A 144,179-nucleotide genomic window follows, 5' to 3' on the forward strand; every position below is an offset into this window, starting at 1 on the left:
ATCAACTGGAAGCACTGTTTGCACTGTTACAGAGCTGTCAATCAGACACGCACATCTGACCACCTCAGATCTCAAGAGTTCCACGGGATACCTTGATTCTCAGCACTTCCTGGCTCCAGCAGAGCGCTCTACAAAGCCAGCATTTGTCTCCACCGTTTTGAAGTCTGCTCCACAGGAGACTTCACCGAAGGAAGAGGCAGACAGCATGGCTGCTTCCCCATGAGGTAAATATTGTGTTAAGATAATTGTTAACTTTGGAGGGAGCCCTGCTGCATGACATGTTTAACTGCCCCAAACCATACAAACCTCTCTAATTACTTGGCCCTCCCACCACCACACCAAAGCCTTCTGAGAACAAAACAAGTAGACATAAGACCGGTCTCTGCTTTGTGGGAAAGCCCTGGGTCACATGAAGGGAAAGTGTGGGAAATCCTTCCCCACTCAAGCACAGAGAAAACTGGATAAGCCCCCTGTGCTAAGAACTGAAGAGTGAGTGAGTCTTCCACTGTGGCCGGTGGCCAACACCTCTCACTCTTCGCTCATACAGACAAATGAGACACAGAGGAGGCACAGTCAGTTTTCCAGACCGGAGTCTGTTTTCACTGTTGCCAGGCTCAGCGCTGTAAGCAACTCGTGGAGCGATCGGCACACGCTCCGCATCTACTTCTGAGCATTCACAGGTGTCTGCATCTGTGTGGTGTGTTGACATGCCTAACTGGTGATTTTTCTTGTAGGCTTCCTCTGACCCCAGCAAAAACATGGAAGCATCAAGGAGGAGATTCTCTATGAAGGAAATGATGACTTTAGGAATTGGGAATTCACCAAAGTTGTCAAATTTCAAACCCCAGAAATTTCCATGTAAATATCACACTCCATTTCCTATTCAGTCTAAGAGGAAATGTGTGGTGTTTAATTCTGGGCATCTGGAGAGAGGAACAGCCCTGTCTGGGACATGAGGAGAAAACAGGTAGAATTCCCTCCCATGTCCTGATTCAACCCTGGTCTCTTTACACTCTGATAAATGACAGGAGAGGATAACAAAGGTCATCAAATGGTCCAATTATAAGCACTGTCCTTGCTGTGTTCTAGATTTGGAGCCAATCAGCTCACTCTCCCGTGCCCAGACTACATCCCATTTATGTAGAAATCTGAAACACATCTCAACCTGAGTAGTGCCCAGAAAGACAATTCCCTTAATGACCACTGAGTCTGAGGATGGCCATGTTCCTTGAGAACTGTTAACAAAGAGCCAAGTCAGAAAGGAGGTCTTCCGTGATGAGCTAGGCAGAAAAGCCTGTTTCCTTATCATTGCTAGTGGGCTCAAGAATAAACTGAGAGCTAGTTTGGAGGTCATTCACGGACTCTGCCATCCACCTCTTCATTCATCCAGTGGTCATTGGATGCTAAACAAAGAACAGCCACCCACCCAGCGCACCATTCTGGAGTCCCTAACAGCAGCTTTCCCCAAGTTGAAAAAAAGCCATTTGTTCTTAGGAAGAGTGACCACAATAAATGGTTTTAGTCTTGAGGGGGTTGTTGTGTCCTCATTGCCTGAAGTGCTTTTGTCAAAGACTGAGTGGGCTCAAGGAATCCACAGGGGACTGGTAGTGACCCACTCAGGGTTCCTGCCCCTCAGGAAATCCAATACACCACCAAAGAAGTGCAGTGATGCTCTCTGCCTTGTGTGCGTCACTCATCCTGTCTTGCACCTCATCATGTTGAAGCAGTGACCCCCAAATAGCAAATGGACAGCAGGTTATGAAATAGCAGTTGCTCAGGTGATGTCCTCTATGTCACCAACTATTCACTTGAACTCTTGATTCCTAGAAGCAGGTTGCTTCATATGGTGGGAATAGCATTTGTGAGAATGATCTGGAAGATGCTCAGCCCCCACCGTGTTGCCCTTGTCTCATGCGTCTCATGCTCCCACCCCTGCCCTGTGTGACCTTGTTATTAGTACTACTGCCCGCTTGCCAGTGACTTGATAGATGAGTGTTGTAGTCCACAACCACACTGAGAAGCTGGGGAGGAAAAGGTTTGAAATATTTGGAAGGGAGAGGAGGCACTGTGCTTTGTCATGGCCGACTGACTCTGTGTGAGCGTGACTAAAGGTCTACGTGCCGAAGACAAACGACTGAACGTGTTATACCTGTCAAAGTAAGCAGCTCTTTGGATCGGAGTGTTGAACAGAAGTCCTGGAGTACACAGACCAACGTTCTATGAGGTCCTCCTACATGGAGGGTGTCATTCCCAAGCCTGGTACAGCCTTGCTTCTTTTCTGTCTCTCTGAACGGGGAGGGAAGACCATCAGCCACAGACAGCAGCGGCAGAAGCAGCCTGCCAGCAGATCTCATGGCCCTTACAAAGGTCACAGCAGCCTGGCATGTGACCTTTGATGTCCCCTCCACACCTAACTTAATGTCTACTGAGGACATGTAAAGTCTCAGCGTTTGAGCAATACCAAAACCAACCAACGGGGAGATTCATAGCAGCCACTACATAATCACCCCCAGCTGAGTGGACCTCTCTCTCCTCCTTGGTGCTGACACTTCCTGCTGATCCCTTCATGAATACAGTTCCTTTCACTTCCTAAGCGGACTCAGAACCTGGAAAGGGCTCTCCTCTTGTCACTGTGACTGAATAACTAACAAGAACCGGCTTGAGAGAAGCAGGATGGATTTTCACTCTGAGGTATAGTTACTTCACTGTAGGGGACAGGGCCTGGTGCAGAGGCAGCCCTAGCTGTGGTAGTGATTCCAGGCAGCTGCTAGGTCTCTTCTCAAATGTGGCAGGAAGCAGGGAGATGGAATGAAGCAGGACCTGGCTCTAAAACACTCTTCCTCCCCCTTGGCCTGAAGCTGCTCCTTGAAACAGTACCACAGCTGTGTGCTGAGTGTTCAAACCCTTGAGGGGACATTTCACAACCATGTCAAGGGTCCCTCATTCAAATCAGCTCTGGGTGCAACTCAACTCTCCTGAAAGGATAATGAAACAAGTCTTTACTCTCCAGGTCGGTTTAAAACTAAAGATGATTTCTTGCTCCTCAGCCCTCCAACTCTATGCTTTTACTCTGAACATTTTCTGAGCAGATGCATTTTTCCAAATGTGATGAGCAAGACTTCACAGGCAACACTAACACAGTCAGTGGCTAACCTGCATGAGCTTTGTGGGGGTCAAATCATGCTGTAGCTGGGCATTGACTAAACATATTTTTCTTTTTTCTTCTTTTTTTTCTTTTCTTTTTTTCCTTTTCTTTTCTTTTCTTTTCTTTTCTTTCTTTCTTTCTTTTTTTTTTTCTAGCACCCAAGTAAAACGTGTTGGGATCACGCACTTCCTTCCCCAGAATTTGGTGGCCTAGACAAGCAGAATTCAGATGTGGTATCTGCTGCCCATGAGTGAAGCCTCAGGGTGTGGCCAAGAGCTGGCAGAAGAGATGGTCACTACTCATCCACCCTTGTAACAAGTTCTCTCAATATGGCGTTGTCTCATAAAATCAGGCCAGGCAAAGATGAAAGCGGGCATATGCCCTGTACATCCTACTTGGATCTGGAGTGTATTAGATGATTTGCCAGCCTGCTCTGCCTTGCTCTCACTGGGGTACCATTGAGTGGATCCGTTACTGACACCTAAAGCGGCAGAGAGACTTCGGAGACAATCATGGGCCACTGATAAACACTGTATTAATCACTTTTCTGTTGCTATGATAAAATACTGTGATTGAAAACAACTTAAAGAGGAAAATGTTTATTTTTTGGCTTATGGTTGCATGAAGCAAGAGTCTGCAGTGGTGGCAGAGGCATAGCATGCAAGCAGAAGAAGTTTGGGGTTTCTGTGACCAGCAGAGAGACCAGCTACAGGAGGTACGAATGCAATTGATTCAGTTCAACAGGACTAAGTGCTGGTTGCAGTAGTCTGAATGGTGTGATCCCTATAGACTCAACAGGACTAAGTGCTGGTTGCAGTAGTCTGAATGGGTGTGGCCCCTAGAGACTCATGTGTTTCAATGTTTGTCTCATGGGACATGGCACTGTGAGGAGGTGTGGACTTGCTGGAGGAGGTATGGCCATGTTGGAGGACGTGTGTCACCATGGGAACAGGTTTTGAGGTCTCCTGTGCTTAAGCTACGACCAGTATGTCTCTGTGGTGCTTTGAATATGCTTGGCCTATGGGAAGTGGCACTATTAGGAGGTGTGCCCTTGTGGGGCTTTGAGGTCTCCTGTGTGTGTGTGTGTGTGTGTGTGTCTGTGTGTCTGTGTCTGTGTCTGTGTCTGTGTCTGTGTCTGTGTCTGTGTCTGTGTCTGTGTCTGTGTCTGTGTCTGTGTCTGTGTCTGTGTCTGTGTCTCTGTGTGTTTGTGTGTATTTAAGTCTGGTCAGTGTGATCCCGACAGTCTCCTGCTGCTGCCTGTAGATTAAGATGCAGAACTCTCAGTTCCTTCTCCAGCACCATGTCTACCCACCAGGATGATAGTGGACTTAAACTCTGAAACTGTAAGCCATTTCCAATTAAGTGGGTGCCTTTGTAAGAGTTGCCACGGTCAGGTCATGGTGTCTCGTCACAGCAATAGAAACCCTAACTGAGACAGAGGGGTTCTGAGCCTGAATAATTTATTTCAGGCATTTAAGCACAATGAGATTTGGTGAAAACTTTCCTGGTGATAATTCAATCCCCTTGCACAATAAAACACAAATTAAGCTAAATAAAGATCAGATGTGACTACATTGAAACTCTTTGTAAAGCACACAGGACACCTTTCATAGGAATGGGTTCTTCTGATTGGCTGAGAAAACCAAGCTTATGATAAGACTTTGGGGGAGGATCCAGTGTGCTCTCTTGGCCAGACAGATCACAAGAAGGTCACCAAGCCATTAACTACATCCTCTCTCGCTTTCTGGGTAGATAGCAGATTATGTATCCCTTCCTCTGAAAGAACAACACTGTGAGTTTAACATTCTTGGTTCCCTAGTGCTTATTTCTGAACACACAGACCCCCATGCCTGCTGCAAAGCAGGAAGCTGGCTAATCATATTTCTATTCACACAGCAGAGAGAATGTGCAGGAAGTGGGGGGAGGCAATAAACCCTTAAAGCTGACCCTCAGTGGTACTTCCTCCAGCAAAGCTGTAATTCCTAAAGATTCCATGACCTCCCCCAATAGTCCCAATGACCAGGGAACAAGTGTTCAACTACATGAACCTAGGGAAGATATTTCCCAATCAAACCATTACATTCAGTCTCTCGGCCTGCATAGGCTCATGGCTGTCTCATAGCTCAAAATGTATTCAGTTCAACTTCAGAGGTCCCCATGTCCTTTCACAGTCTCAACCCCATTCAAGCGTTCTCAGTCTCTTGTGAGACTCTCGGCAGTCTCTTCACTGTGGTTCCTGTAAAAATCAAAACCGTGCTACATTCTTTCAGCATGCAATTGTACAGAATACTATCTGTAACCAGAGTAGACACATAGACAATTATTCTTGAGGAAAGATGCAGGTGAGTCTAAAATCATTCTACCTTTTGGAAAAAGCATGAATTTTCCATGTTTAAGACCATATTTGCTCTTAATAACTTCTTGTAAACATCAGATTACATGGTTAATGAGAATACCTCATTTATTTGGATTTGGTGGATGATAGGAACGTGATAGGAAAAATAACTCCACAGAGGCACATCTAGGACACAATGTGCCAGTTTTCTCCTTGTTGCATTAGAATAAAAACATGTTCCCTCCAAAGTAGCTTCCAGGAGCAGGAACATTCACAGGTGACACAAGAGGAACTGCTGGGAAGGGACCCACATCTATTCACAGCCGAGGGGTGCTGGCTTCAGACATAGCAGGTGTCATGAAGTAAGTCAACCAGGAACACCACACATGAGAGTCTGGTCTTCCAGTGATGTCTGCCAGCCAAAGTCACTCATGTCTATTAGGTTATGTCTGCATTCACTCTCACATGACACTTACCTTTTAAAAATCAAACTGTGAAAACTGAATGTGTAATGACCACACATTCACTGGAGGGCATGACTAGCCCTTAAGAGCTCTAGACTGTACTTCTGTGTTTTAAAGGTGCACAGGCTGAAGGCCTAGTCTACAAATATAGATGCTAAAACAGAAGAGATAGCTGGGCTATTGTAAGCTCACCAGGGCCCTAGAGGACCAGAACTGAGTACCCTGCGTTCCAACATCGTGGTCTCCGCACCCCTGGCAGGCAAACCCAGGTCTTCTGCAATGGGTGTCATTTCCCACTCTACCTGTGGCCGTTGACTCTTTGCTGGGTACATGAATCCTTGCTGCTGCGTGAGCAGCTCTGGGAGGAAGGAGTGAACACAGTGTCACACACCCATGAGTTCACACCTGGACAGAACATTGTTACTACAAACCATCGTACAAATAGCTTCCTATAGCCTCTGTGCAGCTTCAGTGACTCCAGGCACATAACATGCCATTCTATAGGTAGGTTTGGCCATCAGGCAGAAATTGGGCTTTGGGAATGCCTGCCAGGTGCCTCCAGAATTACCTCCCAGCATCCTAGAACCAGGGGGTGGAGTCTATGGTAGAGATTCACTGGGTTATAATATGACAACACTGAACGCTCACGTGTATTATTAAACTGTAAAACTGGTTTGTGCTGTGCACAGCGTGTTGAGTTTTGCATGAAGTTACCCTTGTAAGTGTGTCTTCAATCCTGGCCTGTGAACTGCAATGTCAGTGCAACTTGGGAACCACGGGAATCATAGCTGCCCATCCCAAACTCTGGTGGAACTGCAGGCAAGGCTGAGCTAAGGGGCTCAGCAGCATGTCTACCTTCAAGAAACAGGGCTCGGCAGCACATCATTCTAGCACCAACAGAGACATGGAAAGCCATCTAGCAGAGCCCAGAAGCTATTAGAAATTCCTGTGGTGGGTTTCTACTAGGCACCCCTGGATCAGTGTGTCTGGGATGGGCCCTAGGTTAGTTGTTCTTCGATAGTATAACAAAGTAGCTAATAAGATCAACATAAAGAATAAAGGGTATCTCACTGCTTACAGTTTGAAGATCCTCCGTCCTGGAAGAGTAGCTAGTGGCAGATTGTGCAGCTGGTCAGGTGGCTTAGCCACACAGAACTAAGCCTGCTTCGTCCCTTTTATCCACCCTAGAGATTCACTGGGTTATAGGATGGCCTTGGCATCAGGCCATCCTGTTCCAGGTACAGCTGATCCAAGAGTGAGTCAAGTTTATAGTCAATATTAACCATCACAGGCCCCCACCCCATGTTTTAAACTTTATTTACTGGTGACCTAGTGTAGCATGCAAGTTCAAAGACACTGACCCTGCTTGGTGGCAAGCTCACATGCATACGGGAGTCATCTGGTTGGCACAAATGGAACAAACTGTGCTGGGCGCTCATGCAAGACTGATTAACCAATGCACAGCTCCAAGATCCATCATCTGTTTTTGACCTGGATGAGTCACAGGCAGGCCTCTTTAAGCTTGCCTCAGCTCTGAACTAGCAATCACGCCGCCTCTCTCAGGAACCACGTTTGTTTAAGTACATATAAAATTGCTCAGTCTTTGAGATGAAAGGGTTTTTTTGACATCATAATGATGTCAGCAGCGGACGAGAAACCATCCTTTTTGCATTAAACTCCATCAGGACTCTTCTATTTATTTCTGGAAAATCAATAACCATCACATAAGTAACCACAGAAAATGTGGCCAGCTTTAAAAACAAACAAAAACAAAAACCCACCTGTTCCTTGTGTAGATGCTTTAGTCATGAGTATCATGTGCTTAGTTTTCTGCAGCAATTGGACTTCTTAGATTATAATAAATAGAACACCCCTTCTCTTTTCTCTCTCAAACCCTCCCCATATCCTCATGCTTCCTTTCAAATGCATGACCTTTTTCTTTAGCAGTTGTTCCGTGCATACGAATGTGCATGTATATATTAGTAAACACATAAATGCAACCCACTCGTTCTGTATAATGAGATACATCCATGTGACTTGTACATTTGTTTACAGACCTGGACATTTGCTGATGTGTTCTTCCCCAGGGATGACTGTCTTTCCTATCCTGAACATTCCTTCATTTCCTGTAATCCTTCCTGTAGGATTAGTGAGATTTCCCCCATCCATGTTAGCATGTCTGTTGATGCCGTCTCTGCACAGCTCATGTTTAAACAGCCATGTTAGTGAGACTTCATGGGTGTAGCTCCTGATATTTCTAGAAGACATAACCTCACACCCTAATCCTCTGGCTCCTACAATCTTTCCCCCCTCATCTCTTACGGTCTTCTAAGTCTTGGGTGTAGTTGTGTTGTAGATGCATCCATTGGGCTGGGCTCCAATACTTTGCATTTCGATTGGCTTTCTGTAATGGTCTCTGTTTGTTGTAAAGAGGCATTTCCTTGCTGATGGGTCAGGACCACACTTACCAGTGGGTATAAGAACAAATGGTTAGTGTGTAGTTAGGAATGGTGTTGATTCAATAATGTAGGTTCTGATCTGAGACCCACGGCCTCATTCTCCCTGGGTTCTTGTCTAAGTCTCCAGTACCAGGCATGACATGACATGCTCTCCCTTTTTGAGCAGATTTTTAAAAGATCTCTGTCTCTCTGTCTCTCTGTCTTTCCGTCTCTGTCTCTCTGTCTCTGTCTCTGTCTCTGTCTCTCTCTCTCTCTCTCTCCCTCTCTCTCTCTGTATGTGTATATATACACTCATCCGTTCAGGTGTGTGTATAGGTCAGAGGTTGATGTTGGATGGGCCTCAAAGGCATCCCAATTTATCTTTAGAGATGGGTATCTCACTGAACCTGTAGTTCATCCTGTCTGCTGGGCTACCTTGTCAAGGAGCCTCTGGGAATCTCCCGTCTCTGCCCTCATTGCAGGGACTCTAGGCAGGTGTCACTACACTCATTATTTTTGCTTGGTGTTGATGGTCTACACTCAGGCCCTCCTGCTTGCACAGCAAGTGCTAGATGCACTCACCTCTGCCCCTCTCCAAGGCTCCACCCCCTCCAAGGCTCCGCCCCTTCCAAGACTGCACCCTCAAGGCTCCAATCCTCTCAATAGGCTCTGCCCCTCTCCACAGTCTCCTCTTCACACGTGTGTTTGTCAGTCCTGGTACTGAAGCTAACCCCCAGCCTCACCTCACTGTGGACCCTGTGACTCACACTTTCATGCTATGCTCCCTCTCCCGGAGTTCTGGAAGCTTAACCTCTGTGACTAGTTAGCTGTGTTAGACCACACCCTGAAGATGACCGGGCAGAGGCAGGTAGAAAATTAAGGTGGCATTTTTAAATGCTATGCCTTTTTTCCCCCCCATCTGTTACGGAGCTGATTTCACAAATCTTACTTTTGTGGGCATTGGCACTCTAAGTTAACAGCTACAAAGGACATGTCATTGACCTAAGCCTTCAGAAGGTAAGGCAGAATGTGAGCTAAGACAACTGATGACATTCATAATCAATATTTACACACTCCTGTGGTCACTAACGGCATGTTTTCTCCTCGTTCTTCCCAAGTGGTGGAAACCTCACTGTGATGGGAGATTGGGTATTGAGCATGTGAGATGCTCTATGCTGGCCACAGCTCTTGAAACCTGATATGTTGTCTATTGTTGGGTGCTTGGTAATCAGCTGTGCATCCAAAAACAGGTTGGACATTACTATAGCAACATTAACAAAACTGAAATTGTGAAGGAGGCTGAAGACCGGGAAAAACTGCCATTTCAACCTCCACCTTTCAGAGTCAGGAACACGACTCCAAGCAGATGTGTCAGGAAACAGTCCCAAGCTCCGCAGAAAGCCCTGGAGCTGTGGAAGGCCGGATTTCCAGGTTGACAGAGTCCTGCAGACTGACTTCCAAGAGGTCCTGAGCTCGGTTTTCCCTAGCAGTTATAAACCAGGCATGAATGTCAGCATTCCCAACCTTGTGGAAGTGAAGCCCAGGGGAGGGGGTGCCACTGAGCTGTGGGCACTGAATGTGGGCACTCCACAGAGAGAAGGCATACCGAATACCTTCACACTCAACCTGAAAGCAGAGGTGTGAATGGATGCTGGAGCTCAGGTCCAGAATAGAACTCTTTTCTATTCTGTGGAGGACCCAAGACAATGGGATAGGTTCAGCATGGCTTTAGAGGGGACCCTTGTCTTGTCATCCTCTGAACTTGCTCTTTGTAAAGGAACAAGGGTCCTTCTCTACTGGAGCCCATGCTTTCTTCTCTCCCTCTCTGCTGAGACCCAGACACTCAGGAGTGCAGAAGAATCATCTGTAGCTTCTTTCCAAGCTTGTAGGGGAAGCATGAATTCATCTTCTGTGTGGTTTCCAGGGCAGCAGAAAAGCATGGGTAAATATTCCTGAGAACCTATCTGTACATCGAAGGTCAAATGCAAAAGGAGAGCGTGTATGGGCTGAGCAGAGCCTCCCTGCATCTCCAGGTTTTAACTTACGGAGTCTGGGACTCCAGACTCAAATCTCATCTTTCATAACATTGTCTTGTATGCTTTAGGGAAGGCAGAAACAACATATTTTAATAACTATGTGTTGGCCTCATTGTGGTATCACAGAGATGGTAGATACCACAATGTTGGTCCCTGTGTGTCTGGAGGAGATTTGGGGCATAATATCTATGATGGCTGTGTACCATGTAATTCTGTATCCACAGCAACACCAATAGATGGTCCAACAACCATTTGATTCTTTTATTTCTATCCTTTCTCGAATGGATTTTAGTGTGGTGATGTCTTAGGGTTACTCTTGCCGTGATGGAAGAATAATGACCAAAGGTAACTTGGGGAAGAAAGTGTTTATTTCACTCGCAGTTCCAGACAATAGTTCATCACTGAAAGAAGTCAGGGCAGGAACTCCGACAGGGCAGGAACCTAGAGGCAGGAGCTGATACAGAGGCTGTGGAGGAATGCTGCTTACTGGCTTGCTCTTCACGACTTTGCGCAACCTACTTTCTTTCTTTCTTTCTTCCTTTCTTTCTTTCTTTCTTTCTTTCTTTCTTTCTTTCTTTCTTTTTTTCTTCCTTCCTTCCTTCCTTCCTTCCTTCCTTCCTTCCTTCCTTCCTTTCTTTTTATAGCCACATCAAACTTTCAATGAGTTGTTTTAGCCAGAGAGTAACTGATGAACCAGGCAACAAGCCACTCATGGCTTGGGCCCCACTGAAGTACTCAAGTGTGTGTGTGTGTGTGTGTGTGTGTGTGTGTGTGTGTGTGTGTATTCGACCTGCTTTCTTATAGAACTCAGGACCACAGCCCAGGAGCAGCACCACCCACAATGGACTAGGCCCTTCCCCATCAATCACTAATTAAGAAGATGCCCTACAGGCTTGCCTACAGCTCAGTCTTATGAAGGCATCTCCTCAACTGAGGCTCTCTCCTCTCAGATGAGTCTAGCCTGTGCCAAATTGACAAAAAACTACCCAGCACTGGAGATTAAATAGGAAATGTTCAAGCAAATGTTTATTGTATACAATTATAAGAAAATCATGAAAGAAGTCAGAAAGGGGGGGGGAAACAACTAAAAATGTTCTTACAAAAAAGTGTTTAAAGAGAAAAAACAAGCTGAGAGTGGGGCACACATGCGATGCTAGCGCCTGAGTGGGATGTGTGTTAGAGATCCTTCCTGGCTGTGAGTACATCCCTGGCTGCTAGAGGGGCTTCTAGAGGGGCGGTCACTCAAGCTTCTCTTCTCTTCTTCTTCTAACAATTTACTATAATCCCCTCCAAAAAAAATGAACGTGAATGCACAGAACTGGTAGGCACCGTTTAACAAAAACATGAAGGCGGTCTACTTGTGTATGGATTTATCTGGCTGAGAGGAATTAAGCTGCACCAGGATGGTTTTAACGGCAGGGAGAGCAGGTGGTTGCCTAGGGCGGCAGAAGGCTTTAGTGACTGTCACGGGAGGGTCTGTAAGCTGTGAGGGGCTGTGTGGGCTTGTGTCTCCTTTCCCCCATCTTGCCTGGGGCAGCAGACTGCCATCAGGCACCCCTGGGTGGCACACAGCAGAGGAACTCTGGAATGTGTTTGCACTGTTAATGACGCTGGTCCGGGATGGGAGAGAAAGCCCGTGTTTACTATTTTGTGTGCCTTTTCTGGGTACTGAACATTTTGTCTCTGCATTAAGCACAGATTCTCAAAACATCTCATGGCTAGAATAGATTAGAAGAGATGCCCCAACAGTCTGGCTTTGAAATTGTTGAGATGAAGGTCATATCTGGGGTGTGACATCTGCAGCAGACCAGAGAGACAGCTGGATTTATGGCATTTACCATCTTCCTAGCAATATATATATATACACACACACACATATATATACACACACACATACATACACACACATGTATATATCATCACCCCCATCATCATCATCATCACCATGACTACCATCACCATTACCATAGCCTGGTAGATTCAGCTGATGCTGGTCCTAATCTGCATATGGCCACTCACTTGCTGATGCCATCTGCTTCCTTGACCACAGAATTCAGGTTATCTAATCCCGAGGAAGCATTGGGGAAAGAGGCTCAGCTCTGGGCACAGACCTGATGTTTCTGCAATGTATCTTTATTTCATCCTGGGAATGACTGGTGATTCCAGCAAGTTAGAGTTCAGGAAACGCAAGGCTGTGGCCTGTATGAGAAACAGAGTGGCCCAGGCTAGGTCCAGATCCTGGAGACAGCTGATTCTGTATTGTGTATGGTAGTGTGTTAAATTATCACTCTGAACTTCCAGTTCACCAAGTCTTCAGGAGACAGAATGGGTCGTTCTGTAGACCTGGCCTTGCTGAGAACCAATGAATATTAGGAAATGCCAAGGAAGACAGTCAAGGCAATCAGGGAATGTCTTCGGGGTCCACTAACAGTCACAGCTGGTGTCTGTTGAGGACAATCAGGTTATCACTTCAGTGCTTCTGAGGGGAAGCTCAGGGATTCTGCTCGCATTGAAGTCACTGAAGCCAAAACAGAATGCTGTCTAGGGACAGGAGACTGGGAAAGGCCAGCAGTTCACCGGCAGTTTTCAAACACTTCTATAATGTTAATCTTGTCCACTTGACTGGGTTCGCAATAACATAGAAAACACATCTCTGGGAGTATCTGCAAGGATATTAGGAGAAAAGCCTAATCAAGGAGGGAAGATGTATCTTGAATGGTGGCACCATTGTAAGCTTATGTCGGGTTGAGCAGGAGGCAGGAAAAGAGCAACAGGTCTGAGCACCGGCTTTTGCTTTCATCTCTTGGTTCCTAACTGCAGGTGCCAGGTGACCAGCTGCCTCATGACCTTGCCCCCACACATTTCCCTCCATGATGGATAGAACTCTCAAACTGTGAGCCAGATCTAAATTGTTTAAATTAGGTACTTTATCAACAACTAGAAAAGCAACCAATCGGTGTCCTCCTGTGTAAGCAACCAATCAGTATCTTCCTGTGTAAGCAACCAATCAGTATCTTCCTGTGTAAGCAACCAATCAGTAATCAGTGTCCTCCTCCGTGTAAACGCTGGAGTTTGACTTGTTTTTCTACCCAGACTCAGCAAATTTCTTCTCTCTTTTAAAGTCACTTTATGTTGCTGGCGCTCCCCATCCCAAGTGATATTTTTTATTGTTTATTTGTTTTTTGTTTGTTTGTTTTTAAGTTTTTCCCAATTAACAAAATGTACTGTACAGGTAGAGCCCGAGGGACCTATTTTTATGTCAGTGTGCCCACATATTTCACTCTTATTACCATTAATGGGAACTTCATATGCATATCAATGGCAGAGAGTCCCCTGCAGTAGTCTGAGTGAATAAGCTTCATTAATGCAGTATTATGGTTGATTTGTCCTGAGAAAATGCATTTAAGCCTAAAGGGTTTGAATAAATCTGCCAGCAGAGATAAACAGCTCAAAAGGATTGAAAGACAAGTGTGGCCGGGACTTCGGGGTCTGCACTGGAGGCCCAGGACCAAGGCTTCAGAAAACGTGGGGGCTCCTTAAGAGAGTTGCAAAATGCCAGGGATGGGGGGGGGGGGGACTGGAGGTCAGCTGTAGACTCTCAACATAAAGCTTCATTTCGCCAACACAAAAAAGTGGCAAAGGCCCCAAGGGGAAGGGAGGGATGGTCGTTTCTTCAGCTTCACTTGATAAAACGTGGTGCCATGCTGTATTTGCAATAGTTAATAGCCCAACATTGACTCTCGGTTAAAATACAGCCTGTCATTCCCGTAACTTTACCATTTCTTCTGATTTGGGCTTCCACCACACATTAATTCATCCTGCCTCCCCAGGGTGCTGCTGGCTGGGGAAATCTCAGTCTGTCGTTATTATGGATAACTGACAACTTGGAGGACTGCTGGGCTGGCATTTTGTAGACTGTGGAATCTGTCTAATGGCTATCTCATGATTAGAGTGGAGTTAGAGGTTTGTGTGGGGCAAGTGGGCGGTGCCGGACGGGAGAACGGGTTAAGGCTGAGTGAGCTCAGTCCCCAGAAATCTCAGAGACTTGAGATCAGACTTGAGATCCATTTCTGAACCTGCTCGGGAACCTGTGACCAGGACCCCCCACTGAGAAGACCATGGCAATCTGCCGCCTGGAGTCCTACCCCACGCAAATAGAGCATCACTAAGGTCTCAAACTGAGCCAATAGGAAACAGCTACCCCCAAAATCCCACCCTGCTCCTCGATGTTTACAATTGTCCGCGTCCACATGGAATAAAGTGCACACGTTATTTTACTGAGTAGCCTCTAAAAGTAGCTGTTCTACTGAGCTGTAACTTGGGGAAGAGTTCTCCCTCCGGAAGCATTCATAGCATTCTTGGACTCACCTGGCCGGCCAGGCTAATATCACTTCTGCCCCTGTCGCTGGCCTCAGTTTCTCCTCCCTGCTGGACCCCAGCTCTATGGAACCTATTCGTCCCGGCTCTCTTGGCCCTCTTGGCAGACAGCCGATGACAGGTTTGCTAGAAGGAAATCACAGAGACAAGGTTCTGTTTCCACAGTCCTGTGCCACAGAGGTGTGGCTGGGAATTAGTGATATGGATGTTGACCTTGCTCATAGGTACCAGGCACCACTGGGCTTTTCCACTGAGCCATTCATTTCTTAGAAGAAAGCTCCCACTCCCAGGGTATGATCGTCTTCCTGGATGCTGACACTGTATCTGAGCAGTTGGGAATGCTTTTCTGTGAGACTCGTTCCTCTATTTCCCCTTTTAGACTTATTCAATAATTTATTTGTGTCAATATGGTTCAGAGACTATGTATTTTATATTTGGATTTAAAAAAATCAATACTTCATACATTCTGTTTTCCAAATTATTTTGCTAGCCTAAAAATTTATTTGAAAAAAACAAAACAAAACAAAACAAAACAAATTTCTAGGAGTGACTCATTGACCAAAGAGTACGGATACCTTACGTTTTGATAAATGGCCATACTGCCCCTTCTAGAAAATTACTTCCATTTTCTTTTTCTCCAGAAAATGCTACAACATCTGCTTCCTGGAATCTTTGAAAACTCTGTGTTATAAAAACTATTGAACTTCACTAAGAAAATCACATTGTGGTCTTAATGTGTTTTATAATTTGTTTATTAGATTTAACAGATGGAAATTTAATTCTAATGTCTGCAGATCCCTACTTTATTCCCATAGATTGAAATCTACCATTATTCTCCAGTTTCTGTTTGTTTCCCTTTTGTTTATAATGTTTTTGATTTTAGAGTATTTAAAATATATAAATATATTGTGCCTGAAACTTAGACTCTTTGAAACACCACTGTGAACAGTGCTGCTTAGGGAGGTTATGGGGCCTTTGCAGGAGGAGCCTTGCTGGGGGAAGAAGGTCCGTAAGTTGTGCTTTGAGAGTATGTAGCCTCACTCTGTTCGTACAGTCTCTCGGCTTCCTACGTGTGGTTGAAACGTGAGCACTCAGCTTCCTGCTCACGCTTCCTTGTCTCCCTTGACATTAAGAATGCTCTTGCTCGAACCCTAAGCTCAAATAGCCTCTTCCTTCCGTGTAGTGTTCATGGTGGTTCATTGGGACTCCAGGTCCCATGTAACTCATGAATGTCCACAGTGGATCCTTGGCACTCCAGGTCAGCACACCTAAGACAACCTACACATCTGAATGTATGCCTGTACTTTCCACAATACAAGTGAATGGAACCAGCTGAGGCTCCCTAAATCAGAAAAGTGCCTAAAGACATCATGCTATGGAAACACAGTTGGGGGCGGGGGGGTCTGTCACAAGTTAGCTTTCATTTTCTGTAGATCCAAAGGATCTAGACATTTATTAAAAATGGGATCCACTACCTGCCAGGACCTTCTGGATGAGCAGAGATGAGCTGCACAGTGTCAATGCCTTATTCCCCCCAGCCCCTAACTCCATCACCTTCCCTTCCTAAAGGCTGGGGCAGGGTGGAAGGCAGGAACACCCAGGTTAGACCCAACCCCATCTATCCCCTGCCTGCTGGGTACACCTGGAGCATAGCCATCAGAGGTGAGCAGCAGGCTGTTCCCTGAGCCACACTGTCAGGCCCATGGCTCTGCCTGCCTCCCCAAGGAGTCCTGCCAGCATCAGGACCAACCAGATGACTCAAGACACAACCATCAGGAGCCAGGGCACTACAACAGCTCCAGAGCCCAGCTACCTTACCACAGAGATCCCTGGATATACTAACACAGCTGAAGCACACGCTGATGACCTTAAATCCAACTTTATAAAGATGAGAGAGGCCTTTAGAGAGGAAATGAGTAGATCCCTTAATGAAATACAGGAAATTACAACCAAACAGGTGAAGGGAATGAGTAAGACTGCAAAACAGTTCAATACCTGAAAGTGAAAGTCGAATGGGAGGGATGGACTGGCAGGAGAGGAGGGAGGATAATGTGAATAAATAAATATATTAATAAAAAGATAGAAAGAGAGGATGGAAGGAAGGAAGGAAGAATGGAAGGAAGGAAGGAAGAATGGAAGGAAGGATAGAAGAAGGGGGGAGGGAAGGAGGGAGGGAGGAAGGAAGGAAGGAAGGATAGAGGAAGGGGGAAGAAGGAAGGAAGGAAGGAAAGAAAGAAAGAAAGAAAGAAAGAAAGAAAGAAAGAAAGGAAGGAAAAGGGGGAAAGAAAGGAAGGAAGGAAGGAAGGAAGAAAGAAAGAAAGAAAGAAAGAAAGAAAGAGAGAAAGAAAGGAAAAGGGGGAAAGAAAGAAAGAAAGAAAGAAAGAAAGAAAGGAAGGGAGAAAGGAAGAAAGAAAGAAAGAAAGAAAGAAAGAAAGAAAGAAAGAAAGGGAGGAAAGAAAGAAAGGAAGGAAGAAAGGAAGGAAGGAAGAAAGGAAGGAAGGAAGGAAGGAAGAAAGAAAGAAAGAAAGAGAGAGAGAGAGAGAGAGAGAGAGAGAGGGAGGGAGGGAGGGAGGAAAGAAAGAAAGGAAGGAAGGAAGAAAGAAAGAAAGAAAGAAAGAAAGAAAGAAAGAAAGAAAGAAAGAAAGAAAGAGAGGGAGGGAGGGAGGGAGGGAGGGAGGAAAGGAAGGAAGGAAGGAAGGAAGGAAGGAAGGAAGGAAGGAAGGAAGGAAGGAAGAAAGAAAGTCCTTCTACCTCACACATGACATGTCTGAACTCTGGGACCTCCTTGCTGGGCTCCCTGAATCTGAAGGATGTTTGCTGTTTATAAGAAAGAATCTAGTCCTAGAATCAGAAGTATTACGCACCTGAAGGTAAGATGTTCTAGCTGTGCCTTCACAGAAAAGCACTTGGATTCTTCACCACAAATGTGTAAGCATTTGCTGTTTTAAGCCACTGAGCTTTGAGCCATTTGTTAGGTAGCAGCCAGCAACTATTAGAGTTGTTTTCCATTCTGCCTGCAGCCTGGAGAAGCATGGGCAAGCTCAGCTTTTCTCTTTATCTCCCTTGAGGGAAAACTTTGATGTGCATTCTATGGCAGGAATAATAATGCCTCCTCTCGAAGATGCCTACATCTGAATCTTCGACCAGTGTAAAATGTTCCCTTAAAACGGCAGAAGGGATGCTGAAAATGCTCAGGTCTTACAGAGAAACAGTTCTCATGGCGCTTTGTCAGGAGAAGGCTGGGGTATCAGGCAGAGAAGGGTCTGATCATGGACAGGGGTCAGAGAGATCTGAAGATGTCATGAGTCTGGCCTTGAAGATAAAGGAGGAAGCTATAAACAGAAGTGTAGATAGTCTGAGACACTAGAACATGTGACATGACTCTCTCCAAAACGTCCAGGAAGATCACAGCTCAGCAGTCTAAGACTAACTGGAGCCCTGACCTCCAGTACTGCAAGCGAGCTCACACGTACATTATTTTTCTTAACTGTGCATTTTCCTACAGCAGCAAGAGGAATCCAAGGCGCCTTCTAACTTTGGGAGTCATTGAATGTCTCTCTCGTGGATTTTTCTTGGGATGTGAAGCAAGCACCCTTTGGGATGGGAAATGTAAGTGCTTAGCTTGTGGAATACAATGAGGTTTGTAGTATTTGCACTGTTCCTGCTTTGGAACTGCGTGCAGGCAGATTATTAGATGTTCTGACTCCGTTAGCAAGCAGTGGCTTTGTCTAAGTCTGCTTCACTTTCTCTGTCTTCTGCTTGTCATGACCCTTGCTGAATCACAGTCAGCATTCTCTTCAGCTCTGTCTCTGATTGGCTGTCATTTTTGGTGTGTTTAGATATATTTTTTTTTCCATTTTCTCCCCAGCTCACACAGCACCTCCATCTGTCTCTCAACATACTGTGTGTGAGCTACTACTGTCTCTGTTCACGTTGTGTTCACAGAGATGGTTGTCCTGGCTGGTTCCCATTAGGGAGGTAGAGTTAGTTATAACTTATCCTCTTTGGTCATTTGGTCATAGTGTTCTGTTTGTTTTGCTTTGCTTTTTGTGTTTTATAGCACACATTTTTCACCAGGGAACTAACTTATCAGCTCTTTTGCTCCACCTGAAAATCCACACCATCCCTGTGTGCCCCGACAGTCTCTCTAGCCTTTCTCAGTTTTGAGTAGGCTGTCATGAATGTGCTGTGTGGAACGCACAAAGGAACACCTTTGAATCTTTCCACAATGTCAGAAATCATTAGATAACAATAAATTCACTATGTGTGAAAGTTTCAGTGGCAGCAATTTGCCTGACAATCCTGCTCTTCTTGGTGAATCCAGCCCAAGGGAACAGTTTACTTTATTCCTACCTTACTAACATTAACCTGAGATCACACATCACAGAGTAAATACATCTTTCTCTACATTTGCAGGTTATGGGTGACTACTAAGGATTAAAGGCACAGAGTTTCAAAGCCACAGCTAGGATACCAAAAGGAAGGAGCAGGATCTGTTATAGTGATAACAGAGTAAAACTGGGACTGGACTGCAGAGACTGGAACAGCTGCAGCTGAGGGTGTGGCAGATTGACAGCAGAGGCATTGAGCTGAGTCTAGCTGAAGAGACCACATCCAGATTGAAAAAAAAAAAAATGGAATGACAGATAGATATCCAGATGAACAAGAGGACAGGTTGTCTACACTCAAATCCTGTCAGCAGCAGGAATGGAGCCAGGTTGAAGCCTAGGGAAGCTGGAGTTCCCTGCCTCTTAGTCCTTGAGGTACACATCAGTTGTCAGATGGCAGCTGGATGGGACCTCTGCCATCAGAATGTGGGATGGCAACTTTTGTACTGGGTCCAGGTGAAGGGGTTGCACCCTTTCTTGTCTGTGCATGGATAGTGCCAGAGAGATGGTGTTCTGTGTCCACCTAGCCATGCAGGTATCCTCCACTCTCAGAATGGCACCTAAAGCTATTTATGGAATAGAATCTTTCAGAGTGAGAAACCACTGTTTCATGTAACATGGGGTCAACTAAGAATAGGACACCTGGACTGGAGAGATGGCTCAGTGGTTGAGAGCACTGACTGCTCTTCCAGAGGTCCTGAGTTCAATTCCCAGCAACCACATGGTGGTTCACAACCATCTATAATGGGATCTGATGGCTTCTTCTAGTGTGTCTGAAAACAGCAACAATGTACTCATATTCATTAAATGAATAAATAATTTTTTAAGAGAAGTGTAAATAGGACACCTGATACCAACATGAACACAGAGGGACCCCCCAATGGGGATAAAGACCCTAGTTTTGGATTGTGGGAGTCTCAACACCAAACAAGACTGTAGGTGTGCAAATTAATCCCTTACCTCTTGTTTCCTCTAGCAGGATGGAGTAGCCTCGCATGATCTCCAGTGAAGCCTGTCCCTGCCCTGACACTGCTCAGGGGCCACCAAAGACACCTTCTGACATCACCTGTGCATTTGCTGACTCCCCAGTAGCTCTTCTAGAATCTCTCTCAGAGGGACACTCAGTCTTGAGTCTCTGCCAGGAGCAGGTGGAATATAGGGTCAAGTTCTCTCTCACCCCAGGTCTGCTGTGCCTTATGGAGCTGGCCTTTGTTGATCTTCCCTGGATCCCAGAACTATAAGGTTACACACTCATGGCCTCCACACTGACTGAAGTGGCTCTTGAAAAAAACACTCTGCATGGCTTTCTCTCTTCCTTTCATTTTGATTTCTTGAAAAGCGAGGGTCACATATGCCTGTTTTGATTTTGAGTTGGGGATTATTTCTAGACATAACAGTAAGAGGGAAATGTCAACTTATGGAAGCCATTCCAAAGCTGAATGGTTCATCAGCGGGGCCTCCGCAGAGCCTCTGGCTTGTTTCACAGCACATCCAGGGTGAAGCTTCTGGTCTCCTTCTCACTGGCTTATCTGCACACTTCCCCTCTGGTTAGATGACACGCTAATTTGAGAAGTATGTTTCCCATGGCTCCGTGTAAGGCAAGCATCTAACTGGGCTTAATCTCATCAGAACCCTTTGGCCCGCCACTAATAACTTCCTTCCACACTCCTATCTGTGCATTAATCATTGCTTTTGAAAAGTGTTTATCAGTTGCTTCACAGAATCCTGTTTTGCTTTTGGTCAGTTCTGGCTCATCTGTGTTTTTAGGACACATTCAGGTGTACAGTTTCTTGTCTAGTGTGGCCTGGCTGCCTCTGTCCAGGTTTCCCTCCCAGCTGTCCATCAACTTGAGGTATCAGCAAGATGACCCAGGATCAATGGTCCTTAGAGAGCCATTCTGGGTCCTTGTACCTGTGTGTGTCCCTGTGTCTCTTTGTGTGTGTGTCTGGGTATGTGTCTGTTTGTGTGTCTGTGTCTCTGTGTATGTGTGTGTGATTGTCTCTGTGTGTGTGTCTATGTATGTATATGTGTCTCTGTGTGTGTGTCTATGTATGTGTGTATTTCTCTCTGTGTGTGTCTGTCTGTGTGTATGTGTCTCTATCTCTCTGTGTGTCTGTGTCTCTGTGTGTCTGTCTATGTGTCTGTCTGTCTGTTTGTCTCTCTTTCTCTGTGTATGTGTGTCTCTCTCTCTGTGTTTCTGTGTATGTGTGTGTGTGTGTGTGTGTGTGTGTGTGTGTCTGAGTGCATGGTATGACTCCTATTCCTTCAGGAACTTGGAGAAGTCCTTCATGTGTACCCATTAGGTCTCCTGTACCCATTGCTTCACCCTCCAGCTCTGACTCTCCAGAGACGGTTGGAATTGTGTGGGGATATCACGCTCATGTTCCTTCCACCTGGGATGAGCTTCATCAGTGCCACATCAGAAGCCAGGCCTTCCCTGCCTCAATCCACACTCAGAGCAGGTAGCAGAGAGAGACTGAGACACAGATGGACACACTTGTCGATCTGCATAAGGTGGGCAGTTATTTCAGTATTTCACAGAAAACAGTACAGACATATTTGCTTTCAAAACAATAGGTATATTGGGCATAAAGGTGAGGCCCAAGGGTTGCACAATATTTATCTAGAACGTCTGGATTTCCCAGATAGATGCAAATAAAACATTGTTGTAAAGAAGCAACATGGGGAGAGATGCTCAGCTCTTGTCCGTCTCTCTCTTCCCTGTGCTTATTCTTCTGGCATGGATCATAGCAAAAAAAGAAAGGCACACTCTTTTGGGACCAGTTTGTTGTATCTTGGGACCAGTTTGAGTTCCCCAGGAGCCTGCACTTTTTTTTTTTTAAACAACTTATTTTTAGTATTGTCATTTTTCTTTTCTTTTATTGGATATTTTCTTCATTTACATTTCAAATGTTATCCCCTTTCCTGGTTTCTCCTCCAGAAACTCCCATCCCATCCCCCTCCCCCTGCTTCTATAATGTTGTTCCCCCAACCCAACCACCCACTCCTGCCTCCCCTCCCTGGTGTTCCCTTACACTGGGGCATGGAACCTTCACAAGACCAAGGGCCCCTTCTCCCATTGATGCCCAACAAGTCTATTCTCTGCCTCATATACAGCTGGAGCCATGGGTCCCTCCATGTGTATTTTTTGGTTGGTGGTTTTGTCCCTGGGAGATCTGGGGTGTCAGGTTGGTTGATTTTGCTGTTCTTCCTGTGGAGTTGCAAATCCCTTCAGCTCCTTCATTCCTTTCTCCAACTCCTTCACTGTGGTCCCCAAACTCAGTCCAATGGTTGGCTGCCAACATTCACCTCTGTGTTTGTCAGGCTCTGGCAGAGCTTCTCGGGAGACAGCTATATCAGACTCCTGTCAGCAAGCACTTCTTGGCATCCACAATAGTGTCTGGGTTTGGTGACTGTATATGGGATGGATCCCCAGGTGGGGCAGTCTCTGGATGACCTGTCCTTCAGTGTCTAGGAGCCTGCATCTTACAAAACCAAACCCCACTGATTTTCAGGGTTTGTCTTCTTATCAGAACTATGGCCAATTGTCCTTCACCTTCGTCTGCTTTCAGCTGCATTTGTCTCATTTCTTTCACGACACTCTCTCCCTCTTAAGATTACCAAATACTGCCCATAATTCACTTACATTTCTTCCAACAGTCCTCCTCTCCCCACAAGGGCTCAGTAGGCAAAGCCAGTTTCGTCCCAGGATTGTCTAGTACTGACAGGGCACAGCCATTCTCTGATAAGTAAAGTTCTCCATACCCCTTACACCCAGAGGTTGGTGGTCACCTATTTAGATTTGACCCCTCTTGACCCACATTGAGCTTGGGATATCACACAATATGTGCAACGCCAAACTCTATAGAAACTGATTGAAGACTCGTATCCCTTTGGTTCTGTAAATAGTTGGCAGTCACTGACAAGAAATGATGTGGTATAACCGTCAGGTAATCTTGAGTACAGTGGCCTTTGCAGTCTGCTTAGGAATGCTAAAACCTACCCTAGACTAAAGTGGGAACATGAGCTCATAGAATGTGCTTTTCCTGATCTAGTGACATCATTGAATTAAAAAACGAATATATTTCCAGATGATTGCCTAACTAAAGGGAGTGTGGAGAAAGCTTCATTTCCTTCCCCGTTCTTCAGTTTCTACAAGCAAAAGAGAAACGAAGACTGTGAATTCCCTCTACATGGAGCAGATATTGATTGATTTCTATCAACAGAAGCTTTTGGGCACACATTTCTAAAGAGCTCAAGTCATTTGAACCAGCAAAGTGCATCCTCGGTGGGCTGACCTAAGTCAATCCTTAAAAAAAAAAATCATAGTTTTAATGACAAATCACTCAACCTTTAGAATAAATTGAGGCTCCCAGCTGGTAAGACAGTGCCTGACAGAGCTGAAGCTGTGGTGTGCAGAAGCTAAGGCGTTTACGGAGAAGAGCTCTGCAGCTGGGGTTCGTTTTGTTTTACCTTGGATCGTTGCTTTGTAGTTCCTCAAGTGAGAGTAGCAGAAGAGTGTTTCCTGCAGCCTAGCGCCTCTGGTGTGGAAGCCAGGGCTGCGTCTGTCTGTCTGGTTCTTGGGCTGTGAGTAGAAGAGGGGAGACAGTAGAATGAGAGAGACACACAAAGGGAGGGAAACCAGGCCGTTTACAATATTTATGCTGGTTATCTGACTTAATGATGTTTTAAAGTATTGGCTTTAGTAGAAAATACTATTAGTATTGATTTTATATGTTCTTTTTCTCTTGTTTTAAACGTGTCTACCAGAACACTGAAACTCCATAGGCCAGCCACTCGCCTTCCGTTTCTAGCATAGAGTGCTGCTCAAGGCAGAAACTTCCAGGAAGGACTTATTAAACCTTATGTTGTTCACAAATAACTCAATTTCTTCCTTAAAATGCACTAGCCTAGGATTTCATCCCATCAAATAGTAAACAACAAGGTTGATTTCTATCCGTATAAATAAGAAAAAGTAGAAAGGCAAAGAACCAAGTGGGCAAGGTTGAATTTCTGGGTATTAATTTTAATATGTGATTTTAAAAGCACACCACACAGACACCCCAGCTTTGAGCTTTGGGTAGAAGATTGATAGCAGACTAAAATTGATCCTTTGCCCATCAACATGACAGGCGCGATAATGGATAGATTACCCATATCAGCTAATCAGAATGCAGCCCCATGGCCACCACGGAGCAGATGTTTCCTTTTGTGTCATGTTGATAGAGAAATGGACAAGGGACATTTAAAATTCATTGTGGGGAGACTCTATATTATAATGAATCTCATTAATAGTGATTAAGTTTTTTTTTTACTCCCCCGCTACTGTGGTTAATACCCTCCCTTTTGTAGGTCAGAAGGGCTGAGGTAGTCAGCTTGCCAGCAGCTGGTATCACCGTTTTGTGTCTCAGAAGGTTTCTTATGCTTTAAAGCAACTTCTAAACTAAAAATGTTCATTTCCTTATAAACTGGCCAAATTCACATGACAGAGGTTTTAAATGACGAGTGCAAATGGAGAAATGTCCAGCTTTGCCAAGGTCTCTATGACTTTTAATTGCTATTGCAGGCAGGTGGCAGCTGACATAACCACCTTGTTTACTTGACTAGAAAATTCTTCTGGGGGCGGGAGCAAGCAGGGGCCAGAGTGAGTGGGGCCAGAGTGAGCAGGGCAGAGCGAGAGAGAGAAAAAGAAAGAAAGAAAGAAAGAAAGAAAGAAAGAAAGAAAGAAAGAAAGAAAGAAAGAAAGAAAGGAAGGAAGGAAGGAAGGAAGGAAGGAAGGAAGGGGAAGAAAGAAAGAGAGAGTGAGGGAGGGAGGGAGGGAGGGAGGGAGGAAGGAAGGAAGGAAGGAAGGAAGGAAGGAAGGAAGGAAGGAAGGGAGGAAAAGGAAGGAAGGAAGAAAGGGAGGGAGGGAGGGAGGAAGGAAGGAAGGAAGGAAGGAAGGAAGGAAGGAAGGGAGGAAGGAAGGAAGGAAAAGGAAGGAAGGAAGGAAGGAAGGAAGGAAGGAAGGAAGGAAGGGAGGGAGGGAGGGAGGGAGGGAGGAAGAAAGGAAGGAGGGAAGGAAGGAAGGGAGGGAGGGAGGGAGGGAGGGAGGGAGGAAGAAAGGAAGGAAGGAAGGAAGGAAGGAAGGAGAGAGGGAGGGAGGGAGAGAGAAAGGAAGGAAGGAAGGAAGGAAGGGGGGAAGGAAGGAAGGAAGGAAGGAAGGAAAAGAAAGAAAGGAAGAAAGAGGAAAGGAAGGAAGGGAGAGAGAGGGAGGGAGGGAGGGAGAAAGGAAGGAAGAAAGAAAAAGAAAAGAAAATTCTTCTGGAATTTATGGTGGAAAATCACGACCCCAGTCCAGGGACAAGGCCTGGATGTTCATTTGTGTTTATAGATAAGGTGATGGATTCTTGCAGGGTGTGGGGCGCAGAGCGTGGAATCTGATGGTTCTTTGCCTCTCTCTATTCACGGGTTTAGACTTTGTTCCTGTGATGCAGAGGTCTGGGACCTGCCAAGTGAAGCCCTGCCTCATGTGGGGACTCCTGCACTGGCACCCTGATCGGAACTGAGGAGAGCCCACTATTACAGCAGGGTTTCTGCTACATTAACCCGGGCAGCCCTGCCCTTCCCGAGCACCACAGCCTCTGTGACATCGAAATCACTCGCACAACTCTTGAATGTTAATGCCAACCTAATTATATATTTTGGCTTCCGCTTTGGCGATAGGCTGTACTTAAGTAAAATTTAGCACCATCTTAAGCATTCCTACAGCTGGATAATTACAAGGCATTTCAGTTTGGGGGGCAGGAAATTAATGATACGGAGATCAGGAGCTATTTAAAGACAGTTATCCTCTGCTCTTACGGACCCGCTCCTGGAATCAAACTAAACTCTGGGTGGAATCAAGCCCTAAGAGGGAGGCAGGCATGGTTAGGATCCATCTTGTAAGTCTGAGATAGCCATTTTCCCACGCCTCTTCTACCTGCAACCCTCTGGGTAAACTGAGCCACCTGAATTCTGAGGTAAGGCTGGTCAAGGGAGATTTGGGCAAGGTCAAAGCTGGGAAGATGTAAGTCACACATCTTCATAATCCTTGATTGGGGGAAAGAGATTATAAAACATTAAGGGCAGGAAAACACCTTGGAAATCATCCCATTTGGGGATTATTGAAACATTTTCTTACTACACACATATCCAATAGACTGACAGTCATGTACACATAGAAATCAAAGGCAGTTGGGCGGCCCTCTATCCCAGCTATGAAAATCCCCCAGATAGCGTACACAGCTCTTTCTTAAGAAGAGGAGCTAGCCTCTTAGGCTCATGGATGACACATGAACAGGCAGAAGGCTGGAGCCAGTGCTCATTCCCCAAACAAGCAAACCGAAAGCTAAGGGGATCGTTTGAGCCGCACAGTGTCTTGCTTTACAGCAGACACGGGCTGTTATGCCTTGGTATCATCATCAGTATTTTTTTTCTAATGAGACTAGCTGGTTTATATTGAGAAATCCATCCATACTACATGTTGAGGTAGGGACCACAAAAGATACCATCTGCTCACAGGTGAGAACATTCTGGAAGAAAGCTGTTATTAAGGATAAGAGAGGCCACCGCTCAGGAATCAGCACAGATGTGGAGCAAGGGTGGGAAGGCGAGCACATTATAGTAAATAAATTGGTTTTGTTCCTTCTTCCAGAGAAAAAGCACTTGGTCTTTGTGGTTTACTATTTTCTGCAACATAGAGGAACAATGGCACCCCTCGTGCGTGTTTCAGAAGCCCGGTGACAACACGAAGGTGTGGGGCTCCCTGGCTTCCTGCGTTGTGCCAACAGCAGCCCCATGCAAGACCTTTCTTTGCCTACTCCAAAAAGCTTTCTTCCTTACAAGTGTGTGGCCACCTGGAATGTGGGTATAACAGCCTGTGACAGCTGTGTGCCTGTGTCTCAAGTAAAGTTGTGCTTGAACGAATAATAAGTACCCACCTTTAGTTTTTCAAAAGACACATGAGGCATGTTATGTAGTACTTTCCCAAACACTGATTACGAATTCTGCATCTTGTCTCACAGAGACGAGCATTTGTAGAAAAGAAAAGGGGGTCTCATGGAAGGATCTACTACAAACTTAACAGGATTTCAGGGTTTGGGTGTCTCATCCTCTGGAGATCCCCCCCCCCATCCTAAAATCTCAATTTCATATATTCCCTTCAAAAATAATTTGGGGTGTTCTTTTTAAAGGACAATAATTAGGAAGTTTTTCTTCCCATCCTACCCATCTACAGCTTGGCTCTTCATCTCCACTTTGAAGAAAAATATTTAGGCTTCTAATATAAGACCCATCTGGGATCTGAAAATTTCAATGACGCTGGTTAAAAATCCAGCCTCAGTTATGGTCTCTCCTTGTGCATAAAGAAAAGAAACGGGGGGCGGGGGTAGACAATATTTCAAAGTAATTCTCTCACAGGCATGAAATACTGAAACCCTTGATTAAATTTTGTAGCCTCTGATTACATTAGAACCATGAAATATGAGTTTCTCCTGAGCTGGCAATGGGTGGCTAGTTAATTTATCTGTACCGCTGCTATGCTTCCTGGTGTCTAGGCCCCTCTGTCCACTCCGAGGAAGATAAATAAGGAAGTGTGCAATCAGCAGGTGATATAGAGGCAGCACGAGAATGGAGAAGAGCCACTCAATTGCTTCCAGAATCTATTTAACATCTCCTCGCCGTGATCCTTCATCATTGTAAGAGGCTGCTAGCTCTTCAACTCACTTTTCGCCGTAGACTATCCCACCACAGCTCACTCGCAACACTTCAGCAAGCTGCTCACTCACACCACCACAAACTCAGCACACTCTCCACAGAGGGATTGGACCCTGGTTTGTTGTTTGTTTTTGTTGTTGTCTGTTTGTATTTTTGTTTTTGTTGTTTTTTTATCTTTGGTTTGTTTTTGGGTTTTTTGTTTTGTTTGTTTGTTTGTTTGTTTGTTTGTTTTTGGTGTGTTTGTGGCTGGCACAACCTAGGTCACTCAAATCTTCCCATGTACTCGAGGGAACTAGCCTGACCTACTGTGAGAAAGAACTCATATTTCGCCCAGATGAGAGTATGAATGGCGACTTCACATCTGCACAGGCCTAGTGTCTGATATTTAGCAGAATGCAATTCCTTTCAGTGCCTCAGATCTGTGTCCACACTCAGGGCAAAGGTGGGGGCCGGCATGCTCCTGCAGGACCAGTCATGTCCTCTCTAGTTTGTGTGAAATATTAACCTAATAATCTGGCTGGAAAGAGGAGTCCAAGGCCAAAATGAGCAAAAAAAATTAGAGCTGTGATCAGGGACAAGGCTGTGGGATAATTAGGTTTCCTAAGTATCTTACAGTATAGGGCATAATTTATTGGTGACTCCATTCGACTCCATATGTCACTAAGGACTTTGAATTGTTGCTTCTTCTGTGAGTATACCTATATGTCACTTGGACAGAGGGATTTTGCAGAGTGACTGAGATGACTGAATTGGCCCTCTCATTTCCTTTCCCTCTTTTCAAGGGGTAGATACTGTCTCTTAAGGCTAGGTATCTTCTCCTCTTTGCTCCCCAGCTGCCGCCACCTCCTCCTCCTCCTCCTCCTCCTCCTCCTCCTCCTCCTCTCCTTCCTTCCTCTTCCTTCTTCTCTCTTTCTCCTCTGTTTTCTTTTTGATTCTTCAGCTGAGAACAAGAGGATTTATTGTATATGAGTTACACTTGGCCACAAGTGAGAACAGAACCAGTCCAGAACTCCAAAGGTGCAGGGTGGAGGGCCTGCGGGACTGTTTGGGTTGTAAGAAAGGCAGTCAGTTTTCCAGATGATCACGGCGAAATGACGTTCCAAGTCCACTGAGACTTATTACCGGCAGCAGCATACAGTCCAACAGCTTGTTCCGGCGTCCCTGCCCTCCGCATCCCTTACTTCCGCTCCTGCAGGCTTCGAGGGTGCACAGGCTGATATGCTTGGACCTCTGCCTCATCTTTCTTCTCTTGTGCATCAGCCTGTGCATCTGCTTCCTCCACCACTGTGCTCTTGTGGTGCAGGCGATTCAAGGATGATGGTGCTAAGGCCGAGCTCCCCAGCTCCTTACCACGGCTTTCTCCCTTTGCGGCAGGCAAGTGCTCTGCTCCTAGCCTTCCTTTCCGTTGTCCTTCCTTGATTTGAAACCATAAGCGATATCTCTGGGGATCCTGCTAATGAAAGCCTAGTGGTCACAGCGCTGTTTTCCATGAGGGAGGATAGGGATACTTTTCCTGAGAAGTCTGTTTACTCTACAGAGGGGAAACAACAGACCGAAGATTCCATCCTGACGGGTCAGTGAGTTTATTGGGGTCACTGACAGGAGCATGTGTGACTCGAGTTGCTACATTACCAGAAGTTTCACCCCAACACAGACAACTGAAGAAAGCTACCCTGCTGGAGATTCCTGCACAGCTTGCAGGCAGCCCCACCACTGACGAATCTCCCCAGAGGCATAGTACTTACACAAAGTCATCCAGGGCCTTGCACGAGTCTTATAAGTCCCTGTGCACTTCATGGGATTTGGAACCTTGCTCCCCCCCTTCAGGAGGGAATTTTTAAGGTCTGAGGAAACGTTCACATGGGTAAGACTCCACGTACAGAATGAACAGTCAGTGTGTGAGAGGCCTCTGGTCTTCTCTGAACACTCTGGGACCCCAACTAGTAGGGCAGAGACTGACTCTATACTGTGTTTAGAATCATTCCTAGGAAATCAAGAACAGCCACCCATAGTGACTGACTGGCAGCCAAAAAAAGCATAGAAGGAAGATCAGGATCAGCTTGTCCATAGCTGTGTGACCCAAAGGACGTCAGTGGTCTCCTAGAAACTCCTAGAAAAGCACTAAAAGGATCCCAGAATGACTAGGACGAAAACAATTTGCCGAGCACTGACTTAGGGCTGCGTGTGATCCCATCACTGAACAGTAAAGCAAAGGAAAGCAAGATGACCTCCAACCACTGTCCAGGACTTGGCCTTGAAGGAACTGGTGGGAAAAGGTTACAAAGGGACACACCTCTGCTGCCTTGACAAACCTTCAGTTGTCAGATTGCTTTACAGAGGAAGTGCTACAGGCAGACCCCAGGCAGCTGAGCATGCCCCCTGCATTCTGAAGGGAGACTAATGCGAGACCTGCAGCCAATCAACCAGAGGGGTGCCCAAAGATAAGAGACAATAGAGAGCCCCCGGCTGCTGCCTGACACCTTCCATCCGTTCCTCTGTAAGTCCCACATGGGAGGGTGGAAGATTCACCGTTCATATCAGACCGTGATCAGTCTGTCAGTCCGAGGAAGCACCAGGAAAACAAAAGAACAAAATTGATGAAATAAATAAACAGAATAACCTGTCAGCCAGTATTAGAAAGATACATCTTCATCTAGAAGTCACAAAAATTTACCACCCTCCCGGCACACACGGCCGCATAACCGTATATCGTCACATGCTTTACGGGCGTGTCTTCCAATTGTCAGCATCTTTGGCATGTATAAAGCTTGCAGCCATGTTTTGATGAGGAGCTGCCTCAAATCTATGCTGGAAGTAGAGCAGAGATCACTCAAACCAAGAGTGGAGTCTGTAAGAGTTGCTGTTGTGTTTTGAGGGAGGAGAATGAGCCAAGCCAGGCTTGGTGCCTAAAGAGGAGAAAAAGTCCGGGGGTTGAGGAAGAAGCTGGCGAGAACGACCTCATCCCAGCTGAGGTATAAAAGCCGAACCAAGGTGCGGCCACTTGCTGGACGCCTAGCTTCAACATTCACAACAGTTTCAAACAAGATCGTCATTGTTCACTTTTTTGAGATTCAAGACTTAGAGCACATGGTTTGTGTGTTCTCCTGGGGATCTGTAACCAAGTGTTATCAGGTTAAGTGGCTTCAAGCAGCAGATACCGACTCTGTCACAGTGCTGGGCACTAGAGTGTGAAGACATACGACAGCAGAAGACACTACCATCAAACAGCAGGGTAATTCTCTGAGCCTCTTCCGGCTTCCTAGAACCCATAAAAGCCCACAGCTTTACTCTGTTCCTGCCACATGGCTTCTCCCAGGGTCGGTCTTCACACAGCTTTCTTCTTACAAGGATGCAGACAGATAGGATTGGGGCCCAACCCTCTTTAGTATACCTGCATCTTAGCTCTCCTAGTAACGTCCACATCATCTGGGTTTCCATGTGTGGCAGGGTTTTGAGAGGCCTCAACTGTCCTGAAATTATTCCACTTGCTCATAGGTCACAGTCAGTTCCCAGGATTCAGGCTCAACATCCCTGAAAAAAGAAAGATTGATCCTCTTAGTTTCCACTCAGAGGCTGGTGATGCGGTTCGGGTGGGGGAAGGCTCCAGAGAACAGAACGAAGACAAGTGAGCTAGGATTTCCCCATGCTGGCCTGGCCACCTCATTGGCTGCCCCCATGTCTGTGGCCATACATCTGGAGCTGTACCACTTCCTCTCTTTCTTCTTCCTCCTGGGACGTCCACTCTTTCCATGCAAACCTGCATGAGGTCCTGACCACTGTGAGCAACCTGAGCTTTCTTTTCCACCATGGAGCATGTGGTGGTCAGGAAGGATGCCCTCAGTGCCCCCTGCACCCACCGAGCCCCTCAGTGTCCCCTGCACCCACCGAGTCCCTCAGTGCCCCCTGCACCCACTGAGCCCCTCAGTGCCCCCTGCACCCACCGAGCCCCTCAGTGCCCCCTGCACCTACTCTTTACAACAGCACGAACAGCTCACCCCGACCACTTCAGAGATGTTGGCCCTTCATCTCAGTGTACCCTCAGCCATTGTTTCTCAGGAACCCTTCATGCCTGTGAAGCCCCCCCCCCCCCATGTCTCCAACTATATTCTGCTTTCTCCACAGCCATACAATTTTCATTGAGTCTCTCTTTGTCCCATCTCTGCTCACAGGCTTCGGCTTAAGTATAGTAGTGATAAAGATGGTGGTGATGATTCCTAGATTGTCAACTCTATGGACGAGGAAGCACGTAGGGTGTTTGGACTCATTGCACTCATCCGTGATAGATTTTTTTTTTTTTTTAGATTTATTTGTTTTGTGTATATGAGTACATTATCAACTGTCTTCAGACTCCAGAAGAGGGCATTGCAGATGATCCCATTGCAGATGGTTGTGAGCCACCATTTGGTTGCTGGGAATTGAACTCAGGACCTCAGGAAACGTAGTCAGTGCTCTTAACCACTGAGCCATGTCTCCAGCCCCCTCGTGATGGATTTTGTGGAGGAAACTAACCAAGGAGAGAAGCTGAACCCTGGCGGCACCATCCTGCACATTAGGGTCTCAGAACTTTAAAACCATTCTATCTTTGCACGCTTCTGCCCTCCATCTCTTTCTGCTTTCTGGTCTACTGAGGTAGGAGTAAAGGACTGCTTCCGGTTGCTGCCAGCACAGAGCTGCCACAGTCCTGCCTCCACCACCATGGTGGATCTTATCACCTAAAACCCAGAGCCAAAACAAGTTCATCAGCCCCTTTGAGTTGTTTGTTACCAGATAGTCAGCCACAGCAACAACATGACTCAGCAATGTGCTAATAATGATGGTAGAGAAGCCTGGTCCTGTAACAGATGCATACAAGCATTTACTCAAAATTGTAATTTATTAAACTCTTAGCAGGACACATTTCCCATCTCAAGGAGCCCAGAGTGAAAATGAGATGGAGGAGCTTTGTTTGTACTGCGACACCTACACCTGCTGTCTGCCGGGAGCTGCAGCATCCTTCCTCATTTGTGGTACATGTGATGGGACTGGGAGTGGGAGAGGCCACCCAGGTATCCATACTTGCTGAGACCCAAAGGGCCAGAGGTCTGCTCTCTCTGGATAAGGTGGGCAGATGCTGTTTTGTAAATTGTTTATTATAGAGTTGGTTTTCTCAGAGTCCAGGATTGTAGATTTTTCTGGCCAAGTGCGATAGGTGGTTATTTTGAGTTATTAAATATTCATTATTAAATATTTAATATTTACCAGGGTTGTTTCTTTCATACAAACTAATTATGCACAGACCTTTTATTGCCAGGAACTATATGCTGGCAAAACTAATTAGCATCACAATAGCTGCCCCTCGAGTAAGTAGGGCCATGAAAGATCAGGATAAATATTTAATTTGGATGCTGTTTGTGGGTTCTCCCTGATTATGCTGTGAGTTCAGCCCAGGGGCCTCGGCAGCTCTTCACAAAGAACAAGTGGCAGAGACCCATCACTAGGGCAGACCATGAGGTGGCAAGGTGCTTTCAGAGGCGTCTATGTGAGCTGAGTCATGTTCACCTAAGTCCTAAGTCCTGGTGCCCACACTGCACGATCAGATCGGATGGCCACACTGGAGGAGAAAGATGGATGAAGGGATGGGAGGAAGGGCTCAGAAGTCCCACAACCGTCTGAGGCCAAGCACATGATGGGTTTGCTGGCCTACACAGGAGTCACCCCTGAGGTTGCGTTGTTCCACACTGAGCATCCTCTATTCACACTCTGGTCCTGGGACTCTTTGTGTCATACCCGCATCCCACAAGGCTGCTGAATGGAAACCCCGGCTTTGTCTGGATTAATTCCATGAGCTCTTTGGCGCCTCCTTACTCCCTCATTAAACCCCAGGGCTGAGCCTGCCAAGGGTACACTGTGACCTCCTCATCCCACAAGCCCTTCCTTTCACCTGGACTGTAAACACAGACATTAAACAACAACACACATTCGGTGTGACGAAGACCCTGAATTTATGAGTGTATTAAGACTTTATAGCCTGTTCTAAGAGAAATAAAGACAAAACGACAGGAGAAAACCTACAAATGTTTGACCTGAGTTCTGGTGCCTTGAAATAAGACAAAGGAGAAAGAAAGGGAAGGCAGGATGAAGGGAGATGCATACACACAAAGACATGTGCATTTATCTGTTCCCTCGGCAAGCACATTGTTGGCGTGTACTTTTGACCAGACACTGAAAGGTATTGAAAGTAGAGAGAGAAAAAAAAATTCTAAGTTAGGTCTTATTTGTTTTTTATCTCCTTTATTCCTCAGTGTTTAGATGGCTTCTGCACCACAGCAAAGTCCAGGGGACACTAAGGTGGCTCTGTGCTTGTGCGTCTATAGGTGTCCTGACACGGGCCCACTCCACGTACCCACCCTCGAAATCAAAGGCAAACAAGAGGACTGGGGTGAGGCTTGGCAGACAAGTGCTTGCCTTGCATTTGCAAGATCCTGGGTTCAATGCCTAGTAAAAATAAATAATGTACAGGTCACACCAAAGTGCTTTGAGCTTGAAACCTGTAGTGTAGATTTTAGGTGGTGTTTTCAAAACACCAACAATATCTGAGTATGTGTGAGTGGTGATTGCATATGCTAATTCGCTGCATTGGGGCATCCCAGTATGTGTGGGTGGTAACCGCATATGCTAATCCACTGCATTGGGGCATTCCACAGTATACTTATTTTGAAGCTGCTTGTTGTTTTCTATAATGATATGCATTTGATACAAAATGAATAAAAGACAACAAAGACCTCCTATGTGTTTATGGGTGGGTCTGTCCTACGTAGCTGGTGTTTTGGGATAAGAGGCAGGTTGATCTTTTTGTTGTTGTTGTTGTTGTTTTTGAAAATGACTATAATTTCAATAAATCTCCAAAATGCCATCTTACAGCCAATGAGCCCCTCCAGTGACAGATGACAGACGCCACTGGCTGGCAGAGACTCTACACCACTTAGGCAGGTTGTTGTCTGCTCTGCTCAGAGGCTCTGGTGCCCTGATTTCTAACTGTCTTGGCCCAGGATGTAATGTTTTTGTCTCCATCCAGGCTGTAAGCAATGTAAAAAAGAGTAGAAAATGCCAGAATGTGTTGGTGACAGCAGAGGCAGTAGCAAAAATAGAAAAATCCATTCAAAGCATGTGGGTCACCAGTCCCAGCCTTCCCAAAGTAGAGCAGGCGGAAGGGAGAGACCCAGATAAAGCCCGGGCCTCCCCCAGGGCGGCAGGCAGGCCATCTATGCCATCTTGCCCCAGCCTGGCAAGCTTTGTGCCCTTCCTAGGACAACTGGGTTCATTGTGTCCCTGTCTGTTCCTGCTGCGGCCTCTCTAAGCCCAGGGGCACTTGCTGGGTGATGACACTCTTGCCTCATAGAGCACGGGGATCATATCTCCTCTTCACACCTGAGCCTAGAGGAGACAGAGCTGAGGCCACCCACAGCAACGCCAGCCCAGAAAGGACTTCAGATGCCCCAATCCCTTCCAAGTCTAAGGGCAGAGATAACTGGCTTTGTCTCGTTTCTCCATCCAGGGAGCTTGTGTTACTCCCAGGCTGGGTTCTAAGCAGAAGTGGGGCTTGCCTGGTCTATTTGTGTCAGACTCAAGTGATGCTTGGCTTTGCAAAACCAGAGGCACAGAATTCAAGGGAAAACCCCCTCTCTGTCATCATAGAGAAGCCTCTGCAAGTGCAGCACAAACAAAAGCCAACCTAGAGCACCAGGCATGCTATTATTCATGTGCCTCAAAACTGTAGGTGAGTTCAGCAAGGTGCCAAAGAAAGGGACTGCAGCATTCAGGGCCCCCTCCTTCTTACTTCAAATCCAGCTTCCTTCTCAGGGCTGCTGCTCTTCACATCCCTGCCTCACCACAGTGCAAAACAAACTCCCACGACAATGAAGTGCTCCTCTTTCACGCCTCTTCCATCCCCAGGTTCAGAGGCTGTGATCCCACATCCTGTCTGTGGCACAGGAAAAGGAAGGAAGAAGGAGAGTCACGTGCTCTGGGAGCCTGTTCTCGCTGTGCACATCACCGAGATCTGAAAGGTAAGTGCTGTCCCTGTGCGCAAAGGCAGCTCAGCCACCAAAGCTCTTTGAAGGTGGGTCTTGCTGTTCCAGCCAACGCCCTGTTTCTCTCGCTGTCCTGCACAAAAAACCTTCAGTGGGGACAGAAGGGGCCACACAAACAAACTCCAGTACCTTCACATCAGAGTTGCCAGGACAAGCCCACTCACATTCGCCAGACAACCAAAACCTCGCTGGAAGGACTGAATGGGGAAGGGAGGATTGAAGGAGCCTCACAAGCAAAGAATGTCTGAGGTCAGAGGAGAGAGGGCAGGGATACATCACCCTGGACCCAGCCAGCACTAATATTTTCACATCACCCCCCCAACACACACACACACACACACACACACACACATACACACACACACACACACACACTCACACACACAAACTCCTACAGAAGCAAAGTGAGTGACAGGCAGATGCCCTCTTAGGAGCAGTAGGCCTGGCTGGCTGGGCACATCTTCCACAGAGGCACCCAGGGCGCTCATCTGTGCAGCTCTTCTGCAAAGCAAATCACAGACCTCCACACAGCAAATCTCCAGAGCAATTTTGATCCTCTTCAATTTTTCCAAGACAGTCATATCCATCACCTGTGGGGGGAAAAACTCACCACTGTGGGTAAGAAGGGGCAGAGTCCCTGGAAATTTCAGCCCCAAGGGAGGTACCTCTGTTGCCTTGGAGCAGAACATATATGTAACTGTCATACACGTGATAGGTATGGCAAAGAGCTGGCATGCTAATTAGCTAACACTCATATTTTTCCAAGAAGATTCCAGAAACTGTCACATTGCCACTTGTGTGGGGTACACACATACCGTATCTATGAGAACACACTGGTTCCAAGTTGACACAACTATATCACGTGGATTTAGTACTCTCGCTATGACCTGGGTTTGATCCTGCTTTGAAAACAGGGTATTATTTCAACATTATCATCCTACTAAACTCTGCACTATGACAAATTTTTCCAAATCCATTAGCTGTGGGTCTTCACTGGGTTCTTTCTTCTTGTTTAGAATCAAGATCTGAGGACTCACTCCCAGAGAAGCCACTATGGGACCAAAGGATATGTTCATCTGCTACCACAGGTTTGGTTGACTTGGTGACCCCCACATGGGTGAAAGATTTTTGCAGACCTCTCATCTGCATGGACTATTACAATTTTCAATATTCTGATAGCTGAAGAACAAATGAAATGAGTGTTGCTTTTTTTTTTAATCCAACCCTGGAATGTGTTGCCTATTGCAAGTTCATCCCCAGGTCTCTGTGCTCCTGCTAACCCTCCTGATGTGCTCCTGCTCACCCATGATGTGCTCCTGCTCACCCACCCTGGTGTGCTCCTGCTCATCCCCTGATGTGCTCCTGTTCACCCATGATGTGCTCCTGCTCACTCATCCTCGTGTGCTCCTGCTCATCCCCTGAGGTGCTCCTGTTCACCCACCCTGAGGTGCTCCTGTTCACCCCCTGATGTGCTCCTGCTCACCCACCCTCGTGTGCTCCTGCTCACCCCATGATGTGCTCCTGCTCATCCACCCTGATGTGCTCCTGCTCATGCCCCTGATGTGCTCCTGCTCACCCACCCTGAGGTGCTCTTGCTCACTCACCCTGATGTGCTCCTGCTCATCCCCTGATGTGCTCCTGCTCACCCACCCTGAGGTGCTCCTGATCATGCCCCTGATGTGCTCCTGCTCACCCACCCTGAGGTGCTCCTGTTTACCCCCTGATGTGCTCCTGCTCGCCCCCCTGATGTGCTCCTGCTCACCAACCCTGAGATGCTCCTGCTCACCAACCCCAAGGTGCTCCTGCTCATCCCCTGATGTGTTCCTGCTCATCCCCTGAGGTGCTCCTGCTCACCCACCTTGAGGTGCTCCTGCTCACCCACCCTGAGGTGCTCCTGCTCACCCACTCTGAGGCCCCTCTGCTCGTCCAGGGTATGGATTATTTACTTCTAAGTCTGAATGCAAAGAATAAGATGGATGAATGGGTGGACAGGTGGATGAACAGATGTATGGGCAGACTACAATGGATGGACAGATAATGAAAGGATGGATGCATAGATGATGGATGGGTGCAGGGGTGGATGGATGATGGACAGACAGATACACAGCTGGATACAGATGGATAGATATACATGATAGATGAACGGAGCAGAAGCCCCACCTGAAAATGGATGGAAATCCTCTTCAGGGTCCCCTGAACAAGGGATTCCAGGCTCAGAGTCCATAGCTGAAGATGTGGGACAGAATTCCCTAGGGTGTCCACAGAGCTATTGGCAAACATGGCTGTTCCTACTGCTGACACTTTTATAACCTGTTAAGCTCAACTGGGTGAGGCCATCACTCAAGAGCATAGCACCACTCACAGAGGTCTTTCTCTGTGCCATATAAATACACAAACTTAAGGCCAAGGAGATGGACCAGTTGGTAAGATGTAAAATAGCCAGTCACCTGTAATTCTGCCCTTGGAAAGTGAAACAGGGGGAATTCCTAAAGCTAACTGCCAGCCATCCTAGCCAAATCGATGAGTTCTCAGATTCAGTGAAAGACAATTGCAAAAAAAGTGGGGAAACATTAAAAAAGACACCCACCATTGGCCTGTGGTCACACATAGCCACAAAGACACTACACACACACACACACACACACACGCACACGCACACGCACACGCACACGCACACACACACACACACACACGAGAGGGAGGGGAAGAAGGGAGGGAGGGAGGGAGGAGGAGAGAGTGAGGAAGAGAGAGGGAGAGGGAGAGGGAGAGGGAGAGGGAGAGGGAGAGGGAGAGGGAGAGGGAGAGGGAGAGGGAGAGGGAGAGGGAGAGGGAGAGGGAGAGGGAGAGGGAGAGGGAGAGGGAGAGGGAGAGCAAACCTCGCCCCAGCAGAGCATGGTAGAGCATGTCTGTGATGCCATCTCTCAGGAGGCTGTGGCAAAAGTCCTAGGGTTTTGAGGTCATCCCAGGCTATGTAGTGAGGTCACCACAGTTAGTGCTGTAACGCAGGCACTGTAGGGATTGTGGGAGCATGTAGACCACAGGATGGCAGTGATTTCAGGACTGTGTAACCTGGTGTTCCCTGCAGAGGCTATTGATGGGATGGCCTGTACAACATTGCATTTTGCTTCCAACTGAATATTTGACATGCCTAGAGATAGTTGAGTTTTGAGAACTGAGAGGGGGGATTCTACACTATAAGCCAGGGATACATAGGCAGTCCTTCTTCCATGAGGGATCCACACATATCCACAGGGTAAAGAATGGGTGGGACTCATGCACCTGGGAGACTGAAAGAAAATCCGTAAGAGTAGACATCGGAGGGCTTCTGTTCATTGAATGTGCCCCCCTGATTCACAGAAGAAATTTATGCCTGTTCATGTGTTGGGTCTGTGTATCAGGGCCCTTTGAGAAGCACTGTGGCCATGAGGGTAAGGCTCTGTCTGATCATAAGATGAGATCAGTGCCCCCACCCCAGAGGGAGAGGGATCCTGCAGGTCTCACTCTTTCTCAGGAGGACACTGGAGGGAGGCTGTAATCTGCAAGCCACAAGGAAAACCTTCCTGAGGTCCTCATCTCTTCTTCCATCCCTGGCCTGACCTAGGTAGGGAAGTGTAGCATGTACAAAGTAACTTATCAAGGGGCAGGGACCAGCCACATTCATGGCAGGAAATGGGAGGCCCTGCAGAGTGACATTCTAGGTGTTAAATCATGGTGGAACAAAGACACCACTTCAAAAACTTGGAGGTGAGGAAGCCTAGTGATGTGGGTGGCCACTCACACAAGCGTACTTCCAGAGATTCTGCTCAGTTGAGGAGAGTTCCAGAGAGGGTCTCAACTATGAGACCTCAATACTTCACCTGCACTCCATGACTTAGAACCTAGGGACCTGCTCTTAAAGAGAGAGCTGGGACACAGGAACACAGTCAGTCAAACCTCGTGTCATCGGAGATGCACAGGGATGAAAGTGCTATTCGGTACTGCCTTGCCCAGATAGATGCTGTGCCTACACAGTCTATGCCTCACCCTCTGCTGGCTCCTCAGCTCCTGGACAAGCCTTCAGCTACTAAGCTTGTATTTCTTGCATGTGTGGAAAGTCAAGTTCATCGAGAGCATGCTTTTGCAGGAATATCAGTATGGATCCGCATAGTTACAATGACCAACTGTAGAGATGCTTTCTCCCTCTGTGAATCTGCTCCCAGGAGGAAACCTTGGGGCTGACATAGGGATTGATTTGCAAGCAGCTTGCCTCTGGGCTTCTGCTCCTCTGCTTGTCTCATTAGGGCCTCGGAGAAGGGCTTCTCTTTACTAGTGGCTCTCAGGAAGCCTGCGCTGTGTCTTGGGAGATATTTCTCTAGCACCATATGCCAGATCCGATTGTGAATTGGACCTCATGGTATGGCAAGGATGAATTCTCTAATTAATTAGCATTTAAAGGCTCTCTGGAGAAGATACTACTGAGCACACAATACTCTCCCAGAATACATAACAGGGTACCCGGGGAGCTGAGGAGCCAAGGAGCTGGTAACGTTTTAATGGGCATCCACAGTGAAGGTCAATGCATGTTATGTTCATTTGCATTTGGGAAACCTCAGGAGCAGGTGCTGGGTTGACACTCAGTGTCAAGGATATTTGGGAAACTTGACCTTTGCAACACAAGTCCCTGAGAAGAAAGGCATTGTTGTATGCAAAATAACCTGCTGGCCAGTTTCTTATAAGAAGTTATTGTAACTAAATGGACACACAGAGACTGCATTTCCCCATAGTGAGCTCAGGAGGGAGATGAGGGAGCCAGGGCTCCCACTAGCAGAACACTGGGATGTCCTTTTTGTCATGTGTCCTACAGACTACTGCCCTGATGAACTTCTTCTCATAAAAAAATAAATAAAATGAAATGAAATAAAATAATAAACCATCTCTGCTGGGGCAATGGCTCACTGGGTAAAGGCCCTTGCTGCAAAAGCCTAAGGACCACTCAGATCAAACCCCCACATAAAGGAAGATGAGTATGAATGTCTGCAGCACCTGTGTTCCTACCTGATGATAGGAAGATGAGTATGGATGTCTGCAACGCCTGTGTTCCTACCTGATGATAGGAAGATGAATATGGATGTCTACAATGCCTGTGTTCCTATCTGATTGTGATGGTTTGTATATCCTTGGACCAGGGAGTGGCACCATCTGAAGGTGTGGCCTTGTTGCAATAGGTGTGACCTGGTTGGAATGGGTTTTTCACTGTGGGTGTGGGTATAAGATCCTCACCCTAGTTGCCTGGAAGTCAGTCTTCCACTAGCAGCCTTTGGATGAAGACATAGAACTCTCAGCTCCTCCTGGGCCATGCCTGCCTGGATACTGCCATGCAGTACCTTGATAATGGACTGAACCTCTGAACCTGTAAGCCAGCCCCAATTAAATGTTGTTTTTTTATAAGACTTGCCTTGGTCATGGTATCTGTTCACAGCAGTAAAACCCTAACTAAGACAGAAGTTGGTACCAGGAGTGGGGTAATGCTGTGATAGGCCTGACCATGCTTTTATTTGAAAGAATGTGGATTTTGGGACTTTGGATTTGGAAAGCAGTGGAATGCTTTAAATGGGGCTTAATGGGTCATCCTAGTAGGAATATGGAAGACTTTGTTGCTGGGAGTGATTTGAACTGTGTTGACCTGGCCCAAGAGATTTCAAAGGAGAAGAATTTCAGAATGTGGCATAAAGACTGTTTTTGTGGTATTTTGGTGAAGAATGTGGCTAATTTTTACCCTTGTCTGAAATGTCTGCCTGAGGCTAAGGTGAAGAGACTTGGATTAATTGCATTAATTGCATTGACAAAGGAAGTTTCAAAAAAGCCCAGCAAAGACTCTGTTCTCTGGTTAAGTCTCACAAAGAGAAGTTTGAACAAGCATAGCAAGCTTAGAAAGGCCAAATATAAAATATATGGTTTGAGTATTAAAGGAGTACCAGGAAGTGAAATGGAGCAAAATCTTGTGTTCTAGGAGATAAAAGATTAAGGGAGTGGGACCTTGGGGCAAGATTCTACCCAGCTTAATTAGATCCAGGCATGGTGTTACACACCTTTAATCCCATGAGACAAGCATGCTGATCTCTGCATTCAAGGTCAATCTACAGAGCAAGAACCAGGATAGCCAAGCTTAAGCAGTGAAGGATTTAGAAAACATAAAGCTAGTGATAATGTAATAGTACAAGGGGATCATGTTCTAGTTCCTATAAGCAGCAGATCTCAGCAGCTTCAGCCATGTGGTTCTGGCTCTAGAGTTAAGAATGGAAGGAACTACTGGGAAAATTGATGCTGGTTAGCTGGAGCTAAGGAATTAGTGGTGATTAAGAAGAGGCCAGCATCATTGAGGTGAAATCTTCTGGAAATTGTTTTCTGGGAGCACAAAGAAGCTGTGTTCCTAAGATACCCAAGATTGTACCTCATGCTGCAGCTGGACTTGGTAATGTCTAAGAGTCACTCAGGTGGTACTGCTTGTGAAGGAATGAAGGGATCATGGAGAGAAGCTGAGGCTTAGCACTGTGAGAGGCCAAGGAAGGCCACTGGAGAAGGTGAAGCCTCAGCTGTAGTTGATAGCCCAGGACTGAAGGGGTCATGCAAAGGATTTGAGGCTTTGAAGATTGCCTATGAGAGGCTATTGGTGAAGCCTAGTTGGAGTGGAACACCCCAGTGTATTGGAGATGTCAGTACCATGGGATGATCACCAAGAACAGCAGCCGTAGTGGAGTGGATAAACCTGAGCTTAGAGTGCTACAGAGGGCAGAGCTGGAGAAGTGATGCCAGTCCTTAGGAGGAGTCCAAAAGATCAAGTGGAATCCCAAACACTGAAACAAGAAGCGTTAACATTGAAATTGCCTTGGAGACTCAAAGATGTTAAAGATGCCAGAGCCATGGGATACATGCTGAGGAAAGCTGCTAACAGGGAGTGGAACCAGCCCAGGAGAAAGCAGTTTGTTGCAGTCAACAAAGATGAAAAAGGAGTGGAGATCTGAAGACCACTTTGACATCAGCCATGGAGATGCAGAGTTTGGAGTTTGCCCAGATGGTTTCCTGCCTTATTTTGGGAATTACAGTTAATTAAGTTGAATGAATCTCAGAAGAGACCTTGAACTTTGGACTTTTAACATTGTTGCAACTGCTATAGACTATGAGGACTTTGAAAGTTGTACTAAATGCATTTTGCATTATGCTATGTTTAAGTATGGCCCCCATAGACTCATTTTTTTTTAACAAGTCTATGGGGACCAGGGAGTGGAATGTGATGGTTTGTATATCCTTGGACCAGGGAGTGGCACCATCTGAAGGTGTGGCCTTGTTGCAATAGGTGTGACCTGGTTGGAATGGGTTTTTCACTGTGGGTGTGGGTATAAGATCCTCACCCTAGTTGCCTGGAAGTCAGTCTTCCACTAGCAGCCTTTGGATGAAGACATAGAACTCTCAGCTCCTCCTGGGCCATGCCTGCCTGGATACTGCCATGCAGTACCTTGATAATGGACTGAACCTCTGAACCTGTAAGCCAGCCCCAATTAAATGTTGTTTTTTTATAAGACTTGCCTTGGTCATGGTATCTGTTCACAGCAGTAAAACCCTAACTAAGACACTGATGATAGGAGGTAGAGACAGGAGCATCTCTAGAAGCTCACAGAGCAACCAGCATGACACAGTCATCAGACTAACAAGATGGAAGACCGGGATCAGTACTAGAGGATCTCCTCCGAGCTCCACATGGGCACTGTACCAAACGTGCACCTGCACTGTACACCTACAGGCACAGACACATGTGTCTGTGCCCACGGCAAGGCAGGTAGCAAAAATGTTCTTAGGAAGAAACAATGTATGAGTGTTGTAGAGATATTTAATCCCAACTCAGGGTTTCTGCCCTACCTTAGACCATTTAGTTCCTGGATAAAAAAATCACCTACAACCTTTTTGTTTACAATAAGCCTTAAACAGTACAAAAGCTGGGCATCTGCCTTCCCTCTATACTATTAGGATCTATTTTTCTTACCATAACCCCAAGTTATTACTTATTATGTTTCATCTGGGCGACCTTTAGCTCTAATCGATCAGCTCTGGGAGCATGTCCTCTTGGTTCCTAACCCATGAAGGCTTCTTCCTCCTGCTGCATTCTTTTCCCCTTCATGATCTCTCTCTGACACCCAAGCCCAAAAACCTAAACCCACCTGTATCTCTTCTACCCAGCTATCAACTGTTGACATCTTTATTTACCGATCAAAACTGACTTGAGGCCAAGATATACATACAAACTCTCTCATCTTTAAGACAACCAAGTCTTAAAAGCCCACACTTAACATTACAATAGATAACAAAAGACCGAACCTCGCCATATGAGTGACAGAGAGGTTGGCAGTTTCTTAACAAAGTAGGTGGTCTGCTCTTGATTCTGAGTGCCGGCTGCCTGGAAAGCATCACCCAGAGCTGCTAAGGTAAAAGAGCAAGGTTCAGTTTCACAGTGTGAGAAATAAAGAAGATAGGGCTCAGGGCTCAGGGCTCAGGGCTCAGGGCTCAGGGCTCAGGGCTCAGGGCTCAGGGCTCAGGACTCAGGGCTCAGGGCTCAGGGCTCAGGGCTCAGGGCTCAGAGTTCAGTTCAGTTCCTGTGTCCTCCGGGTTTTTGGTTCCAGCTCCAAAGATGCACAAAATGATCTTGCTCCCACTCTCCTCCCAGGAATAATGCCGAAAGACCTTTTCTGATCATCCATGGGAAGAATTGTAGAAGATGTAGATGAAGCAGCTGTGGAGGACTCACCATTCTGATGGATGTGAGTGTGTGTCATGTCACTGACTGGTAGGACAGGGGAGGCAGGAAAGCTGTGGGGAAGCTTGGGTCACGGTTGAGGGGCTTACACCCATACACAACAGGCAGTGTGGACACAGGCCAGCTAGCTGTGGATGCAAAGTAAAACTAACCTTCATCTTTCTACTTTGGGCAACTGTGAAGAGGGCCACTTGCTTATTACTCTCTTCCCAACACTGTGGTGGGTCACTGTTTTGTGCAATGGTTTGTCAACCTGACATAAGCTTGGGTCATCTGGGAAGAGGACACTTCCATTGCCAAAATGCCATTAGATGTCCTGTAGGCAAGCCTGAGTGTTTTCTTGGTTAATAATTAGTGAGTGAAAGCCCAGACCACTATGGAGGGTTCCACACTTGGACGTGTGGTCCTCAGAGTTGTGAGAAAGGTAGTTGGATATGAGCCTGGAAACAAATCAGTCAGTGGAACTCCTCCATGGTCTCTGTCTCTGTTCCTGCCCATAGGTTCCTGCTGTGAGCTTCTGTCCTGACTTCCCTTCAGGACAGCCTTTTATTTCCAAGCTAGTTTTGGTTTTGGTGTTTTCTCACAATAGAAACACAAAGTAGAGCAGTTATCTTCAACCGTCCATCGTGAGGAAGATCTAGGAAATGCTAACACTGGACATATGTGTCCAGTAGAACGATGGCAACCTCATCAACAGCCTGTAAATCAGAGGACCCAAGTCCCTGTCCTGCAGAATCACAACCTGTTTATACACAAGAAACAGGGCCAGCAATAAACCAAATAAAAACAGCTATCTTGTCTCTTAGACAAGGATTTTGGGAGATTCTGAGTCAGCTGGTTTGATGGTGGATTTTGATCATCAGCTTGGTTAGATTTGGAATGAACTAAGAGGCATACCTGCACAGGTCTGTGAAGGCTTTCCCAGACCCTCTTTGGGGTAAACGGCACCTTCTGGAAGATATAAAGAAGTCCAAGGATAAAGCAGTTCTGCCTTCACCTCCCGTTGATGAATTAGTCTGTCCTGTTCCTAGTGCCACCATCATCAAGACCACAGCTTTCCTGTGTCCCAAGATAAACTAATGACCAGGAGCTTTCCAAAGTCCTCCAAGCCTTCAGCAGATCCCAAGTGTGAAGTGTGTGTGTGTGTGTGTGTGTGTGTGTGTGTGTACCAATATATATTCATTCTGTTGGTTCTTTTCCTTTTGATAATACACTGGGTAAGGGCTCTATTATGAGTAGCAAGTAGGGTTGCTCTGGCTGCTGGTTGAAGGATAGCTATGGCTTCGCTGATTCAGAATGTCTGTGAGCCTGTAATAGGCCTCCACACTTTAGTAGGTCCCCAGATATTAGCCCAACTGATGCCATGATGGAAGTACTATCAGGCCCTGGAACCCAACAGGTAGACTTCACCACCTGCCAAAATGAGAACAAAGACTTCATCTGTGGGAGAAACAGCTGTGGCCACCTCTATGTAAACGCTGGTGGTGGTGGTGGGGGGGGGAGGCACAGCTGCATAGGCATCTCCTACAGGAGTACCTAATTGAAGACTGCCTTAGAGATCAAGGATTGCTGGTGCAAACAATGCCAGCCAATCAGGAATTGCTGTTTAGAAGCGATGCTTTCTTGGGACCAATAGGGTGCAGGTGGAAGGTATTAAAGGCACTTGCAGCAGAATTCATGTGAGCTTGCTGCAGGGGGTCACCTCAACTCCAACCTTCGAGGGCAGGTAGGGTGGGTGGTGAGTAGTCCACTGAACTATGGACTTTGATGGATGAATGCTGCCTGTTCAGGGGAAGTCTCTAAATGTACTTTCTGGCTTCTGTAGTTCTGCTTTTGGCTAACTGTTTTTGCTAACTGGGGTGTGTTAACCCAGGTTGTAGTTTCTGTGTTTAAAAGCCCAACCTGAGAAAGGTTCAGGACTGCATTTACATTCCAAACATCTGCTATAGTCGCCAGCCGGCTATTAAAGACTCTCAGTTGGCTTGAACCCATGTCTGAGTGCTCGACTCTGATGGATGCCTCACAACAAAGTGACAAACACACCTCTAATGCTAGGCAGAGATGGGGACCTGATGCACCTGTCTGTCTCTGTTGCTGATAGCAGCCAGGGCAGGGACGTGACTTCCTGTGGCTGAAGCCCAGATCTGTGCCTGTTGCTATTAGCAACTTGAGCTAAGCCTCTTCTCTCCAGCCATGGACACACATACCCAGGTCCTGGTTTGCGGCACTATAAACAGCCTATTTGCTCCCTTCCCAGGGCAGTGTGTCCTCATTCCTATTGGCTGTTGAATGCAAAACAGAGCATAGAAAACATTCAGAATCTTACAAAATAAACAACCAGAAAGAAAAGTACTCAGCAAGAGTGTTCTCTGCCGGAAAATGGTCTGGTCTGTGCCTGCTATTTCCAACTGTGCTCAGAACTACTGTAGCTGTACACAGTGTCCCTCAGAGACAAATAAGACATCATCACCTTTATTCATACCCATTTTCTTGTACAAAAAAAAAAGTACAAATTAAACTGAGCAGAAGGCACCATGAACTTTGTAAACCCCTATGGGATCGTGGACAGGAATTTTCACATTAGTACTTTATTTAATTGCACCTGAAACCCCTTCTCTTGAGCAGGGTAATTGTCCTGGAGGAGACTGGTGTCACTAGTAATTGTTACTTTCACCAAGGATTTAATAATATTTTATAAATGTCAAACGAGCATCTTAGATTGAATTGGAAAATTAAATACTTAAGGTTGAAAATATAATTATTCAGAGAGACATCAAGTTGATGCATGCTTTTTTTCCCCCTCAATGTTTAATAAGCAATGAAATGTGTGGGGAGCTGGGACTTGTTCTGTGGTGACAAAGAGAAGTAAAAGCCAGGGGGAAAGAAGGAATCACCCCTGGGGTCTAAATGGCTAAGCTATACTGTGGGAAAGGGGGGCTGAACAGGGAGGGGGTAGGGGCAGGGGCTGGTGGGGAGGGACTGGGACTGGGGGGCGCTACTTCCTGGTAAAGTGATGTAAATTCAAGGGTCCACTTGATTGGCTCAAGAAACACCTAAGGCATTAGCAAAGGTCACATCTTTGTGTGTGACAGAGGTTTTCACAGGGCTTAACAGATCCAGGAAGACCTGTCCTGCACCATCCATGGGCTGGGGTCCTAGAATGAACAGATTGGAAACTGGGAGTGGCCTGGGTGCAGGCTGGCTCTGTGTCTGCCTCTTATTCCCCTGAAATAGGAGCAGACATGAAGCGCCCATTGCACAGACCCCTGCCACCATAGACTGTCTGCCCTCAAATCAGGAGCCAAATCAAACCCTTCTTCCCTGTAACGGAGACATGATGGAGCATGTAACATGGCTACCATGTAACACGGAACCCTTCATGCCTGTGATGTTTTCAAACACTAACTTCCCGTTTGTATGACCCTAGGATAGATTTAGTATAGTCTTCAAAAAATTTTCTTTCAGTGAATTTATTTATCTATTTATCTTGTGTGGAGGGGGAGGGGGACATGTGACTATTAGGGTTGGCAGTGAATGCCCTTACCCACTGAGCTGTCTCAAGGGCTGTACTTGGAATCATCTTTATGGACTTACTCCAGAGTAGATAAAGTCATGTGACTGGCCTAGATCCATTGTCCTTACAGAAGGAGGAACATAAGCAGAACCACACAGGATGCAATGTGACAGAGGAGAGGCATCGATGAGGTGGTTACCAGCCAAGGAGCACCCAACAGCACTGGGGAGCACTGAAGAGTACCGAGGAGCACCAAGGAGCACTGGAGACCCTGGGGCTCAAAGAAAGGTCTAGAACCAATGTCTCCTAGCCTTTAGACAAAAGTCATTTATAAAACAGATATTCTAGAATGGGGTCTGGCAGCAAGAGTGTAGGATAGCCACTACTACAACTACTACCACTACTATGTCACCATTAGCTCCACCCACCACTGAAAGATGTGCTTCGGGCATCAGGGCTCAATCTTTCTGGGACCTTCTGAGAATCTGGTGGCACCTGCCTTAGGGTCATCTCACCCAAGGGTGAAGAAATGGGACAGATCACCTGGGGACACTATTTGGGCCTTGATCTTATTCTGCTCTGTGTTTCCTTGGAAGTAAAAGACCTCAGACCTAACAATAACGGCTTCATGGCCATGTTCAGGCTGTGTGAGGGTAGGCAGCACACAGGTGGAGGCTGCTACAGAGGCCAATGTGGAGAGGTATCTGGGGGGAGTTTGTTAAGTTCGGGGAAATTTTTCATTGAGACTGAGAGTGTTCATAAATGACTGGTGAACTTGTAAGTCTGGAACATAATTCCCCAGATGACCCATCCAGGGTATTGTGCATTCAAGCAGTCACAGATCACATATCCACAAATCTTGACTCCCAGTACAGCTAATTTCTCAGCCAGAGCCAGCCAGCACTCATTGCCCTCTGGAGTCTGCCGTGGATATGTAACAAGTGGCCATAATCACTATGCAAGGCTGAGCAAGGTGATCCTCTGCCCTCTGGTCTCAGCTTTCATAGACACACACTGTAACTCCAGTCATGCAGTGTCAACCCCTTTGTACGTTTTTGGCGATTTGGTGGCTTAAGGTGGAACTTCTCCATAGTGACTGGTGAGCTGTAAGGCTGTGGTGAGCCTCTGTAGAAACGAACACGTGTTAGATAAACTCAATGTGGGAGCCAAGGACAGTGGGTTCAATGTCAATGAATGAACAACGCCAAATGTGGTATCATGCAACAGAAACACACACAAAACAAGTCTACAGAGGGATGATGTCCTTTCTATAACAAATAACTACAACTGCCTTCTCAGTTAAAAACTCCAAGAATATAGTGTCTGCTTCTATGATTGTTTGTTTGTTTGTTTGTTTGTTTAAGACAGTGACTCACTTTAGCCCATCCTACCCTGGAACTCACAACAGATCCCAGGTTAGACCCCATGGCTGTTCTCCAGCTTCTGTTTCACCAGTGCCAGTGCGAAGATTATGGGCATGCTGCATCTGTGAGTAGACAGTGACCAATTTCCATTTGCTCATATTCCCACATTAAGCTGATGAGGGCATTGGGAGTTTCATCTTTACACACGAGGAAAGACTGATTAAAACACCACGTTCATTTATTCCCATGGAGACGCCCTAGAAGCCCGTGGATTGGGGTGGGGAGAAATTACATGAAAGGTCATGAGGGAAAACTTCATGAGAAAGTTGAAAGCTTAAATGGAGGCAAGCAGCTCTGAGGCGCTAGTGAGAGGTTCCCATCACAAGGCCAGATCCAGGGCCCGCACCGCACTCTCTCACACAGATCCCTTGACGGCAGCTCCAGCCCAGACTTTTCAAACAATGTGTCAGTCATTTGTCCTGTTGCTTTGATCTAATAACTAACACATGAGCAGAAGGATGGAAAGGCCTACTTTGGCGTACAGTTTGAGGGTGAGCCCTTTACAGCGGGGAAGCGCATATACGCATGCGCGCAGGTGACTGGCCTCACTGTGTTCACAGCTAGGAAGCAGAGAGTGCTTGGCTCTGCTCAGCTCCTCTTATCCATTCTGGGACCCCAGATCCTAGCACGGTGTGATGCACATCTAGAGGTTTTCTGTTCTCAGTTAAACCTCTCTAGAAATGCCCTCAACACCTAGAGGTGCATTGTCACGGCGACTCTAAAGACTATTACCCAGCAGTTACATCTGGGTAGAGAATTCCAGGGCAGAGGCTTTCTCTGTCCTGTCATCTCCCAACGTGAGAACAGCAGACTGTTGTTGTTGCAAAGCTTCCTCGCTGACCTAACTGGGGGAATGTTCACACTGCAGGAATGTCTCCAGACACAGAAACTTGGGGTATTTGAGATTCACTCGCAGAAAACCCATTTCTTGTTTGGGGGCCATTATCATCCGGAATGACGATTCCATAGTTGTCTGTCCAGACACACCTAAGTGTGGGATGACATATTGGGTGGGTAACTATGTTCAGAAATAAATGTGGGCTGAAAGCAAGCCGAAGCCAGGAGAAGAATGTGGCCTTTGTCGAGTGTTTTCTCTCAGTGAATGGAAATGCAGGCTCCATTCTGTGAGAAGGGGCGGGCTATGAGCTCTTTCCTCTGCACTGAATACTGGACATCTGACTCTACCCTTCCCTCCCTGCACGGACCCTGTGCCCTGGCAACAAGATACTCTGAGATAAAAGGCTGGCTGGCTGGAGTTTAGTCTGGTGATGCTGGAAGCTGCAGGTCATCACCAAGGACTTCAAGGTGGGTGTGCGAGCCATGAGCACCCGTTGGCATTTTGTGAGACAAAGAGAGAGAAGTAGAAACAGACATTACCCATGAGCAGCCGGGGTGGAGATGACCACTGGAGCACTAAGAGGGGGAATAATATGAGGGAGAGGAGAATACCCTTACAGGATGCTGAGAGCTGAGTCTGTAACTGACCAGTCTCTGCCTCAGCATCACTGAGTTCTGAAGGACCAGGTGAGCCTGGGCTGTGTCAGCACAATGCCCACTTACCTTTCTTCCCTGCTCCTTTCTTTTACTTACTTCAGTCTCTCTCTCTCTCTCTCTCTCACACACACACACACACACACACACACACACACGGGAATGTCCTGATACAAATATAAAGGCAGTTCAGGTGCAATGTTGCAAGCCATCTAAGCTGACAGCCTGGAAGGAAGCCCATTGACAAGGCCCAGGATCCAGAAAACCGTTGAAATGTGATCCCGAAACAGAGAGGGAAAAGATTTGAGAAGGTGAAGGAAGCCACAGATAGAAGGAAGGGTGTGCTGGCACCAATGACAGGCAGCAAAGGCATTTCTCTCCTGGAAAACTTACTAGATCTACACTTCATTAGATGGTCTGAGGCCTGATTACCTGGTACCAGTCAGCCACGGTAGGTCTTTTTCCCAGAGTCTAGACATCTTAAAGAGGAGACAACACATAGAAATTTTAGATTCATTTAATTTACTTTCTATGTGCAAATATTTTGCATATATATATATACACATACACACACATATACACACACAAACACACACACATATATGTATATACAAACACACACACACACATACATATATATACATACACACATATATAAACAGCACACATTTGCAGTATACTCAGGGGCCAGAAGAAGGCATTGAATCTCCTGAACTGTAGCAATAGCCATTGTTAGCCACTGCCTCTGTGTGTGTATGTTTCTGAGAACTGAACCCAGATCATTCCCTACCAGAGCAGTCCATACTCTTAACCCATAAGTCACCTCCCTAGCCCAGCAATACTTTCAATAAAATACTTCAGCAGGCATCTTATCTAACTAATGTACATTTAATTCAATTTGCTTTTTAATCTCATTTAAATATTTTATTAGCAATAATTACAATAATGGTTTCATTCTGACTTTTTCATAATGCATATAATATATTCAATCACATTCTTCCCTGTTGCCCTCTCCCACCCACCCCCCACATATTAACTTCTTTCCACCTCCCAACTCTACCCTGCTATAAATACCTGCCATCTTTCGACCCTCTGCCTTGCATAGGGGTATAAAGATGAAGGGAGTAACCCTCATGCATAGCAAATGAAACTGGCTATGGTATGGAACCACATGACAGAATGGGTCATACGCCCAGGTCACTGACTCATGAGTTACAATAGTTGTCAGTAGGAGGTGAAGTATGCAAGTCTTAGCCTGGGCTGTTTGGAGCATCATTATCAATAACATGATGCAAAGATAAAAGACATGTCATCATATTTACAAGTCCTAAAGGCATAGAAGGAGGCAACACAGCAGATGGCAGCCAGAGGCAGAATATCCCTAATGTGCTGCAGCATTGTGCGACCCAGACAGCAAGCTGCAGTCCAGCTACAAGTACAGGATCCCATGCAGGGGGAGAGGCCTGGATGGAGACAGTGGGAAGGTATGGTCTGCAGCAAGGGGCCATGAAAGCAAGCAGCTTCTCCTCACGGGTAGGCACAGCTGTTCAGGTCTCACCTGGGCAGGGCTGAGGCTGGGAGCTGCCGCTGGTCTTCCAGTTGGGCAAGCTGAAGTCACACACAGGACTTTATAACCTGAAGAATGTTGAGAAGTGAGATGAGACAAGAACAGAGAAGGGACAAATGGATGGGGTTGTGACCTGTGAAAGTAAGGCTCAGAGCAGTTATCTGACCACAAGGCTAGGTTAGACCACACCACAGCCAGCTTAAGACAACTTGAAGAAAGAGGACTTATTCACACGCAGCGGCTGCTTCATGACCACTTGCTTCCGTGCTATGGACTTAGGGTGAGGCAGAGCCTTTTAAGACAGAGGAAGCTTGTGGCAAATGAGTCAGCTTACTCATGGGGGCCAGGATATGGAAAGAGAACATCTTCCACTTGGGCTCAATCTGGGCCCCAGCCTGTTGAGTGGAGCACTGCACATCCCAAGAGGGTCTTCCCACTTCAGTTTCCATCAGTACCCAGGCTGTGCTCACCTATCTACTGTGTATGTCTCATCCCATGTGACAGTCATGACGAACTGTCATGCTACAGAAATTACACATTAGATCTGCCCACATTCAGTGTGCTCAGAACTTCAGTGGGCAAAATCAACAGACACAAGGCCTGTTTGTCAGTAAGGTGTTGAGTATCACACATGTAATCAATAGAATGTAGTCCTCCTTAAAATGAAAGCAGAGTAGCTTCTGTTCCTCAGATCTCAGAAAACAACACTCAAGGAGCAATTCGTTCTGACTCCATATGGCCGAATAAGTCAGAGGGAAACAGCACAGCCCTGGGACTCACTTCTTACACGCGTTCACGCGACCGGCCAGGAAAGACGCAACAAACCGGAATCTTCTGCGGCAAAAGCTTTATTGCTTACATCTTTAGGAGCCAGAGAGCAAGAGCAAGAGCAAGAAAGCAAGAAAAAGAACAAGAACAAGAAAGCAAGAGAGAGAGAACAAGAAAGCAAGAGAGAGAAAAAGCAAGAACAAGAGAGAGAAAAAGCAAGAACAAGAGAGAGAAAAAGAATGGCAAAACCCCGTCCCTTTTAAGGAGAATTATCCTCCGCCTAGGACGTATTACTCCCTGATTGGCTGCAGCCCATCGGCCCAGTTGTCATCACGAGAAAGGCAGAACACATGGCGGGAAAACTGCCCCTGCACGTGTGCAGATTATGTTTACCACTTAGAACACAGCTGTCAGCGCCATCTTGTAATGGCAAATGTGAGGGCGGCTCCCAACACTCACTGGTCAAATCAGAGAGTTGTAGGCCAGTGAGAGACCCTCTCTCAAAAAACGGTAGGTAGCATCTTCAAATAGATGCTGATATCCAAGGTGATCCTCTGGTCTCCAAATAAGCATGCACACACATACCCACACATGCACACATGCAATGCACACACTTCTACACACATACAACACACAAATACACATACACATATGCAACCCTATTGCAACTCCATGCACACACACACACACACAAATACACACGCTTGTATTATCACACATGCACTGGTATACACATTCATACCCACACATAACTACAAATGCTACAAACAACATCCTTTTAAATCATCAACAACATTGATGCTGTTGAAAATTCACCCACTTGATAAAGACGGAAGAAAAATTAGAGTGTAAGGCACTTCTTCGTCCTATGGAACATTACCACTTAAGAGCTGAGATATCTGCTCAGACATTCAGCCGTACATGGGAATGCTAGTCAGCAACACAAAAGAATGAACTAGTATTGTCCACTAAAATATGAATGAGTTTTGATGCAATCATGTGGAGGCAAACAAAGCCAACAACAGAGAGCACGTCTTACTCGCCCACTTACACATCATTCCAGAACATATGGCATCCTTGTCATGGCAGCAACAAGCTGAACATCAGTGTCCTGGAGAAGAGCTGTGAAGAGGCAGAGAGAAGGGGATAGTGAGAAGGCAAGATGGAGCTTTCAGGGTGAAGGAACAGTCATAGCCCTTGGAGTTGCTGGATTTGGGGGTGTGTATAGATGACACACCTCTCAAGTGTGCGTCTGAAATATGTGCACTTTATGTACTCAGCCTGACTTCAGTAAAGTGATGAAAACTTAAATCTGGTTTTTTGGTTTTTTTCTTTTCTTCTCAAAGAATAGATTCTTTGAGATTTGGATTTTCATTGGATTTTTATATGTTGACTACTTGAATATTTCCCCAAATCCATGAAATATTTTACCACATTGGTTTTATAGCCGCATATCCCTAAATCAGAGCTGTCCACATGAATCGGGAGCAGGTTTTCACATGTCAGTTCACACCCCTGAATCTAAAGCCCTCATCCAAGATGTCTCCCATGGCCTGATTTTTCAGAACAAAATCAAGTCCTTAATATTTCACACCTGCACCTAGTGAATCACTCAACTGTTGTCTTCTTTTGCTGTCAAGGAGACAAAATTCAGCATTGGTCAACACATTTTCCATGTTTAGGCATCTCTCCTAGGGCTGAAGTGTTTTCTAATTTTACTCCTGTAACCCAGCTCATTTATTTCTTTTTCTCCTCAAACAGATCCTCCACTAATCAAAGAGCAGCACTGCTAAATGGATCCAGTCCTGATCCACATCCCACTGCCTTCCAGAAGGGGAGGAAAAATGAGACCGTACTGCCAGCCACCTGTTCCCCCAGAGCCCAGCACGTGCTTCCAGATCTGCTTTCCAGCAGAAGGCACGGTGAGTGAGAGGAATGGCGAGCCACAGACTGCATGCAAATGGCTGGATGCAGAGGGCATAGGTCTACAAGACTGCAATGAGCTTAGAACAGGCGTGCTCTCAGTGGGGTAGAGAAGCAGCGCACCCTTAGGGAGAAAGCACATACACTTAGCATCTAACTCACTCCCTTTGGCAGGAGGATTTCCTCCACTACCTGCACAGGTGCTGAGCACAGCCCCAGACTGACTGTTTCCTCTCACACAGAGGGCAGCAGGTGTGTCTACAGGACTCTCTGGCAGAGAGCACTGGCTGTAAACTTCTTCCCCATCTACGGTATAGCCAGCAAGCATCAGGAGCAACAGTAGAGCCATGAAGTTACCTGAATCACTCTTGAATGTTTGAGAAGATGTCTAATTGATTAAGTGATCTCCAAATGTTAATTGACATATCAATGAAGCAAATTAGACTTGAGTCAAATATCTTTAGCTGTGAAAATTCGTCTTTGAGAAATACTGACTGCATAATGCCCTGGCCTTTGGCCCCACACTCTGAATTCCATAATCAGAAAACAGTTGAGAATTCATATAAATGTGTGGCCATTGTAGTTTAGGCATTTAGCAATATCTTCAGGCACAAAGTAAATAAAAACATTAATAGAGTTTATAACAATGAAACATTAAACAGATCCTATTGTTAGTGATTTAAAAAAAAACAGTTACAGATTATCTTTTTTTATAAAATATGCAAGCATCCAAAACAACACAATGTGTGCTAAGAAATTTAATGATATGGAAACAAATGTAGCCTAGAATGTTAAGGATACAAAAGAAACTGAAGAATGCAACATTGTTGTGACTCAAAAAGGAAATAAGGTGTGTGTGTGGGGGGGGGGGCGTGGGGCAGGGAGTCAGCAAGGGTGCAGTTTATGGCTAACAGTAGCCACTGTCTCAACTACTATAAACCCAGTGCAGTATCGGAAAGCTGCCAAATGGACTCCTCTGTGGTGGCCTCCAGAGACTCATGTGTTTAAACGTTTAGCCCATAGTGAGGGGCGTTTTTACTCGGTGTGGCCTTGTAGAGGATGTATGTCAATTGTGGAGGTGGACTCTGAGGTCTCAACTGCTCCAAGGTGGTCTAGTGTAGCATCTGGTCTCCTGCTGCCTGCAGATCAAGATGTAGAAGTCTCAGCTCCTCCAGCACCATGTCCGCTTGCACATCACCAATGTTTCCTGTGGTGATGATAACGAATTAAACCTCTGACACCGTAAGCCAGCTCAAAGTAAATGTTTTCTTTTGTAAGAGTTGCCTTGGTCTGATGTCTCTGCACAGCAATAAAACCCTAAGACACCCTCATAGCGGGAGGCCAGGGTCCTTCTTTCTACCTTTTCTTGTGCATTTTTTGCAGTAACTGTATAATACATTTGTTCACTGTGACAATATACCACACAGAAGTATCTTAAGGGAAGAAAGGTTTGGGTTTGCTTCTTATAAGGAGATACATTCTGGAAAGCTCAACCAACTCAGAAGCCAAGCCAGACTAACTATCTGGTCTGTCCCTATAGCTTGACATTTGGCTGCTAAATCCTGTGTATAAAACCCCCCACGGCTTCTAAGTAGCATCCCCATCTGGGAATCAAATGTTAGAAAACATGAGCCTATGGAGGTCATTTTACATCCAAGCCATCACATATTATCAACTGAAACAAAGTTATCTGGGAAACATAGGAAAGGGGCCCTCTGGTTTTTTTTGTTTTGTTTTGTTTTGTTTTCAAAATTAAACAAACAAGCAACCAACCAAACAAAAGCAGAATGAATTTTGCAGTCCACAAAGGAAAGAGAGAGATGCAGCAACCAAGCAAGGAGCAAGCATGGTGCAGCCTATGCATTGGCCACAAATTTAGTTAAATAGCAGGCATTTGAATCATTGTTGAGTGTTTGCTGATGGGCAAACTGAAAGACTCTGTCTGACTCTGCCATTCATTTGCCTGTGCAAACAGCCCTGCTGCAGAGGCATCTACAGGACCTCATTGGAAACAGAGGCTTCTGGGAAGAGTCTGGCTTTGAAAAAGATGCGTTAATACAAGTGTGGGGTAGGAGGAGGTGAAAGAGAGAGGCTACAAATGTCACCATTCATGTGCTGTCTTCAAATTTTGTAATTCAGCATATTTGGGGATGTTCTGAAGATAAATCGACACATGGTGGACCACTGGTTAGTGTGAGTTGAAACTGTGATGATCCGTTATGGAAGAAAACAGCATGTCAATATCTGGTGTCGCTTCCAACCCTCCTCACATGTCTTGTATTCACACATGATGCACCACCTAGGTACAAGATCACAGTGCCTTAGCGAGGTTGCTGGGGTCCTACTCCTACAAACACTGCTCTTGTCCCCTAAAACATCACCCCTGAAAGTAATGATTGGGTGCGTGAAATCGGAGGTCAAGTTATGAATTCTTTAAAAGTCCTTTTCTCAGTTCTCATGGCAGTCTCTCCTTCTACCTGTTTCCCTTTGTCACGGGTTCCCAGCTCCCATCCTGGCAACCTCCCTGCTCCCAATTCCTTTTGTCAAATGGGCTTGCTAACAGTAGGGTTGGACCATCTGATTGAAGCCCTATCTTTTCTGCGTTTCTGACTCACAGTGGAAAGTCTCACTTGCCAATGATTACATGGCTTTGGGTAAAATATTTGATTCTATTTACTCGTGACCAACTCCAAAAATTTACATGAAAGTTGTTTTGCCGTTTTTCTGAATAAACAATCATAATGATTAAGGAGATAAACTTGTTGCTCAAACCTGAGTCACTACAAAAAGGTAAAAAGCCACTGGGGCCTCCTGCACCCTTCAGTTACTGCCCCAGGTTGCAAACAAGCAGGTGGGCTAAGGCTGTGTTTTCAGACACACTGCCAGAGGACAGAGGTGGCACCACTCCTGTCCTGGGTCCTGTGGAAGTGCCTGCAGCGTGGCTGTTTGCACAGGCAAATGAATTTGCAAAATCAGTAGCAGCCTTTCGGTCTCTGCTGCCTTAGCTACAAATATCACCAGAGTCAGCAAACAAACAACTCTCTGAGGAGCCTTCCAGCAAGTTCTGCTCACATCTTTGGATTCCTTTGGGGAGAATTATACAAACATTGTTTACTCATCCATCCGTTAACTAAATCAATAAATATGTATTGAGCACCAACTGTGAGCAAGGCGCTGTGCTGAATGCTTGAAAACACACAATAGTGTGTAAAATACAGTTCTACTGTCTTGGGGTACACTGTAGAGCAATAAATTGAACATGACAGAGTTCACAGAACACTAGGAAAGGTAAATCTCACCTTAAGGAAATCCTCCTGACCTTCCAGAGAGCACAAGCTTCACCCTCGCAGGAGACTTCAACTTGCCTGACACTGCAGTTTCTGGGTCTGGAGCAAGCAGCAGGAAAAACTAGGGTGAGCTCCTGGGTGGTCTTCTGTCCCTAAGCAGTGGATACTCTCCTACATGCACAATAAGCATAAAAGTTTAAGAGTCATGGTCTGATTGTTGTGAAACTCTTCAGTAACCTCCCATTTCCTTTCAGAATTAAGAACAGAGCTGTCACTATGCCTCTGCCCTCAGGGAGATTCTGGTCCCTGCTGGCTTCTCCAGGTTCACGCCCCACAGATCTTTCCCTGGTTTATTCAGATGTAATCAGGATCCTTGCACCTTTGGTGTGTAGCCTACACTTCCTCATGATTCTTCTCAACACTGCTCTTCCCCACCTGAGATGCTCCGTCCATGACTTCATCAAGCTTCAAACACTGCCATCTCAAAGTCACTACAAGGGAAAGCTCGTCAAGGCACCAGACTGAATCCCATTATGTCTTCTTAACTCCTCCCACATTCTTGGGGTGGAAGCTCCTATTTTAGTTAGACATAAATATGCATAAATGAATTCTTGAAATGCTGGAAGCTTAAACAACAAGGCTCTACAGTGTTGCTGAAGGAGTGCAGAGCTGAGCAGAGCCAACTGGAACTTTAAAGGATCCAGGCTCCTTCTAGACTCTCAATTTAACCAAACATGACTTCCAATGAGCTGTTCATGGATCACAATGACCAACACAGCTCCAGCAGTCTAGATTAATTTTCAAGAGACACTGTAAAATACAGGGAGATGAGAGGGAGAGAGGAGAAGAGGGAGAGGGAGAGGAAAAGTGGGGGGGGGGGGTTAAGAAGTCATAACCAGGCTTTAGACTGCATCCAGTTCTTTCCAGGACTATGCCTGATGCTTCAATTTGCAAGTTATTGGCTAGAACTCATTCACACACCACACCTAGTGACAGGGAATTCTGGGAAATGTAGTCTGTGTTTTGTTGCTCGGTGAGGTGTTAATTTACCGTTTAGAGAGTTCACTGCAGAAGCATTTCATCTGAACTGTATGCTGCTCGTCATGAAGAGCTGTGGAAATTTGCTCACACTGTATTCCCTCAGGCCAAACCCCCAGCACACTGTAAATAATCTGAACCACCACGGGCGAAGGACTGGATGAACTGGATGCTTTAGGGGTGCACACAGACATTTATGATTAGAGGATGCAGTAATTTGGAAGGTCATGCCCCACATATATTAGAATAGTTGGTCCCCAGTTGATGAAACTGTTTGGAAAGGATTAGGAGCTGTGGTTTGGTTGGAGGAGATGTCACTGGCGGTGGGCTTTGAGGTGTAAAAAGACTCCCATCCCCATGCATTATTTGTCTCCTGCTTGTGGATCCAAATGTGATTTCTCAGCTGTTCCTGCTGCCATGCTTTTGCGCTGCCATCATGGACTCTCACCCTCTGAAATCATAAGCCTAATTAAACACACTTTAAAAATATGTTGTCTTGATCACAGTCATAACAATAAAAAAGTACCCCTTAAATTACGATTTGGACTGGAGGGAAAGAATTGGCTCATTTCCCTCATAAAAAATAAGACATATGGGGCTGCCAAGATGGCTCAGTAGGTCAAGGTGCTTGCCCCAAGCTGATGACCTGAGTTTAATCCCTGTGACTCATAGGGTTGCAAGAGGTAATTAACTCTCACCAGTTGCCTCTAGCTTCCACACATGCGCTGTGGTACACATGTCCCTCCCTACATATGCTCACTCAAACAATAAATGTGATTAATAAAATAATTTAAAATTTGGCTCACAGACGAAGCAATGAAAATAATTATACCTAAGGGGTAAAGCTGCAAAGAAGAGCAGAGACAGGAAGCAGGTGATGAGGACAGTTTGTTGACTTGGGGAGGGGTTGATACCTCCAACTTGGGCTTCAGAGCACTCTCTGAAGAGTATGTTCATGCTGGGACAAAGCCCCCGTCAGCTCGGTGGCTATTAGGGATCCTGATGACATCAACATAGGGCATCTTGTTCAATTCATCCCAAAATTCAGGCAAAGGTCACCTTAATGTGTGTAGGTCTTAGACAGATAAAATGTTCATATGGAAACAGCATCCCAACCTCCTAAGCTCAGCACAACTCATCTTTGTTTTTACTCTCTTCTCTCTGTCATCTGCTCACCCACGGCTTGGTGAGGTCCCTCCATGACTTTAGTTTTATAGTGATGGAGAGAACTTGGTGCTTCTTGCTGCTGTTTCTGCCCACTCTCTTTTCAGTATCCATGGCTTCTTGTTCTCATCAACACCTATTCTTTCACCTCCACCTGCAGATATCATGTTCTCTTATGCTTGGCTTTTATTAATTAATTTTGTTTTATTCCTTACTTCTTCCAACAGATGTCCTTTGCTATCACAGATGGAAAAACATCCAGGTGGAGTCTTGATCTGTTGCCTGTGCCCTGTCTTCACCTGTTCCCAGCTCTTGCACACAGGATTCTGTCTTCTCATTCCTAGGTGATATCCCTCTGCAGAAGCCACTGTGATGGTGACCACTCTTTCTGTGTGCTTTCTCACTATCCTGGACAATGGTCCCTCAATGGTGCTTTTCTCCATTGCTAGTATGTGGTGTTCACACTCTCTCCACATTGGCACCCAAACGCTGAATTGGATGGGAGTTCCTTCACTACCATTTGTAGGTTGTTGGTTTTGACAAATTCTCAAACATTTGACTTTGACAATTGCTAGATGCTGGGGTGAAAGTCTGTTAACTCAGAGAGGCACAGAAAGGACCTACCTGACCTTCCTCCATAGCCAATGTACCAAAGGGAAGTTCTCCTTTTCCATGACACTTAAAAAACCCTTTAAATGGAACATCCTTCCCTTCTACTTCCTGTTTGTCTCTCTATCCATCCTCCTGACATCCTCTTACTCTATGGTTTTTCCCTATGTTCACTCCCTCTCAACTGCTTGCTTGCTCCACCTCTTGACCTACGGTTGACTTTACTTAATCCTGTTTATAATCAGAAGAAAGCTCCTGGAGTAAAGGTGTGTGGTAAGGATGAGCCACACCACAACCAGAAACGGGTTTTTCCAGTAAATAACACAATCTGGAGGCTCACAGTGTGATCAAACCCCTGTAACAATGGGTTACTCATTTTTGCTCAGTGACTTTAAACACTATTTATCTATCCAAGATTTGGGTTGCTTTCTTTGCTCTAGAGATGACCTCTGACGTGAAAGAACCAAAAATCCAACTTTCTCCTGTCTGGCATCATGACTTGTCTGCCACACTCAGTGTGCCCAGTCTTCCTGGGAATTCCAGCCAGCAATGAGAATGAAACTTCCATTCACAGTCCATGCTCATGTCTTCCATCCTATTCATTAGCATTTTATAATAATGTCCCTGGGGTGCTTTAGGGAGGCAGCCTTTAAGTCTACCTTCAGTGTCTTCCAAACTGACATATGAGGCTGCTGAGGACAGAGGAACTTTGTACCTAAGTCTACCTACTACTTGACTGGTATGGAACCTGCATGTTAGGTCAATTGGTCATGACCTTTACCCTGACATTCAGTTCCTCCTCTCAGCAAAAGCTAATTTCAGCCTATGCCCTAACCACCCATATTTCCTCATTAAAGGAAGATAGCACCTACTCTGTCATCAAACTCAGAGCTGTAGGAAGTTCTTCAGAATATTTAAGGGCTGTCTTGGACAATAGGTTCTGTATCTGTAGAGTCAATAAACGATTCTATTTAGTGATATCTCAAGTCTTTAGGTTCTTTGGGAGGAGAAGACTTGCATAAAATAGATTCTCTCCAACCTGGGCTCCTCTCTCTCTCTACCCAGATAGAGAACTCCAGGGCTAGCACCTGCAACTCTCATCTTGAGCCTACAACTGTCATCTTGAGCCTACAAGCTTTCACACGGATGCTTCTTGATGTTTTCTAGGAAACTCCAAAAGTCAAAAGCTCATTTAATTTAGTTATCTTGCTTTACAAATTGTGCCTCTAAACAGCCAGTCTATTTTTAAATAGAATGGTATTAAGAATTATACTCTCCTCTGCCAGTATGCACTGACCTAAGAGATTTGCCCATCAGCAAAAGCAACAAAGAGCTGGCTCTAGCCTTCCTTGCCAAGTCAGCCAAAATAGTCCCAATTATTAAAGTTTTATTTATCAAATTGTTTCTGACCAAATACTGTGTTTTACTTAAGATACTCTTGTTTTGTACATTGAATAATAGCTGATATTGTCAATATTTAAAACAAATAAACAGAATGCATCATACGTAAAGGAACTGTCCCTTAGACACCTCATTCAGTCCTTGGATGCTGACTTTGACTTTCTTTAGAAAGCCTCTAGGTGATTGCTTCTTATGATGGAAACCAACAGGTGATTACAGTTACCTCAGCCTTCTTCAGAACTCTGGTCCATCCAGTTGTACAATTGCATTTAACTCTTGTTAATCTTGATATAAAAATTTCCTCATGTAACTTCATCTCTTAATGTTCCCCACAGAGTCGTACAGCTATTACCTCCTGGCTTAGGTTTTGTATCTTCTGCCAACTACTAAGTTTTATCATGGCCCCTTGGATGAACCCTCTTTTGAGTCACTGATGGATGCTTCTCTCCTTGCCCTCTGCCATCCTTGAAGGGGTTACTGAGAGAGCAACATCCCCCAAACCATGAACACAGTTCAGGTGACGTTTATAAGGGAACTGATGTACCATCAGCCATCCAACTCATCCTTCTTGCCAGTCTGAGCATTGATCGTGGGACTCAGACTACAAAGCTGGACTAAAGCCTTCTTTGCATCACTTAATCTCTGTCTCACCAGCTCAGCTCAGATCAGATCAGCTCACCCTACAACAGCTCCATTTGTTCCCAACACATCAGCAAAAAAATGTTTTAGATGGTGTGGAGAAACTCTGGCTAAAATGGACTTTCTTCCCTTTCACCCAGGCCAAATACAGTTTTTTACATCAGTCCTCTGTCTTCTCATGTCTCCTTCCTTTGATGATCTGTAGCTCCCTACAGCTTCTGCTAGGTCATTTGGTGCAGCAGTCCTAGCAATGAGACCAGCCACTGCCACCCAATCAACTCATGACATTTGGTTTCACATGACACCCAGAGCTGAGCCCTTTTCACAGTCACAGAAGAGTGCAGCAGACATGGGACAGGGAGGGTTGTGGCTTACCCTGGTGCTGTTTGTGTTCTAACATTAATTCTGCTTCCTCAAGAGGGGCTGCCCTGATGAGGAGTAGATCACTCACTACTCATCATGTAGATTTCATGTGAACCTTCTCCCCATTCTAACTGGCCAAATAAAGCCTGTGATTGGGCAGTGGAAGGAAAAGGAGGGGCTGGAAGTTTTAGAGAGTGGGGAAAGAGTAGGGAACTGAGGAGGAGGAGGAGATGGAGGAAGAGGAGGTGGAAGGAAGATGGAACAGAACCACATGGCCTGGAGAAGCCGCAGGTGGCAAGGGATCTCATAGCTGGGGAACAGAGAAGTATAGTGGTAAATCTGCCCAAACTAGGCGTGCAGCTTAACAAGATTGTAACTGAGTTGTGTGCTTTTGCATGGGCTTATTGGGATGGAGATTTACAGAAACACAGTTGCTTCCTGGTATTCCCTGTGAAGTAGGGGGCATGAGGACACAGAGGGCTGGAGAGATTTAATGCAGATCAAGATGGTTTTCATTTAGTGGTGCCATCTCAATATTCCTGCAGCCTTGGGTCCAGCAGCTGAGCGAGGGGGGAAACTGTTTTAATCTCCCGGCTTTAGCTGTGAGCTGGATTTCTTGGCAACATGCCTCTGAGATGATATTTTATGTTTCCAAACATACTTCGTTATTATGTTGGGCTAGATCCTGATGGCTTTCAGCTTGTTCCGCATCATCCTGGAATAGCGACTACGAAGTGGGCGTGTCTCATGTTTTCAGACCGGCTTCCTAATTCTCTATGAAGAATGTGTTCTGCCTGCCTTTAATCCCAGCACTCGGGCAGAGGTAGAGGGATCTCTAAGTTCAAGGTCAGCAATATCTACCTAGTGAGCTCCAGGCAAGGCAAGGAATACATCGTGAAACTCAGCCTCAGACAAGCAGAGTGTGTTCTGGAAGCTTTGCTTCTCTTGACTCAACAAGACTTGTTCCCTCCTTGGGCACCCATTTCCTTGTCTGCTGAGCCTGTAGGAAGCAGTGACTGTCAGTGACACAGGAGAAACGATTCTGACTGCCACCAAGCAAGTCATCGGAATCTCTGAGCCTCAGTTTCCTCTTTGGTGATGAAACATCTTATACTGCAGCCCCAGGGTCGCCTGGGGCACTGGAGCCCAATGCAAGAAGTGTGACTACGTTGAAGTTGCTTAGACAACAGCTTGTCACAGAGATTTCCATAAAGGGCTTGGTACGAATCTTTCCCACTCTCCGTACAGTGAGACAGGATCCATCCTAGGGCAGTGGCCGACAGTTTCACAGGCTTCACCCTGAGCCCATTTCTATCAGACCCCTGCTGGGCTGGCTCTGAATGTGTTGAGTCTTGGCACCACTGAGAGTCAGCAGACAAGCCTGGAGTCAGGTGACACAGGAAGGCTGATCCTCCAGTTGTAGAGACAAAGGACGACACTCTTTTGATAGGGACCACAGACACAATTGGAAAAGATCAGTGATTAATTTTTAAATACAACTTTGCTCTTAAACACACATTCTTTGACAATATTCATGCCACTTTCTCCCATAAAAACACCAGATAATCACCTTCTATTTTGGGGGTGGGTTCTTTTTTTCACTATCCTTTTTATCTATTAATGAATTATTCTTAGAAACATTGGGAATCTTTGAAAGTATAATTTCAGTAGCAGAGAAAAAAATCTGGCTATAATTTAAAATTCAAGAGCGGCTTATTTCTGCATTTCTGCTAGTACTCCCACTGCTGGGCCATGAGGACTCTGAGACCTGCATGGCTGCAAGATTGTCCCTTTGAAAAAGCTGCTGTGAACTTTCCTTTTCTGGACTCTTGTGTCTAGACCCTAGTCAGACTGTTGTTTAGGCTAAAAATTATACCGCACAGCTTCAACTTGCATATTACAAAATCAGGTCGAAGCTGTGGGTTACAGCAGATACCTCTCTGGCACATATCTCTCAATAACTTGTACATTAAAATGTCAGGTTTGCTTTGAGCACAGAGCTGATCAGAGACAGAAAGCCAGTATGAAGAAACAGACCACAGACTTGCTGGAAAATCTCACCTTGAAGCATTTGAAATACCAAATGTACGTGACACCTGCTGCTGAAGTCATTCTTACCTTTCCGTGTGTTTAGTGGCCATGAGGACAGACCTTTACCACGTGGTCCCTACTGTTTCTTACTCTATTTACTGGATTCTTTGTCTGTTTGTATTGATTTTCAGGACTTGCTCCAATCCTCCCTTGTAAATGGGACAGACACTATCTAACTTCACATACTTTCATATGCTTGTGCCAAGTAAACGGACAGCGACCCTGTGAGTTTTTTTAAATTTTCTTTTTACACCTGTTCTTATCTAATACAGATAAGAGGCAGGAACGGGGCATCTGGGCCATTCCTCTACCCAACTTCCGATAAGTCCAGCAGAAGCAGTCACACTGGCTGGGAACTGTCAGGTTCCTGCTTTCAGTACCCTAGATCAATAGACAGAACGCTGATTGGATAGTCTGCTTCTGACTGGTTTCTTTCTAAGATGGCTGCTGTAACTAGATTGAAGCTGCTGAGGCCCTGTTTTTTTATCTGGGCCAAGAGGGCCTCTGAGAAATAAATTAACCCTTCGTTTCTCTCTAACACCATTTGCATCTGAATGAAATTTGCAGTGAGAAAAGAGGAGTCCTTATTGAGCAGCCTCTGAGGATCTGGCTCGCTGCAGCTCACTGCGAAGAATACTTTCCCGGAAAGTGGCCCTGATCTCAAACCCACGTGGCTAACTGTTGAGAAAACCAAAGTGTGACCTTGAACTCTTCCAAGCCTTCCTTACACACACATATGAACGCATACACATGCACACACAGACACCACACACACACGTGTACATATTCACACAGACACACACCTGTGCACACACAAAGACACATACATACACACACAGACACACACCTTTGTACACTCATACACACTTGCACACAGACAAAGACCCACACATGCACATACATGCACACACACATGCACTCACGCACATGCACACAGAACATGTGGTGGCCCCATGTACTTGTACTTTGTGCATGCTTCAATTTACATGGAGATGCTGGACTACTCCTGAGCTGGTCCAAAAGGCTCAGGCGGCAGGGCCCTGCAGGGAGCTCTGAATGGCCTGGACAGGGCCCTGAATGCAGCCAATCTGTCCACTTCCTTCCTTAGTGCACTGTACTATGTGCAGGCAAGCGCCCTTGCCTTTCATAATGATCATATTCTAAACAAACAAATGTATCACGTCTCTCCAATCAATACGTCCTCAAGCTCATGGTCATCAAAGTTATGGAAATGTATTTTGTACATCTTCAATGTTCAGCTGAAAATCAATAAAAATCCATTATCTCGTATTTCAAGGGCTGTGCTTGAGCGAGATGGTAGAAATAAATCTCCCCAAGGGGGGGCGTCTTACACAGTTACTAATTATTGATATTTACTTCTTGTACCATTCCACCTGGTGGGCAATTACTGGTAATTAAATGTACAGCAGATATGCCTCAAAGGAAAAGAAATGTTAAAATTTGAAAACAAGACTTTGTGCTGATAGTGCTGGGTGTCTGGGTGAGTGTCAGGATTTTAAGAGAGAGATACCAGTTCGATATTTTTTGTCATTGTTTCTAAATATTGACTCATTTTTAAAATGTGTATCAAGGCATCAGATGAAGTAAAAAAAAACATGGAATGCATGAGAGCAATCTAAAATGATGCCCAGTTGAGACAAACAAGAAGTCAGAAAGAACCTTAGCTATCTAGAGAAGAACACTCAAAAGAACTCAGTAAATCCTGCTCTGTGACCCCATTGCCCAGGGAATCTGACTCAGAGAAAACTCTCTCCGCCCACCCAGGGGCCATCACCTACAAATGCATTATAGAGCAAGGTCTCAGGTGAGATGAGGTGTGTGCGTGTGTGCATGTATGTGTGTGTATATGTGTGTGTGCATGTGTGTATTTATATGTGTGTATGTGTGTGTGCATGTGAATGTATTTATATGTGTGCATATGTGTGTATGTGTGCATATGTGTGTGCATGTGTGTATGTATGTGTGTTTATGTTTATGTATGTGTGTATGTATGTATGTATGTATATGTGTATATGTGTGTGCATATATGTGTGTTTATGTGTGTGAATGTATGTGTGTGTGGTTTGTGCATGCATGGCTGCATTGAGGCCAGAGGTTAAACTTAAGTATCTTCTTTTGTTTTATTGAGATAAGGTCTCTCCCACTTACTCAGAGCTTGCCTGTTTCTCTTAGACTGGCTGGCCAGCAAACTTCAGGCATTTGCCTGTCTCTGCCTCACCAGTATTGGGGTTATAGGCATGCACAACCACAGCCATTTTGTTTGGTTATAGGCATGTGTAACTATCATACCTGTTGCGCCCACCTCGGCCGGCAAGGAAGACACAACACTGTCGGATTCTTCTCAACAGCCTTTATTGCAGGAATGCTTCGATGCTGCTACGGGGACCCCAGGCACCCAGGGAGGTCTGCTTATATGCACCCCAGCACAGGAGAAGGCTCCGTGGCCCCCTGGAATTGGTCAGTCTGCCGGCACCTAATTTGCATGCACCCGCTCGGGAGGGGTTGGCGCCAGATTCGGGCTTACACCTGCACTGATGTTGTTTATGACAACGGCACACCAGAAACCGGCGCCATCTTAGAGTTGGCTTCTTACACACACCCATTTACTTTTGGTTGTAGGCATGCACAGACACACTCAGTTTGGTTTTGTTTCTTTAAACTAGGTTCCAGAGACCAGACTTGGGTCCTCAAATAAGCTTGTTTCCCAAGAGCTTTACCTACTGACCCATCTCCCAGGCCCTTGGGGATGTGTTTTGCTGAAAGAAGCCCAACAGCCAGAATTAGGTCAAATGGTAAGGAAAGGCTGCACTGGGGCTCTGGCCTGAAGACCTCAATGCTTAGAAACTCCACACATCTCCTCGTATTTCCCATCTCCTATAACCTTGGGCACTGGTCCCTTTCAACACAGCCCAGGGCTTGTAAATAAAACCCAGGGAGAGGCGAGGAATATCCTGACGTCAAAATGACGAGCCACTTTCAGTCCCTCGAGCAATCCAAATCTGTCACATAGAGTCACAGCAGCTACCGATTCACTGCGATACTTGCTGATCTGTACATCAAGTACACATAGCACAGGGCTTAGCGACCCTGCAAGGGCAAATCCTAGCCTGCCTCCAAGATGAGGGGAAGAGAGCAGTAGCCAGAGGACATGGAGCCTGAGGCACTTAAGAGCAGCAGGTACCGACCGCACACATGTGACACTGTGGCCCCTGAAAACGGAGCTGAAGGCTGCCTGCATCATGGTGTAGTAAGTGTGTCACACACACACACATGTGAGGTGACACAAATCCCAGGAAACAGTAGTACATCCAGCTACGTCAGTGCACAACATGCAATAATGGTGACAAGAGGCTCGTATCAAAAGGGCCTTGGGTGTGAAGCAGTCAGCCTTGGGAGATGGGCAGTGTGTCTTGTGTCTCCTGTTCCTGATTCTTCTGTGTTAGTACACGGCATTCTCTTGGGTTGGGGAATTCTGCTATGGCTTCTAGGCCTTCAATCCACTGCCAATACCCTCTCCAGTACTAGCTAATATTCCATGATTGATTAACCTAAAACAAAATGAACACCGACGAGGATCAGGATAGAACCCTGAGCGGCTGTTCTTGAACCACGGTAGCTATGATCATTTCTCCACATGCGTGATGCTGTCACGGTGATAGAATTGCCCACATTACATGTTGCTGGGAATACAGTTTCTCCCTCAGGCGATACATATATTGATTTTAGAGAGAATCCTAACTTAGTTTTCCTTTTCAAGGGAGTCTTTTGGGGGTAAATGGTGGTAGATCTGGCTTTGAATAAGGGATAGAAACTTGATCTGATGGACCAAGGGCTGGAAATATTCTGGGAAGGAAGGATTGCAGGTTCAACATCAGGGAATGTTAGAAAAGTTGATTTCATTGACAGCTCAGAAGAGGATGTGAAATCTGCTGGCAAAACGGTCAATTTTATGTTTATCTCAGGGCCATATATGAAGCTGTTAAAAGATTCAAAACGGAGAAAGATATCCTTGGACTTGGGCATTAAAAGAGGAAAACCTCACTGGCCACCTGGAAAGGAGAGAGGGAGGGCTAGTGAGAGGAAGACGACTATTGCTAGGTACCCCATGACTAGGGTATCCGTGGGAGAGAGAGAGGTGAGATCAGGAAAAGCTATAAGGTCCTTACTGCATTCTGCACTGGCAGGAAACCCGTTGTGAATGCAGGACAGAAAGGAAGGTGTGAGCATACATCTGGATTCAGCCTGGAGAAGGGAGGGTATCTCCATCAAGCCTTTTTTGGATTCCCAAGGGAGGCTGGGCTGGGCTGTGCAGTAGACCAAGCCAGCTATAGACAGTGCTGACAAGGTGAGGAGTGACTTAGGTGTGACCGCTGCTTACTAGGGAGTAGGTATAATGTGCAAAGCCCAGAAGACACACCCAGAGAACTCAGAGCACCAGCCTACAGGGAAAGTGAGGCTCTAGAAAGAATTGGCAGAGAATCCCCATGAGCGCATAACACAGCTCGGGAGTATCAAGCAGGGCTACCTTCTCTCCACCTTCTCCTTATCCAATCTTTTTGCCAACCAATGAAAAGGAATTTTTATTATTATTTTTTAATTACACAGTATATTGTTGATACTAAAACTTGAAAGCAAAGAGCCTCATGCATAACAAAAATCATTTCCCTAGCATCCCAACTTGCCAAAATACCCACTTACCAACCTCTTCAAATAAAAGCCTCTATTTAACCCTAGAGCCATCTGGGAAAGGGCAGCCTAAGAAATAATTGCTTTGTACTTTGAGAGCAGTTGACTTCTCTATTTTCTTATGTGGAGATGTGGGCTTTACTTTGCAAGGAAAAAAATCATTTATTAGTTTGATGTTAAAGACAGAGAAATGATTAACATTTCTACAGAGCATAGATAATAGTTTCCTCTTGGAAGTAAATTATTTTATGATAGTTATGTTTCCATTGGATTAAAATGAATTCTCCTTAAATTACTCAACACCAGCTGATGTAACTTTAAATTTTTATAGGTCCAAGCTCAAAGGCAGCAACTTCTTAGCTCTATTAACAGTGATGTTTATCCATTCCAAACCCTTATCTGGAGGGATAATTTCTGAGCAACAGATGTGTCTTACAGTTTTTGCTAAGAGCCTATTGTGCGGAGACTGACACTGTGTTTGTTATCTGTTCGCCATGTCTCTCCCATTTCTAGAGACCTACCTAGATTTTATTTTCAACAGTGACCTTAGATTATGTATCAGGCATAGCATTAAGTGCTGAAGCTGACAAAACACAGACTGAAATAGACCCTTGGCCATTCTTGGCAGCCATGCACAGCTTGTGTTCAATACCAGGGGTCAAAGCCTCTGTCCTTTGCTCAACTTGACCCTGTGAGGACCAAGACAGAATGGTGACTGAGGGCAGGGACCACTTTTTCCATACACAGTCATGTCACCTCATTTCCCTGGGATGTCTTCCTTATGGACGTAAAGACTGCTGAGAGAGAGGCGAATGCTTTTCCTGAATGGCCAGTGAGCATTCTTTGCAAAACACAAAGCCTGATGCAGCACACTGGTACCCTCCTGACTCTGCTGTTACACACAGCTTCCTGCCCACTGGAGAGCTTGTTTAACCAGGGCAACATTCTGAACAGGGCCATGCACCATCTCTCGAAAGACCTATGCATATTTTTTTAAAAGTGTCTTGAAATGACAGTGAATGAAACAGGAAGCAGTTTCCCTGTACTGAGGGTCTGGCTCTGAGGAAGTTTGGTGTTAAAAATATGCACTGTTTTATACAAAGTAGCACATATCTTTAGGTCTCTGGTTAACTTCCATGAACACAGCACAGACCACGTGTCTCAAATTTGTGTCATCTTTAGACAAAGACAATTAATTGCCCTGGTCTATTAACAGAGGACCCTGACACCAACTGAAGCAATTACTGAAATTCAGGTAGACTGAAATTTGTTCTCGCTGTGTATAAGTGAACATGTGACACTCATTGTTCAAAGGCAGGTCCGTGCTGCCTTGAGCTTTGTAGTACATCACCAAAAAAGGGACCAACTTACTTTCCCCTGTGCTCTTTGCAAACCAAGATCTACACAAATTAAATGCATACAAACTCATGCTAATACCTTCAAGCAAGCAGATGTATGCAGAAAGAGCCAATAGATACGAGGACCATACAAGGAGCACTTCCTCTGGAGGGAACAACAGAGCCAGAGTCTCAACTCAGGGAGGCTGTGAAGGGTTTGTGCTTTAAAATGAGGAGCCATGTTGTTCTACAGTTTTCATGTTTGCCAAGTCCACGACTTGAAAATACACACCCTTCCCATGAGCGTTCATTCCCACGCATTGTTTTAAATGCAAGATCCAAGGCCACTGGGTTGTTGACAGCATCATTGTTTAGATTCTGAGTTTAGCGATTCTGCGTTTGAAACCTGACATCTGAAACAAATTGTGGAAAGGGAATTTCTTTGACTTGCTTGAGAAACAAATCCTGTTACAGAATTGTTGACTTTCTGTAATTGCCTTTAAAACCCCAGTGGAAGGCTGTTACACTGAGCTCATGGGTGACGTGTAGAGAAGTGCAAGACACACACATACACACATGAATACACATGCACAAGAACACAGACACACTCATACACATGCACACACAGAAGAACACACGCATGCACGCATGCACGCATACACACACACACACACACACACACACACACACACACACACACACACACACTGGCTGTGGACCTAGCTCACCCTGCTAATTACCCTGCCTGCACGGACACCGCTGTTCTCTTATTTTCTGCCTTCTCCGCCTGTGAGGCCCCTCAGCAGGGTGGTGCTTCAGGACTGTCTGGCCTGGGAGACCTTTCCGTCTGGGACAGTACCATTCTGTCTAGACGGGGAGAGCCCATCTGCTCTGCCGGGACTCTCAGTGCCAAGCGCACCTCCCTCCAGCCTCTGCCAAAAGCTTCCTTTTGAGCACTGTGAGTTGCAAGAACAGGCTGTCAAAACCATCCCTCCAGTGTGGCCTGTGCTTCCCTGCTTCCCGCCACTGGGCCTGCTCCTGGTTTGGCAGAGTCCTTTGTCCTCTTCAGCTTATGCCTTTGCCAGGGAGAGTGACAGCCAGGAGCAAAGGCTGCTCTCACCATCTCCCTAGTCATTTGTGAGAGCAAGCATAGTGCCTGCAAGGCTGGGCAGAACCCCCCTTCCGCTCTCCCCCTCCCTCCCCAGCTGTTTGCAAAGGACCGGAGGCTCCTCCTCAGAGCGGCAGAACCAGGGTTAATGCTCAAGAGAGCTGGGCAGTCCAGGGCAGCTCTCAGCTAGGCTGCTGTAAACAGAACCTCGGTCAGACTCTTAGATGTGCTGGGGCCTTTCCAAGACCCGTTAGACATCTAATAGAAACGTCATAGTCCACATGAAGCTTATTACTGCGCAGACGTGAGCCCCACAGTTCAAAGGTGCTGCTTCAATTTAATGAAGGGACTTAGTTCAGTAAAAGTTTATATGCTGCAAGTTTTCCAACTTGTCTGCTCCGTCTTTATATTATGGGTTATTCAACTCACCATAATGAAACCTTCAAAGAACTCAATCGCCCCGGGGCTGGCAGTCTTTCCAGATCAGACACCTCAGGACAAATAACTTTGGCGCTTTCTAAGCACATGGAGTGATGGGACTTTTATTCTGTTTTTCATTGCTCGGCACAAAAATCCACAGCTCCTTTTCCCAGGCCTTTAGGAAGGCCTATCAGGAAAGGGGCAGCAGCCTGCTTTCTTTGGTGAGGTCATGATTTTCCCTGTCGCAAGAAACTGTACTTCGAATGGACCGTGGAATGTGTAAAGAAACTCTGATACAATTCCTGGCAAGCAGGAAACAAACTATCACTCGATGGCATTGTCATCCTACAATGTTCAAAGAGGCCTCTTTGTTATGCCTCTTATTACTTAGGAATAAAAGGGGGTTACCTATATTCTTCTGTGGGGAACGTATAAACCCTAGGGTGCCCTTTATTCAGGCACAGTGGCGAGGTTGGCATTAGAAACCCAGCCTGGCTCCGCCCCTGTGAAGGGGCAGAGGGGAGGACAGCTTCTCAGCCTGCATCCCCACCAAGCATGCTCTGCGCAGCTCTATCAAATGGTCTGCGCTGTTACACCTTTGACCCATGGGCACTGTAGTGAAGCAATTGCTCTTCTTCTTTCACTGACTTATTAAAATATAAGTCACAATAGCAGCCATTCAATACCCATGTGACATTAATAATGCAGAGATGTGGGGACCCAGGATCCTACAGCATGTTAAGATCAACACGAAAAAATCTTAGCCTTTTTGTCCGGAGTCTATTTTCCTTGTTCCTGCCAATTTTTTTTTTTTTTTAAAATCATGTATACTAATCAGTAAAATTCTTTTATAGTTAATTGCTGTTGAGCAACAGCCACAGATAGAACGCTAAACGAGAAAGGGAAAATAATATAAAATGGAAGGAGAGAAGGGAGGTGGGAATGAAGGAGGAAAGGGAGGTAGGAGATGGAGAGGAAGGAGGGAAGAATGGAAGGATGGAGGGAGGGAAGGAGGGAAGGAGGGAGGGAGAGAAGGGGGAGGGAGGGACAGAGGGAGGGAGGGAGGGAGGGAGAGAAGGGGGAGGGAGGGAAGGAGGGAAGGAGAGAGGGAGAGAAGGAGGGAGGGAGAGAAGGAGGGAGGGAGAGAAGGAGGGAGGGAGGGACAGAGGGAGGGAAGGACAGAAGAAGGGAGGGGGAAAGGGAGGAAGGAGATGGAGAGGAAGGAAGGGAGGGAGGGAAGAAGGGAAGGAGGGAGGGAGAAACAGTAAATAGCAAAGCTGCCTTGCACTTCATTATTTCAAAGACCCTGATCTCCCTGTTGAATAAAACCCACAGTCTTCAGGACAATGGTGAGCAGATCCTTACAGAATCAGTCTTTTAACTTTGCACCTGTTGTAGGGTCTTGGAGAAAATACCAATTCAGTTGATAGTTTCCAAAAGAAAGTGTTTCACAGTGTTTCAAGCCTTCAGTGGGAGTTGGTGCTCCTGGATCCTTAGACTGCCTCATCTTCACAACCTGGTCTCCCATCCTGAGAAGCTGAGGTAAAGGATGTGTCTGAGTTCCTGAGCAAGTCAAGGAAGCTCTTCAAAGTCTGCTTAGCATTCTGGAATTCAGGGTGCGTTCTTTCAACCATGCCTTACACAGTGGGATTTCCATAGCTTATCCTAAAACTTCTTTTCTTTCCCCTGGTTTAATAATAAATTCCTCAGGAAATTGCCCAATAACTGCCACATAAGGGAGACAGATGTTCTGAAGAAAAGAGCAGTTTATTTGATTTTATATCTTTGCACATATGCATGGCAAGTCATAAATTCTCTGAGGTGCCGTGAGAGGAAGGTGAGGCTGTGGTGAATTTCAGGAGACCGTGCTCTGCATGGCTGGCATGGATCTGTATGTTCCAAAAGGAAAGAGATTCCAGTGTATGGATGAGTGACAGGTGTCCTACTTCTTGGGCTAACCACAGTGTTTGCAGACACACCTTCCCCCCAAACCTGTTGTCTGTCTTCCCATATGGCTCTGGTCACTTTGGTAGCAGAGGGTTGTGTGTTTTGTTTGTTTTGTTTTGTTTTCTGATTATAAGATTATATATTTGATACAGAAAAATCTTAGAATAAAAAATAAATAGGGTTGGCTACATCGCTCAATAAATAAGAGCACTTGCTGTGCAAGCATGAAGAGCCAAGGTTAAATCCCCAGGACTCATGTAAAAGTTGGGCAAGGTCGCATTATGCCTGGACCATAGGGGATGGAGACAGGATTGCCTAGGCTTTGCTAGAGTGCTGGATTCAAGTCTCTGTCCACATTCACAGGAAGAGTTGGAGGTTTCTCTCCCAGCAACTTCAGAGCTCCCATTTGAACACAGCCACCCCAAGAAGCTGCCTCGGTTTCCCACACTGAAGAAGGCATTTCCTTCCTGGGTGAGAGCTCAGAGAGTGCTGGAAAGGCACATGAGCCTCAGTTGCCACTGGAAAGGGGAAGTCTGTAAGAGATGCACTGCAATAGGAATGAGTCAGGAAGTCCCAGGCAGTGCATGAGCATCTTGGCAGAGAACATTGTGCAGAGCCTATACAACCAGGATGAGAGTTGAACGGCCTGAGCTGAGACCACCATGGGTGAGGTTTTCACTCTCAAGCTTTCCTGGGCACTGTAATAAGGCACAGGCATCTCTCTGCATTATCTGAATCCTACCTATTATGTCTGTGTGTCTGTCTCTCCAACCAAACCATCTACCCATCATTCTCCTGTTTATCACTCTTTATCTATTCATATCTATCCATTCATTCACCCACCCATCCATCTATCATCTATTGATGGATCAATTGATCTATCTATCCATCTATCCATCCATCTATATCATCTGTCATAAATCATCTATGAATTTTTCACCCAACCATCCATCTATTCACTCATTCTAATCATCTAACTACCCTTCATTTGCCCTATCTATCTATCTATCTATCTATCTATCTATCTATCTATTATCTATCTATCTATCTATCTACCTATCTATCTATCATAAGTCATCTGTGTATTTTCTACCCAATCATTCACCTATCCACTCACTCTAATTATCTAACTACCCATCATCAGTCTGTCTGTCTGTCTGTCTGTCTATCTATCTATCATCATCTATTCATTTATCCATCTTTCCACCCACCTATCATCATACCTACTGATCCATCTATTCACTAATCTATCCATCTATCTGCTCATATATCCTTCCATCCACCCATCCATAAAATACATACATAATATATGCAGTATATACATACAAACATACATCCACTAACATATCCATCTGTCTATCTATGCATCAATATCCAATTACCTACCATCCATCTTTCTATCCGTAATTGCCTGTTAGCTTGTTTGTAATCTTTCTGTGTTCTTTAATCTGTGCATCAGTACAAACCACCTACAATGCTGTAGGTTTTCAGCAGCATCAGTATCATGAAACTTAAATTATGTTTTTTTAAAATCATAAATTACAAAAGAATTTCTTGTGTGATGATGGTCAACTGATTTTATTTTATATCAAAAGACAGAACATTTGTTATCCAGTTCATAATCTTAGCATACTGTGCCACTGGGCTAAGAGACAATGGCAGGAAACTTTGGTTTGTTGAAATGAGGTTTTAATTGAAATATTTACATTACTTTTCCCCTTCTTCTCTTCCCTCAAATTTCCCCCATGCCCTCCAACTCTCAAGTTCATAGCCTTTCTTTCTTAGATTATATTATTGTTAGATGCACACACACATGCGCGCGCACATGCACACACAAATAAATACAGTCTAGTCCATTTTTGTTGTTTATTGATTGTGTGTATATGGTTTCAAGGTTGGCCACTCTGCCCTGCACAACCAGCGAGGGAGCTCATCCCTGGCCAAGGCTAACTGCCCTTCTCTGAGATGTCCTTAGCTACATGTAGTTCTTTATCTGATGGTGGTACCTCACAGAATTGTCCTTCTCTGTTAACATGTCCATTGACGTTACATTGTTCCAGGCTTGCTCATGCCACCATTTCTAAGAGACTGATTCATCGCCTACTGTCTGGTATCCTGACCCCTACAGTCTTTGCACCCCCTCTTCTACAGCGTTCCCTGAGTCAGAGAAGTAGGGTTGTGATGTAGATGCACCTGTTGGCTCTCTGGTGTTCAGCCTGTTCTCTGCATTGGGTGTAGGTGTGATTTCCTATGAGGACTTCCATGTGCTTTGAAGAGAGATTCCTTCGATGAGGAGCGGTAGCTACACTTATCGTGGGTATAAGGATAAGGTTTAGACTAGAGAAAAGAATTATACTGTTCTGGCAAAGTGATGGTAATAGATTCTTTTCTAAGGTCCATAACCTCACTAGCCCCAGGAAGCTGTCTAAATGTCCAGTATAAGGCATGATTTCCCTCCTGTTGAATGGTTGGTTCTTAAGTCCAGTTACACATCTTTTGGTAGCAACCGACACATGTGTGAACTGTCCAGAGAAGTCCAAAAAGGCTAAATATAGACACTGTGTAGTCTGAGAACATCTTTTTCTCTTTTGGGGTTTTATGATGCTTATTCAACTGGTGATGCACCTGGTCATAGCATCTTTTCACTTCAGGTTATTTAGTAGTGAGTTACATTTGAACAGCTTCAATCACCTCTTGCAAATGGTTGTTCTGTTGAAGACATGGTCCAGTTTAAGTCTGTTCCCCAACCAAGGCTCTCAAACACCACACCTATTGTACAATACATGTTAGTTATTTAGCACATATATAAGTCTTTTCTAACTAAAGTGCAATTGGGGATCTATGGGGACCATCACTAGTCAATGTGCTGAGAATGAGTGACTGCTTAGTGCTAAACCCCTGGAGATACATCCATGTCAGTCTCTCTAAGGCCTAGGAAACATCACAGGAGAGGGGCTGGATAGATTGTGGAAAGTAGAATGAAGGACAAGGACGAGGGTCTTGGGGCTCTGCCTTCTGGGTACAACTAGGTGGTCAAAGCATGAACACGTGGTAGCTTGCACAGGGCCCGGGAACAAAAAATACAGAAAATAAAGAGAGACATGAAGGTAGGGGAAAGAAAGTAGTCAGGAAGAAGGAGGTGGTCAGGAGTGGAGAGCTGAGAGGGGCAGCTGTGGGTGGATGTAATCACGGGATGTTTTATTCAAGGATGAAACTGTCAAACATTTTAAAGGAGATGATAATGGAGAGAGTGTACAAGACCAAAGAACATTATAGGCATGCATGAAAATGGGAAAATGAAGCCTATTATTTTGTGCAATCATATATGGTAATACTTTTTCTAAATGTGATGGTAATATGCATTTCCCAGGAACTCTGAGACTCTCAAAAGGGTCGTTGTGCAATGTCCTTTCAGTGTGAAAATAGTTAAGTCCACCCAAAGGATCTTACTGCAAAGTGACTGCTGACTTTTAAAGAGTTGCAAACACTGCATAAAGGATTCTGTTCACCCCTCCCTCAGCTGTCCCAGTGACAGCCCCTCGGTAGCCATGGTGCTGGCGTGAACCATGCACAAGGTTCTATTTCTACACAGTGCTATCAGCCAACCTGATACTTCACTCAAACCTCACCAGTGTTCCATCAGTATCCATTTTCTGCTCCAGGATATACTTAAAACTCATAGGTCCACAGTGCCAAACTTTCATATCACCTTCATCTCCTGTCATCAGGGCCCTTTGGATAAATGCTGGAGAGACACCTTACACAGCTTCCCTCTCTGGTGCCCTGTGATTTCCTCTCGGTGACAGAGACGGCTACATGTGCTTTGTACAGCGCACCAGGAAAAGAGCTGACTGGACTGGTAACAGGTGAAGTTAGCTTTGCTCACAGGAGCTTTCTGCCTGGCATTTCCACAGATGATGAACTCTTTTCATTGAAAGGGGCGGGAGAGTAGAAATAGAAAATCAGCTGATGGAGAAATTTTAATTTTAGCAGAAATCCAGCTTGCAGGCATAGGATGAAGACAAGAAATAGGAAGCCCCACCCCTTAGCAAACACCAAAAATAGTCACCATAGGATGAAAGTGATACCTGCAGTGTAGCCAGGAACTAGGTGTTCACACATCTCAAGTATCTCATCTTTATTAATTACAACTTGGAAAATGGTAACTGTACAGTGAGAACATTAAAAAAAAAAAACCCAACAGTATATGTTTATAAGAACCCTCAAAAGGAAACAGTCATTAAAATAAAATTATTTGATTTGAAAGATGAGGTAAATATGCTTTCTTTTTTATTTTGTGCATATGAGCATGTGTGTGTGTATGTGTGTGTACACATGTGTGTATGTGGATGCTTAGTGTCTTTCTCTTTTGTTCTCCACCTTGTTTTCTGAGACAGGGTCACTCACTGTCCCAGAGTTCAACAATTAGTCAGACTGGCTGACCAGTAAGCCTGCTGAGGAAGGATGGTCCTGTCTCTCCGCTGCCCCAATCCTGCCATCACAAGCGTGGGTCAGTACTTCCAGCTTTTATGTGGGTGCTGAGGATCTGAACTGCCTGCTGGCATGGTAAGTATTTCAACACTGAGCATGTATCTCCTTGGCCTTCTGAGGCAGACACCTTAACATGTGTTCTGTTAAATGCATCTTTTTTTAAACAAGCTGTCCATTGGTAACCTCTGTGAACCATCCCCCGATTGTCCAATTGTTTGCTGTCTACTGGCTTATGCTCCATTTTCATTCCTGAAGGGTTGGTGTGTTAGCCACTTTCACCGCGCTCATTCCACCCCAACCTCCTGCTGTGAACATTTCCCTCAAAACATGATACATTGTTTCAGAGTGATGTCCTATTGTTTCTTCTCTTTTAAACAATACTGTGGTAGAGCATCTCACTGACCATTTGCAAAGTAACTCAGCATGTTCCCTTTTATAACGATCTCTGTGATGAGATTTCTGTCTGTGCTTAGCACTGTACTCCCCTCCTGCTCCCCTCCTACCACCCTCTCTAGTAGTATTCCTCCCTTCTAAATAATTCACTCCTTCCTCTAGGTAGCCTCCTTTCGAGCTGTGTATGTGCATGTGTGTGGTGTGTGAATGTGTGTGCACATGTGTGAGTGCATGTGTTTAAATCCAGAATCAATGTTTGAGAGGCAGTGTCATTCTAAGCCTGGCTTTTTTTTTTCCTTCTTAACATGATGATATCCTGCTCTATCCATTTCCTCCCCCAAATGATGTAACCCAGGTTTGCTCTCCCTGGCACTAGACCAGTCATCCACCATTAGAGGCATCCAGGCTGTCCATAGGTCATGGTTAGTCTTGATTGTCAACAATGCTGGCTCTGGAATCAACTTAACACAAGCTGACACTCCTAGAGGGATTTTCTTCATCGGGTTGTTTGAAGCAGGAAAACTCACACTAAATGTGATGGTAAGCTGGATAAAAGGCGATGGCGTTCGGGCTTTGGTTTTTGCCTGCTTGCTTTCAGTGTTGCTGGTGAGATCACTTATCCTGTTCAGTGACACTTACTTATTTGGGGTGCTCAGTTTTCACAGTGGTCTATTAATTCCAAATAGTAATCCCCCTGACAGATTTATAATTGGTAGAGATTATCTCCCATGGTGTAACCTACCTCTTCATGTGTCACATCATCTCTTTGTTACTCCATCTGTCCTGCAGCTTGCCAGCCCCCAATAACCTATAGTAATTGATTTGTTGGACCTTCACGTGTAGACAAACATGTCTTCCTTACTCTTTTCCCCCTTCCAAACCTAGTCCTTTATTTCTCATGATTGATCTTCCTGGTAAACGTCAGATTGTCTTTTGTCAGTGACATCACTCCTGGCCTTTCCCCATGGGGAATTTAAACTAATTGCAATGCTGTTTTCATTGTGAACTCTGTGCAATCTAGAACCACCTAGGAAGGAGATTTGCACCATCTAAACGTGGAGGATGTGAACCAACCACATGTCCATCTGTTGCTCTGCTTTCAATGGGTATGAACGTGATATGAGTAGCCTTGACAGCAGTAACAGCCTATAACTAGAGCCAAACAAGTCCTTCCTTCCTTCGGCTGTTTATGTTATGATATTTTATCAGAGCAATACGAAGACACAGTTACTATACCAACCAGAAAGTTTAAACTAATTTTGAAAGGAAAGTATTTTTTTTTCTAAGATTCCATTTTTCTTAGTTCAGCTCCCATTTATTTGTCTTCTGAATGGCTATGGAGAACACTGGTGATGCCATGATGATACAAGTCATAACAACAGAAGTGATGTTGTCCAATGTATTCATGGATACCAGGCATTAACCAGTCAGACATAGGCACTGCAAACAGACATACCCCTTCCTTTATCCACCGTTTAACTGAATTGAGTTATAGATATTGTATATGTTTACCCTATGGTGTGCTTAAAACAACTTTCCTTAAAGTGATATTAATCTCTAAATAACCTCCTAGCTTTATAGTTGCTTCTGAGCTCATCTGAACACCAATGTCAACTGTTATATGACGACACTAGGGACCCGATCAGGAACCTGCACAGACTCTTTCAAAGCCAAAGGTGAATGGCATATCTCAAGGAGTCATGTGGTCTTTCTTGGTATAATCTGCCGTTCTGTTCAGTCTTTGAGATTCTTTTGACTAAACAGCAACGATTCTCAAAATGTCCAAGCCACGGTATGCAATCTGAGGTTTACATGAGCCAAGACTTCCTGCCTTCACTCATAAACATGACCTCCAAGTAAGTCCTATTCGCTTGTCACCTTGGTTTAACTCCTTCTGTGACCTCCAATCCAAAGGCTTGTGTGGAGTTTTACAACTGAAAACAAGTTAGTTTTGTTAACAAAAGTACCCCTGTTCTGAAATGGGTTTTACTGACATCAAATTCCATGCGGAATGAGTTCTGACGCTAAACTGCTTCCCCTTTCAGGACCAACGAATGAAGGTGATCATTTTGGGTCATGCTTCATGGAGGTTTACAACTCAAGACATGACGATGCCACCACACCCCAAGTTCTTCTAGTTCTTCTGTCCCTCCCGGAATCTGTTCTCTCTGCACACTTGGCATGTGGTAGAAAGGTTGGAGACACTGGGGCTGAGCTGAGGGGCCCTGTACACTTATGCCACCTATAGCTGATCCACGGGTGACTGTGGTGACCTGCATGCTACCAAATTCTAGTGTTCACAAATGAGTCCAAAGTTTAGCTGAAATTTCCAACTAATTGATCCCAGGGCCATTTTGTAGGATTCTATGAGGCTCATGGTAACTCTCTCTTTAAGATATTCCTCATATGCCAACAATAAAGTTTAATTTTTTAAAAAAAAGATCTTTCTTGTATTTGTCCAAGATTGTTTAAAATGAATTACTGTAAAAACATTGTATTTCAAGTTTGGAAAAATCAATAAAATAGCTTTTTATAAAATTCTTTACAGAAATAATGGCTGGATTTTTGCCCTATGTATGTTTTCCCAAAATGTCACTATGTCATTTGAATTAATAAAATGTTCATGAGAACAACATCTAAAACTCTAAATTTTCAACATGGTATCCATATTGATATTATTTTATTTTTGGAATAGGTGATTAAACCTATGGCTTCTCACAGGCCAAGCAAGCATTTTTACTCACTGAAGGATCTTTTCATTGTACACTTGAGATGGGGGTCTCTCTAAGTTGCTTTAGCTGACCTTAAACTCATTTTGTAGTTCAAGCAAACTTTAATCAATGATTCAGCTTCCCTACCCTCCCGAGTATCTGAGAGAACAGACAGGCTTCACCAAAGCCAGCCCTACTATTTATTTTAGAAGTAGTATTTAATTTCTAAAACAATCAATAGTTCCTATTAGTATTAAGTGCTTTTAGATGATATTCTAAATATGTTCATGTGGGTTACCAATACCTTGATACATGATTCGAGGGACTGTTATCACTTAAGCTCTCATTGCATCAGACATAGGTGTTAATATCTGGACACTCGTTCATTTCCTGGGAACTGTGGAGCCTTGCCGCTCACAACTGTAGGGATAAGATAATCAAAGAGTCAGCATTTTCCCTCTACTGATGGAAGTTGTTGTGTTCAACATTTATGGCAGAGCCATGATGAGGCAACGCATTCTTCGCTGCAGTGAGTATTCATGTTTTTGCCTTCTCCAAATAGAAGCTGCACTGATACTCACAGTAGAAAAGATCCTCCATTCTGTTCTGCTTTCACACCCTGTCAGATCATGCCCTGGGAATATCTAATTATCAAATGTCATCTTTTTTTTTTCTTTTCCAATCTGCATGACTCCTACTCATTGTGTTTAAGAACAGCATTTAAGGGCTGGAGAGATGGCTTAGTGGTTATGAGCACTGATTGCTCTTCCAAAGGTCCTGAGTTCAAATCCCAGCAACCACATGGTGGCTCACAACCATCTGTAATGAGATCTGATGCCCTCTTCTGGGGTGTCTGAAGACAGCCTACAGTGTACTTACATAAAATAAATAAATAAATCTTTTTAAAAAAGAAGAAGAACAGTGTTTAAACTTTATTTAAATATTGACTTTGGTTTTAAAACTCATTTTTATCCATTAGGAACACAACACCAGCATGTCTTGCCTCCTCAAAGATCCTTAACCCTTTAATTGACTGTGTCTGTGTCCCGGGCTCTTAAATCTCTCATTGGTGCATTGCTTCTTCATACGGTTGATGGTGTTTTCCTGCTTCTGCAGAAGGAGTTGGAGATTTTAAATGGTGCTTTTCTTGACATATTAACTGGCTCAAGCTGCTATCACACTATTTAGAATGGTTTTCTTAGAAAGCAGAAATCTATTGTCTCAAACTTTAGGGGGCCAAAAGTTCCAGATCAAAGTGTCTGGAGGCCTGAGTCCTGAGCCTTGAGGGGACCTCCACGGTGGGCTTTCTCTTGGCTCTTTGATCTGCCTTTCCCTTGCACCTCTCCAAGGCTTCTTCCATCTTTCCCTTCCCGTAAGGGCAACAGTGGCATCACTGCAAACCTCAACATAATGACCTCATTCAAACTTCATTCCCTTGAAAGGACTGTGTCTCCAAATATGTGCCCACTCTGAAGTGCTGATGCTGTGATTCCACACACCAACTTTTCTACACATAATTCAGGCTACAGCATATAAAAACTAATGAGTACTGGTGGTGCTTTTTAAATTGATTGTGTAGATTTCATGCGCCTTATTTTGAAATCAGGCCTCCTCAGTTTGTAGACACAACTATTAGTTGAACCATGCTTGGGTTCTTCTGGGTTCTCTGCCCATGTTCTTGTGGCCTTTGGTGTTGATAGTGCCCTCTTCTTCATCTCTACTTTGTTTTGTTTGTTTCCTTTTGCTTCCATTTTATGCTCCGCAGATCACCAGGCAGAAGCAAACTAAATGAGAAAGGGTTTGTTCTAGCTCACAGTTTGAGTGGATAAATGTTGGGCAGTGGGTGCCAGGGGAATAAAGGGAGTGGGAGAAAACCCTCATCCCACCAGAGTTCCGGTGCTCTGGGCAGGTGGATGCAGAAGACTGCCACCCGCTATCCACACGGCCCCGGGTGGGTGTCTGGCTGTGGGAAGCCACTGGACCCCAACTCAGCGGGTGGTGGACAAGGAGCAGTCTTAGGTACCAGATTCTCAGCCTCGGGCATCCCAGACACCGTCGGACACCAAGGAAGAGCTGAGAACAGAACCCCCCCCCCCCCCCCCGGGCAGCTTGGTCAGCCCCGAATGAGAGTCCTTGGTCCATTCTGTGGCTGGAATGCAGGAAGGTCTTCCGGCAGGAGTTAGAAGCAGCTCATTAGGGGAAAGCCTATTCCATCATTCAAGCACAGCAGGCCTTGATGAGCAGAGACAGTCTGTGGGTTTAGAGCTTTATTGTAGAAAGGCAGGGAGAAGAAGAGAAGGTAGAAAGAGAGAAAGACCGGCCATGAACACGTGGAGAGAAGAGGAAAGGGAGAGAGAGAAGGAGGGCTAGAGATGAGAGTAAGAAAGGTGAGAGCTTAAAGAGAGCGAGGAGGGGCCAAGCAGCTCCTTATATAGTGGACTAGGCTATCTTGCTGTTGCCAGGTAACTATGGGGAGGAGCATACCTGGCTATAGTCAGGTAACTGTAGGGGTGGAGTCTAGCCAGAATGCCAGGAGCTTGGGACATTGTCTGCATGACTCATAGTCATATACCTTTCCTGCAGAGGCTGTGGGGGCAGAAACTTCCACAAGAGCCAGGGGTCCAGGAGACATGATCAAACACCTTCTGTCCCATGTAGGTGGAAATCACCACCCATCGGGTGCCTGGAGTTCTAGATCTTTGCTCGACTGGATACCAGGCTGTCTGTGCACAGCCCACTGCCCCACAGATAAAGTCTGCTGAGGTGGGATGGACTGGCGGAGGCCATGCTAGTCCATGTGGGACTATTAGTCCCCAGGACATGAAGAGTCCTGTCTACCATAGATCCAGTACTGACCAGGGAAGCCCAAGAGGCATTGTAGCTAGAGACCAAGTACTCAAACATATAAGTCTTCAGAGACATTATACAGTCTACTTCAAATAGGCAGGAATCACGCCCACCTAAGGGCAAGCTCACGTCTTTCCTCCAATGACTCAGATTCGTCCATGTTGACAGAGGTAGTAAACTTGCCGTCTCTTTCACACATGCCTGGCATGAGGGTTTATGTGAAGGTTACCATCATACACCCCAGAGGAGCACTTATTTGGCTCTTTTTCTGTTTAGTAAATCCCACAATGTATTGGCTGACTCCTCTGCTCTCCAGCTCTGTTAAGGCCTGAAGAGCTCAGAGTCTGCACCTGACTCTTCTGTGTGAAGCATACTTTCTACAACAGCTTCCCTGGGATCTAATTCACATGTCATTAAATGTCACTTCCTACAGTGTGGCATTGTGGATTCTGGTGGACTCAGCATTAAATGGAGTCTTGCTTGTTGGTATTTCATAAAGCAGGTCTTGTCAACACACAAGGATGTCTTGACTTCTTCATCACAGATGTGCTCTGTTGCTCTCCTTTCTGCAGCCACTCACGTGCTGGGAACTGTGTAGGCTTCTTCCATGGAGCTTTCCATGTTCACAGCTGCTCATGCTGTGGAAAGCATTGGTCAGTCATCTGCTAATTGCCCAATATCCTCCAAAGGAAGCCACAGTGTCTCAGTCGTTGCTCCAAACTGAAGTTTTCCCCTGATGCCCATCTCACTGACCATTCACATGTTGCAGTCCACCCTGGAACACATTGCTTTTCTGTTCGGCATACTTAGACCAAAACTCGGGTTACAGTTACATATTTTTATTTCTTTCATTAAAAACAAGTAGATGTTGGAAACAAAAGTGTTCATTGCTAACACGTGTTGCTCAGCTGTAAGGAGCCAAGCCTTAGATTTACATGCACACCTCACCTGAGTGGAATTTTAACAGTGTGCCCTGAGGAGGGGACTGCCACTGTGCTCAGTCCACACTGAGGCCATTGGAGCCTAGGGATGTTAAACACCATGTCTGAAGCCATACAACTTGGAGCACTGGGCTGGGAACCATCTGTAGGATAATGTGCTCAAAAAAGAACAGGGGAAGGAGCCTAGGAGGAAATGGTGAATAGCTTGTGGTATCCAGAGCTCCTGGTCACTGTGCCATATATTTGGGCATCTTTGTGCATGGTCATTCACACTTACAGTCACATGTCAGGTTCCTGTCTCCTTAAACATATAAGTGAACCAGCGGTTCCAGAACAAATTATTATTTTTTTCCTTTGCAATACATCCTCAGGCCATAACACAGCATTCTTCTAGTGTGAACAATTGAGCTGTGTTGATAAACACCCAGGTGAACAGTCCCTGTGAGACCTGGGTCATCACCACGGTAACTTACTAGAAACATGAGCCTCCCAGGATAAAGCATGTCCTAGTTTGAAACCACATTCCGGGATGTATATGTCCATAGTTAAAAACATGATAGCCTGAAATGTCTGAAAAAAATGTGTACTCCGAGGGGAATTTCACCTCCATATATATTAGTGAGTAATAAAATATGTTGGAAAACTTCTGACAGTCATACTCCTATAAACCTGGGGTCTGTAAGCACAGCTGTGGAACAGCATTGGGCCAAGTAGTGCACACCCAGCTGTAATACCATCAGGAACCCATAAACACCTGGATGGAGCTGGAAGGTTGCCGAGAGGGGCAAATGTACCTCCTCGTCTAAAAAACAACAAAGCTAGAATGAATGGTTGGAGCAGTTCTGAACCATTGTTCCTCAGAATGCTTACAATGTATGGAATTCGCCCTTTTCTGGGAAGAAAGAAAGAAGGGGGTGGGGAAGAGTGGACGAGAAGCACCAAAAAGAAGTATGCACACACAAACAATACTCAGCTGTGAATCCTAGGGAAAGCCTTTGGCAGGGCTGGGGATTTTTCCTGTTACTTTGCAAAGCTACATAGTGAGAAGATGTCAGTGGCCCAGCTCTCAATAGAGTCAGGCCCTTTGCATGGTAAGGTTGTGAATGATAGGTGTGCTTCCTTTCATCCTTTGGTGCTGAGACAGATCACTTTCATGGGCAGAGCTCCACGCCCTGCTCATAGCACTTAAGGAATACATGGTGGGGGCATCTTATTCCTGTCTTTCACTTTCCATTTAGTCTATGTCCATTTTGTAAAAAGCAGCTGCCAGGATATAGTGCCCTCGATGAATGAAATACACACCATTTAAGATACTGTCTGTGTGTGATGATTGCCTGCCAAGTTCATTTCATCTTACCACATGAGGTGAACACCTGTGGAAACTGTTAGGTTACTGCTGATTTCCAGGCCATGTGCTTATTGCTGACAGTCTACCACCACTTAAGTCTCTTGACCTTAAGCCCAATCTTATGAAGATAGTAGAGGCCTTTAAAAAGGAAATGAATAAATTCCTTAAAGAAATACAGGAAAATATAATCAAACAGGTAAAGGAAATGAATAAAACTGTTCAAGACGTGAAGATGGAAACAGAAGCAATAAAGAAAGTACAAGCTGAGGGAATCCTGGAGATGGAAAACCTAGAAAAGAAACTATAGATGCAAGAATCACCCACAGAATACAGGAGATGGGCAAGAGAATCTCATGTGTAGAAGATATGGTAGAAGAAAGTGATACATCAAAGAAAGTTTCTAACAAAATATCCAGGAAATTTTGGACATTGTGAAAAGAGCAAACCTAAGAATGATAGGAATAGAGGAAGGATAAAATTCTCAGCTCAAAGGCACAGAAAATACTTTCAACAAAATCATATAAGAAAATTTCCCTAACCTAAAGAAAGAGATGCCTACAAACATAAAAAAAGCTTACAAAACAATAAGTAGATTGGACCAAAAAAGAAATCCTTCTTTCACATAATAGTCAAAACACTAAATATATAAAACAAAGAATATTAAAAGCTGCAAGGGGAAAGGGCCAAGTAACACCCAAAGACAGACCTATCAGAATCACACCTGATTTCCCTACAGACACTTTAAAAGTCAGAAGGGTTTATCTTGCAGTCTCTAAGAGAATACAAATGCCAGCCCAGACTATTATACCCAGCAAAACTATCAGTCACCATAGATAGAGAAACCAAGATAGTCCATAGAACCTAATTTAAACAATATCTTTCCACAAATCCAGCCCTACAGAGGATACTAGAAGGAACATTCCAACACAAGAAAGTTAACTACACCCAAGAAAACATGAGGAATGATTATCACACCAGCAAATCAAAAGAAAGAAGCATTCATGTACACACACACAAACACACACACATACAAACATACATACACACACAAACATGCACACACACTACCACCATCAACATCAAAATAACAGGAATTAATGATCACTGGTCACTAATATCTCTTAACATCAATGAACTCAATTTCCCACAAAAAAATCAAATTTTTATTGTCTCTGATTTTCTGGTTGTTTTGTGCTAGAAATTTTTTAGATTTAACATTTTCTTTGACTGGTATATCATTTTCTTCTATCATATCTTCTATGCCTGAGATTCTCTCTTCTATCTCCTGTATTCTGTAGATGATTCTTGCATCTATAGTTTCTGTCTCTTCTCTAGGTTTTCCATCTCCAGGATTCCCTCAGTTTGTATTTTCTTTATTACTTCTGTTTCCATTTTCAGGTCTTAAGCAGTTTTACTCATTTCTTTTACCTGCTTGATTATATTTTCCTGTATTTCTTTAAGGAAATTATTCATTTCCTCTATTATCCTCATAATCCTCTATTATCTTTGTAAGATTGGATTTAAGGTCAAACAACTTAAGTGGTAGTGGACTGTCAGCAATAAGCACACAGCATGAAAATCAGCAGGAACCTAACAGTTTCCACTCAAATCCTTAATAAGAAAAACGAGATACATCATTCTCCTGCATACAAGAAACACAGATCAGCAACAAAGATAGACATTAACACAGGGTAAAGTGCTGGAAAAGGATTTTCCAAGCAAACAGACACAAGAAGCAAGCTGAAGTAGCCATTCTAATCTCTAATAAGATAGACTTTCAACCAGAATTAATCAAAAGAGACAGAAAAGTCACTTCATACTCATTGAAGGAAAAATCCACCAAGATGATCTCTCAATTAGAAACATCTATGCCCCAATTGCAAGAGCACCCACAATTGTAAAAGAAACATTACTGAAGCTTAAATCACATATCAAACTCCATACATTATTGGTGGGAGATCCCAACACTCCACTCTCACCAATGGACAGGTCATCCAGACAGAATCTAAACAGAGAAATAATAAACCTAACAGACATTATAAATGGACCTTACAGATATCTACAGAACCTTTCATGCAAGCACAAAAGAATATACCTTCTCGAGTTACAGAGACAAAGTTTGGAGCTGAGACAAAAGGATGGACCATCTAGAGACTGCCATATCCAGGGATCCATCCCATAATTAGCCTCCAAACAACAACACCATTGCATACACTAGCAAAAGCGTTTGCTGCAAGGACCCTGATATAGCTTTCTCTTGTGAGACTAGGCCGGGGCCTAGCAAACACAGAAGTGGATGCTCACAGTCAGCTATTGGATGGATCACAGGGCCCCCAATGGAGGAGCTAGAGAAAGTATCCAAGGAGCTAAAGAGATCTGCAACCCTGTAGGTGCAACATTATGAACTAACCAGTACCCCGGAGTTCTTGACTCTATCTGCATATGTATCAAAAGATGGCCTAGTCGGCCATCACTGGAAAGAGAGGCCCATTGGTCAGGCAAACTTTATATGCCCCAGTACAGGGGAACGCCAAGGCCAAAAAATGGGAATGGGTGGGAAGGGGAGTGGGGGGGGAGGGTGGGGGGGATTTTTGGGATAGCATTGGAAATGTAATTGAGGAAAATACGTAATAAAAAATATTAAAGAAAAAAAAAGAATATACCTTCTCAGCACCTCATGGAGCCTTCCCCAAAATTGACCATGAAGTCTGTCACAAAGCAAGCCTCAGCAGACACCAGAGAATTGAAACAACCCCTTGTATCTTATAAGACGTTTGAGAAAATCAAACCTGCTACACCATGATATAACCTTTCAAGACACAGTAAAGGAAAAAGTACCGTGATGATCAGATACTCCTTAGCAACTGAAGTGATGGGCACTCTTGCAGCATGCCAGATGTCCTGCCTCTTCTTCCTCTCTCCTATGATGCCTCATGGAGGATCTGAGGGGGGCGTTCCCAGGACCTGTGTATATGTGCCTGGGAAGGCTGGAACCTGAGGCAGCTTTCTCCTCCAACCACTGGAGTAACAAAAGGCACACTGTTCATCTTCAGAAGTCACGCTCAGAGGACAACTGACCCCCTGAACCAAGCTCCTCCACTCCAAGAACACCAAGGTCTCCTAGGTGATTCCTCTCCTCACTTTCCCCAGATCGGTGCTAGCCACCAAGTCTGGTTGGAACGACTTTTCCTGAACCTCTGTCATTTCGAAGTGCGCTGAATCCCCTTGGGGACTCAGGGAGTTTCCAACAAACATCCCATAAGAAGACAGCATTGTTTCTGAGACATCTGTGAATTGCAAGGATTCTCCAAGGATTGAAATTAACTTGGAGGAAAGATACAAGAGAAAGTGGCTAGGATGGAGAAAGAGAGGTGCTCCTCTGTGTGAGCAGAGGGGAAGGACTGCAGCAATGAATGTGGCTGTAATTAGAATCCTATAAATTAGATATGAAGGACACCTGTCCGTCATCTCAGTCATAGCAAAGGCGCCAACGGAGGCCTTCCACACATGCCTGCACTTTACATCACCTTAACCGGTTCACAGGATAAGAAGCTTGGCTAGCTGTGAATCTTTGACCTTGGCCTAGACCACTTAAAATGTAGTTAGTGCTGAGGATGCAGATGCGGGAGGTGTAATGAGAGAGTGTGTGCTTTTGAGCATCCCTCAACACACACCTAGTCATTTCACAAATACAGCCTGCTCCGCCTCACACCGAGGTCCTCTTTACTCAAGTGTGCTGAAGGAAATTGCCTGCTGCCTGTGACAAGGCCAAACCCAGCAAAGGATGAGACAGATCTTTCTGGGTCTGCTCTTGTATTGTTTCAAGGTATGCTCAACTTCAGTGGGAATCAGGAGGCTCTCCGCAACCTTCCTTCCATCAGCAACATATTCCACCCTCCCACCCCCACCTCCGTAAGAATAATGGAGAAGAATGTGTTGCAATCGTATCCTGGATAAGCAGCAAACACCATCAGGATCCTCAAAGGTGTCAACACATTCCCGTGACTTTCCTCCCCTTACCCATAATAAGGCTTTCAGCACATCCCAATTCAACCTCCCTTCAACTAGTGAGACCTGGATTCTAGGGATTATAGAGACAGAAAGAGGGAGCTGTCTGTGTGGAACAGGATCCCCCCTGTTTTCCTGCTCACAACAGGCTGGGATGTGCACTGTTCAGGTCAGTTTCCTGTTCCTCCCTGCAGGACAGAAAGGAAGAGCTGCTTCAACACAAAAAGAGGTCCAGGCCAGATGACAGTTTTAGAAATTCTAAAACTCGTTTTGAAATGGGTAGAACTCAAGTCTTAAGAAAAAGTAACAGGTAGGGGGATATGCAGGGGAGCCCACCTACTCAGAGAAGGAGAAGGGGGTGGGGGGAAGGGTTGGTGGAGGAGATGACCTGGAGGAGGCATTAAACAAGATGTAAAGTGAATAATTAAAATTAATTAATTAAAATTAAAGGAAGGAAGAAAGGAAGGAATGGAGGAAGAGAGAGAAAGAGAGAAAGAGAGAAAGAAAGAAAGAGAGAGAGAGAGAGAGAGAGAGAGAGAGAAAGAGAGGGGAAGGAAGGAAGGAAGGAAGGAAGGAAGAAAGAAAGAAAGAAAGAGAGAGAGAGAGAGAGAGAGAGAAAGAGAAAGGAAGGAAGGAAGGAAGGAAGGAAGGAAGGAAGGAAGGAAGGAAAGCCCTGGGAAGTTAGAATAGCAACCAGACCCAGGAGACAGCAGCCAACACTGAGGAACTGATCACTGGCTGCCACTCAGAGCTGGTGATGGCTCACTCTTGTCCCCACCAGCTCTGTGAGCTTTGGCTTGTCCCTTGATCTTTCCCAAACCACAACATGTTCATTTGAGATGCTGCTTAAATCTGTTTCTTAATTCTTTCCTGTTAGATGTCTATCTGAGCCAGTCCTTCCCTCAGATGACACAAAGCAGTGCGTTCTTCTTTCACAGATCTGGTGAGAGCACCAAGACAGAGCAGGGCTGAAGGCTACAGGAGAGGCAACATGGAACCCAGTGCCTGGCACCTGGAGAGTACCAGAGACAATGAACTTAGTTCCATTGCTGCAATGTCTCCTCCTCTCCCTCCCTCTCCTCCTCTTCCCACCTCTCCTCGTCTTCTTTTCTCCTTGAAGCTTTGTTTGTTTTACAGGTATGTTTGCTTGGCTTTGAGGCAGAATAGCATGTGACCCATGTGAGGGCAACTTTGAAGTTCTGATCTTCCTCCTTCTGAATTGCTGGAGTTATAACCATACCTGGAGGGTTCTATAGGATTTCTTGATGCTATTCTCTGAAGGTAGGATGAAGGACCTTGGCCTGGAACTTTACTCTTTTCTTTTAGTAACTGATGACATTTTTGCCTTGCCTACTCCTTTATTCTAGGTATCCCCTCAACTTATCAAGGCTCTCCATCCAATGCGGTGGACACCTATGTACAAGGTACCTGTTATATATTAGTACTAGATGACATGAGAAACCACAGCTTCCACTGGCCATGAGCTTCCAGTCAAAGACTCATGGAAGTGCTGAGCAGAAAAGTTTCAGATGAGGAGAGCCATTCCAAATTTCGAGTGGGCTTGTGAGGATAAAAATGGAAGCCATGAAAACCATGGCTCCGTGTCTCTTCCAGGAAGCTCCTGTCCCTCCTCTGTCTCACTTCTAATCTAAATGTCATCCTTTTGTACCTCAGATTTCATGGGAAATGCAATCTCTGGCTGTGGTTTCCCCGTGCATTCTCCGGATGGTAGTGTTGACCCGGGACTTGGCCAACCTCCACTCTCCACATCCTCTTCCCTCTGGCTCACTGCTACTCAAGTTTGGACTCAGCTAAGTCACTGTCACATGGAGGGAGTTGTGCCTTGTGGATATTGGTCCACAAGGTTCAGCCTACCCTTTTAAACATCATCAGCACACACCACCCAAAATGCTACTAACTTTGCCAGATAACCCCTGGAGTGGGTCACAGCCGCGAGGACCACTGTGAGGCTCTTCACCGAGATGCCTGCATGCTCCACTTGATCAGATGTTGCTGCATGGGGGAAGCCCAGTCTGGCCATCTCGTGAGACCCTCACCCCAGCTGCTGCACATCACCCTCCCCACTGCCACTTCCTTCTTGTGTGGCCCCTTGTCCCCCTGAGACCTTGTCACCATTTGTTCCTGTCTTCTCTTCTCATGTCACTCCTCCACACAGCTGTCTCTGTTTTTGTGGTTTATACAACCATCCCACCTCGTTCACACCTTAGACAGTCTGCCTCTCCCCGATGTAACTCCCCAATGCCAAAACATCCCATCGCTGCTCAGTCACAAGGCACCTGATGGCCATTATTTTACTTGTCCTTTTCAGTACATCTGCCATCCTGGATTATAGTCTGAAGCTTTCCACGAGGCCAGTTATGTTGGTTTTCCTGCTATGGAGGGTTTAGCAATAAAGCAGAGGCAGGAAATACAGGAAGACACAGCCCACTGATATGACCACCTTACTCCAACGCACCAGGGTTAGTAGTGTAAAGATGGGTGCTCTCCAGGACTCACAGGCCAATCAGACAAGTCAATGAGCTCTAGGTTCAGTGAGATAACCCTGCTTCAAAAATAAAGTAGAGAGCTCTTGGGGAAGGTACTCAGTGTTGATCTCTGACCTTTACACATAGATGCACACTATACATGCACAGCCCGAACCCACACATACATACAGACAAGCTGAGATCTTGGGGAAGGTATTCAGTGTTGATCTCTGGCCTCCACACATACATGCAGACCTGTGCATGCACAACTCCATAAGAAACTCGCAAATATACATGCAAGCTGAAGATCAAGGTTAGCCATCCCACTGGTTATGTCGAGCATCCACTGGCCACAGCTTTTCCACTCTTCCTCTCCCACTCATAGTTCATACTCTGACCTAGAGTCCAGGACTACTGCTGGCTTCCTGTGCTCTCTGGCTTTTGTGTAGGTTGTTTTTTTGTTGTTTTGTTTTGTTTTGTTTTGTTTTTTACCTGAAACGCTCATTCCACTTTTCCTACTAGGGAGCATCCCACATTCTTCCATCTTGGTTGAGAACCTTCTTCCTGAGCCTGATTCTCACTTGAGATGGAGTCATCTTCTTTTCTTGAGTTTCCAATACTTCCCACAGCTTCATAAGGCATCTCACCTCATGCTTCCCTGAAAAGGCTTGACTCCCACTGCAGAGTCTGGTGGACTTGCTGGCCTCCAGTGCTTCGTTACTGAGCTGTATTTAATTACACCCTGGGCTGGGTGAATGCATGAGTCTTAACCTATATTTTGTCTAGATCCATGAATCTCAAGAAAATGCTGCCCTACCCTAGCACCATGAGAGCTCTGCTGAGATGCCCCGAAGTGGTCACAGGCAAGACACAGGACATACTTATGTACAAATGCAAGAGTTTATTTTCTTTATAAAGTTAACTCTGGATTATTATGAAAATTATCACTATTTAAAAATATATTAAATACTGAAATAGACACCTCCTACTATTAAAAATAGCCTTAAAAAACCTTTCACATATAATGAAAAGATAAAAGACTTTTAAACACACTGAAGAGATAAATATAAATTATTTTTAAGGTCAAGGAATAGAGTTAGTCTTTAGGTATTGCACATAATTTGTATAGATGAAAATGATAAATTAGAGTTTTTCAGATTTATTTGTGTGTGTGTGTGTGTGTGTGTGTGTGTGTGTACAGTGCCATTAGAAGCCAGACGAGGGCATTGGATTCTCCCAAAACTAAAACTGTAGAGAGTTGTGAGCCGCCCAATGTGGCTACTGGGAACCAAACTCTGATCTTCTAGAAGAGCAGAAAGAGCTTTTAATTGCTGAGTCATCTCTCTAACCCTGGAATTAACATCTTTTTTTGAAATAATAAAGGTCACTTTGTGGATGTCTATAGGAAACAGCAGAAAATTAAACTCTTGTGATAGCAAACTTTTCACAACTTACTTAGCAACAATTACTGACTTCTGTAACCTAAGTACACACAGAGAGGAAGTAGTTTGCTATTTGAAGTGTGTGTGGTGCAATGATACATTACAGAGGTTGTTGTGTGTTCAGAAGCATAACACAATAGAACTGGTTGAGGATGTGTGGCCTCCGATGCCCCTTTAAAAGCCCATGTTACTTGTGTCCCCTCCTGCCCCCCACCAGGCCCATGGTAATACGTCATTTTAAAATTAATGGTCTGGGATGCTGGAGATGGCTCTTGCAGAGAGCACACACTCATCTACACACACACACACACACACACACACACACACACTTAAAAATAATAAAGCAAATATTCAAAGTAGAGGATTTCCCAGAAGATGAAAAGGGAGAATTTAAAGCAACAGTACTTGCCTTTGTGGAGGACTGGGCTCCTGCACCTCTTGAGAGGAGCCTCCTCTGAGGAGGATCGTTTCCATGGCTACAGAAGTTAGTCTTGCAATCACAAGGGTTCCTTTCCTGTTTTGTTCAAAACAATGAACTAAAAACAACAAACCAAACAAGGATTGATTTCCAGTAAGCTAAAAACAACAACAAGAAAGTCTCTTATGGGCAGAATGGCTCTACACTGCATCTGTTTACAAGGGCTTCTTTAGGCAGAATTCGGTGGCAGTTAGCCGACAGGAAAGAAGAGGGACAGGAAGCATCTGCATAGTGTACTCATACACGTGAAATAAATAAACAGGTCTTTAAAGAGAAAGAGAGAGAGAGAGGGAGAGGGAGGGAGGGAGGGAGGGAGGAACAACCCCATTCCTCCTCTCCAAATCACCATATACCAAAGATTCTGCTTTTGGTTGAAAATGTATTAAGATGAGTCAAGTCTTGCATCTCCTGTACAATCACAGATCAGGTGGATACTGGCCCTATAAGGTCTGTCTCTACCTTTTTTGGTATTTCAGAAAGTACAAAGGACCAGGACTCCTCCTGAAGGTCTATGCTCAGGTTCTCTCCACTCTAGCTTTGGGATGCTACAGGCTCTGTATGAACCAGGCCAAATATCAGAGAGAGGCTGCCCTCTGCCTCTCAGCTGCATCCTAGAGAGTGAGAGTGGGTGAGGTGGTACAACTCCTTGGCCTTGTGGACCCTGGCCCATGACTAAATTGTCTGCGATGTGCCTTCTGTCTTATCCCTGAGACCTTGCCGCACTGATTCATTTGTGACAGCTAAGACTGGTTGTCACCTGATAGATCCAGAAGAGAGAACCCTCGCCCACCACACTGGTCTGTGGGCACATCGATGGGGTGTTTTCTTGATTTTTAATTGATACAGAAGAGCCTAGCCCCCTATGGATAGTACCATCCCTAGACAGTCAGTCAGCCTGGGCTGTATAAGAAAGGTAGACAAATGTGGACCAGAAGCAAGCCAGCAAGCAGCATTGGCCTCTGTTTTAGTTTCTGCTTCCATGTCCCTGTGCCTTGTCTTCCCTGGATGATAGCTTCATTCTGGGAGCTGAAATACACTTTTTGCACTGGCTTCCCTGGATGATTCTATATCCTGGGAGCTGAACACACTTTTGCTCCTTCAGGTTGATTTTGATCAGGGTTTTATCACAACAGCATAAATGGAGCTGGGGCAGGAGCAGTGGGCAGTTGGGGTGTCAGCCACCACCTCCTGCAAGCCAGCCTTCCTCTTAGGCAAATTCTTCAACAGTCTCCGGCCTCCACCATACTCCACAATTGTGACCTTCTACCGGTTGCCATGGAAATAATTTCTGGATTATAAATAATGACAATGTGAGTTTCCTAGTTACCAAGTATGTTTGTAAAACGAATTCCAAAGGTACATGACATTTAATTCCAGCCTATTTTTAGAAACCGAAGGGCAATAAAGGAAAATATTTTTAAAGAATAAAAAAGCTGAAATGTTTCCCAAATCTCATCAGAGAGAAGTAGATCTATAACAGCTATTGGAGGGGAAAATAAGAGTTTTAGTAACACAGCGTCCTTGAGGTTCCGAGGAAAGCTCTGAGAGAAATACAGAGCTCTGAGCTAAACTGCAATGATCACTTATCAAAATGAGCCATTATAGAACTAACCACCATGGAAATGAGGACCAGAGCATCCCTCCACGATCGTGTGCCCTCTGTGTTGCAAAATGTTTCTATTTAAGAAAATCACTGCTACTCTTGAAAATAAAGGTTTAGCCTACTTCGTTCACAGAGAAATGAAAGGGAGGGTTCATTCCAAGGGAATGTATTACAAATGAAAATCTATCACAAAGATTCTCAAGTCAATGTCTAATTGATTTTTATAAAGACATCAAAGTCTGGCTCAAGGAAGACAGAGGCATGGAAACAGCAATTTTCTGTCCAGTTTGTTATCTTGTCCTTTGTGAACACAGTTGCAGGAGATCAAAGACATTGATACATAATTATCCCTTCAACTTTGCTACAATGTCTCAAAACTGGGAAATGCTTCTCTTTTTTTTGTTTAGAAACTTAGGTGGAATGGGATGGTATACAGGAGGGTGTGTGCATTCCTGGGGAGGGGGTCACATATGTGCACGTGAGTGTAGAGGCCAGAGAAGCCACTGGGTGTTTTCCACTATACCCCTCCACCTTGTTTTTATTTAGAGGTGCGGTCTCTCACTGAGTGTCACACTTACATTCAGAAAGATTACCTGCCCAAAGAGCTCCGTGCCATCTTGTTCTGAGCACCGGGATCTCAGGCTTACACCACCACACCACCTGTCTTCTTTAATGTGAGTTCCAGGAATCCAAGTCCATATTGCCAAGCCTGTGTACTCTTACAGAGCCATCTCCCTGCCCCTCAGAACCTCTGTAGGTAGGGCAGGGGTACTATTCATTGAGCATGACTAGCATAGGCTAAGAACCTACTATAATATACCTTCCAAACTTAAACCACCTTCTTTACTTCTGAGACGAGGTCTTGCTCAGCCGGGCCTTGAATTTGCTCCAGAGCTCAGGCAGGATTTGAACTTCAACCCTCCTGTCTCAGCCTCCTGAGTAGCTGTTTTTATACACAGGAGGTATACCAGGTTTTTATACCAGGTCAGGTTTGTTTTCTGAATCTTAAATCAAGCCCCAGCTCCCTTTGGCCTTCGAAACATGAAATTAAAGAACTCGGTAACAGAAGTCCAAGGTCCATTAGGGTTTTTCTTTATGAATATTTAGTGGGCCACATATTATGAATTTGCCATTTCTGTTGGTTTGATTCCAACAACTCTGCTTACAGTAAATATGTTTTCTATGCTGCTATAGCCAGTGACCACCAACTTGGTGGTGTGAGACAATGCAAATATACTCCATAAATCTGAGGTCTGACTGGCCACTTAGCTATGGCCATGGTGCAGCCTGGACTGCATTCACTCTGAGGGCTCTGAGGGAGATCCCTGCTTCTTTCTACTTCACCTCATCCTTGGCTTCTCATCCCCTCCTCGGTCTTCAAAGACAGCAACAGATAAACAAGTCTTTCCCTCAGGATTCTGACCTCACCCACCCCACTTTTCCTTCCGTCTCTCTTCGCTGCCTCCCCTTCCCTTTTAAACCAGCCTGTGTGATTACATGGTCCCACCTATGTGCGGTAGTGTCCCATCTCAGAGTTCCTAGCTCCAGCACATGCAAAGAATCTTTGGCCAAGAAGGCAGCATGCATCTATTCAAGGGGGATTAGAAAGTAGGCATCCTTGGAGAGCAAAACAAATATTATTTCCATCACGTGTGTGTGTGTGTGTGTGTGTGTGTGTGTGTGTGTGTGTGTGTGTGTGTGTTAGCTCTCCTAGCAAAGGGATTTTGACCTCAGTGGAGATCTGAGCACAGAACAACAGGTCCCACAGCACAACTGTCATAATCAAGTCACTATCATTCCAGTACCCAGGAAACACACAACTTTGTCTTCTTTCCCCTCTGTCAAGATGAAGACCTCACAGGCTCTGTGCAGAGATGCCCACTATACTCTCTTCCTTATGCTCACCTTAGAACCTAAGGAAGAGCTAGGAGGCTCCCTAATGCTCTCCATGACAAACTTTCTCTGTCTTTTATCCCGATCTCTCTCTCTCTCTCTCTTTTTTTTTTTTTTTTTGGTTTTTCAAGACAGGGTTTCTGTGTATAGCCCTGGCTGTCCTGGAACTCACTTTGTAGACCAGGCTGGCCTCGAACTCAGAAATCTGCCTGCCTCTGCCTCTGGAGTGTTGGGATTAAAGGCGTGCGCCACCACGCCCGGCTTTTTTCTTCTTCTTCTTCCTCTTCCTCTTCCTCTTCCTCTTCCTCTTCCTCTTCCTCTTCCTCTTCTTCTTCTTCTTCTTCTTCTTCTTCTTCTCCTTCTTCTTCTTCTTCATCACTTGTATTTTCCAAACTTCCTCTCTGAACCTTTCTCAGTTGCACATAATAAATACAGAAGTGTGCCAGATGTAGAGTTGTGAATGAAGACCAACTGCTATCATGGTGTTTATGTCTGCACTGGGAAAGATCCCCAGTGGCTGTAGTTCAGACTCCTCCTCCTTCTTACTGTTTTCAATAAGCTAACATTCTGTCCTTTTCCTCTGCATCCATAGGGAATCATGGTGTTGTGAAATTAAAAGGCATTATCAACAGAGTCTAATAACGGCATGTGGTAATTTAATGGATAGCAGGCAACTCATTATCCAAATTACATCTTGATATTAACTTTGCAGCCAGGCACAGACTCATACATTCACAGTGCTGCTCGTCTGACCAACTCTCCCTCCGGATGGCGATGGCTCCCAGAGGTTTGCTTTTCTGTCTGTGGAATGCAGCATCTCGGCCAAAGCTCCAAATGCTTGAGACGGAATAGGGATGGGCCTAGGAGGGAAAAGTTGATGAGAAGAGTAACATCGACATCTAAGAATTCTAATGAAATCAAGACAATTTTCAACTGTCTTAGAGTCTCTGCAATCGCTGGGAACTGGAGTGATCCTCATGGGTCAGGCAGAGGCACACTGAGAGTCTGTAAATGGCCAAGATGTGAGGGGATATTCCACCTCCACTACTCTAGACTTCAGCAGGCTGCAGTGCTAAGCTACTACCTTAACCAGAAGGGACCTAGAGGGCAATGTGGTCTGTAGGGTGTTTTCTCAGATTCTAACTGATATAAAAGGGTCTGGATCTCTGCGAACAGTACCAACCTTGGACAAATGGGACTGTATGAAAAAGCTGGCTGGGTGTGATGCTAGAAGCAAGACAGCGAGCAGCACTCCTCCATGGCCTCTGCGTCAGTTCCTGCCTCCAGGACCTGGTCTTGAACTCTTACCCACTTCTCTTGCCTATGGGACATAAGATAAAGTAAACGCTTTTCTCCCCAGGGCTGCTTTTGGCCAGTGTGTTACCATGGCAATAGAAATCCTAACTAGTACAGTCATTATTAAATAAAACTCATAGGCTGTAATCACTGGTAAAACTTTGTTTTTTCCATTCAAAAGGAGTATGTTTAAATTAGAAAGGAGAATGATAATACTAGGGGAAGCTAGAAGGAGATAATTGTGGATCATATGATTAGGATCCATCGTACAAATATACGACATGTCAACAGATGAATTAAGTGTGTTTTAAGTATGTCTTTATTTCTTGTGAACAAGTATTTTGGTCTGAGGATCCTTTGCATTAAAAATAATATTTAGAAGAATTCAAAAAAGGTCTGTGTGGGCTGATTCGACTGATACTTGCTAGACTGAAAGTTAGCTTTTAAAAAAATGGAAAATTTTTCCTCCTTTTCTCGTGATGGATACGAAAGCCATCCTGTGGCACCAAGGAAGCACACATCTATTGAAAAGCAACTCTATAAAACGAAGCAGCTTCATATTTACAAAGGATCTCTTAGATGCTCAGTTTTGGAAACAACAGCAAACTTCTCACTCGTGTGTCTGCATCTTGGCCCCTGTGATACTCCAGGACTGCTCTCTACCATGGACCTGCCTTGCTGCTGAGGTGAGACTACACACAAAGACTACGGCAATGGCCATACTGTGATCCGGTCTCTGGGTTTGAGTCTTGCTCCTGGTGTAAAAGCCATAGCTCAGGTCAAGTTCTCCAAGGCCAGCGGGTCCCAGCTATGTCAGTTTGTTATCACAGCAACATAGATCTCAACTAATATAGTCTTTATCAAATGAAAGTCTTAGGCTGAGGTCAGCTTCAAGACTTTTTCTTGGTCCTAACATATATGCTTAAGCAGACAGGCGAAGCCAGAGGGAGACAGCAGTAAATGGATAAAATCAAATGCATTGCACAAATGTGTGCTGCTTCCCGAGTCCTTCACTTTCCAGCTTTCCCCCAGTCTAGTGATGGTGCTCGCTAGTGCCACTGCTGGCTAGAGGAGGGCTGCCATGATCCAAGTGTCACAAACATGAGCACAACTGCCCTTTACTCTTCCTGGGTGTGTGCGTGCACCCAGGAAGTGAGTGAGTGTGTTTGTCTGTGTGTCTACGTCTCTGTGTGTATCTGTGTGTGTGTGCACATGTGTGCCTGTGCATGCATGCATTTGTGAGTGTGTGTGTGTGTGTGTGTGTGTGTGTGTGTGTCTGTGTCTGTGTCTGTGTCTGTGTCTGTGTCTGTGTCTGTGTCTGTGTCTGTGTCTGTGTCTGTGTCTGTGACCTGAGACTTATGGTGACAATATTGCCATGGGCCCTGCTGGGATTCATCCTTTTAAAAGTTCTCGAACAGAGAGAAGGTGGTTACAGGTACAGCTGTGATTTGCATTTCTTTGGTAACTGCCAAGGCAGAGCTTTCTCTCCTTGCTCTTTGTATCCCGTTGTTGATTTACTATTCACAGCTCGAGCTGTTTCATTCTCTGTGACTGTCTGTGAGTGAACTTACCTATGATGGCCATTAACACTCCGTCTTGTCAATAGAATGCAGGTGTCCTACTCTTTCTTATTTATCTCGTTGCTGTTGTTTTTCATCTTCTATATGGTGAACACGTTGTAGTGGAAAGTGTGTTATCCATCTCTGTGACAGACTGTGCATTTGTATCCTTCAGTGTTGTGTCTTATAAAAAAAAGAAAAAGAAGCCAGGGATATGTTTGGTGGAGACACAGTTTGGTGTGGGGGAAGAAGGTGCCTCGGCAGGCCCATGCTGAGGCATCCCTTCCCGCTGTGGTACCAGCCACAACGCCATGGGTATATAGTATGGAATAGAGTTTATTTGGGGCATGGGGAGGGGAGTTGAGGGGTTAGTAGAGACAGAGAAAGGGAGAGAGAGAGAGAGAGGGAGAGGGAAAGGGAGAGGGAGAGGGAGAGGGAGAGGGAGAGGGAGAGGGAGAGGGAGAGGGAGAGGGAGAGGGAGAGGGAGAGGGAGAGGGAGAGGGAGAGGGAGAGAAGAGAAGAGAAGAGAAGAGAAGAGAAGAGAAGAGAAGAGAAGAGAAGTAGAGGCCGGCCATGAACACATGGAGAGAGATGGAAAAGGGGAATGGGGAGAGAAGGTACAGACAGGGAAGAGAAGGAAGGAGTAAGAAGAACAAGATCAAGAGAACAACGAGGGGTCAAGCAGCCCCTTTCATAATGAGTCAGGCACACCTGGATGTTGCCAGGTAACTGGGGGGGGGGGGGGGGAGTGGAGAGTAGAATAAAGGTCAACATCCAGAACCTGTGTTTGGACTTTGAGTGTTTTGGGGGGGGGGGAGTGAAGGGAGGGTAGCGCTGTGCATGTCAGGGTGAGCAGGGAGGGATCCCTCAGCAAACGGGATAGGAAAGCTTCAGCTGGCTCTTCTCCCTACCATGGAAGGAAACAGTGAGAAGACTGTACACAAACCACAAAATGATTCTCAGTGGACCCCACATCTGCTGGTGGCTCCCCAGCAGGCAGAACGAAGAGCGACATGTGCCTGCTAGCCTGTCAGGATTCTTCCTAACAGCAGGCCGAACTCATGAAGACAGCTCCTTTTGTAATATCACTTTCTATTTAGCATACCCTTTCCAAGCTTGTAAGAAACACTTTTTAAAAAATCTTTCTTTTAAAATGAACTTTTGCTTTCTAGTTCTCAGCTCATTTTTCTTTTGATACATGATGGCTTTTAATAAGTCTTTCCCTGTCCCCTTTCACTACATGAAAGCTTCTTTAAGTAGCCAGTTGGGGATGAGCCATAGTCCAGCTCATTCTAACTCAGTTATTGAACAGCCCAAGTTCCAAGATGCTACTCCTAGGGCACAATGTATCAGACAAGGGATGGGAACATAATACGTGTACCAAGGGGACACTCTTTGTCTATCAGTGGGTCACCAGTGTGAATGACCTCCTAGATCTGATCCTATTCTTTGCATGACACTCCATGAAGCTCTTTAAAAGAACATGCTCTTCAGGAGGACATGCAAATGATGCATGGGTTTGAGATGGATTTTCTGTGCATTCAACATGATTATCTAAGTGGTCTACAGCAATGAATTTTAAACACATTCTGTCTGCAGACATCAATAGATAAGTTTCAGTCTGGTGAGAACGGGGGGAGGCACAGTGAGAGGGAACATTATGGCCACCACACATGCCTCTCTTTCTGTCTGGACTCAGGGTGGAAGTCAACATGACAGTCACAGGGTTGCACAGGTAGCTCCGAGGGTAAAAGCACTCATTGAATAAGCTGGAGAAGCTGAGTTTGAATGCCCAGCACCAGCATAAAGGTAGGCATAGATTCATGTGTTACACCTCCAGCAATGGGAGGTAGAGATAAGAGGATCCTGGAAGTTCTCTGACTGCCCAGTTTCTGGTTCAGTGAGAGACTGTTTCAAGACACAAACGCAGAGAGAATGGAGGAAGACATCCAATGCTTTCCTCTGGCTCCACATGTATACATGCATACCTGCACACTCATGTGCATGTACCACACACACTCATATGCATGCACACTCACATGAATGTGTCACACACTCATATGCATGCACCATGCACACTCACATGCATGTACCACACACAATCACATGTATGCAACATGCACATATGCATGTACTATATACACTCACACACATGCACCACATGCACTCACATGCATGTACCATGTATACCTGCGTATAGCACATATACTCACATGCATGTACCACATACACTTACATGCATACACCATACACACTAACATGCATACACCACTCATATGTATGCACCATGCATACTCACATGTATGCATCACACACTCACATGCATGTACCATGCACACTCGCATGCATGTACCATGTATACATGTGTGTACCACACATACTCACATGCATGTACCACACACTCATATGCATGTACCAAATACACTTACATGCATATACCATACACACTAACATGCATATACCATACACACTAACATGCATATACCACACACATGCATGCACAATGCATACTCACATGCATGTACCATGCACATTCAAATACTCACTCATCCCAAAACAGAGGAAGAAACAAAAGAAGGAAAATGTGGCTGCCACAGACTGGCATCTTAAATCACAAATTTTCTTTTATTTTTTTCTTGTAAGTGTTTGTGCCTTCCTGAACTCTATACATCCAGCCTGTAAAGATGGATGCATCTAAAGAATATTGATGGTTTCCAGGGTGCACTCTGGGCAAGTGCTCCCTCTGTCCAGGCCATTGGACAGCAACCCTCACTCTACAGTGAGCAGACTGAAGCTGTTGCTCAGAGTTATTCTTTAAAGCCAGATGAGGATGGGGTAAGTGTGTGTGTGTGTGTGTGTGTGTGTGTGTGTGCGCGCGCGTGCGCGCGCTTCAGTCAGTAAAGTACATGCTATATAAGAATGAGGCCCTGAGCTCAGATTCCCAGTATCCATGTAAAAATGCTGCATACAATGAGCATACAGTCCATGCTTTGGGGAGGTAGAAACAGGAAGATCCCAAGATCAGCAAGTCAGCCTCATTAGTAAGGGAACTTAATTCAAAGATGAAGATGGAGAATAGTTGAGGAAGAAACCTGATATCAACCTCTGGCCTCCATACACGCACATATGCACACCTAAATGCACAAACATACACACACACATGTGCACGTACACACACATGCACACCTAAGTGCACACACACACACACACACACATACACACACCAGATGGGGAGTCAGGACCTAGACAGCAAAAAAAAATCTAACTGCACTCTTGCCCTGTGCATCACACACTCAAGTCTTTGCAGCAGGACTTCATCCTTTCAGACAAAATGGAACCTTCCTGAGCAGATCTCCCCGCTAATGGCGCTGACAGGCAGAGGCTGTCAGGCCACATTCCTACAGCTGTGGTGCATCGCTCCTTTCCAGAAACCTCACAATGCGCCTCATTTGTATTCTTCCTCTTTCTCAGGGAATGAAGTGGATTTCAATTTCTTTTCATTTATTTGAACTAAAGATTAGGTCTCTCGTTTGTTTTATTGCTTTCATTCTGAAGAGAAAGAGCGATGAATGCATCCATGAAATATTTCAGGGAAGAATAGAGCCGGGAATTCTCCATTAGCCCCATGCGGCCATTGTGTTTCCCCCTCTCAGCCGCAGGATTAAAGTTTGCTTCTATGGACATGAATGCTGCCATTTCCTTCTGAGAAATCACCCTTCTGTGTGTTTTTGTTCTGCTTTTTCAGTTCGGCTGACCTTGGATGCTGGGTGACTACACTTAGTAGAGTTACAAAATGCAAAATAAAAATAAAAAGACCATTCTGAAAGGGAAGTCTGGTTTTGGTGGCTGTTTTTTTTTTTTTTTTTTGAATATTCAAAACTATTCTGAGTCCTGTATGCATTGCAGACACATCCAACTCAGACCACTCTGAGTCTTACTGCTAAAAAAAAAAAAAAAAAATGTCCTTTGGGGAGCAGAGAGATGGCTCAGAGGATAAAGCCACTTGCCACCAAGCCTAATGACCTGAGTTTGCTCCCCAGAATTCACATGGTAGAAAGCACAAACTGACTCCTGCAGATTGTCTTCTGTCTGCCACCTGTGTGCCTTGGGGTGCAACAGCCCTTGGAATAAAATAAATAAATCTAATAAGATGTTTGAACAGCTCTTGAAATTCTATTTTCCTGTGTATTTATGTGTATATACTTACATACATATATACACACATACATGTGCACGTTCATGTTGGTGCACATGCATACAGGTGCAAATGCATATGTGTACAAATGGACATAGATGGTAGAGGTTGGCCATGAACAAATTTGGTGGAAATTCCTGACTCTTCCTGTGGGAACAGGCTGCTCAGAATGGCATGAATGTCTATTTGATGTTCTATTTTCATAGCCTTATGTGTCCCAGTATCTGTATTATTTTCATTCCTCTCAGCCCTTTTTGGAAGAATTTTAACAATGCACACAACTGAAAAAGAGTCAAAGATATCTTGAAACCAAAGATGTTTCCAGAAAATGTTCCCATGTTTAAAGTACAGTTCAAAATGGCTTGCTGTGGTCAGTGCTCAGTATCCCTTGAAGGAAGAAAGAAGACATTTTAACATGAGTTTCAAGTCACAATCTAAACTGAGACAAGTACCTTTTGGTAATTTTGGATCTACAACTTCTATCATGTCTAACATCTAAATGTCTCACTAAAATGGAATACCACCATCACCACTGTGTCTTCAGAGGCTCACATAGTATCATACTGAATGCAACAGTCACCACTGAGACTAGCTTGTTTCCCACATGTTGCCTCCAAACCACACAGCTAAGGTTACTATCAATTCCCTGAATGGCAAGACCAGGGAAGGAGCAGACCAGTAGTCCCAGAGGATGCCTCATTGGGGAAGTCAGCCACTCTCTTATAGTCCAAGAGATGAGGCAGTGCTCCATGATAAAAACCCAACAGACACTAAAAGATAAGTTCATGCTCAATAGAGTCAGGACAGTGCAAATGGTGTGTGTGTGTGTGTGTGTGTGTGTGTGTGTGTGTGTGTTAGAGAGTTGTCTCTAACATAAAAAGGACAACCAGAAACAGAACAGTCCTTGATGATATCCTGCTGTGACCAGTGCCCATATTTAAGGACACAGGTTCCAGAAGACCAATAGACAGAGAACTGTGCGATTTAGAACTGGAGACCTTTTAGAACCTCCTTGTGGTTCTTGAACCTCTAGATGTTAGAGACATATGATTTATTTCAAGCTCAAAAATACCCTTCAATGTGTCTAGAGATAGGATTTGACTCAGGCTAGGAAAGAACTGAGGGACACAAGTTAGCAGGGTATGATGCCCTATATGCCATAGAGCACAGTGCTCAGCAGCCTTCTAAGCAACAAGAAGAAAGTTGGGTTTTGATGGCTTTTTTTTAATATTCAAAAATATTTTGAGTCATGTATGCATTGCCTTCTTAGCCAAGACGTGGCATCCTGTGCTGGTTAAGATTCTAACTCATTTTACAGATGAACCCCTGAGCCATAGACAAAAGCCAGATGTGAGGTTTGTAAACTTAAGGAAGAAACACTGAAACAGTGGGGAGATTCCTGGAAGTGTGAGCAGGCTTTCTAAGCTGTCCACCATTGCTTACTTCATATGTCTAAATAAAACCCAAGGCTTGGAAAGGAACAGGCCCAAGGGACATCAGGAGATCCAGGACTATGATTTCTGCACCAGGTGAGATCTCTTTACCTGCTCCTTGATGCTTTTTTCCCCCTGTGGAAAGTCCTACTGTGGCTGAGTGGGTTTGCTTTTAAAATTAATTCATTAGTTCATTAAAACATCATTTTGGTGATAATGGATTGAGATGTTCTTAATAGACATCATTTCTGGTGTGTGGTGTTGCAGTAAAGTAGGAGCAGTGAGCATCTCTGAGCCTGATGAATTTGGCTGAGAATCAACGGGGGGGGGGGGGGGGGGAGAAGAAGGAAGGAAGGAAGAGAGACAGGAAGGAAGGAAGGAAGGGAGAGAGGGAGGGAGGGAGGAAGGAAGGAAGGAAGGAAGGAAGGAAGGAAGGAAGGAAGGAAGGGAGAGAGGGAGGGAGGAAGGAAGGAAGGAAGGAAGGAAAGAAAGGAAATAAAGAAAGAAAGAAAGAAAGAAAGAAAGAAAGGAAGGAAGGAAGGAAGGAAGGAAGGAAATAAGAAAGAAAGAAAGAAAGAAAGAAAGAAAGAAAGAAAGAAAGAAAGAAAGAAAGAAGGAAGGAAAGAAGGGAAGAAGGAAAGAAGGGAGGGAGGAAGGAAGGAAAAAGAAGGAAGGAAGGAAGAGAGAAAGGAAGGAAGGAAGGAAGGCAGGCAGGCAGGCAGGTGTAAAACAGGAAGACAGAAAGACAGAAAAGTCAAGTAAAAACTAAACACTCATCATCAGCTGCTCAGAAAAGCACAGCCTTGACTAAAGCTCAGCACCTTGTGTACTCTCCCAGAAACTGGATACATCTAGCAATGCAGGATTCTGCTAAGACCTTAGGTGGTAGCTGTCTACCTCACCGGATGGCTTAGGTGAAGTTCTGTTGATCTCTACAGATTGATCTCCTATGAACCAACCACAGGGTCTCTTCATTCACAGTTCTCAGTGTTGAGGTGACTAGAAATATATTCTTCTTTTTGATGATCCCAGCCCATCTCAGCTGCTCTCATTCAGGTCTATCCTAGCAGACATGTCTAGCTGAATGAAGAAGTCAGTCAGGGGCAGAGGAGATAGTTCCATTTGTAAAGCATGGGGACCTGAGATTTGCTCCTTGTTACACACATGTCAAAAGCCAGGCAGGGTGGTAGTAATATGTCTTTGTAATCCTGGTGATAGGGACTAGATGCAGGTTCATTCCTCAGATTCCATGGATGTCAATCTACAGGTAGCTGAGAGACTCAAATGTCTCAAAAATTAAGGCAGATGTCCCTTAAGGATTCCATTTAGCCTATAAACACCCACACACACACACATACATACACACACACACACACACACACACACACACGGGAGAGAGACAGAGAGATGGAGAGACAGAGGCAGAGACAGAGGCAAAGGCAGAGGCAGAGACAGAGACAGAGACAGAGACAGACAGAAAGAGTGTGTCTGGAGGATGGACAATATATTTTGTGAAGCCATTGCTAGGTTGACAAAAATAATCCCTGCTGCTTTTGAGACAGGGTCCTGGTATTGCTCTCAGAAACTTCTTTTGATTTCACCTACAGAGACAGGTCATGCTAGAACCCTGGGACCTATCATTTGATAACAGGGTCTATACAACACCATGACTGAATCTAGACAGGGGAAAGCACACTCTGTATGTTGCAAAGACATCTGTGGAGTGCCTCCCGCAGACAGGATGAGATTCGTGCAGTAGTTAAGTCTGGAGGGTGGAGGGCTACCTCTGCCCTCTCTGTATGCTTCAAGGACAGAACTGATGGGGACCAGCTTGGGACAGTCATCTTGATCAACTCATGCTCACAGGCCACAGGCTCCTCTATTCTCTTGTCTGTTCATCCAGGAAATACCACCCTGAACTCTCCAATGAAGCGTGCAGAGAGCCCAGAGGATTGGAAACTCTCTGTTGTGGCTTCTCTACATTCTTTTAGTCACTTTTTAACATACTTACCTCATTGTGGTCTTAAAATAAAACCACTAAGTGACTTGTCCATGAATACACACACCATGAGGCATCTTTATTCTTAATTGAGTTTACTGCTAGGTACTTTTCTACTTTGGGGATTTTACTCTTAACTACAAATAACAATGGGGCACAGGCAAGGCTGTGTCCTCATGTGCCTACTCCCCACAAAGAGCAGTGTGTGTGTGTGTGCTTGTATGTGTGTGTGCTTGTGTGTGTGTGCTTGTATGTGTGTGTGCTTGTATGTGTGTGTGCTTGTGTGTGTGTGCTTGTGTGTGTGCGTGCATGTGTGTGTATGCTTTAAGCTATCTAAATATTTCATGGTTCAAGAGAGAGGGGCAAGTTTGCCTCAAAAAGAGAGAGCAGGAGTGATGGATGAAGGGGGACAAAACATACCAAAGTACTTATTATTGAAGCATGAGACCAAATCACAGGTGACTTGAATGATTTATCCAGGCACATTTATGTGTTGAAGATAAACCTAAATTGTTGAAGAGTCTATGGGAATAAAACCCACAACGCTGAATACATATTTACTATCTCTACGCAGAAATGTATAAGTAACCAAGGCTTCCTAAGCTGCAGTTAAGTCATGAGTTACTTGGCTGAGCTCGTTTAAAGCACTACTTTGTTTAATACCTCTTTGCAATCCCTAATTTCTAATAAATGCAACATAAATCACCCACCTCACACATGGCTCTTAGCAGTTCCTTTTCAGTTGTTTTAAAATCAAGAATTTATGAAAATCTCTCTTAAAAGGCAATAGTTCATGAGTTTTCCATTTGCATGTAATTTTCATGTGGTTCTACAGAGTAAATTTTATTCATTTATATCAGTGAGGCCAGAACTTTATGTCTTCCCGAAAGGGCTACATTTCCCTTTCTTAGACTGAAATGAATGAATTCTACTACCTTCCACTCAGCTCCACTACAACTGGAGCAGGCGATTTCCTTCACAACGTACCCAGCTAGCAGTTCCAGGAGCAGCAAGCAACTGAGGAAAGAAAATGAACAGGGTAGGCAGGGTGAGAAGAAGGAAGGGGGGGTGAAAGGGGAGGAGGGTGAACATGGCCAAAGTTCATGAGGCAACTGAAAGACTCTGAGTTGTCTTTATGAAACCCTGCACCTGGATCATGCATGTATATTCATGTCTTCAAGCATCATTAGGGTTTCTATTCCTACACAAACATCATGAACAAGAAGCAAGTTGGGGAGGAAAGGGTTTATTCAGCTTACACTTCCATACTGCTGTTCATCACCAAAGGAAGTCAGGACTAGAACCCAAGCAGGTCAGGAAGCAGGAGCTGACGCAGAGGCCATGGAGGGATGTGACTTACTGGCTTGCCTCCCCTGGCTTGCTCAGCTTGTTTTCTTATAGAGCCCAAGACTACCAGCCCAGAGATGGCACCACCCACAATGGGTTCTCCCAGGCTTGATCACTAATTGAGAAAATGCTTCACAGCTGGATCTCATGGAGGCATTTCCTCAAGGGAGGCTCCTTTCTCTGTGATAACTCCAGCTTGTGTCAAGTTGACACACAAAACCAGCCAGTTCAGTTGATAAAGCATGTCTACAGAGTGGACAGGTAGGGGCAGCATATGCCATTTGTCCATCTCAGCAGGAATGAAAATGCAAGGTAGAGATCCTGACTGTAGTAGCTATCCATGCTGAGCCAGGATCAAGGTAGGCAAGGATGGAAGGCAGGGGAGTGGCCTGGGCAGCCAGCACGCCGCCCTCCTAGCCAACAAAGCCTGAGATGCCTAGGGTTGGTCAGATGACTGCTCCTGTTATGCCCAAGGGGTACATAGGACAAAGGGTAGTGTGAACAGTGCCACGAGTTAATCCTTGGACCAAGTCTAGTCAGCCTATCACGGGATGGGAATGAGGTCCTCAGGTTTGCGAGGCAAGCGCTTGGGCTATGGAACCATCTTGCCAGCCTTCATTCTGGGTGCTTTTCATGTCTTCATGTCCACCAGGCTTCTGTGTACACGGGGATCCCATTGCCTTCGCTCTCCATGTTACTCTCCTTGGACATTATTACTTCTGTAGTGAGAATGTTTATTTATTTATTCTTTTTGTTTGTTTGTTTGTTTTGGTTTTTTTTTCAAGACAGGGTTTCTCTGTATAGCCGTGGCTGTCCTGGAACTCACTTTGTAGACCAGGCTATCCTCGAACTCAGAAATCCACCTGCCTCTGCCTCCCAAGTACTGGGATTAAAGGTGTGCACGACCACCGCCCAGTTTTGATTTATTTTTTAAAATACAGATGTAGAAATGTGCTTGCATTTTAATCCCAGGTGTGAGGTGTGGGGCGTACTTCAGATTGTCCACAGCAGCTGACTATAATTTGCCCCCATGTTCTAGCAGGGGTGTGATTGTGCCAGCCACAGATAGTTTCTGTGACTGTGTGACATTTGGAATTCTAGGGGACCTTTCATAGAGTATATAAATGGTAAGCCTCTGAGAGAGAGGTGGTGGGTTGGTGGTTGTTGTTAGGAGGTTGTTGTTTGGCGGCTGTTGGTTGTGGATTGTTAAGTAGTCGTGCACAAAGAAACAACAAGAAGAAATTAGATATCCTGATGGTGACGATCAAACTTGTCCCAAGGAACTCCATGTCCCAATCAGCAGGAAGTAGTCTAACAATAACAGGATCTCTTTCCTTTCCTATCTTTCCTTTTTTCTCTCCTATCCAGTCTCAGAGGGGCTAAAGGGTAGAAGAAAAGGGGTGGAGAGGGGTGGAAGAAAGAAGAACCCACAGCGTAGCAAAGACATCTAAATGCTTCCCTTGGGGGTGCTCCTAGCCTCTGACTTCATTTTCTGTCTGCTTGGAACAGGCCCCGTCTTCCCTCAGCTTTTAGGCCATACTCTCCCTTCCTACCAGTGCTGCGTTATTTTTAGTTGCATTTGTGTTTTGCTCCTGCTGATCCGCCTTTTCATTTCTGTGCCAGATATTTAAGACTGATTGGTCCGCTAATATTACATATTTGACCTTGTTGGGTGTCAGTTATTTCTATAGCCCTGTAAACATCCTTGCTCTTTGATCTAGGGCACAGTTAAACCACTCGGGAACACTTGGGTCTTTCCACATTTTGCTCTCTGGCTCTGTCAAGTGGGACCAAAGTGACCTTTCTCTCAGGGCTGAGGCTGCCCACTACTGAGGCAATACCCATCTGCAAACCCTTCTGGTGCTCCGAGCAGTTCTTCTATGCAGATAGTGAGAAGATGTGACCATCTAGGCTGTGGGAGCTCAGGGGGCTCTTACTTCTGATTGTTCAAAGCAGTTCTTTCCCCAGCATGGGATTGTGTCTTGGTCTGGACAAACTGCCCTTCAGCTGAGGGTCCCAAGGGCCTCTGCAGCCTTCAGCATTCTTTCTGGTGGCCTTCAGCTCTTCTCCCTGGAGCCCTCCTAGGGGCTCTGTGTACTTGGCCTCTGTGGATTCCTCTTCCATCTCCCCTGGGACTCCCCTCCCTGTGGGGCAGCATAGAGTCTCCTGACAGGAAGCACTGGAGAGTGTCCAAGCACTTGCTGTTTCTTTCTACCCTTGAAGATCACTGACACCACCACCACCACCACCACCACCACCCCCCACTGGCTGCTTGCCAATGTCAGAAAACCCCTGCTCTACATTTTCAACTCTCTCAGTGTTTGAGTAAGGAGAGATCAAGGTCTCATAAGGCCATCTTGGTCAGAATTGGAAAGAAGAATCAACACAATCAAGATATGCTTTTCTAAAGAAAATCCTTAAGATCATTAAAAGAAAAGTTGGGTGACAGAGTCAGGATTAGAGTACTAACAGGCTGGTGTGCTGATGCAGATGCACATGGGCTAGTGTGCAGAGGGGCTAGTGTGCAGAGTGGCTGGTATGCAGAGAGGCTAGTGTACAGAGGGGCTAGTGTGCAGATTCAGAGCAGCTAGTGTGCAGAGGAGCTAGTGTGAAGATGCAGAGGGGCTAATGTGTAGAGGGGCTAGTGTGCAGAGAAGCTAGTGTGTACAGGGGTTAGGATGCAGAGAGGCTAATCCTACTGAAGAAGAACAAGTATGTGAGAATAGTGATAACATCTACCAAGACAATTGAAAATCACCAACATCATGGACTATGGCTAGAGATAAGGAATGAACATCACAAAATGAAGCAATAAACTGAGCATGAACACATATGTACATATATATGCATACACATACATTCACTCACACACATATGAATGCACACATACATGTATACATGCACTCAAACACACATGCACACACATATGCATGCAGATAAACCCACGCATGCATATCTTTACACACATGCAATTTACATACACACATGCATAATCTTCCATATGCACACATGCATGCAGATATATGCACACATGTGTACACTTATATACATACCTGCACATAAATTCACATGTGTGTATACTCAAACCCACCCACACATGAACATAAAAACATTCACACATGTGTTAATTCACACCCACACGCACAGACATAATCACATACATATACACTCTCACACACATGTATTTAGACCCATATACACACATATGCAAATATACAGAAAAATGCACATGCGTGTACACTCACACAAGTGTGCAGACATATGCACACACATGTGCACTCACACACACATCTTGGGAACCAAAGCATCATTAAGGGATACTGTATATAGCAAAGGTGATACAGGCTGACTTCTACTCCATTCTATCCTGTGCTGTGCTGTGCTGTGCTGTGCTGTGCTGTGCTGTGCTGTGCTGTCAGTGAGTGTGATCTATGGACCAACCATGTCCAGACTGAAGCAGGTATATCTAAATCACAGGAAGACACCACTCAGCCGATTCTTGCATGATGGGAAAGAATGGAGTGCTGGCAGCTGGGATGGAGGCCTTGACCCTAGAGGTTGGGAGCCCACTGTCATAGTTTCTGTTTCCAGTAACCACACGCCTCAGAGAGAGGAGAAAAGAGTAAATGGAAGCCAGGGAGCCTCCCTTGCCAGGTGACAAGGGCCACTTCTGAATCGGAGAGATATGGTGAGCAGGAGTCCTCTATATGTAATAGGTATTCAAGGGTGAAGTTATCCTGGGAGTGTCAGCTGCAGATGCTGTGAAAGCAAGCCCACCCTCTTGCTGTCTCCCTCCTACCTGCTTCTAGGAGGAATCCTTCAATGCTACTCAGTGCTTAAGAAAAGCTGAAGTCAGGAAATCCAGATTCCAAGTTCTCCCCAGAGCCCCACCTTGAACTGGAAGAACATGAAATTTCTGGGTTGGGGGGAGGTCTCCTTCCCACTCCCGTCCCTGTCCCAAGCCCTACTTCCTCCAAGGGAATGTGAGCTTGGGCACCTGGCAGATGGTCCCCAGAGGCTGTACCCACAGAAAAATACAGTAGAGTTCTGAATGGCTACTGACAGGGCTCTCTCCTCTCCCTTGAAGTATGCATGTACACACACATAAACACACACACACACACACACACACACACACACACACACATGCACACATCAGCATGCATGCACACACAAACACACCCACTCACATGTACAAACACATGTATGCACACACGTGTACACACATGCACACACATGTGCACATACATGCATGCACATGGCACACATTCATGCATACACGCATGTATACACACATGCCCATGCACACACACACTCACAGAGACTGTGAACACCCTTGTTCACACTGCTGCACACTCTTTGCCCTGACACCTCCAGCATCACTGTTGTCTCGGATCTCCTCTGCCACCTCCCCACTTCCAGCTGGCCGGGCTGTGAAATGAGTTGACTCTGGCTGTTTCCTATGTAATATTCCACGGGTCTCACTGCTTGGCTGCTTCCCCTCCAGAGGTCAAGATCTACTACAGAAAGAAGAGTGAAACAAGAACAGCCCGGGAAAGGAAGTAGATGGACAGACAGACAGCTCGTCACTCCATGCTTGTCCACACAGAGCTGGCTCATTCTTGGCTCATTCTCTGACTATTGTGAGCCAAATCATAGTAGGAGTGGTCTTTCCCACTAACAACAAATGCCGAATTATTACAGAACCTTGGGCTGCACGAGCCCTGGAGGCAGTCACTTTCTCTCCCCTTGGTGTGAGAAGTTGGGACTGGGATTATTCATTTTTGTCAAGTTTCTCAGACGACATGGTGCAAAGAACACTTTATTATAACTGAAGACTTAATTCCAAATAGATTAGGCATGCTCAAAGGTGTGACCTTCACGCTGAGACAGCAAAGATGCCCTAGAAATAAGAGCTTGCATGTACCACTGTGGAGAGATGGAGGCACAGAATCTCCCATAACTGTAGTTACAGGCGGAGGCAGATGCCACTGGCTCTGCTGACTTATCAAGGGAGAGATAGCCAAACAGGCTGACTGACTTGATAGTCGACGACCCTGAAAACAGAAGCAGAGAACAGGATTTACACTGTGTGAGGCTGATTTCTGCTTGCTGAACACAGGCCTTGAGGTCCCATGGGCAAAGAGCTAAGAGCCCTTCAGTGATTGCATCACATCACTGCATAACTATAGTACACACAATTAAGCACAACTCCATCAACAACAGGTGAATGCTAGCTATAGGGAAACAGTACAGAGAAAGGCAAAGAAAATAGTCAAAATTAATTCCCCAGGCTGAAGAGCAGGGCTGGTTTCAGTGCAGACATAGGGAAATTTGTTCTGCTCATTAGGGAGTTTAAAAGCAGGGCAGACAGGAATCATGCCACCTTGCTTTGAGAGAACAGATCTCAGAGGGACATGGCTGCTCAAAACCAGACCATTGATTCCCGCTGAAGATCATGAGCCCACCAGTTCAACTTCACACCTCTCCCTCTCCGAGAAACTCGCTTTCTCCTTTGTTGGTAACCAGCTGAGTGTGTGTGAGAGAACTGGGAGACTTTTACCGGGGGACGGGGACTGGGGGGGGGGGTGAACGGGGGGGGGGGGGCGGGGGGGAGCTCGGCCTTCCCTGTCTGCTGTTTATACAATAGGCTTTAGCTTCTTCGCTCACCTGGAGACAAAATACTCATTTCCAAAAATCAGCCAGGCAACAAGCATTGAAAAGGTCAATTCATAAGAAATAGATAGATCATCTTTTCTGGGGAAGCAAAGTGGGCCCGATTTTACGGGGATTAGACGCTCGCTCAGCACACAGCGCCTCCTCTTAGAAACCTGTCTCAGGCGGGTTCACAAGAAACAGCCTCAGACAAAGAGGCCGAGTGAGGCAGAACAAAGGTCTCTTCCTGCACGCCAAAGACTTCAGCCAGTGGTTACTCTCCTTTAATGCGCGCTCGCTCCAAAAGACAACCGTTTGTCTTATGTGGCCAGCACTAGCAGGGACTGTGCAGGGACGTCCCATGGCTTCCGTCTGAGAACCCTGCAGGGGCTTGCTCCTTCCTACACGGGTCGAAGCCTCTCTCTATCTTCAGTTCCAGGATCTGTTGCAAAGTTTTCTTTTTTTGCCAGTAACATTAGGAGATTCTCTGGCTGAACTTTTTAGCAGAGTGGCATCTTCCCCTGCTTCAGTTTAGCAGAGCAAGAACTCACAGAAGGTGGAGTTAGAGGGGATTAGGGCCAGACAAGCACATGTTGTTCCTATAGCAATGCATTTGTACATTTACATCTTAGGTCCTTGTTCAAAGAATAAAATACATTCTCGCTAAAGCAACCGTGCCAAAGTTGCAGTTCAGGTGAACTCTCAAAAATAGAATCTGATGACACCCTACTTTCCCAGCATATATTATGCCACATTTTGCCAAGTGCTGGAAGAATTCTATTTTCTTCTATATTTAGTATTTTTATAATATATCTTGATTTCATTTAGGCTGGGTTTTTTTTTTTCACGTTCATGGGACGCTATTTCAGTTCATAGATTCAAATCTAGCTCTGATTGGAAGAAAGTTTTATCTATCATAGTTTCAGTGTTTGCTTCTCTCTTTGACTTCACAGTTTGAACACTTCTGTTGGTCATTTTCATTGAGGTTTGACTCTTTCAATTTCTGATGCATCTTCATTTCCTGAGCATGGGGCAACATGCTCCAGCACCATATATTGGCGCTCAGAGGGAACCTTAGTATTTTAGGTAACTGTAAATGGTATTGGTAGGGCTTGGAGTGTTTAGCTAATTTCTGTTTTTTATGTAGGGATTTGATGAGGTCCAAACTTACATAGGCTCCGACATCCCCCTCCAGAAGCCCTGATGGCCATTTCTTCAGGCTGCCTCCTCCTTCCATCCCCACTGTGTTCTGGGTGCTTTAAGAGGAAGGATTTCCGTGCAAGTATTTTGGTTTAGAAACCATGGCAAACCTAGTAGGTATAACTGCCCAGGTGGTACATACAACCGTGAAGGATGATCACACGATGAGGCTATAGAGACCTAGACCTGGGAAGAGTCTGAGAAGCTACGTTATCTACTCCTGTGAACTCACAGGTCTAAAGTTTCTGCTGTTGATAACTTTTCTGAATGTGTCATTTCCTGATGAGTTTAAGGTTGCTGTTTTTATTGATTTTTCTTTTCATGACTCAGGGGCCTTGGGAATTGCAAAGCAAGCACTCTGTTACAGAGCTGCAGTCCCAGAAGGACTTTGGCTTGTCTGTATGCATTTCATTTTTGGTAATATCGTGTCTTAACAGAAGCTGTGTGTAGAGCTGTGTGTGTGCGTGCGTATGTGTGTGCACATACATGTGTATGCAGATGAGTATTCCAGTGTGTATATTTGTGCATGTGTTTCTGTGTGTTCTCATATGTGTATGTGTGTGTACATTTGTGTGTTTGGATATGTGTGTGCAGGGGCATGTGTGTTTAAGTGTGAGGAAGAGAGCTTGCGTGCATGTGTGCGTGCATGTGTGTGAGAGGGCATATGTGCATGTGTGTGTATATGTGTGAGAACATATGTGCATGTGTGTGTATGTGTCACTCTGCTGCTGTTGTAATGAGTTATTTCTTTTATCTATGTGAAACTTATTTTGATGTTGGTAAAAGGGAAGGAAATCTTACTCTACCAGCTTTTTTCCTGAAGGTAACAGCTCCAAGCAACAGATGCACCACAGATAATCAAGTGGCTCTCCCCCTAACACTGTCATCATTACAATGTATTAAATCTACATACACAGCTATGACTTAATTTATTTAGATTTTGCATCTCCACCCCACAGATTGTAAGCCCTTCATTTCGCTCTCTTACCCAACAGCTGTGTGGCTCTGACTATAACACTTTTTGCCTGCAGTTACTTTTAGTAGGACTGCTCCTTTTAAACATGATGCTGTGTTGGAGTGGGTATGAGATATCGGATTGTTTACATCTAGGCTGTCTCTACATGTTCCTTGTTCATAAAACCGTCATTAAGCAGATGCAGGTGTGCACTTCAGCATCCATAGAGACAGAGTCTCCACATCTGGTCATCGTTGTCAGCTAATGTGGACTATGAGGCTGCTTTGTGGTCGTCATTTTTATAAACATTCATGTTGCATAGGCAAGTGTATGTAGAACGGTCTCATCCTTAGTCACGTGACTTTCAACCTGTGCATTCTGGATTTTAGCTTACAGTTCATAGCAGAATTATCTTTAAACGTGGGGCTTAGCTTTCACTACTTTCTGAATTATAAGGTTGATCCCAACATCCCTCCAAGCGCTTGCACTCAGAAAGGCCTTTTCTTTTTTCTTTTTTCTTCTTCCTTCCTTCCTTTCTTTCTTTCTGAACATTAAGATCCTTGGATATTTACTACAAAGGTAAACCCTGATTTGTTGTTGTTGTTGTTGTTACTGGTTTTTTGTTTTGTTTTGTTTTGTTTGTTTGTTTTTTTGAGACAGGATTTCTCTGTATAGCCCTGGCTGTCCTGGAACTCACTTTGTAGACCAGGCTGGCCTTGAACTCAGAAATCCACCTGCCTCTGACTCCTGAGTGATGGGATTAAAGGTATGCTCCACCACTCCCGGCATTTATTTATTTATTTATTTATTTATTATTTTATTTATTTGGTAAACCCTGATTCTTGAGATGGGCTTATCCCTAGGATTTCTGGTATCGGACACAGGCACCAGGACTTCAAAACTTTTTGGATTTGCAGAGATGGGGGTCAGCTACAAGCAGGCTCCAATCGTACTGGATGAGGATATATTTGATCTCCTTCTTAGAGGCTTCATCCACATATTTTTGGTAATAAGCTACCAGGGCTTTTGAGATGGATTGTTGGATAGCATAAATTTGGGCCACATGACCACCACCCTTCACATGGACCTGGATATCCATACCAGCAAACCACTCCTTGCCCAGAAGCAAAACAGGCTCCAGTAATTTATACTGCAGTGTGCGAGGCTCGATCATCTCCAGGGGATGTCCATTCACCTTGATGAGCCCATTTCCTCGTTTGCAGTGGGCCACAGCTGTGTCTGTCTTCTTGCGTCCGAAGACCTGCACAGACTGCAGCAGACCCTTGGATGGCATAGCTACAAGTACGAACATAAGCTCCTCACAGTGCTTCACCGCCACTGGAAAAGGCCAAAGTGTGAAGTCTTTTTTCCTTTGATAATTCATATGCATCAAGGCCCTCGCTAACAGGTTGGTTTCATTAGTATTGGGCTCATCTATGTGTCTAGATCTCAATGTTTTAGGAATGTATTTAATCAAATATTCTTGGACTTAATATAGCTTTTACTTGTTCTCTTCCATTAGCCACTTCCAGACATGTGGGTCTCTCTTCTATGTGGTGCCTGAAATCATATTTGCTTTCAGTCTGTTTTTACATTCCCCCCACTCCCCATTCCCCGAGGAAACGTTTTTAACAGCAACTTTTCTGATAACAGAGTTTCTTCCTTCTATTTACTGGTACTTCCCATCTGCAGTGTTAAGTGAGTTTTTGCTCTTTTTTAATTTGTGTAGCTCAGCAATCGCTTCCTTGGTCTGAGTCCCTCTCTTACCATGTTTAAGGCCACGGTTGCCTTTTTGGTGTTGTCTTGGTTGTGTGCAGCAGGTTCCAGTGGGCAGCCCTTTGGGATCTTTATTTATTTATTTTTCTCTGTTATAAAATCTAGGGGCTGGTTTTCATTCTGCGGTTTAAAATCACTGTTTGGGGGCTCAGAGAAGCAGTTCAGCAGTCAAGAAGAGTGCTTGCTATTCTTGGGGAGGGAGCGGGTTCTATTGTCAGTACCCAAGTTAGTTGATGCACAACTAGTCAACATCACTTCAGCAGCTGGGCATCCAGAGCCCTTCCCATGTCTCTGTGGACATCATGTGTACACACACACACACAATAAAATTAAGTATTTATTTTTTAAATCAAAGAATTGTTTTGTCTGCGTTGGTCTGTTTAGGTGGCTGTAGGTGGTAATGTTTGGAGCTGCCTGTTTTTAGTTGTAGTTCTTGTGGTAGGAAAATGGCAGCATCAGGCTGCCAATAGCTCTGAAAAGAATCCGGGCAACCTTTCACCCACTCCTCCCCCTCATACTGCTTGGGTCTTCTCTATCCCCCACTCTGTTAAAAAAAATTCTTCCATGTTTTTTGATTCTAAACAAATAGTATTTTAAAATAGGACAACTCTGGCTTATGATGTTGGTGTAAAAGATGGAAAACAATGTTAATTGCTTACTATGAAATCCTTTAAACTCTGGCAGCTCTGAAAACATTGGCTGAAGAATCTTAAATCAGCAGACACTGCCCGGTTCTCATCTTGCAGCTGTGCCCAGAGTGCCTAGACCAGGGATTTGGGGGAACTGCTTACATCCCTGATAGTCTGAGTAGCTAGATAGTAACACTCCATTTGTGGACTAAACAGTGTCCACCTGATTGTCTAGCCCTTTGCCTTGGAAACTAAACCATGTGGGAGAAAAGAAACAGTCTCCAGTTGTAAAAGACTCTCCTGAGTTGTAAAGAGTGATGCACAGTTGGTAACATATAGTCAAAGGGGGCAGCAGGAGACAGATCCCAGGGACTTACACAATGAACAAAAAGCCTAGGAGCTTGATTTTGGTGAGTTTATATTTTCTAAAATTAGACTCACTTTGCTGATACAAATATCCATGTGAGTACACTTTCAGAGAGGGAGGGCAACAATGTATCCAAGCAGGAATTCTGTGTGGATGAGGCGTGCTGCCGGTGCAGATCCCACCACGCCTCCCTAGAAGGAGGCCCACCATTACCAACATTCAAACCAGCCTTCTGCTCAACCTCTAAGACATGACCTGCATTATGTCACCGCCCCTGAGTTCTCAAAACAGCTCTGGACACACCTATCATTATTGTCCTAATCTTGTAGAGGAAGAAATAGAGGAAACCTTTACCGCTCTGAGTCCTTCACACACAGGGATATAGCTACAGCAAGATAAGAGGTAGGCGGTTTGATTCTCTGCCTTCTGCAGAAAATGAAGCTGATGTACAGCTTGTCCTTTGACAGAATTTATGGCTGGTGTTTTAGAGTCAGGGCTCAACTCACTGACATTAAAACATCTCCCAAGAGGGAGCTCACATGACCAAAAGCCCCCATTACACTCAGTTGCGGTCTTCAGACATCCTACACTGGGGATTTTTTTTTCTTCCTATCTGCCAATAACACAATTTAAGTGTTGATTGTGAGGACTGAGTTTGCAATGCAGCTCTCCCTGACATTGTTCTCTGCCAATCTAGGAAGTCCCCATAGAAACCAAGAGGATGCTGGCCCGTACATCCTTGTCCAGCATCACTGGGTTGTCAGGTCTCTCTTCTCTCTCTATGTGATCTCTCCATTTCAGAAAACCTAGTTGCTCTGAATGCTCTGCCTGAGCAATGCCACGGATCTCTGATTCTTCCTGCCCTGTTTCCTGAATGCTGAGGGTCCTGGGGAGTGGGAGATGGTGTGAGCGGTCCACAGATGAATGCCTGGCGGGGGTGTTTAAGAAAATGCAGTTTGTTGGTCAAAATAGAGATGGGGTTGATGTCAGGGGCCTCCCTGTCAGGTTGAGCTGCTGAAAATACCATAAGAATGTGTCAAAAACTTCATTGAGAGCAACTGGCCTAGAAAAATATAATGTATATTATTAAAAACAAGGGAAATGTCCACTAACACACACAGGAGAGAGGAGGGGGTGCTGAGGCAGAGGAGAAAACACCCTACTCACTGCGAGCTGCTTTAGTGGCCCTACCTCTCTGTCTTCCTCTTCTCATTCAGCCTGACTGATTCATGCAGGCAGCTGCCGCTGGTGTTAGAGGCCTCATGTGCTCCATGGGCCATGTCTGTATTTTGTCTGTATACTAAAGTATTCCCTGGGAGTAAAGTGGCCTGTGGTCCCAGTGGATCATAAATTATCTTGCAATGCTGCCCTACCTATTTAAGCCCTAGGCTCTTTCTCCTCATTGGTAGAAAGACATGTGGTCCCCTGGTTTTAAAGTTCATTTCAGCTCCTCAGGTGAGTGGGATTGGCCACAAATGTCACAAGCTCCCTGGACATCTCCGACCTCTCTGGAGGTGGAAGATGCACATGACAGCTTATTTACCTTGTCTTCTTTGTACTCACAACCCCTACAAGCTGCCGCTGACCCAGGCTGTGCCTACCACTGTGTGGTGCTCTGAAACCCTAGGAAAACCCAGATCCTTACACTCCCTTTCAGTAGGAAGCAGGACTGGACAGAGGCGCACACTACTTGGTCTGAAAACATCATTCCTAACCCAGATGACTGCTCACATGGACCAGAGCTGAAACAGCATAGGCAGGTCCTCTGGCTGAAGCCCTGCTCTGGCTTTCCCTTGTCAGCCTGAAACTGCATTTCCAGCCATTTGGAAATCTCTCCTCTCCCAATAGTGCCACCAACCACCATCATGCACACGTGCTGCTTGCCAGGAATCGCTTAGCAACGGAACCCTGTGTTCTGCCAGCTCTCTCCTCGTGCTGACAACCTGGATTTCACAGAAGTTGTGTTTCTAGAAATATTTCTGGACTAGGCCAGGTGATGAAGGGAATGTCTCATCACCGACACAGACGGAGAACGGATACTGGCTGCCCTGTTTATGATTTCCAGGAGAAATTGTAGGTCTTGATCTGACGGCGAGGAGTTAAAAGACAATTTATTTCCCACTGCTGGCTCTTCACTAGAAGCAGGTCCACAGAGCGTAGCTCATAAAGCTGATGGGCAAAGTGCTATGTCTGTGAAGAAACAGCCAAGTCAATGTTAACCGCAAATATTAAAAGCCATCATAGGACTAGTACATCGCCAAGAGGGTATTAGTGTCCTGTTAGCAGTGCCTGCTCACCTCATAAATAGAAGCCTCAACCTATGAGCTCCCCAACTTGTCTTTATTCATGAAGGGTAGAGACAGAGGACATAGGAGACGCACCCCACAACAACCAGTGCTGTCAGTATTTGCCTGGCACGAGTGTCCTCATCTGAATGCAGCCCCTATGCAACTATTTAATATGTATGGAACATCCAGAGGCACGCGTACATAACTACAGTCCCTGCTGAAGAAGCCTTGAAATCTCATTTATCTTACACTGTGTGGTCCCATCAGTGGTAAAAATAATAATAATAATAATAATAATAATAATAATAATAATAATAATATGTAAGAGTACAATTAAATCCATGCACCAGCATGGTTGGTCTTATTTTCCCTGGGATTGCTTCATGAAGTCATGATGTGGTCATAAGAGACAGTGTGATAGTCAGGCTAATACCAGAACATCAGCTTGAATGGACTGTGGTGTCTGGTGGGGGGTGGGGTCGGGGGGGGTGGGAAGTTCTACACAATCCCCCCTGCTAGCCATGGCAGTGAGTGAAGTGAGGTTCCCACAATTAATTTTTTCACACCTCTCCTAAGGTATAAGGGGCTGAGTTATGAAACGGCTTATTTTACATCCAGATGATCTATGGCATAGAGAATTGAAATAGCAGATGTGAGTTTAATAGCCAGTTGATTAGCAAGAAGGACTTCCCCCTGCCCCAAAATATGCTCTAAAGCAGTATAGCTTTGGGGAGTCACCTGTTCCACGTTTGTCAGGGACACCTGTTGCCTTCAAAGCTTTAGACAGATACAGAATTGCCATAGCTGCAAACTGTCCTGGGATTGTCTTGGATACTCTCGGCACTGTGGAAAAACACTCAACAAAACAACATGAAGAATGTTTGTGTTTGTGCATCTGTGGTCTTAGATGGAACACCCCAGATCCCCACATGAGATCCTTGCAAGAGTGCTGTCTGAATGCAAGCACGTGAGTCTCTACTTTTAACCTTCACTGGGAGGAATTGGTCTTGTCCCATTCAAACTCATTTTCATCTGAGAACATGACACACTGACATCAAAAGAGGTATGTGAGCCTCAGATATGATGTGGTCCTGAAATGATGTGGATTCTTCCTGTCTCCCCTATCATATTTTGACATCATGATTTCTGATGAGCCAGTGAATACCAAGGTGCTGATGCTGGAGTGACCTTGGGGATCAGAGTCCAGGAGTCTCTGTGTGACATGATTTGTCAACTGATCAATATGTAACTTTGTCTCACATGGGCTTCTGCTTAAAGATGTCTGGTTCATGTATCATTGACTCAGTAGCCCTGAGCCTGTAACCAAACTCAGTCCAAATGACGTTTATCTCACACCCCTATTCATGCAAAGAGCATCAGACAGCAGTGCTGCCCACAGAGCCTTTAAACAGAAGTCAGCAATGAAAGACACAGAAATGTGGAAACACAGTCCCAGCAACCATGAAAAGGACTTTTCCCCTTACCACAGGACACCAATATCTTGGATTTCTCAAGCTTTGGGACACTCATTATACAAGCCCACGATTAGCTGCAGAGACACTGAGAATCTTGGTTTTCATGTTATGAAGAAGTTGGGGTAAGCTGGGGAAATTGTGGGTGCAGAACCCCTGAGGTTCAGCGGTGTGTGCGGAACCCCTGGGGGTCAGCGGTGTTTGCGGAACCCCTGGGGGTCAGCAGTGTGTGTTACTGGAACTTTTGAGGCTCGAGAATGAGCATTACAGAAAGAATTTGTGTGCTCCTGAACAACAGCCAGGAAGTCCTGGCCTGATACTCAAGAGTCACTGCTGAGTCTCAGAGTCTCAGTTCATGGGTGACTGGCAATGGTTGGAGCAGTGACAAATGAAGCAATTTTATTAGGAGTTACGACACACTCTCCCCCCCCCCACACACACACACACACTCCGCTGCCCATAGAGAAGAAAGCTGTACAAGGACCCATCACTGTGACAAAATGCCAGACAGAACCAACTTAAGACAGGCTTGTGCTGTAGGGATGTACCCACTATGGATAGGAAGGGCGTGGAGCAGGAACTTGATGGCGCTGATCATACTGTATACACAGTATGGCCAAACTGGACAACCTCAAGGCCCACCCCTTGTGACTCATTTTTCCAGTAAGGCTCCATACCCTAAAGGTCTTATGATCAATAACAGTGCTACTAGCTAGAGACCAAGTATGCAAACATGTGAGCCCCGTGGGAGGCACAAGCACATTCAAACAATGTCCATCAGCTCCTCAGACTTTAGCTTCACTGACATCTCCATAGCCTGTCCACAAAGCAATGAACAGATATCAAGAACGTACTGAGGACAGAGCATGGAGTGGCCCTAATGCTGTCGGGAAAATTCATGAACAGAGATGCAGAACTCAAGGTTAGATCCAGGCACCACAGAAGGGGGAATCCTTCAGATGGGACTCCAGTGAGGGAGCAATGGATCCAAGGCCTGGAGAACAGTCGAATCCACCTCCAGCAAGAGCACGGGGAACGTGTGACTGGAAAAGCAACCGATGCACCATGACCATCTGAGGAAGGACACTGCTTAACCCGTTTATGATGTGTTTTGCTTAATCTAGAGCCTCCATGTGGGGTTACGGCTCCACTGGGTTACGGCCCCACGTTCTTGAAGACAGAGTATTCAAAAATGGAATGTCACGCTTAGGGAAGGAATGATTGCTCTGGATCCCACTGCCCTTGTGAGAATTCATAGCATCCCATGTACATGAGGGGATGAGGACACCCTGACAAGGAATCTAGTCGCTAAAAAGATCATGGGGAAGCCAGACACACATTACCCAAAAAAGTCACTCAGAACAGTGTTCTGGGGTCTCACCGGATGCACGGTGCACAAGGAGGCAGAGATAAAAGCAAGAGACCAGGTTTCTTCCACAGCCCCACCCCCAAGCGTGGCTTCTGCAGGCCGCCAATCAGAGCCCCGCAGAACCAAATGCATGCCTGGCGATCTGCTCCAGCAGGACATAGGCAAACCAAATGTTCCCAAAATTCCACTAGGTTAGGCAGGTAATCCCATATAGCTATACCAATTAAGTCATGTGCCCAGAGAGTCCCTCTTCCTGCCTTTGTCTTTTCCATTTTAAAAGGAGTTGATCTCTCTACTACTGCTGAAAGCAAGTGGTGGTCACAGTTGGATTCACTGATCTGGCTATAAGCTTATAACTATTTATAAGCTACGCAGATGCACCCCCACAGCTTGCACACTGCTTGTTCACTCCTAGACCCAGGACCATATTCTTGAGTGGCACCTGACTTACACTGCAGACTCTAGGAAAGAACACAGTTGTTTTCCACAGTGTTTCCCAATATGTGCAGCTGACGTCCTTTCCCACTGGAGACCTACCCAGAAGTTGAGGGACAAACAGCACTGTGGCTAAAGGCCAGTGTCACCATGCCTTGGTAATTTTTTTTTCGTGGCTCTTATTGCCAATCAGAAAGAACCCACTGGGTACAACTACATGTTCTTCATTGTGAGCAGATAATAATGGGAAGGAGACTACAATATAGGACAGAGATTTTGATCAGGCAGGACTCTTCATTTGCCTTCTGGGCAACATTCATTCTTTTCCAGGGAGTTTAGGTTTTGTTGCTGGCTTTGAACCTCTGGTGTTTTCTTAGTTTATGAATCACTGACTGTAGAAATCAGCCTTTGCCTAGCAACACAAATGGCTGGGAACAGACACTCAGGCACCTACATAGTCCTGAAAGGGCAAAATATTCACAGGAAGATAGATGCCAAAGGGGACCCTTGAGGTCCAGTCTGACCTATCTACATCCCCAAAGCCAACCTGAGGCCAGTTGGTGTCAGAACATGACATGAGACCTTTGCTAACCTCATCCACCACACTATCTTCCTCAATGGGAGGGTAGCTGAGGTGGTCTTGGCTGGAACAGTCCCTCTCCATCTTCTATTTTTAAACTGATTCATGGAGTAAATCCAACTCATGTCTCAGACTTGGACTTCAATACTCCCTGTTGCCTCTGAGTGAAGTGTTTCCACCTCATTGCTGCACAGACATTCGCTAAGAATCACACGGTTCTTGGAAGCCTTTTCTTCCCCAATAACATGGGGTTTCTTTAATCTTCCTTTTTCCCCATGAAGTAGACATTAGAAATTGTGTCTCTTCCAACTGGGTACCTGTAACATGTCTCATGGCATCTTGCAAGCCTTGGAGAGAAAAGTAGCACGGTAATTAGCATTGCAAAAATTTCCATTCTCGTTTCTATTTATTAAGCAAATGTTCTTGGAAAGGCCTTTCAATTATAATTTATATATCACATATACATACATATTCTTAGAGTTCTACTCAGATTTTTCTGCATAAATTTTGAGGCCTTAAAATGCTTACATTTGCATTTAATTACCCTTCTGATTAATAGAACCAGTAAAAATAATCAAATTATGAACAATTTACATATGGATTGTTGAATGTGCTTGCCAACTCTTTTACCTTTTCATTTTTTTAAATGATGGTCTGGCCCAGAGCATCAGAGACATGAGGAAATGAGGGGAAAAAAATCTAAATTACCAAGTAGCTTATAGCTGAGGAGTTTTACCTCATCTTTCTTTGTTTCTAAGAATGTAGACTCCATCTTGGGGTGTTGATCATAGTCTCCATGATCTCTCTCAAAGAACAGTCCCAGGCAGAGTTACTGGGGAAAGAGAGAAGTGGCTTTAAGCTGGTCCTGGTGACAGGGTACAAAGGGCAGACTCTGTAATGCAAGGGAGGTAACATACTTGCTTACCAGTAAATATGTATCCTTATTAGCAAGACGCATCCTTGATGATTAATTCTGAATGTCAACCTGCCACAAATTAGAATTGTCTGAGAGGAGAACCTCAAGTGAGGGCTTACCTAGACCCAGTTGTCCTGTGGGTAGACTGTGGTGGACTGTCTTCATTCTTAACTCAAATAGAACGATTGTCCTGAACTATATAAGACAGGAGAAGAATAGCTACGTAGAAGGAAACAACAGGCAGGCAGTGTGGGTGTGCTCATTTCTCTCCCTCTTGAGCATGGTTGTGGTATGACTGTAGCCTGACTGTATCTTCCCTGCAGCGATGGATTGTAATCCAGCCAAATAAATAGATCAAAAAATCCCTTTTCATCCCCTAAGTTGCTGTTGGTTTGGATGCTTTATCACAGCACCAGGGAGTGGGAAACTAGATCAGCAAGTTTCTTCTTCTCAACTCCTGGGTGAAATGCTCTGAAATATACTTTCTTCTTAGACATGTTGTTGTTGCTGCATGTTTTTTGTTTGTTTGTTTGTTTGTTTGTTTTAAAGCCTCATGTCCTCAGAGAAGAGGGCATCAGATCCCACTGAATAGGAGTCACAGACAATGTAAGCCACCATGTAGATGCTGAGAACTGAGCCCAGGTCCTCTGGAAGAGCAATCAGTGCTCTTGATTTCTGAGGCATCTTCCCAAGACAAATATGCCTTCTTTGAATAAGCAAAACTCTGACAAGCTTAACACACAAGACAGTGCTTTTTGGTGTGAGCCTTGAACCAACTCCTAGGGGAGTACCAACACAGATTTGGAAAGACAAGCCTGTAGGCATTGGTATGTCCCCAAATCCCTGAGAGTTCTAGTCCATTACGGTTATAGCCTGAAGAAGAACAGCAAAAGAAAACTGTTAGGTAAGGAGCCTACTTAGAAATGACAGCACCTCAAGATGGTGGGTGGGTAGAATATCTGGATACCCACCCCTGACTATGGCGGATATACCCCTGTGAAATGATGAGGTGACTCTTTGTGTTTTTGAAACCAATGTGGAAAACATCCTGAGTAGAGGATGGGCTTCGGGATGGACCACAGGGGCCAGCTTGAGGGGCAGACTCTAACTGTGGACTGCAGGTACCTTCAGAAGTTCAGGGTTGGTCACTATATGCTCAATGACATAATTTCCTCTGTCAAGTCTCTTCCAGAGTTAAAGAAGAAGGAGTAGGGGGAGGAGAAGAGAGGGAGAAGAGGAAGAAGAGGAGGAGAAAGAGAAGGAGACAGAGACAGATAAGGGAGGAGGAGGAGGAGGAGGAGGAGGAGGAGGAGGAGGAGGAGGAGGAGAAGGAGAAGGAGAAGGAGAAGGAGAAGGAGAAGGAGAAGGAGAAGGAGAAGGAGAAGGAGAAGGAGAAGGAGAAGGAGAAGGAGAAGGAGAAGGAGAAGGAGAAGGAGAAGAAGAAGAAGAAGAAGAAGAAGAAGAAGAAGAAGAAGAAGAAGAAGAAGAAGGGGGAAGCGGAAGCAGAAGCGGAAGCGGAAGTGTTAGCATATGAATTATGACTAGGTCCCTCTCTGTGTTCTTGCAATGCTGAGTGTGCAGGCAGATCAGGTGGGAAACAGCCAGAGGTGTCACAGTACACATGGGAATTAGGAACTCAGGCTGGCCTTTCTCTTGCCTAAGTTTCTTTACACCATTTCCCAACTCATTGGTTTCAGAACAACCCCACTCACTAATGTCACTCAAGTCCCTCCTCTCCTGATCCTAGAAAACAGGTGAGGGCGTGAGTTCTCAGCTTGCTCTTTCTCCACCATCCACTATGCCTGCTGCTTCCTGTCTGCTGTCTGCTGCCACACATCCCTACTGTGATGAACTCTTATTCCTCCTGAACCAGAAGCCAAATAAACTCTTTCTTCTACAAGTTGCTTGGGTCATATCACAAACCGGTTGTGTTACTGTAGGAATAAGGTGAGAAGGGTATGAGAAGGGAGTCACATGACCAATTCCAGAAATCAGACTCTGGAGACCACATCAGGCTGTAGATCTACATTTACTGTGCAACACATGAGCTTTTATTCTGCATTCCAGCCAATCCCGTCACTGTGCCCCAGTGAAAGCCCTGCCTGGTGAGGTCAATTAGAAGGAGCAGAGGGCTATTAGAAGGAGTAGGGGCTTGGGTGGGAGGAGCATTGTCACCTGTTAGGACTTTCATGAAGCAGGGAAGCAGCCGCTGCCCTCATCTTGGTTCTTTTTGCTATCTCACCCATGTGCTGGGAGCCATCTTAGATTGAATACCACGCACAGCCTATCAGGACTGTCCGGAGTAGTCACGGGAACCTGTTACTCCTTACTCTCCATCCCACTCTTTACGAGGTTGACTTCCACACCCTTCACATTTTATCACAACAGTGGAAGCATAACTAATATACCTCATTTGACTTCTGCGTTGAGGCTCCTCAAAGTTAAATCCCACTGTCTGTTGTCTGTCATAACGTACAGCTTATAAACATCTACAGTAGATGGGATTTCATTCCACCTACACACAGACAGCATCAAACCACACTTCTAAATGCTCCAGCTTAGTGTTTGCCTCCACAAATCTCCACTCTGTCTGTCCCAAAGGCACTCCACGGTCATTTCTTTCACCTCAGCTTCACCACATACTGGGCATGGTTCTTAGAGGTTCCTGTTTATGTGTTGTGTTATTTTAGCTTTCATCTCAACACAATCTAGAATCACCTCTGAAGAGAGTCACATTTAAAGAATAATCTGAATCAGATTGGCCTATGGAGGTCTATGGTGGATTGTCCTCATGGGTTAATTGACCCTGCCCATGTTGGAAGGCATCATTCCCTAGGCTGGACCCTGCACTGTGTAAGATGATGAAGAAGGCTAGTTGAGAAGCAAGCAGACAACATGGATTATTAGTTCTTTTTCTACTCTTGACTATGGATGTGGGGCTACAAGATGTCTCAGACTCTTGCCTCCATGACTTCCTTAAAATGATAGATGAGGTGAGGATACTCACAGTGGCTCTATCTAGCTTACATTTCTTTTCTTTCCTTACATCCTGTGTTAATTTGCCTACATGGTGTTAGAGCTTTATGCCAGGAAGGCAGCACTGGCTTTTCTAGTATGCTAGTACTATTACCATGGTAGATCTTTTAGGGGGTGGAGTCTAGCAGAAGACAGTTAAGCAACTAGAGGTGTACCCTCAGAACTCTCTGGTGAGTTCCTTTGAAAGTGAGCTGTTACGAATGAGCAGCCAAGCTCCTGAATCGCTCTGGCTTCCTCTCTCCCCATGCTCCCTTGTGCATAGGCTCTTGTCTGTTTTGATAGATGCCATTGTCATTATTGTTAGATTTGTTTTCATTTTTAAATTTTTGTCTATTATTATGGAGAGGGGGGTTGTGCAAGCAATAGCATGATAGCACAAGGTTGGAGGTCAGGACAACTTATAGGGTTGGCCCTCTCCTTCCACCTTTATGTGAGTGTCTAGGATTGAGTCCAGGGCTTCAGGCTTTGTCCATCAAGTTACCTGATGAGCCATCTCTTTCATAACTATGTTTTGACTGATATCCGAAGCAGAAGTTAAAAAACCTTTGGAATGCATTCAATTTTAAGGATGTTTATCATTAATGCTTTTGGTCTTCTTGTTGATATACAATTGACTGCATTGTAATCAGAGAACGTGACCTGCTCTAATTTAATTCTTTAAAATTCACTTAGTCTTATTTTTGTGACACAGGCATGATATTTACATAAATTGTCTTTGTAGCAATGAAAATAATGGTTCTGAAATTATTGAATTTTCCTCGAATGCCTATGAATCCTGGCTTGTTAATTATATGGCTCAAATATTTTTCTCTGTACTAAATATTTCCTGTCTGATTTATCAATCTCTAACCAACTTATATGAGTAGATTCAATCTATTAATGGATTTGCCTATATCTCCATATAATTCTGTCACTTTTTAAAATGTCTTTGGCTATTTTATTACATCCATAAATATTTAGACTTTTTATAACCCTCTGGGAAATTTAAACTTAAATCAAGACATAATGGCCCTCTTCATCTGTAATTGTGGTTTTTGCCTTTTGGCTCTTTTCTCTGGTATTAATACTGCTATGCTTGGCGTCCTGTGGTTGTTCTTCGCCTGGCATCCATTTTTCAATTAATTACCTGAGCATTTCTGCATAACTAGGCTGTAGGCAAAACTCATGCACAGGACATATAATTTGATTTTTTTTTTAATTCCCATCTGGAAATCTTTTTTTATCCGGTATGTTTGTGCACTAAGATTGCTATCACATTTCAATCCTACTTTCTCCCTTTGAACTCTTGCTTTTTCTCTTTCTGCTCTCTGTATCATGTTTAGTTTTCTCTAATTTGCTTGATGTCTCCAATTAGAATGGTGAGTCTAAAGTTCAACAGACACAATGTCTTCTCAAGTACAAGGCAGCCCTGGGGCTATCAGCTCACAGGATGCCCTGCTGTGGCAATGTGTAGTACCTCATACTCTTAGTAGTAGATTAAGTCTGACATCTTGATTGTCCTGCTGCAGCCAAGGCTGGCTAGATCAGCTGCTCGCACCCCACTCCTGGATGTTTTACTTTCTTTCCTCCAAGTACCTTTGGAGAGAACATGGGGATTATGAATCCCTTCAGTTCTTGTTCTTTTGAAATGCACAGCTATTTTACTCTTGATTATGGGAGATCGTTTGCCACATATAGCAGTTTAGAGTGACATTTGTTTTGCTTGCTCCTTTAATGGCAACACTCTACTTCTTTCCATGGGTATGTTTGGCCTCGTTTATTTTAATCAGTTCTGAAATACTCTGTCAGTCTGCCTTGCTCTTCTCTCCCCTCATACTGTCTCCATTTCCTTGGCCATTTTTATTCTGCTCTTTATGGTGTCTCAAGTCTTTGAAAACAGAAATAAATCACCATCGCTTCTGCTTCCCACTTTCAGTGAGTAACTGCTTTCCCTGGTGCATCCCAGTGGTGGATGGATGCACATGTGCACATACATACTGATATTTGGCCAGATTTCACAGATTGTTCTTGTTCCTCAACATAATTGAGACTGGTCAAGCAGAGGGGATTTATACAAAATGTACCAGTCTAGCTTCTAAGAACTGCCATACACAGTGCCTTACTCGGATGATCCTGGAGCACAGGGTGGCGCCCACTGAGCCCCACCCCAACACACACCACACCAAGCTTTCCACGCCGTGTTCTTGGGAGATTGTAATGACCGCAGTTGGAAAGAAGATGTAGGAGAGGTGTCCCCTCAGCTCCCTTGCATGCAGGCAGCCTGTGTTTCTGAGGCTCCTCTTCCTTCAGACATTCTAGCTGTATTCAGAAAGTCTGAATTCCTCTGCAGATCAGCAAGCTGACCAAAAGTTCTGTCTCTTGTTCCTTTGGTGGCCATATTAATGCCACACCAATAAGACTGAATAAATCAGGGTTCCCTAGAGGAAAATAGTGGAAAGAATGAAGGTGTTGTACAATAAGTTTGCTATATTGGCTCACACAGTATGGGCCTGAGAGTTCAACAGTGCCCACGGGAATGGTGAGAGGTTTGAGAATCTGGTACCTGCTGCACTCATGAGGCCAGAAACCTTAGCAGCAGTTCCAGCCTGTCACTGTATGCCCAAAGACTGCTGGAAAGCCTCTAGGACTCAGTCCGCCCTGGAAGGACTAAGTACCTGACTTCTGATAGCAGTGAAAGGTGACAGCAATGGCGGCAGCAGCAGTGGCAGCAGCAGCAGCAGGATCTATGCACTCTCCAGCAGGCAGCAAAGGCAGACAAGCATTAGGCTTCTCTGTGGGATATGAATGTATGCATGTATATATGCATATATGTGTGTATATTGTGTATATATGCGTGCATATATGCATGTATGTATATATTATGATGTGTATGTATGCATGCATGTATGTATGTAAGTATGTTGTACCTGTATGCATGTATGTATATATGTTGTGTATGTATGCATACATGTATGTATGTATGTTGTGTATGTATGTTGTGTATGTATCCATGAATGCATGGATGCATTGCTGCCTCAGCTGTTATTGCAATCACCTTCACGGATCTTCCCACAGACATGTCTCTCTCTTAGTTGATCCCATGCCCAGTCAAGCTAAAATTCACAGTGAACCTTTACTGGAGGCCATTGGGAGCTTTGGTCTCTGCATACAGCACATTGGCTTCAGTGCCTGCCTTCACCCAGGTCTGATTTCTTACTATCTATAATTTTTCTACCCTTAAAAGTATCTTCAGTATGTGAATACGTATATACTGTATGCATATGTGTTTTATGTGCACATTTATGCTTGCGTGAACACCTGTGTATACACACTCATGATTGCATGATCACACGTGTGTGTATATGAATGGTTATCTGATCATCTGCGTGTTAACATGCATGTTGTGTGAGCATCTGTGCATGTGCATACATGCTTGTGAGATATATGCATACACACTTGTGCATTTACTACATGTGTGATCATCTATGTACATGTATGTGTGTATAAAAGTATGTATATCTATGCATGCTTGTATGAGCACATGTATGTGCACAAGACATTTAAAATAACACTTCATGAAGTTGGATCTCTTCCTTCCGATTAAATAACACTTGAGCGTGAGGACGTTTGGAAGGAGGTCAGGTCTCTTCCTTCAATCAGGGAGGAGCTCTCATCAAGATGTACCGCTCTGTGGAAGGCAGTCTTCACAATACGATTCTCTAACATGTGTCACTGAGTTTCCCAAGAAGGATGGAGGCATAGTTAGTGCTGGGTCGAATGGGCTGTGTGAGACTGAGACTGCACCATGACCGTCTCTGTCCTTCTATGACTTAGTCTTCCTTCCTGCCTTCCCCTAGAGCAGCACGGGGCAAGGCCAGGTCAGCACGGGGCAAGGCCAGGTCAGCCAGCAACCTTGGCAGCTGCACTCCTCCAGAATCCTTCTCTTCATTTTGCTGGGTTATTTTCAGTGGCCCAGTCTTTTCTGACCCGAAGCTCGGACAGGACAGATGTGTTTGCTGACTATCCTTGCCTAAACTGCATCCTTGAGAGATTCGGGACTTCAGTGTGAAGACACCCATGTTGTGCTGTGTCCTGGACCCTGTTTTCCTGGTCCACGCTGCTTGACTCACTCCATGGTGCCATGCTGCTGTCTTCTATGCAGAGACAGCTGGCTTTCTCCACATTCTACATATCGTCTGTGCTCACAAGGGACACGCATCTAGATTCTTCCCAGTCTATCTGATTGCAATGAATGTTGTGTGTAACCATGAGAGACCAGGAGTCTGTCGATTCATAGAAAACACTGTTCTGACCTTCAGTAATTCCACAGGCACTCTCCAAGGTGGCTTGCCAATCCCTTGGTTACCAGGCAGGAAAAGGCCCTTCATAGTTATTTCAACTTCATAACTAGATAGAGAAGAATACTCTGAATTTGGTTCAAGTAGATTCAGGAGTTGCGGTGAGTAAAGGGTGTCATTTGAAACTTTTATTGTGGTAAAAAATCCAATGAGAACTACTAGGGAAAGAGGGGCCAAGACAAGTTCCAGGACCAAATGCAAGGAACTGCAATGCTACCAACTGAGACAGGAAGAATTTCATGAAATCCAGCCCCAGGGAGATGGGTTTGGCCTAGCAAGCCTGGGTGTCTAGTAAGAGCCATTTGGAAATACAGAGCTGGCAAGCAGGCCTGTAGTCTGCACTTCTTGGGAGATGCCGTGTTAGAGGCAGAGATTCGGGATTATCCACAAACAGATGGTGTTTTAGACTAAAGTGAGAGATGAGAGCTAGTGGAGGTAGGCACAACCCAAACCTTCAGCTCCTTACTTCTCAAGTCAATGTACTTCCTGCCTAGGAAAGGAATAAATAAAGGGAGAGGGAGAGGGACAGACAGACAGACACAGATGGGGGTGGAGAGAGAGAGAGAGAGAGAGAGAGAGAGAGAGAGAGAGAGAGAGAGAGAGAGCCAAGCTGCCACGCAAAGGGAGCAGCATTTCACAAGACCCGAGGCAGCCGTGCTGATGTAAGAGGCGCTTTGCTCTCCCTCTCTCTAACAGCATCCAACATGGCATCTCTACAGCTGACGACAGACTGGAAACAGTACAGAGTGTTTCCTTCGAGACAAAAAGAAACGGAAGCACAGAGAAGTTAAATAAGTGCTACCAGGACATTCTGCTTAATGAGTGAAGGCTCCAGAGCAGAGACTAACATTGCCACACCATCCTTCTTTGCACACTTAAAACGCTGGGGGCTTTTGGAAATAGAACTTTCTGGAAGTTCTAAAGCTGTACATTTTTCCCCTCTCTGGACCAAGAGAGACATGTTAAAGAAACTTGAAATACTCATTCCCTTGTTTCCCCTGTGTCCTTTAAAGATTAGCTCTGAATGGATGATTTTAAACACTGAGAGAAAAATCAGCCAATTCCACACATGCCCGGTTATTCTTGGAACTGAATAAACAAAACCATGGAGGGGCCCAGGGGGTGAAGAACAAGTGGTCTTCACACTGAAGCTCACAGCGATCAGTTCCAGCTAATGAATACAGCATCCAGAAAAGGGGTCAACGTTTCCCGTGTTCTATTTCTGATGTCTTTGTGGATGATGAGCTAAGCAAGCCTGGCTGCCATCCTGCAGAGTAGGGAAGATGCTTGGCAGGAACCTAGGGTCTGTGCTAAGCCCAGTAGCTGGGGGCCCTGGATGTGGTATCTCCTCTAGCATTGATCTTCATCGGTCATGGACAAGCTAGTGTGCCCTGGCCTGTCTGTCTCAGATGTGTGACTTAAGAGTGAACACAAGTAGAAGATTTAAGGAAAAATGGATGAGCCGGGCTGTGGTAGCGCATGCCTGTAATTCCAGCACTTGGGAGGCAGAGGCAGGTGGATTTCTGAGTTCAAGGCCAGCCTGGTCTACAGAGTGAGTTCCAGGACAGCCAGAACTGTAGAGAAACCCTGTCTCAAAAAAAACAAAAAACAAAAAACGAAAAGAAAAGATGGGTGTGGGCCCTCCCCCATCCCTTCAGAACGTGGTTCATATCTGTGTCATAAGGTGAGGTCTACACCTGTACCCACAATCCTCTGCTCCAGACTTAACTGTGTCCTGACAGTGGGCAGAGCCATCTAAGGAAGGCTAAGTGTGCCATCCCAGAATTCGGTAAAATGTTGTTAGTTTGACATGGGCCTTCTGTATTTTGTCCCCTTGGATAAGCAAACCTTGAGAATTTAAAAAATACAAGATTGTGAGTTAAGAGGCATCCCATTGCATTAAGCAGAGGTGTTTGAATCAGAGAGTCTAGCTATGAGCTAAGGCCAACACAAGAAACCGTTCTCTTATCAATATGTTGAAGAACTATTTCTGTATCCGAAGTGGTGTGTGCGTGTGTGTGCGCGCGCACGTGTGTGTATGTGTGTGTGTGTGTGTGTGTGTGTGTGTGTGTGTGTGTTTGTGTGTCCAATGCAGAGCAAGTGAACATTTTGCCTTCTGTTGCTGAATCCACGCTGGGAGAGAACTGCTAGGTTCCTTTGAGCATGTGCACACACATTCAACCAAGTTCTTGACAGCATTTATCAGAAATTCATGATTCAAACTATAAATGCGGTGTCTACAATGATAGTTGGCTTTTTCTATGACTGTTAATAAAATGTATTAGTGAACCTTGGGGTGCTGCCAGTGTTGCTCTGCAATCCACCAACCAAGTAGAAAAGGCCAACACCCATAGAACTAGCAGAGAAGGAACATGTTAGAAGTATAAGTATTTCCTCTGCTTATGAGATTGTGAAGACTAAGAGACTGTGCATATGTGTGCAGGCACTCACACATGTGCAGACACCTGCACATGCATGTACACACACACACACACATGCACACATGCACAGACACGTTGCTAGCTCTTCTCAAATATCTTTCTGCTCTATTTTCCGAAAAGTTCACCTTTTAGAAAAATGTCAAATACCCGTTTTATTTCTTCTTTCCAACCCTAGTCCCTCACACAGCTCAGTGTAGATTAAATGCTCTTGGGCACCCACATCTAGCACCGATACTGCCAAGACAGGGCTACAGCATGACCTCAGCAGGGGGCACTGGTGACTAGCCATGGGCTCAGCAGTGCCATGCTGTCACTAGTCACTTGTAATGGTACGAGGACTATGTTGCAGAGGCTGCAGCCTGGAACACCGATGCTACTCAAGCAAGGGGGGAAGATGCATTAGGAAAGTTGCTACCTGTCGTTGCTATAACAAACTACCCCAAACTGTGGTGCTTCAACAACAGAAAGATGCACCTGGAATCCTGGGAGCTACACGTTCCCATCAGAGCCTCAGTGGGCCACACTTCCTCCACATTCTAGAAGTCTGCCATGGCATCCCGATTGTAGACGCAAAGCCAAGCGTTTGAACACCAGGGCTGTGCAGTGCGCACCACACGGCTCTGGGGAGAAGGGGATCCCCTTGTTTAGCCATTTGGTTATTTATAGTCTGTTCCCAGAGTCAGCTTCCTCAAGGAGGAAAATCAACACTATATATTGGGTACCAGAGCAAGAGCATCTTCTGGGTTCTGTTAGTGCAACTGTGCCATGCTGCAACACCATGAAGTAAAACACGGGGGATGAACTGGTCCAGCTCACCCTGTGTCAGCGTGCACACTTTCATCTCCCATGCACAAGTCTCTGTTCTCTAAGTCTGATTCATGCCCACTACATCCCGACAGCCGTCTTTCTGATGAAAACCTCCGTCCCTCCACATCCCTATAACTCCAAGCTGCCTGCATCAGCCACCACGCAGTTAACAGAGCCCAGAGTGACCAAAGCAACCTCGAGTGCTTTTTATGGTAGGTGACTGTGCTCCACTTTCGCATCCAACTAATGATCCTGTCTTTCAATCCCAAACATTTCCAACCCCGGCTACTGAGTGAGCATGTTTCCTGTGCCTCCTCACCCCCCACCCCACCCCCCAACCCCGTGCCTGTTCTCCATGGAAACCACGCCCTCGCCCAGGCACCTGGGCAGCACAGCTCTTTAGACCGCAGATGTCACCCCAAAGCCTAGCATGGGATTTCCAAATCGTACTGGAGGTATCACTATGAAGCCTAGCACCTGCTGGGACCCACGGAGACAGGAATCTATTTCTACCATGTGAAAGTCTCTGGCCTTTTGTTTCCATGTGACATCTGCATTTTAAATCTTTTTTTTCCTTGTCTTCGCATATGTGCCCCAAGAAATGCCTTGATGTACCAGGATCGACTGGGTCTTCAGGCCTGCCCACCTTCCTGCTGGCCAGCGTCCCCTTTGCATTTTTCAGGTATTTGTTTGCAGATTGTTTACCTGTAGCCTTGAGGCCATCGGTCAGAGGTGTGGACTTGGTGATTTACACATCAATGACTTTACCTCTTTGAGTTTTAAACCACTCTTGTTTACAAAATGAGTGGCACTGATGTATTTTCTTGGTTTTCGTTCTTTTCCTTAGCTCTTGGTACTTCCTTTTCTTCCTAAATAGCTCTGTGCTGATCACCTTTCCCTGTGTGCCTCCTACCTGGCTGTTTTGTGTCGTCACTGTTCCCTAAACATGTGAGGCTGATATACGTAAAGTATTTGCCACAATTTACAACATGCCAGCATGATGGAACAAAATTCACATTCCTGGTTCCCTTACTGGTATTTATTAGTGTTGTGTATTCACTGCACATAGTAGCAGGTGTCCTGAACACATTTGCATGTATGCACATCATGTAGGATTAGGCCAAGTAGTCTCTCTTCTTCCCCTCCCCTTCCCACTAGTCTCTCCCTCTCTCTTTCCCAGGCAGTCTTGCTTCCAATTTTATACATAAAGACATATATGAATATATTTTCATAAATAGATATTCATAAATGTATATCTACATACATAATATAGGGCATATTCAAGACACACTGGCCTTTGTGTTTGCTTTTTTAATGTCTTTCTGAAACTCATCACTGCGTGTACTCTTTAAAGATTTATTTTATTTTTAATTATGGGTATGTGTTTGTCTGTGTGTGGTATGTACACATGAGTACAATGACCTTAGAGGCAGGAAGGAGATGACAGATGCCCTGAAGCTGGAGTTACAGGTGACTTGAAGTGGCCCTCTGGAGGAGTGGTGAGTGCTCTTAACTACTGAGACATGCTTCCAGCCCCACTACGGATGTTTTTAAACACTTACGTTTTATGTCTATAAAAATCCAGAATCCTCATAAGAGAGAAAAACATGTGTTGTTTGACTTTCTGGCTCATTTTGCTAAGATGAGGACGGATGATGATGGTGGTGGTGGTGATGATGGTGATGATAAGTTGTCTACCTCATTCCCTTTGTAACTGAGTCAAGCTCCTCTGTGTGTCTCTCTCTCATTAACAAATCTATTCTGCTGATGGACGCCTAGGCAGAGCCACAGCTTAGCTACTGTGCGTGAATGGCACCACAGAGCAAGCACATGTCTGCAGCCATCTCTGTGATAATACACTCCCCTCTTCAAGCCCGGGGGGGGGGGTGCTGTCACACAAAGTGTAGCTTAGAAAATAAGGTACAGATTCTGTCTGCAAAACTAGGCTATCCTGTTAGCCGACATGCAACAGAAAGGTTTGGCGGCAGCCAAGAAAGACAAGGGACACTGGTAGAACCCCCAAGTAGCTTCCCAATGCCTTTAAATACATGCTCCCCTGTGTCTGTGTTTGGAGGGGCCACAACTGCTCCCCCAGGCCTGCCCTGCACCCTCTCTTTCTCTCTGCTTCAGCACACTAACTTTAGATTAGAGTCTCCGACTCACCACATCTGTGTCACCTCAGAACCTTCCCTCCTGCCAAGAAGCTTGCTATCCACTTGGATGGACCCAAACCATCAAACCACACTTGAATGCCAGCTTTTATGTGACTCTCTCCAAGCATGCCACCCTGGTTCTAAAGACAGAACTAGACCCTCACTGGATATGCCAGAAGCTTGTGGTGTACGGGAAGTCCCTGAGAGAACCCTGTGGATTGGCCTTGGCACTCTCACACCTGGCTAGCATCCGTCCTGGCCCACAGTAGCTCTTCACAGACAAGTGCATTTTCACATATGCATTTCAGTAGTCGGGTGCTATAAGATTAGCTGTCTAGCATCATAGTTTACCGGGTATACGTACGATTCCTAATGAATACCAATGTGGAAACAGAGGCCGAGTGATATCTTGTGATTTCTGGAAGGCCACTTAGTTGGGACATCGGAAGTCAGTCTTAGTTTCCGGCCTGTGCTCCGGCATCTTGACTAGTGAAGTGTAGTGCCTAGTGCAAGCACTCAGATACCGTGTGTGCTCTAAGAGACTGCAGACAAAGATGCCAGCAGCAAGCAACCACAGCCACAGAAGCCATCATGGATCAGTTTCACTTCCACATACCATGCGCACGCGCACATGCCTGCCTGCGCATGTGCGTCTGTCTATGTGTGTGTGTGTGTGTGTGTGTGTGTGTGTGTGTGTGTGTGTGTGTGAGTGTGTGTGTGTGAGTGTCTGTGTGTGTGTCTGTGTGTGTGTGTGTGTGTCTGTGTGTATGTGTGTATGTGTGTGTGTATGTGTGTCTGTGTGTGTCTGTGTGTGTGTGTGTCTGTGTGTGTGTGTCTGTGTGTGTGTGTGTCTGTGTGTGTGTGTGTGTGTGTGTGTGTGTGTGTGTGTGTATAGAGGAGGCTATAGAGCACAGTGTCTCTCCTCAGGTGACCTTGTTTTTTGTAGGTTTAGTTTGGTTTTAAACAGCATCTCTTACTGGCACCTGGAGCTCGCTGATTCAGCTGGGCGAGCAGACTTCCCATTTCTACTTTCATGGTGCTAGGATTGTGAACAAGACACCACACCCAGCTTTTTACACGGATTCTGGCGATCTGAACTCAGACTGTGGCACAGCAAGCACTTTATAGACAGAATCATTTCTCCTGCCCCAGTTCCACAGACGTTCATCAGAGACCAGGCAATTCCCAAAGCCGGATGCTCAACCCATGGCTGGATCTCTCCAAAGACACAGCCTGCAAGTATGCTGGGGGTTCAAGCTCAGCAGTGTGCTGGTGGCCTGGGAAGTGGGATGACACAGGAAGGCTCCCTGAAGCATAGACTTCACCCACATCTATAGACAGACCAGAGATCTACAAACCTCAAATCACAAGCATTTTCCTTCTCCTGTCCCCTAATGCATGGAGATGTTTTATCTTGCATTTCTAATGCAGCCTTTCTGTTCAGTTTCAATGGTGATTAACAAGAACACACACACACACACCTGTGTGTGCATCTGCTCTGTTCTTGCCGTAGGGTCAAAGCAGACAGCTGTGCTATAGAGCAGGAAGTCTGTTTAGTGGGGTTCTGTTTCTTGGTTTCTTCTGTCTAAACTTCATTTGTGTGTAGAAGCAACAGAAATGTGCACATGAAACTGTGAAGTTCCCTGGCGACTGTCACAGCGTCAATAGCCCCAAACCTGACAACTTGCTAACACCAGAACCGAAACCGAGACTGAGACTGAGCAC

The 144,179-nt window shown here is 45.2% G+C and overlaps 4 long non-coding RNA genes and 2 pseudogenes across 5 annotated transcripts in view; 2 read left to right on the plus strand and 4 right to left on the minus strand.

The window, feature by feature from the left end:
• LOC108167577 overlaps window positions 1-3,754 on the plus strand; it is a 5,950-nt gene extending 2,196 nt beyond the window's left edge. Inside the window, exons 2-4 of the long non-coding RNA XR_001778742.1 lie at window positions 1-224; window positions 735-2,691; window positions 3,301-3,754. The exon at window positions 1-224 is cut by the window's left edge and continues 971 nt beyond it. This is a non-coding gene — a long non-coding RNA (uncharacterized LOC108167577). The remainder of the gene's footprint in view (window positions 225-734; window positions 2,692-3,300) is intronic.
• A 24,966-nt stretch (window positions 3,755-28,720) lies between these two features.
• On the minus strand, window positions 28,721-50,829 carry Gm30666 (annotated as a pseudogene).
• A 42-nt stretch (window positions 50,830-50,871) lies between these two features.
• Gm39129 lies at window positions 50,872-82,857 on the plus strand. The gene is made up of 3 exons (XR_870134.2): window positions 50,872-51,013; window positions 55,296-55,456; window positions 79,966-82,857. It is a non-coding gene; the product is annotated as a predicted gene, 39129 (long non-coding RNA).
• Gm32429 lies at window positions 52,264-59,271 on the minus strand. Of its 2 annotated transcripts, XR_870133.2 has the most exons (4): window positions 59,180-59,271; window positions 58,757-58,915; window positions 54,586-54,656; window positions 52,264-52,834 (listed from the first exon to the last, which is right to left on the minus strand). It is a non-coding gene; the product is annotated as a predicted gene, 32429 (long non-coding RNA). The 2 variants fall into 2 exon arrangements; XR_378707.4 differs by lacking the exons at window positions 52,264-52,834; window positions 54,586-54,656 and adding an exon at window positions 56,207-56,664.
• On the minus strand, window positions 120,669-121,196 carry Rps16-ps3 (ribosomal protein S16, pseudogene 3; annotated as a pseudogene).
• Gm32485 lies at window positions 129,026-129,735 on the minus strand. Its single transcript, XR_378708.1, has 3 exons — window positions 129,690-129,735; window positions 129,501-129,596; window positions 129,026-129,111 (listed from the first exon to the last, which is right to left on the minus strand). It is a non-coding gene; the product is annotated as a predicted gene, 32485 (long non-coding RNA).
• Between the last annotated feature and the right edge of the window lie 14,444 nt (window positions 129,736-144,179).

This window comes from Mus musculus, chromosome 8 (assembly GCF_000001635.26).
Source record: "Mus musculus strain C57BL/6J chromosome 8, GRCm38.p6 C57BL/6J".
Classification (NCBI taxonomy): Eukaryota; Metazoa; Chordata; class Mammalia; order Rodentia; family Muridae; genus Mus; species Mus musculus.